Genomic DNA, 132,903 nt, shown 5'->3' with positions numbered 1-132,903 from the left:
GAATGGCCGGGAGGGACACTCAGGGTGACCAGGATGGACACACAGCCCGGGAGGACCGGGAAGGACACTCAGGATGACCAGGAGGGACACAGAGCCCAGGAGGGCCCCGCTGGGGACGCTCCGGTGGAGCTCAGCGCTGTCCCAGCCTGTCCCCCAGCCCGGGGCAGCGCGGCGTGAGGGCAGCGGGGGCAGCGGAACCACCCGGGTCAATCCATGCATCGCGACAGCGACAGCTGTGGGATGGGAGCGGGATAACCCCGGCTGTGCCCCGCACCCGGCCAGGGCTCCCCGCGGAGCTGCAGGGCGAGAGATTCCCTGTGGAGCACAGGGGGAAGGACCCCCCAGGATCCCCCAGCCCAGCCCCCCCAGCAGCCCCACCCTGGGCACCCCTGGCAGCGCTGCCCAAAGGCTCCTGGAGCTCTGGCAGCCTCGGGGCCGTGCCCATTCCCTGGGCAGCCTGGGCAGTGCCAGCACCCTCTGGGGGCAGAGCCTTGCCCTGAGCTCAGCCTGAGCTGCCCTGGCCCAGCCCCAGCCGTGCCCTGGCTCCTGTCCCTGTCACAGGGAGCAGAGATGGGAGCTGCCCCTCGGGAGAAGCAGAACAGAAATGTCCATTTGTCCACTCAGAGGAGCGAGGTGTCAGCTGGGGCTACATGAGAGCGGCCTGAGGACCAAGGGATGGGGTCTGTCCCTCCAGAAAGCGGATAATAAATGTGTAAATTGACTTCAGAGCGCTCAAAGGCTCCTGTTTTCCCCCAAGAAACACGGATTGCTCTGTCCAGGAGGCTGGTGCAGCAGTACCTGCCCATCCCTGTGTCTCCCTGGGGCAGGTGTCACTTCCTCAGGGTGGCCTCTGATGCAGCTGTGGGGCCAAGGAAGCCTTGCAGGTGTTTATCTCCCCCTTGTGCTATTTTCTGCTTTAGTGGAGAGCTGTAAAAGGGATAATTGTTTTACAACCATGGGTTTAGGGCCTGGGCATTGGGAAGGGCCCTGAGGGGTTTGATAGGTTTGGAGCTGTTGTGGGTGCTTGAGGTGTGGGAAGGGGAGTGCAGAGGCTGAAGGGACCCCTTTGTGGGGCAGAGCCAGGGCGAGCTGCTCCCTCTGCCCCATCTGCCCCATCTCTGTCTTCAGGTGACACAGACACCAAAAACCTAGCCCAAACTGGGCTGAAATGACCCAAAAGTGGGAGAAGCTGAAAAATGAGGTGATTTTCAACCTTTTGGCAGGAAAAACAGAGGGACTTTTTGACGCTTTCTGCGATTTTTGCAGCGATTTTATTTTATGTAGGTTTTTGGGCAAGCTGTGCTGCTGAAAGTTTGGGGAGCTCACGATGCGCTCAGCTGGGAGCGGGGCCGCTCTTTCCCCGCAGCCTGGGCGTGTGCAGGGGACTCGGGGGGATCAGTGAGGAGCCGCGGTTTGTGGGGGCGGTGCGGGGAGCGCGGGCTCCGTCCCAGCCCAGCGCTGTCCCCGTGTCACCGCAGCGCCATCCCCGCTCCGCCCGTACGGCACCTCCCAGTGGGCGCCGCCATGACAGCGTACGGACAGCGGGGCCTCTGGGGGCCGCCATGCTGCCGCGCGCATGCGCAGTGCCCGGCCGAGAGTCTCCATTGAGAAGAATGAGGGGCAAGGGGCGGAGCCAAGGCGCGAGGAGCCGCCGGGGGGGCGGGGCTGCGCTCCGGGGCTCCGGCCATGGCCACAGTGGATGCCGAGGTGAGTGAGAGCGGCGGCGTCCATCTACCCGGGCGGGGGGAAGGAAGATGGGGGAGCGTGGAGTGGTATCGCCCAGGGCCAGGCGGGTTCTGTCGGAGGCCGGGAGGGGGGCCGTGCCCCCGCCGCCCCATGGTTCAGTCCAACTCCTCTGAGGGGAAGAATGTGGGAGCTGCTGCCATTGTGTGTAGGGGGGCCCAGGACTCTGTATAAGTTACACCCCTCCACGGTGAGTCAGTGGTATGTGCCATACAGATTCCTGGGCTCCCCCCAATGGGAGCGAGTGCGTGTGGCGGAGGCGGGAGGGGGGAGCGGCGGGGCTGCCATCCATGTTCCGGGGCCGCCCCATGCGGCGGGGCGGCGCTGGCGCGGATCCATCCAGAGTCCGGGGCCCGGCCGGGCGCGGCGGCGGCGGCGGCGGCGGGCGGGCCGGTGCTATGACCCATGCAGGTTCCGGGGCGGCGGCGGCGGGAGCCATGCAGGGTCCGGGGCCGCGGGCGGGAGGAGCCCCTGAGGGAGCCGGGGCTGCGCGTCCCGGGGGAGCCCGGCCCGGAGTTGGTGCTGCCGGCGCCGTCGCCGCGGTGACACGGGGACAGCGCAGCCCTGCCGTGCCTCCCCGGAGCCGCGCCGGGCATGTGCAATCAGCCACGGAACGGTTCGGGCTGGAAGGGACCCGAGGATCCAGTGGCACCCCTGGCATGACAGGGACACCACCCGCTACTCCCGGCTGCTCCAAGCCCGTCCAGCCTGGCCCGGGACACTGCAGGGATCCCGGGGCAGCCGCAGCATTGCAGGGATCCCGGGGTGCCCGCAGAGCCCCGTCACCCGCCGGGCTCGGGGGGACACGGCCCCGCATCCCCCAGAACGGGCACTGCCGGGGGTGGCGGCAGCCGGGCTGTGACCGTGCCCGGGCTGTGAGGGCACACGGGGCTGCAGCACCGCTCCGTGTGCGGCTCAGCCCCGGCTGTGCACAGAGTGTAAACTTGTCACAGTCTGTGCCCTCAGGTGAACGCTGCAGAGCAGCTGGGCTGGGCTGGCTGCTGAGCCTTGGTGCACTGAGAGAGCCACCAGGTAATGACACAGGTGTGCATCGGACACGGGCTGCGACACAGGTGTGCAGTTGTACAAAGGCTGTCACACAGATCTGCATTGTACGCAGACTGTCATACAGGTGTGCAGTGTTGTACAGAGGCTGTCGTACAGGTCTGCATCATACACAGACTGTCATACAGGTGTACACTGGTGTATGGACTGTAATACAGGTGTGCAGCTGTACAGAGGCTGTCATACAGGTGTGCATCATTGTCAGACTGTAATACAGGTGTACACTTGTGTATGGACTGTAATACAGGTGTACTGTTGTGCAGAGACTGTCATACAGGTGTGCATCATACACAGACTGTGATACAGGTGTGCATCATTGTCAGACTGTAATACAGGTGTACACTGGTGTATGGACTGTAATACAGGTGTGCATCATACACAGACTGTGATACAGGTGTGCATCATTGTCAGACTGTAATACAGGTGTACACTGGTGTATGGACTGTAATACAGGTGTGCAGAGACTGTCATACAGGTATGCATTGTGCACAGGTTATAACACAGGTGTACATTTGTACACAGACGGTGATCCAGGTGTGCATCGTTCTCAGACTGTCATACAGGTGTGCAGTGTACACAGGCTGTCATACAGGTGTACAGTTGTACAGAGGCTGTCATACACGTGTGCATCATTGTCAGACTGTCATACAGGTGTGCACTCATGTATGGACTGTAATACAGGGGTACTGTTGTACAGAGACTGTCATACAGGTGTGCATCATACACAGACTGTCATACAGGTGTATAGAGACTAGAGACTGTCATACAGGTATGCACTGTACACAGGTTGTAACACAGGTGTACATTTGCACACAGACCATAATACAGATGTGCACTGAACACAGTAATACAGGTGTACAGGTGTACATAGGCTGTAATACAGGTGTGCATGTATGTACAGGCTGTCATACAGGTGTGCATCATTGTCAGACTGTCATATAGGTGTGCACTCATGTATGGACTGTCATACAGGTGTACTGTTGTGCAGAGACTGTCATACAGATGTCACTGTGCACAGATTAATACAGGTGTACACTCATGGACTGTCACTGATGTATGGACTGTGATACAGGTGTGTAGTTGTACACAGGCTGTCATACAGGTGTACATTTGTGCACAGACCATAATACAGATATGCACTGAACACAGTAATACAGGTGTACAGGTGTACATAGGCTGTAATACAGGTGTGCACATATGTACAGGCTGTAATACAGGTGTGCATCGTTGTCAGACTGTCATACAGGTGTGCACTGTACACAGACTGTGATCCAGGTGCACACTCGTGTACAGACCCACTGCAGCTTGTGCCCACAGCCAGGTGAGGTCACTGTCTGTGCCCCCCAGGTGTGCCAGGCTGGCTCTGCCTCTCCCAGCTCTCTCTCTGCAGTGCCTGGTTGGCAGGGCTGTGCTCTGGCCCAGGTGAGGTTTGTGTCACGGTCACACAGGTGACACTGGCAGTGCTTTGGAAGTGCTGCAGACAGCTTGGATTTATTCCTCAGACAGGATCCCCATCATTGTTGGAAGATTGTCCAACACTTCCTTCATGTTTTCTGTTCCATCCCCATTGGCCTGATCCTGCTGCCTTTCCCTGATGTTTTGCAGAGGATGAGTTAATTTTTCCCTGTGACAGAGGAATCAGCCCTTGAGTGCCTCTGTGACTCTGTGGTCCTGTTTTGCTTCCAGGAGAGTGGCAGGGCTGTAAGTGGGGCAGGAGCTGGCTCATAGCTCATCAACTCCTCCTGCACAGGTCAGTCCTGACCCTGCAGACACACAGATTTTATTTTGGGAAGCATCTCCAGGGGCCCTGGCTGGGTCTGCCCTGTGAGCAGAGCATTAAGAACCCTGCTCTCAGTCAGGCACAGCATCCCCAGATGTTGCTGTGGATTATGGGGAGGGAACAGTGACTCATTTGGAGTTTAATTCCTCCCCTCCCCCATGAACAGTTCTGTCTGAGGCCACATCTTGCTTATACCCCTCTGAGGCCACAGGGGAGGAAGTTGGTGTAACTCAGGCTGGAATGTGGGGACTGGAGGAGAAGCTCTTTGCTTCCCCAGTGCTGCTGTGGGAGAGCAAGGAAAAACATCCCACATTCTGCCAAGTGCAAGATGGAATGGTTTCACTTGGTTCAGAGAGGTGCAGAGGTGTTTTTTGGGAGGAGATCCTTGCTCCCAGCAGAGAGCTAGGAGGGAGTGGGCAGGTTGGGAAGGTGATGTCTGTGTGTCTGCAGGGAGTGCCCAACCAACTCTGCTGACAGCCACTGAACTCCAGACAAAAACTCCCAGTCTAGAACAGCTTCTTTCCAGATCTTAGTGCTGATGGCTGAGGGAGGATCTCTTTGAACACCAAGTTCTTGCTAAATCCTGTGAACTTCAGTTGTTGTTCTCTTCTGTTACCTGTCCCAGGTGATCTCTGTGCTGGGGAATGGCTGTGCTGCAGTCCTTAGGTGCAGTAACCACGAGGCTGCAGAAAGATCTGACTTTGCTGTTGGATTTCTTTAGCAGATGTCTTATATCCAGCCCAGTTTGGGGTTGTTACGTGCTTCAGACCTACTGCACTAAAGTTCAAACTTTAAGGAATTGAGATTTGAGGAATTGAGCCTCACTCAGCCAGCATGTGTGAGGTGCACGTTCATCAGATTTGATGCTGCTCCTCCAGTTTGCACCAGTTTGCTGGAGAGCTGCCCTTGTGTTTGTGTGCTTCCCAAAATACTTGTTTGGTGCAGGTTTGGAGTTCAGGCCGTGCTGTTTTTCCTGGGGCCTGTGGTGACCTGGGGAGGCTGGTGCAGGAAGCGAGGTGTGTGTGTGGCTTTGAGTGAAGTGGTTCCCTCAGAAGTCACGCTGCATTTTCATCTTTTTTTTTCCTTCTGTCTGTTTGGATCTGTAAAATCTCCTCTTCTGGAGGTGCAGCTTTGATCTCTAAAGCAACGAGAGAGAAGAGCAGGCAGAATTCCTGGCTGGGGATCTGGGAAGGGCTCAGCACCAGCAGCTCCCCAGGCTGGGGATGGATTGGGGATTCTGGGATGGGCTCAGCACCAGCAGCTCCTCATGCTGGGGATGGATTGGGGATTCTGGGCTGGGCTCAGCACCTAGCAGCTCCTCATGCTGGATCTGGGATGGGCTCAGCACCCAGCAGCTCCCCAGGCTGGGCTGAGCAGTTCTCAGGTCAGGGTGATGCTGAGGCTTCTCCCTGGCTCTGATCTCGCCTCTCATCCCCTGCAGCCAGTGCTGGGAGCTCCCTGAGCCCCCTCCCAGCTCAGTCACCTCCCCACAGCATCAAGGGCCAGCATTTCCCTGCTCTGCCTGGAGAGAGGCTCCTGCAGCAGGTGCTGAGTGCAGGAGGGATCCCAGGAGCAGGGAGGGGGAGCTGCAGATTCCCACTGTGTGTCTGCCAGGTGTGGCACCATCCAGCTCTGCTCCCAGGCCTGCCCTCCCTCATTCCCTCCTGCCAGCCAGGAGAGGCCTCTGTGGTTTTTGTTCACATTTCAGTCACTCATCTCAGGCAGACCTGGTGTGTTTTAAAGCCCAGCATTCCCCCTCAGAGCTGTGTCCTGCAGGGCAGCTGCTTCCCCAGGATCCCTGAGGTGTGTTCACAGCACACTGAGCACACACAGCACACCTGTGCTCACTTGTGTTGCATTTCTCCTGGGGCACCAGGTTAATGCATTTTAACTTTGTCTTTGGACAAAAAAAGAATTTTTAGTTTTGGTGGTTTTTTGGTGGTTTTTTTTTTTTTTTTTTTTTTTTTTTTTTTTTTTTTTTTTTTTCTCCTATCCGATACTCATAAGGAGGTTTTAGAACTTTTCTGAAGTAGGGAGGTTACTTTGTTAACAAGATAATAATTACACACAGCCCTGGCTGGTGAAGTCTTGTGTCAAACAGGTGCCAACTTTTATTTTTTCCATGAGTTCTCACATGTTGTGGGCTGGCAAAGGTCCATGGGGAACTCATCCTTTTCTTCCACCTAGAGAAACTTTAAATAATAACAGAATGAGCAAATAGGACTTGTGAAGCTTTAAGAAAGCCTTAGAAGTGCCCTTCAGCTGTGCTAAGCTGATGTGACTGAGCCAATGTGACTGAAGAGAGCATCTGAAGAACATTTTGTCAGTCAAGGCAGAATCAAAAGCCTGGGTTATACTTTAAATAAACTCTTCCAATATAATTATGCTGGCTGGAGAGAATGATTTTTCATTTCTTCTTGCTGAAATTGTAATAAAGGTCCTTGCTGTGGATGCAGCTTTATTAGTTTAGAGGTGATCCCAGATCAAGGTGCCTCATTTTTTGCTTTTCAAAGCAGAACCTTGGTCTCCATTTGAGGAGTTTTGCCCACAGTTCTCTGTCCATGAATACAAAGGAATTGCTCTGCCACTGCTGTGTCAGCAGAAGAAGGGAGAGATGCAATTACCAGCAAAAAGCCCAACAGCAACGAGGAGAAGAAGCAGCTCCTCCATGGGGGAGCCTGTTGGAGTCTCTGGAGCTGGGCACAGACATCCCTGGGCTGGTGCTGGGCCGTGGATATCCCATTTCCAGTGTGCACCAGGGCAGCTGTACTGGGCTGATCTGCAGTGCCAGTCTGAGCCTTGCTCTTTACCAGCTTGCCTGGCCTCTGTCCCTTCCCCTCTCCACCCCAGAAACGCTCTTCCCTCTGGGAAATTGATTCATGGAAAATTCTCAACACCTGACAGAGGGCTCACATAGTGTGCAAACCTTAAGGTAAGAAATGCTGAAATTTGCTATAAATCAATTTCCCACACTTTCCCTCTTGCCAAGTGCTGGTTTGGGCCACAGCACCCCAGAGAAGGAGGAGGTGAGAGGAAATTGTGTTTTGTGAGAGGTTCAAGGAGTCTGTTTGGGTGCTTCAAGACACATTTTGGAGAGTTCCCTCTTGCTGGCTGTTGTGGCAGCCAAAGGTCACCCCGGAGCTGAGCCAGCTGTGTGTGGATCAGGAGGAGCAGGGCTGTGAGTCTGTGCTCCCTTGATGTGGGGCTGTGTGGGCAGGGACAGCCCATTGCTGATGGCTGGAGTCTGCTTGAAGTGGTGAAGTGAATCCAGCAGGGAATGAAGAGTTTGGTGTGGCCCCTCCTAGCTCTGGGCAGTTCCTAAACCCAGAATAAACCATGCTTGGAAGAACTCTCAGTGTGGTATTGCTGTGTCTAAAATAGAAAAGCTTCTCAAAGCTTTCCTGCTTTTAAGTAAAACTTTGTAGCATAGAAAGTATCAAGCACATCCAGCACATCCTCTTTTCAAGTAGGAAATGTTGCTCCAGGAGGATTCCTGTTTCCTTAATGCCCAGCACAATCCCCACCATTGTTTTTTTGCCATTTGCTCCTGTCTCAGACTGGATTTCTGCTTGGGATGGTTCAGAGCTGCTGCCTGACTGATGGCACAGGCAGATCCTGAGCCCACCTGAGCTGTCTGGGTGTACCAGGGGCTGGCTTGGGGCTGGGGATGGGCTATTCCATATTAATCCATCCTTTTCAGTGTCTCCTTCTGGCAGGAGAGCTCTCTGAGGCAGTGTCAGTTCAGGACAGGGAGATGCTGAGTGGCAGAGAAAATTCAGGTCCACTTCTGTTTGCATAAGGCTGATCATCCTGCAGAGCCAGCACATGGACAGGGAGGAAATTTGCAGGTGGTGCAGCTGGGGAGGAAGTAAATATGGAGCAGGATAACCAGGCTGACATGGATAAACCCAAAATAAAGCCAGGTAAGTGACTGAGCGTTCCAGGGAAATGTGAAATTCTGCGAACAGGGATAAAAATAATGACAGTGATTGTAAATCCTGGGGTCAGCTGGGCCAGAACCTGCTCCAGAAGGTGCTGTGAGCTCAGTGCAGCATTTACAGCAGCAGCAGGACTGGGGAGCAGAGCTGGGTGGGGATCAGAGGTGCCCAAAGATGGCACAGATCCATTCCCTGTGCCAGTCCAGGAGCCCTGGGATGCTGCAGCAGCACTGCCTGCCCCTGGTGTTCTTGCTGGTGGAAATCAGAGGAATGAGGTGTTTATTGCTTCTGGGGTAGCCAGGAGGGGCTTGATGGGCTGAGCCAGCCCCAGAGAAGGGAGCAGGGCAGGAGGGCACCTCTGTGCAGAGGGAATGGCAGTGCAGGTGTCTGAGCAGCCACAGGCTGTGCTGGGGCCTTGATTAGGGTAAATGTTGTTCAGAGTGCTGCTCCAGGCTTTTAATTAATTTGGAACTCAAGTGCAGATGTGGACAGAAGGATTTGAGCATGTTGTCTTGAAAAAGGGAGCCCTGGTCTCCCCAGGCTCCTGGCCATGACCTGCAGGTGCATTTAAGTACAGCCCTGAGAGCAATGAAATCCATATTTCTCTCCTTCTTTTCATTTTTAAGCATCAGCTCCTGTTTTCTTGAGAATCTGAGCTACCTTCTTCCTCTCCAGTTGCACATTTCCAATCCTTGCAGTTTCAGAGGAAGTTTTAATAGGTAATTTCTCCCACAGGCTCAAAGCCAGAAGGCAAATTACCCCAATGCTTTATCCAACTTCACTGGGAATTGGGGATGTTTCATACTGCTGACCCAGAGCATTCAGAAGCTCTGCTTCTCTCAAAAATCATAATATTGTTTCAAGAAGTGGGAAATTAAACATGCACATGGTAGAAGACTTAGAAAGGATTAATGGGTTTCAAAATTACATGCTTCATCCAGCTGCTGATTTGGGAATTGAAAGTATGCCTGTTGCAGAATTGGGAGGGAGGTACTGAAACGTGGTGTTCCTCAGCATCCAGTGAATGCAAATATCCCAAATCTGTGATTCCAAAGCCTTGCCCAATTGCCAGACTGACTCCAGGTTTGATGCTGGGTTAGCTCAGCCCAGGTGGGAGCAGCTGGGTGGAAAAACCCTCTGTATATTTTATTTTGTTTTCCCTGCAGTTTAATTTGTCCTCTGTTGATTATCTCAGCTCCTGGGGTGTCACCCAAGGCACATTTTTAGGCTGCTTTGACTGAAGTTCATTCCCTGTGTGTGAGTTTTGATTGAGGCACATGGAAGGTGCTGGAGGCTCCTTTTGGCTCCTCCTGCCTTGTGGGGAGGATTTGGGATCTGGTTTGGGGCAGCACCTCCAGCCTGGAGGTCACAGGGACCTGCACTAAATAGGAGATGGGTGTTGGAGTCACTAAAGCATTTTTGGGACCTGGGAAATTATCTTCATATGTCCATTGAGGCTGGCAGCAAATTTACAGCCTGTCAAGTGTGGGTTTGGAGGTGTAAAATAGAGGATATTTGTATTTGGGAGATGAAAGCATTAACAATGGGCTGGGAGCTGGTTTGTGTGGTTCCATGTAGGATCCTGCCAGTCTGCACAAAAACCTCCAGATTATGAGAATCTAAAAGATGAGTCTGAATATTTTATTAATTGAAGAGTATTATCAATATTTGATGGCTTAAATCAACACCCAGAAGGCTCTGCTGAACTGGTAACCAAGACATGAGGTGCCTTTAATTGCAAACTTGTTTGTAATGGCTTTTGTGTTTTAAGTGTTAAGGGTCTGTGAATCCCATACATTTGAAATCCTTTTGTTCTTTGGATTAGGAGGGGTGTTCTTTAGTTTTGCTGGGCTGGATTCAGATTGGGGCTTTAATGCCTTCTTAATATGCAAGGTGATTGTTTGTGAGGTGTCCTGTCGGGCCTGGAGGTGACATCTGGAATATTTAATCCTTTTTGCCACACTCTGAGGACAAACAAGGACTGTTCCTTTAAAGATGGCCCTGGATGAGCTGGAATATTTCCTCTTGCTGTAGTGCCAGCTCCTGTAGCTCCATGTGTGGAGAGGTGAGGTGAAGGTCCTGCCTGTCCTTTAGTGCCATCCCCCTGCAGCAGGGAGGTGCCACCCGTGAGCAGACAGACAAACTGCAGCTCTGTCTGCTTTGAATTTCGGAATTCACAGCGCCAGGAGCTGCCGGCGTGCAGCGTTGGGAAAGGCCAGCGAGGGGGGATCATATTCTGTCTTTTATTTCCACTCTGGTTTCTAGGAGCTGCAAGTTGTATTTCTCATGGTTTTTTTTTCAAGATTTTAAAAAGATTTCTGCCACACACAGTGAGCTCCATGCCTATCTCACCCTTCTTCTGGGTTTTTATTGTGAGTTTTGTTGTTTCCTTCCCTGTAGAATGTGCCCTTTGTGCTGGTAATCTGGTTATGTTCTTGTGTTTCCAGGAGTTTGCCTTTGATAAGAGCACGTTGGTATTAATCATTTATGGCTTTTATTAAAACCTTACTGGTTTGATGTTTTCTCAGCCTTCCAGACTGCCCTCACAGAGGCTGCTTTATAGACATCATTTATCTCCTGCCCCTGGCTGACAGCAGCCCCAAATTTTCCCTCCTCCTGCAGATGCTGTGCTTTGTGCAGGGAGGACGTGCACGTTGTGTGGCTGTTGCTGCTGGGATTGTGACTGGTGTGTGGGCTGGAATTGGGGTTTGGGGCTGTCTCAGTGACATAGGACACATGGATTGTCCCCATCCCATCCCCATCCCATCCCCATCCCATCCCCATCCCATCCCCATCCCATCCCCATCCCATCCCCATCCCATCCCCATCCCATCCCCGGTGGCTCAGGTATGGACCTGCTGTGACCCCAGGGCTGTGCAAGAGGAGGAGGAAGGGCAGGAGGTGATGTGGAATGAGGCTCATCTCTCAGGTCTGGGCCTTGGCCAGTTTCCCCAGCCAGTTTGCCTTTCTCCACTGGGCCTTTGTTCCCAGCCATGCTTCCCATGAAAGGCAGAGCTGCTCTGTTGGCTGCAGGGAACCTCCTCCCCACACTGCCCTGCAGGGGATGAGCCCCAGGGCTGCCTTGGGGCTGGGAGCCCCAGCCTGGCACTTGTCTTCTCCTGTGACAAGGAGGAGAACCAGCTGGGAGGGAGGATTTCCATTGTCTGCCTTGGGATGAGCCCCAGCACCCTGTGCCTCTTTAGGGTGGGCAAACCCAAAGGACACAGCTTGGATATTCCCCAAGAACAGGGAGGTTTGGGCTGGTTCCCCTCACTCGTGACCCAGCAGCTCGAGGCCGGCGTGGGCAGAGCTGCAGAATTTGCAGACGTGGCCACAGAGCTGCAGGAGGAGGAGGAGGCCCCGTGTCTGTGTGTGTTTATACTCTGCATGCCCAGGATAGCCAAAACTCTTCTTTAAATGACCAAAACTCCTCAGTGGAAGTTGATGTGGGGCTGCCAAGTGTAACTCCTGATGCAACAGTGTCTGCTGTGAAGAGAGATGGGAATGTTTGCTGGTGTGTCCCGGTGACTCAGAGCCCTCCCTGCCCCATGGTGATGCTGATGCAGTTGCTGATCCCTGCCAAAGCAAGCAGTCCTCACAAGGAGATTAGACAGAGCACTCCCTGCCCCCCTGCTGGGTGCTCGTTAACATTTCCTTGCCGATGTATTATTAATTAAGCTAATTTTTATTGCCCTGTAAGTGTGGAGGGTGCTTTGTAAGCTCAGAGCTTGTGTTCCAGGGTTCCTGCAGCGTGGTCCCATGTGTGAAATGAGGCTGGGACTGTGTGGTTGAGTGTTGAGGAAAGGTAAATCTGTGGGTTTGGCTTTCTTTTTTCTCCCTTAGCAGCTGCCTGGCTTGGTGTCTGGGGCTGGTGAGGGTGCTGCTGTCTGAGCAGAGGCCTGAGGAAATGCTGACTGTGCAGAATTGGTGCAGACAGACAATGGGACTTAAGTGCAAGCAGAGTTTGCAGCATTGACCCTCCATAAGACAGAAGATTATCCAAACTGGAGTATTATATTAAAAAGAGTTTTGGGACCCGATCCAAACCTCCAGAAGTCAGGGAGGGATTTGCCATCAGCTGCAGTGAGAGCAGTCTCCCTGCAGTGTGCCCAGGCAATGGGGCAGGCAGCAGCTTAAACAAAAGGAGTTAAAGAAGTGTCCAGGCAAGGCTGGTTGAGGTTTTGCTGCCTGTGGTGCTTTTCCCAGCTGTAAAACAGAGGTAATTTTTCCCCCAAAGTTCAAAGGCCTGACTTGGTGTTGAAAGCCTTTAACTGGAATTGTTGAAGAAGTGCTGAATGTTAATTTTTAAATGTAGAGATTATCTTCATTAGGTAAGAGATGGCGAGTTACATAACAGTCGCTATTTTATGTGCTCTGGTTTTTGGCTTTATTCCTTGACATCATGGCCAGGCCTGATGAAGGGAATAGAAAACTTCCAGAAGCACTTTGTAAAGTATGAACTATTTGTGATCAAAGCCAGTGGGACTCTGAAGGTCCAGCTCCTCATCTCTGGACTTGTGATAGCAGCCTTGGATTCACCTTGAAAATGGGACCTGTGATCTTTCATATGTTCTTATTTTGTTCTTAAATTAGGCTAATGCATCCTGTTCCAACTGATGCAATTATTAACAAACCTGGGCAATTATGACATCTATTGTACAGACATTCTGTGCTCCTTGCTAGGAAAAAGACACTTTTAATAAACAAATCCACCTTGACAACCTGTCAAGGACTTCTCTGAAGCAGAATTGAACGAGTCACCTCAGTGACCTTTCCTTTCTGTTCTGTTGTGTTTGGGTTTTTGACGTGGTCTTGCAAGAGCACAGCAGCTGCAGCTGGAGGTTCAGGCCTGGTTTCAGAGGGCAGGGGATGCAGGAAAGCAGGGAGGGGATCCCAGGGGCTGGATCCCCCCAGCATCCCATGCCCTGCTGGATCCCCCAGCCACAGCCTCCATCTGGCCTTGCAGAAACCCTGGGAAAAACCCTGCTCTCTTGGTTGGTTCAGCTGTTTTACTTTTTAATTTTTTTTTTTTTTTTGAATGAGAAAAAGCCCTGAATGTTTTGGCACAAATTCTCAATGCTTTCTTTTATTCCACATGTGAGAAACTGATGTGGTTTTTCAACCTGGGTAGGATCCACTCCATCGTGGGCTGCCACCAGGAGTTCAAGGCAGATCTTAAATCCTACTTAAACCTCCCTCTCCAGCAGATCAGCTTTGTTTGGCTCTGGGCACAGGAGTGGGAAGGAGTGTGTTATATTCAGTACTAGGAGTTAAATTGCATGGAAGGAAAATCAGGCAGGATTGTTTTCTCACTGCATTATCAGAACTTTGTGAAGGTTTGGCCCATGGAAATATGCTCACTGCTAACTGGAAATATCCCTGTGTGTCACATCACCCAGGAGGGGAGGAAAGGAGAAGGAAAGAGAGGATTTCCTGCCTCTGCCAGACATTCCTGGCTGTCCCAACAGATTGTTCTTCCCTTGCTGCCTGGGGGCTGAGAGACACAGGCCACCTCTGCAGGGCAATTCCCAGGAAAATGGGCAGCCACAGAATCACTGATCAATCAGGCTGGAAGGAGCACAGTGGCTCATCAGCCCCATTTCTTTCTGTGAGAATCTTGAATCAGAATGATTGTTAATCTCCATGTGAGTTGAGCAGTGAGTTTTCCCCGGCTGAGTTTCAGAGTTAATCCCCTGTAGCCTCTGCCATTATCTGGGTGCTGTGTCCCCTCCCCTGAGCTCTCCAGCTGTGCTGTGGCACTGGGCACATCTGTCCCTCCCCACAGGAGGCTGTATCACCTCCCTGCCTGCTGGGCTGGGCAGCTTCTGTGAGGAGCAGTTAACATCTCTATCTTCTCTAGTGCATCCTCTGAGCTGCTGATGTGACTGCAGCAGCTTCTCCAGGGATAGGGTGCCCAAAATCAGATTAAAACCCCTTTCCTTGCCCTGACAGCCCCTGGGGTGTGATGAGGGATCTCCCTGTGGCACGGTTGTTTATATGAACACAATTCCATGGGGGAATAGCCCACGGTCCAGGGCAGACCCAAAGCAGGAGGAAGAGGAGCAGGGCAGTGCTGAGGGCTCAGTTTCCCTCAGGTGTGGAGTCTCCCTGAGCAGCCTTGGCCCTGTGCTCCCAGAACAGGCAGGTTCTGCTGCTGGGATCCTCACAGTTCATGGGGCTTCCCCACCTCTGAATTTTAATCCAAAGTGGGGAATAAATGCTGTTCATCCTCTTTGCTGCTTGCTCTGTAACCTGTGCAGGTGTTCAGGGAACTCTGGAATTACCCAACAAGGCCAGACTGGGGGGTTTGGGACCTGCAAACATGAATGCATCAGAGCAGTAATTACCAATTTTGCCAGTAATAGTGTTCCAGAGCATTCAGCCCTGCAGGGAGAGCTGTTTGTGTGACACAGGGGCACAGACACTGCAGCAGCTGCAGGTGCAGGCCCTGGCTGCGTGGGCAGGTGTGAGCCTTGCCTCCATCCAGGAATGCTGTGTGGGTGTCTTGGATGGTTTGAACCTGGCTGCAGCTTTTGCTGGCAAAATTAGCCTTCCTGAGTGAGTGAGCTGCTTCCATGGCATAAAGATCATTTTGGATGGGCTCCTGGGCTCCTCCCAGCCCTCCTCAGCAGAGCAGGAAGAAGCAGTGATGTGTTTTCCCCCCAGTTACAGGTTTTATCCATTGCATTTGTAGAAATAATTGACAGGATGATCATGGCAGCTCCTTTGCATTCTGAAAGTAATGACCATTAATGAATATTCTATTTGTATAATGATGATCCCCAGGTTGAAGCTCTTTGTGAAGTTTTGGGGCACAGCCATGTTGGTATCAGCACATTCAGGCAGGAGAGCATTTCTCTAGGTCTAACTTTGACCTGTCTCAATAGAATTGTCATGTATAGAGGTGCCTTTATCAGGAATGGCTAAAAAGATGCCAAAATTGTGGTTGCACCAGTCTTCAGGTCCTTGGATTAATTTACTTCTTTTTTTACATTATATAGTTCCAGCATTTATCATTCTGTCTGTTTGAATTTTTGTATTTTTCTGTGGTTTTTGTCGTAACAGGTCAAATGGGGAAGAAGCTATTTTGGAATTGGGAAGCTTGGCTGGAGGTGCCAACTGAGGTGAGGCTGGAGCACATCCCAGTGCTCTGCTCTGTGTGCCATGGGCAGAGCTCAGAGGGGACAGAGATGCCCCAGAGCTGTGAGCAGGCACAAGGAGGCACCTGAGCATTGGCACTGGGCTGGTTTGGAACCTCACAGCCATGGACAGCAGGGCCTTGGGTCAGGTTGCAGCAAACCCTTCAGGTTTCCTCAGGTGTGGAAAGAGACCCAAAAGCTGCCATGGCAACTTTGGTCCTGTGCTCCCAGAACAGGCAGGTTCTGCTGCTGGGATCCTCACAGTTCATGGGACTTCTCCACCTCTGAATTTTAACCCAGAGTGGGGAATAAATGCTGTTCATCCTCTTTGCTGCTTGCTCTGTGACCTGTGCAGGTGGTCACAAGGAGCTGAGGCCAGCTCTGAGCCTGGCTTTGAGCCTCACTTTTCTGGAGCTGGTCCTGCCTTTGCTCATTTTCATAATCCACCCTGAGGATTTTTGTGTCTTCATCAGCTTCATTGATGAAGGATTTGCTTAAGCTTTGAAAAGAAAATTTTTTTTTCCTTTTACACTTCAAGCCAGACCCTCCAGGACTTCTCTGCTGCTGCTGCTTAGGTTGTGTGAGTGGTTTGTAACCCCATATAGGAAATGTGGCTCCTGCAAGGGGCTCCCTTTCCTCTCAGAGCCTTCTGGAAGCTGCTGGCAGAGCCAGGGTTAAAGCCAGGTGACAGGAACAGCAGGCACAGAGGGACAGTGCTTGTTGCATAACAAAGGTTGCCTTTAAACTGGGTTTTTTATCATGGGCTACACACCAGAGTTAGCCAGGTCCTTGTGCCCGGTGTGGTGCAAAGTGTGTGTGGAGGATCTTCTGAGCTCTTGCAGAGTTCTCCAGGGTTAGGATTGGGCTGCAGACAGCACTCAGAACCCTCCAAGGATGGATTCTGGCAGTGGGTTCCATCACACAGCAGCCTGGTGCTTGCTGTCTGTCCCTGCCCAGCTCCAGGGCTGGCAGTTCCAGCCAGGACACTCTCCCCACATCCTGGGGGCAGTGTCCCCATGCTGAACATGCCTGAAGGGACAGAGAGGATCCCTGAATCAGTCTGCCTTGAGGATTATTTCCTAAAGCGTCCATGTTCCTTACAGCAACGCCCCTCTGCTAAGCCCTGCAAGGTGCAGTTGTCTCAGTGAGCTGCTGGAATGTCACTTTGCCTGGATTTGTCCAGTGAGGGGAATTCTGACCACATCTCCTGCTGCAAGGACAGCCTGCTGGACATGCAAGCAGGGACTGACTCTGCCTTGACAGAAACACATGTCCCTGATTCCTACAAAGTCAGCTGGGAATGGCAGCCTTGTGCTGGGCATTAAAGGATGGACCACAGAGAGGAGCAGGGCTCTGGTCAGTCATGGGGCTCCTGATGAGAGGCAGACATGGGGCTGAGCTGCTGGAATTCCTCACTGGGATGATCTACTTGCTAAATTATCATTGTGCCCAGCAGAGGATGGGAGATGGCAGTTCCCTGCTCTCAGGGAGGTCTCCTGGTCCCATTTTACATTGTTACTGTCTCCTTGATCACATCCTCCGTGGGGCTGTGGAGTCCTTTTGTTCTCTGCTCTACTTTCCAGCATTTTTGTTGCTCTAGCAACACTTGCAGCCCCAAAGCAGCGGGATCCTGGTGCTAACACAATGCAGCATTTGAAAGAAGGAAGCAGAGCACGACAGGTGATCTCCAGCTTTTGTATGGAATGGCTGTGCCTTGAGATGGGAGGATGAATGGCAGGTTGTGATGTCTTATTGTCTTGCAACTGGCATTGCTTTTTGTCATAAAAGGTGAGAAATAGTTTTGTGTTGCTGCCACAGCTGTGATTTGTAAAGTTGCTGTGTTATTTTCCTTGTGTGGGGTAGGTCAGTGCTGGTTGGAGTGGGGTGTGGGAGCCAGGCCCATGGCAGGCAGCTCCTTCCTGGGTAAATAAAAAATGTTTTCCATGCCCAGCAACTCCAGCAGCTCTGCAGGCTCCTCCCCAGAGCTGGGCTGCCACGGGACTGTCCTTACAGCATGGATCCACTGAGCTGCTGGAGGGGGAAGGAAAAGCCATATTTATATCAGAAAACTGCAGGTATTGGGTGAAAACCTTTCCTGCAAAACTCAGGAGCCTCTGGTGCTCTGCACTGCGGTTTGTGGGATCCTGTCAGCTGCTCTGGCATTTTGTAGCTTCTCTATATATGGTGAGAGTGATACAGGAAGATGCATTTAACACCTTTTTTTTTTTCCTCCTGAGTGCTCTCCCATGCTTTGCCACGGTGCTGCAGACAAGGCTGGCAGTGTAAAAGCCACCTGTAGGTGCTCTGTGGGTAAGAAGAGAAGAAATATTTTTGTGATTTTGGGCAAAGCTTCCCACAGCTTCCTGCTGGCCCAGCCACTGCTGCAAGGACCTGAGTGCACCCTGTCTAGATGGAAGTGAAAACCTCAGTAGGCTCCTCAAGAAGTCTGTCCCAGCTGCAAAGTAAAGTTGAAATAATCCATTATCTGCTGCCTTTTACCCTCCCAGACCACTGAAAAGTGTTGAAGACAGGATATTTAGAATGTATCCTCAGATACCTGAATTTTGTGGCAAGTGGAGTGTAAAGAGTGAGTAGCAGCTATGGGATTGATCTTGTTTCCAGTGGGTCATCCCTTTTTATTTAGGTATTATGCTCAAAATCTTGTTTTTTCAACCTGGTATGATTGCAGATACTCAATCTGCAAGATTTGGTCATCATTATACAAACACTTCCCTTCCTGGGACCAATGATAGGATATTCCCAAGTCATTCCTTTTCCTCTCTTGGGCACTTGGCACTTTTTGGGCCCCTGGCAGCCTGGGTGGTGTGGTGGTGGAGCTGCCCCAAACCTGATGAATCTGGGACATTTCTGTAGCACTGAAAGCCTCACAGGCTCCAAGGGGCTTGGATTTACAGTGCTTGGGCAGCTTTTGGGTGTCTTGGTTCCATCCTCCTGTGCCCCTGGTGAGCTCCTGATGTGGAGCACAGAGCATCCTGCAGGCCACCACCCTCCTCAGCAGCACCAGCAGGATTAGTGAAATGTGTCTGCTCTTTTGGTGCTTTTGGGCTGTTGCCATGACTTGTGCAAGAACCCATGGACAAACAGGGAAGTTTCTAGAATCTACAGAACTAGATAGAAGGTTGTGTTTGCCCTTGCAGTGATAGATAGGTAGATAGATAGATAGATAGATAGATAGATAGATAGATAGATAGATAAATATTGTCGTTGCACTGGGCTGGCATTCCAGTCTTCTGCAAATTAAATGGGCAATTTTTATCTCTTTTCATATAAATGAGCCTGTAAAGGGAGTCTGCTCTGAGAGCATGAAATGCCTCCCTGAGTTTTCAGCTGGTTTTCTTCGTTGCACTGTTGGCACTGCTGGGTTGAAAGTATTGCCTCTGGGTCACACTGAAATGCTCATGAGGAGCCTTTGGCTCCTGTGCTTGTCTCATGTTTTAGGCCACGAAAAAGGGAGGAAGTGCATTTCCTGGGATGAAATGATTAATTGTACACCCAGGGCACAGAGTTCACAGCAGGGGGATAAGAGAGGTGTCGTTAATTTGCTGTCTGGGGGGTGTTAAACACGTTTTTGTTGGGGTTTGAGGCTCCTGGTGAGCAGCAAGGTGTGTCCCAGGGATTGAGGAGTGTTTTGGGAAGGCTGCTTTTCCCCTACATGTCATTGTTTGAAGGAGAAGGGTTTTGCTTCCTCCTCTCTCTCATCATCTTCATCCAGCTGCCACTCAAGCTACTCCTGAGAGGTGAGGAGTGTCAGGGGTGGATTTCAGCACATCACGTTCTATCTCCCGAGCTGTAAATTAGTGATAGCCACCACACTGTTGTGGAGGAATCCCCCTGACCTGGCTGCTCTTCCAGGCAGTTTGAAGGCTGGGTGGGTTTTTAAATGATGATATTTTAAAATTTGAGGACAGCTTTGATTTATTGACCTGCTGCCTCCACAAATCGAGCTGTCTGGGCTGGCATCTGCAGATAAGAGGCTGTCGAGTAATTGCTTATTATTGACTGATTGCCAGCTTGGGCTGTTTGCTTGCAGAAGAATCAATAGTAGTCAATCTTCAAAGTCTAAACTCTCAGGGAGTATGACTGGTTTCCAAATGAGGAATGACAGGTCAGGATAACTCCATAGCTGCTCTCCCACCTTCACGTGTGGGTGTAATCCTGCTGTGGAGGAGGAAGAGCGGGACATGATCTTCCTCCGTCGAGGCTTTTTCACCTCTGCCTTCTCCAAAGCCTGGGGGTTTCTTTGCTGGGTTTTCAGGGTCAGATCCCACCTGGCTCCAGACCTTCCCTGGAGGAGCTGGGGCAGGCTCAGCAGCACCTGAGATCCGTGGGAGGAGAGGGGAGGATGAGGTGCTGCCATCAGTCATTAAGTCCCCGAAGGATGGAGCAGGGAGGGGTGGCTGAGCGGCCTGTGCTCTGACACATCCAAACCAACCAGTTTGGATGCTTTATAAATAAAACAAAGCCTCTATTTTAATGCATGGTAACAGAGATTCCCTTTCTGGGGGTGATTCTATTTAGGTGGCAACGGAGCAAAATATCCACTGTCACCATAGGTTTTATCATTTCTTGCGGGGACGGTCGCTATGGTGAGCGAGCACTGTCAAACACAGCCATAGCCCTTCTTTAACACTCTCCTGGCATCCTGCCTTTTTGTGGATTCACTTCTGGGGCTTAAAACATTAAAGGGGCTTCATGGCATCAAAGACACTCTAGACTTTTCGAAAAATAAGTACATGTTTAGGTGGTTCTAATGGCTGGGAGAAGCCTGGAGCTGGGTCTGGGAAGTGAGCTCAGACCTTGGGCTGCAGCCCCCTCTGGGTTTTTTCTCCTTGGGCTCAGAGGTTGTGATTTTCCCTGGACTCAGGGGTTGCAGTCTGGTTTCTGCATGTCCTAGACTCAAGCTGGGTTTAAAAGTTGAAATAAGAGCCTTTGGGGGGAGGGGGAGGCTTGGATCTCTTTCAGCTACAAAGAGCAATTAAGCAACAAGACATAAAATAGATAAATGGGAAGGGGAAGGGCAGAACCCTGGAATATGAGAAGATGAAAATGGAAGAAACTAATTCTGCAGTGTATTTGTCCTTAATGTTGGAGCTTTATTTTCACCAGGAAGGCTTTGAATTGAGGGTCATCCTTTGAGGTGAGAGAGAAATATCTCAAATAGAGCAGTTTAATCTACAGTGGTCTAGGAGAGAATGGACAAGATTACTTGAACAGCCTTGTTTAGATACTGGATTTGTTGTCTAACAGCAAATCCTCATTTGCATGGGTCCTTAATCTGTGGAGTTAAATGTGTCTCAGGATCTGTTACCAACTGTGTTGCAGAGTTGAGAACTAGATTTTTAAAGCTGTTCCTTTTTATTAGAATGTTTCCCCTCCCCCTCCCTGCACCCCAAATTCTTCCTGATTTTTTCTGAAAAGCAAAGATGAGCCAACAAGTGATGCAAAAGGGAAAATGTGCCAGTGAGAAGCTATTTTTGACTCCAGCTTCAGTGGGTGAACTGTCCACCAGGCTGTAGAGAAAAGCCAAGGTCAGACATTTCAAACAGTGTCGCAGGGAAACCACCGCCCCCCTCCTTCCTGAAAGGGGCCATGGACATGAAATCTCTCAACCTCCTTGGAGCTGGAGCCTCGGGCAGAGCTCCTTTGTGGAGCCCTGGGAAGGGCTTCAGCCCTTGGTTTGGGGGCTGCTCGCTGCGCCTGGAGCCCTGAAATGGCATTTCCTCATGTGTGCAGCAGCCCTCACTCATGAAATGGATGCAAGTGCTGAAAAAGCTCCCGCGTGAGCATGCTCACTGGAAGATTAATCCTTTAGAGGGAGTTGGAGAGTTAAGCTACTGTAATTTCTCTGCAGTTGGCTGCAGTAAACAACTGCTCTAAAGACACGAGGAAAAAAATTGACGGAGGTATATGGCATTAATGTACATATCTTTTTGTGTTTCTCCTTTCAGGTTGAGGGTTTGAGAAAGGTTTTTTTCTCTATGAGCTGGGGAAGAGGGAGCTGTGTAATGATTTTATGGGTGACCTTCATGTTGTGGTTTCTTTTTTTCCTCCAGGCCAAAGTAATCCTATTTCCGTGCAAGGCCATCCTGAGGCTCGGGCTGGCTTTCTAGAGCTGGGGTAGAGCACCAGGGTGGCTTCGTGTTGAGTGAAATGATTAGAGGAGGTGAGGCCTTGCTGCTCGTTGAGCTGTGTTGGCAGAAGGGAGCTGCAAACACCTCGTCCTGTTTAGTTGTGAGCAGAACCCAGTGGGACTCGATCTCTCATGCTTCTGTTGGGAAGAAAATGTGTGACAGGATTAGCTTTGCCTCCAGAAGACTAGTCTTTTGCTTTTGATTATTACTATTATTTTGCTCCCCCTCCTCCCCATGGCTGAGGAGCTGCAATCCCGTGTCAGATGGGGGAAGGAAAACAATCCTTGAGCTATTTTGGCTTTGCTTTGAAGGCTGGTGACTCTCGGCGTGTTGAGCAGGGATGCCTTGGCAGCCAGGTAAGTGTTGCAGGCACAGGGATTGTGTCAAGGTGAAACTGAGCCCCTTCCTCCCCAATCCCTGCTTTGTGGGGGCATCCCAGAGGAAGGGAACCGTCAGATGGTTCCTAATGAGCCAAGAGTGTTTTCTCTACTCGCCTCCAGAGGCGTGGGTGAAGGAGGATGTGATTTACCATCCCTGGAGCTTTTGGCAGCTTCCTCTGAACGCAGCACCAGCCATGGAGGGCCAACCTGGGGCTCCCAGGACACCAAGCAGAAATGCCTGGCTGGCTTGATTTTTGTCAGGCTGCTGGAGCTGCTCGAGTCAGCGCTCCCTGACCACGGCTGGTGTCTTTACCTCTTACAAACATCGCTGTAATCCTTGGGGATGGTGAGGAAATGGAGGTGATGTGTCAGCAAAACCTGCCTGCCGTGGGGGCGGGGGTGGGGCAGGGCATTGTTCTGTTCTGTACCTGATGAGTGGGAGCTGGAGGGGCTGGAGGTCACCCCTGGGCATCCCAGGCTGCAAGGAGGGCTCACCCTTCCTCCTTGAGGAGGGAATAACCCCGGGTGCAACTGCAGATCCAGGGATTGCCTGGCTCTGGGAGCGCTCCTGGTGTGAAATTTATGTCCAACAGCTTTTATTTGAAAAAATGGCTTCGTGTTTCCTTGGAGTGGTGTGAAGAAGGGAATAATGATTCAATAATTTAGCAAATGTCAGTGGTTCCCACTAGGTTGGTCCTGAGGTTGCTGTCAGCTTCCATGTGGTACCCAGGTGGATTCTGACACTGCTGGATGAGTTCACAAGGGCAGCTCTATTACAGACTTGGCTGAGCTCGAGATGCTGCGGATTTGAAGAAAATTTTGCCACCCCAACGTTGAGGTTTTTTTGCTTAGTCCCTCCTTTTCCCCTCCTTTCCAGAAGTTCTGGCTAGCACAGACTGTCTGTTCTGTGGATGGTTTTAGGGAACATTGGTGGCTGTGTGCATAGGGGGAATAATTAGCTACCAAATGCAAATAGATTGTTTCTTGCTGTTTCAAAATCATTGTAATTTCTATTGATGATGGGTTAATTATAACTTCATTTTGATGGGCGTGAGGGAAATGATAGAGATATAGCAATATAAATCTATATAGGGAAGGATGTTGTCAGAATATTGTTTTGGAGATGATTGTGAGAACAAAGACTCGTGTTGTGGAGGACCACGGTTGTGTCAGGATTCAGTGGTGCTGCTTGTTTCTCACTGGTGGATGAGGATTTTCTCTTTCACATTTTTAACTGATGCCAGCGATGTATCTGTCACCATGACAAAGGGTTTTAGTTCAGAGAAAAATGATCAAGTTCTATTTAAAAACACATTTGGTGGAAGAACTGGGAAATAGTTTTTTGGAGAAGCCAAGTTGAAAGCAAGAAAGTTAAAGGAAACTGTAAAAATCTGTGATCAGGGTGTAACAAAAATGCATCTTCAGGCTGAGGTGTGTAGGTGGGGGCTGCTTCACCAGCACAGGGCCTAAGGTCCTGTGACACCAGCACTGGTCCTTGGTCTGGAATGAGGTGCTGGGCCCTGGCTGTGCCCAGTGCAGGTCACTGCTGTCCTTCCCTTTTCCACAGGGTGACTTTAGGGAGCCTGGATCCATCACCTCATTCTTTATTTCACCCTCACTGGGAAGAGTAATCAGCTTCATCCCTGAAATGGTTTGGACCAGCTTTAAACCTTCTCCTGTTTCCAGTCCCAGAATGGGGGAAAGGCTCAGCAAAGGGACAAAAGTCACACTTTCCTTAGTGCCATGGGGTTTGGCTCTAAGGCAGAGGATAAAGCCCTCCCCCTCTTCTTGTTTTGGGGTATAATGGGGGAAATGAGCCATTTTCAGTGGCTGAGGAGAGTCCCCAGCACAGGGCACTGTTCTTCAGCCTTTCCAAGCCTTTGGTGTCTGGGGACTTGGTGCCTCTGGATCAGAGCAGCTTTTGGGACACCCTCACCCCAGAGCTGCTTCTCCTCTCTTCCAGGGAGACATTCAGCTCCTTTCCAGCAAGCCCTGGAGCTGATCAGTCTGGAATGTAAAAGTAGCTACAACCAGATCTAATTTCAGTGTGTGGGTTTGTGGTTGGGCTCTGCCAGAGGGGTCTGCAGGTCCCTGCTGGGGGTTCCCATGGAGGGGGCACCTCCCTCCCCTTGCAGACCCTGAGCACTCTGATGTGGCTGAGCTGAGGGAGATCCTGCATCCAATGGAGCTGTGTCCTGTGCAGGGGCTTGGATTTGCAGGGCAGGGACTCCCTGATGCTTTCTTTGAGATGGGTGACTTGGATTTTGGAGGATTCATTGCTTGAATTTGCACATTCCTATCTTTAGATTTGTGTGGAAAATTCTGCCTGTGTGGCCAGTTTTGTCTCTTTCTCCACCAGCACAGCTTTGTTCAATGGAGGAACTGAAACCTGAATTTGGGACTTGCTCACCTTTTTGGTATCATATCAGGCCAGGACTGTATTCAAACCAGAAAGAACAAGATGGAACTGAATCCTACAGGTGTATCTGAAAAACCCTCCTGCAGCCTTGGCAACCCCAGGGCGGAGGAGGAGGAGGTGACTGCTGGATGGACACAGCATGCAGGTCCCAGGCTTTAATAACCAAATGGTGACCACTTCAAAGCCTGGTGCCTTTGCTCCTCTCCCTTCTCACTGCTTCAGCCAGCCTGGCCTCAACTGGCAATGCCTTTAAGAGCAGATATTGTGACAGGAGCCCTGTAATTATTTGCTGTGGTGAATCCTCTCTGTGGTGGTGCTGTGTGGGAGGGTTTGCTGTCACGCACAGCATTTCTCCACCTTCAGAGGAGTTTTACCTCCTGCTCTCCTGCCTTCCTGGCCATTTTGAAATACAATTTATGGCTGAATTTTGGCTTCCTTAACACCCTGGGCTCAGTCCTTGCTGCTGCATCCTTGTTTTGTGTCCTTTGGCAGTGCTGTCCCTGCCCAAAGGCTCCTGGGTGAAGCAGGGAGGGATCTTGGGCCATCCTGTGCTCCTTGGAGCTGATGGAGCCCTGCATGGAGAGGGCACCTGAGGAAGCCTGAGAGCACCAGCTGGCAAAGGGGACTCCTTACCCCCCTTTTCCCTGAGGATTAGTGAGTGAAGTTACAGACACAGGGGAAGGAGCTGTGATTTTTAACCCAGATGTGGAATTGTAGAAGAGCTCCATTCCCGTGGTGGATGGGCTTTAATGCATTGACCAGCACAGAGGACAGCCAGGCATCTGAGAGTGAGAGAAGCAGTTCAAGAAGTACCTCATGCTGGGAAAAATATGGTTGTGGGAGGGGGAAGATGGAAGGAAAATCTGGAAAATCCTGCTTTGAGGACCTGCAGGAGAGAGGTGGAATGGAACAGCTGGGAGAGAGCAGAAAGGCAGGAGACAGGGATGTAGGGATGCAGGGAGAGGTGTGGGATGGATGGATGGATGGATGGATGGATGGATGGATGGATGGATGGATGGATGGAGGATGGGGTTTGAAGGTGGTGGTGAAGGGATTTGGTGGCTCCTAGAAAGCCAAGAAGGCAGAAGAAGGGAGAGGAAACAAACTGCAGGTGATTCTTCAGGAGCTGTCTGCTCTGTGACCTACTTGGTGCCACAGTGCTCTGCAGAGGAGGAAGAGCAGAGGAAATGGGAAATGGCTGTTCCCTGTGGGAAGCACAGGCTGTGGGATGTGCAGGAGCTCTTCCTTCAGCTGCTGGGATGTGGCTGTGCCTGGGCACCAGGAGTTTGTGACTGGAGGAAGGACAGGGAGAGTTTGAGCCATTCCTGCTGGAGGGAGGCAGTGCTGGATCCTGAACCAGGCTCAGATCTGTCAGCTGCCACAAACACTCCTGGATGCAGAGATCCCTCCCTTGGGGATGTGGAGCAGAACTGCCCTGTGTGGGTTCGTGGCTCACCCACACCCCTGGACTGAGGGGATTATTCATCCCCCATCCTCATAATCCACTGCAAACTGGAAGTGCCTTCTCCTGCTCCTGCTCCTTTAGGAGTCCCCACTAACCTGATCATTCTTAATCTTGTGTTATTTTCCACATCATCAATTTGATTTCTCAGTATTTCTGCAGTCCTTAGTGTTCCTGGGAATCTGTGCCTCCATCTATTATCTCTGTTTCTTTTTGAGGCTGTAGCAGCCTTGAACCACAGTTTCCATCCTATTTTTATAACTCCTGCTTATTAGAGGAGTCCTGCAGAAAGAACTCTACAGTTCTTACCAAGATACCCCTAATTTTTCTCAGTAAATAATTTCATCTCTTGCTAATATGAAGTTGAGAGCTCTTCTCTTCCATTTGTTCCCTTCTCCCTCTGGGGTTTGGAAGTGAAATACCTTTAACTTAGTTCATATATGTAGGTGTACCTGTATGTCACAGGGTGTCAGCTCCCCCTTTAACCACATTAATTGTGGTGCTTCCAAAGGCTGGTGTCCAACAGTGGCTGCTTCAGATTTACCTCTGCTCCAAATAAGATTGGGAAGTGGCCTCTGTATCTTTTTGGGGGGCTGTTCTGGTTTGCTATGTTAAATAAATATATAAAGTGGTTCTAAGAGTGAAATGCCAGCCTTCTTCCTGCTGAAGGCATGGAGGCAGTGATTTGTGAGTCAGCAGTCCAAGGTTAACTCCAAAACTTCTGCACTTCCCTTGCAACCTCCATTCCAGGAAATCATTTCTCTGGAAAGGAAAATGAAAGAAACCTGTCCTCTGTTTTTCAGAAGTTGTGAGTTATGCTCTTGTTTAAGCTGATTATTTTATTTATTCTAATAATCCTCTCTTCCAGAATAAAGGAAAATTAATTGTCTTCCTATTTCCATAATGGTTTGCCCTTCAGACAGTTGCCAGGCAAAGTGCTTAAAACTGAAATGAAAAGGTGGTGAATGCTTAAAATCATTGAGCTACTGTAGGAACATGTTTGTTATTTAATAGGGTGGTATCACACAGTCCCAGAGTGTTATTTGCTCTGGATTCTGTAGGATTAGGAGGTTTTTTTATTCTTTTTTTTTTTTTGCTTCTGCATATGAACACGGGGTCAAGCCTGCTGTGGTAGATAGTGCAAGTCTTAGGTAGGATTTTGCTGGAGAGATGGACTGCGTGTAGCTGAGACCCTAAAATTATCCAGCATTAATGGGGAGAGTTGCCATTGGGCTTGGTTGTGTTTGTCTGCAGAGACAGTGCCTGGAGATGGGCAAGGACTTCCTTCCCCTTCCCCTTCCCCTTCCCCTTCCCCTTCCCCTTCCCCTTCCCCTTCCCCTTCCCCTTCCCCTTCCCCTTCCCCTTCCCCTTCCCCTTCCCCTTCCCCTTCCCCTTCCCCTTCCCCTTCCCCTTCCCCTTCCCCTTCCCCTTCCCTTCCTTCCTCAGGATTTTCCCTGCTGGAGCTTTTCACTGACACCTACCTGGATCTTGGTTATTTTTAATTCTGTCTGGCTAAAAAAAAGTTACCTGATTAATGTGGGAAAATGCTGGAATGTTTCCTTAAAAGGCTCCAGAGTGATGCAATATTCAGTGATGAATCTCAGAGCTAAATGAGTGCCTTGGTGGGTGCGTTGGGTGGGGAAGGGAGCTCTGTGTTTTATCACCCAGCACATTTATTTTTCATCCCTTCATGGGGAAGGTGGTGTGGGAGCACTGACAGAGCTCCAGCTCCAGGTCAGCATTAGGGCAGTGCTGGATCTCCTCTTTGCTTTCCTGTTTTATCCCAGCAAGCTTTGGTAAAACCCTGGAGCTGGGATGGTTGTGCTTCCAGTGGGGTTTGCCCTGAGGGTGAGGATAAAACCCCAGTGTGCCACCCCAGAGCCTCATGCAGTGACCAGGGATTGCTGCCCAGTCACTCATGTCCCAGAGCATGTCCAGGTGTGGCTCCAGGGACAGGGGAGGTGGAGCTCATCCCATGTGGATCCAGGAGGAGCTGCTGGCACCACCCACACCTGGCAGTTCCAGTGCTGTGTGTCCACACAAGAAAGCACCTGGGAATAAATTCCTCCTGTCTCTGCTGTGTTTCCCTCTCCCCTCATGTGAATTGCTCTGAAGGAGCAGAGTGTAATCCATCACAGGAGGGAGAAGGGCAGCAGTTAATTGGTTTCCATGATCTCTCCGCAGCACTTAGTGCAGCTAATGGTGAATTGTCGTGCTTGGCCCTGCCTAATCTCATAAGGGACCCTTGGGGAAGGCTGGGCAGGAAGGACCCGTGGCCCCTGGGCATTGACATGAGCTGAGGAGCACATGAGCTCATCTGCTGCATTTCCAGCCGCTTCTGAGCTGCCATCCCAAGCAGGAGAACAGCAGGGGCATCTCAGCATCACCCAGCACTGTGGCTCGTCACCTGAGCATCCCTGAGCCTCTCCTGCTTAGGGGGAGCTTAGGGAATAGAAAACCAGGTGTGTGAACAACCTCCCCAGGTGTCACCTGCTCTGCCCTGCGTGCAGCCATCTTTTGTTTTCCTTTAAACATCCTAAACCCAGCAGGGGAATTCATTAACACGAGTCTCCACAGGCTTTGATTTTGCCAAACATTGATTTCATATCACTCTCCCTCCTCTTAATAGGTGAGATCTCTCTCCTCTCTCTGTTCAGACATCTTGGGAAGGTGTAGGAGTGGGCTGCAGCAGAAACCTGCCCAGATTTGTTCGTTCTGGATTGCTTTTTCTTGCTGTTGGTGCCTTTGGCTCGTGCGTGGCGTGGAAGGCTCATCCCAGACAGAAACACCCCTGTGGCCAGCTCCTGTATGTCAAAAGCTGCTGTTGATTTCAGTATTTTAGGCTCAGTCTCTTCAATCCCAGATGGAGCTGTATTTCCAGCTAGTACACACCCATACAGTTCATTGAGGGAGGTGAAAATGCTCCAATTTACAGCACTCAGGGCCCTGATCCGTGGGCAGTGGCAGCTCCCTGTGCACGACTGGGGAGGGGAGCCTGGATGGATCAGTCACGCACGCTGAGAGATGGCTCCATGCACTGCTGTGAAATGCAGAAAAACTGTATTTTTTAATACAGTTTAATAGTTAATAATTAACTTTTAATACAGTTGATAGCTCCATGCACTCCTGTGAAATAGCTCCATGCACAGCTGTGGAATGGAGAAAAACCTGTATTTTTTAATACACTTTAATAATTAATAATTAACTTTTAATACAGTTGATAGCTCCATGCACTGCTGTGAAATAGAGAAAAAAATGTATTTTTAATACAGTTTAATAATTAATAATTAACTTTTAATACAGTTGATAGCTCCATGCACTCCTGTGAAAGTGCTCCATGCACAGCTGTGAAATGGAGAAAAACCTGTATTTTTTAATACAGTTTAATAATTAATAATTAACTTTTAATACAGTTGATAGCTCCATGCACAGCTGTGAGATAACTCCATGCACTGCTGTGAAATAGAGAAAAAACTATTTTTAATACAGTTTAATAATTAATAATTAACTTTTAATACAGTTAATAGCTCCATGCACTCCTGTGAAATAGCTCATTGCACTGCTTTGAAATGGAGAAAACCTGTATTTTTAATACAGTTTAACAATTAATAATTAATTTTTTAATACAGTTAATAGCTCCATGCACTGCTGTGAAATGGTGAAAAACTGTATTTTTAATACAGTTTAATAATTAATAATTAACTTTTAATACAGTTAATAGCTCCATGCACTGCTGTGAAATGCAGAAAAAACTGTATTTTTAATATAGTTTAATAATTAATAATTAACTTTTAATACAGTTGATAGCTCCATGCACTGCTGTGAAATAGCTCCATGCACTCTGTGAAATGGCTCCATGCACTCTGTGACATAGCTCCATGTATTCTGTGACATGGCTCCATGTATTCTGTGAAATGGCTCCATGCACTCTGTGAAATGGCTCCATGTATTCTGTGAAATGGCTCCATGTATTCTGTGAAATGGCTCCATGCACTCTGTGAAATGGCTCCATGCACTCTGTGAAATGGCTCCATGTATTCTGTGAAATGGCTCCATGTATTCTGTGAAATGGCTCCGTGCACTCCTGTAAAGGAGCTCCATGCTCGCTGCTGTGGCTGCCAGAAGGACTTTTGAAATGTGAAAGGTTGGGAAATCATGGCAGGAAGCACCAGAGGCCAGAGCTGAGCCAGAGGAGGAGCTGCCCCTTCCTAGGGCACAGCCAGGCCTGGAACAGTGAATATTCATGGCTTTGTGTTTGCAGGAGCCCCTCCTTGTGCTGCAGGCATGCCATGTGCCAGGCCTGTAGGCTCTTTCCAATGGCAGGAGTGTCACAGATTGCTCCTTTGCTCTGCTCTTGGGTGGCTCTGTGCAGCAGGAGCTGTGCTTGGCACCTGGGGGTGTTACCCCTCCCAGGAGACAAAACAGATTTGGAAAATTAATAACTTTTTTCTAGTCCCACCACAGTACTGATGATCTTGTCCTTTTGCCTCCTGCTCCTCCCTGAGTGGCTTTTTGCCTTTACTGGCTCTCATCCTGATCCCTTCCGGCAATAATAAATCCTGGACTGGTGCTGAAATGAGTTGTGTGATGTGCTGCACTGTCAGGGAGGAGCTGGTTCATGTTTAACATTTTGCTTTGGCCAAGGGCACCCAGGCTGCCTTTCTGTGTGTCCTGTCCAGCTGAAGGAAGAGGAGTTGATCATTTTTGGGCTTTGGAAGGGGCTTCCAGGGCAGTGGTGGAGTCTCCATCCCTGTAAGTGTTCAAAACCCACGTGGATGTGGCACTTGGGGACATGGATTGATGGTGAACATGGGGGTGGTTGGACCTGATGATCTTGGAGGTGTTTCCCAGCCTTAATAATTCTGTGATTTTCTCTTGGTGCTGTGGTTGGGATTGATTATTGCTCAGCATTTCCATCATCCTGTCCCCTCCCAGCACATCAGGGCAGTGTCACATCTGACAGCAGGAGGAGCTCATAGATCCCATCCCAGGAGCCTGGAAATGAATGTTCAGCACTGGCAGGAGCACTGTGGGTGCTGCTTTCCATCCTCTGCAGCTCATGGACAAGGAAATCACAGAATCCCTGACTGGTTTGGGTTAAAAGGGACCTTAAAGCCCATCCAGTGCCATGGCAGGGACACCTCCCACTGTCCCAGGCTGCTCCAGCCTGGCCTTGGGCACTGCCAGGGATCCAGGGGCAGCCACCGCTGCTCTGGGCACCCTGTGCCAGGGCCTGCCCTGGTTTTGAGGCAATTCCCCCTTGTTCTGTCACTAAATAATAAAAATGCTGAGGACCAGGTGTTGGTGGGTGCTCCCTGCTCGTGCAGCTCCCTCAGGAAACCCCTCCCAGTCCTGCCTTCTCCCCCCCGTCCATGCCATGGCCAGCTCTGACTGGGGGTTTTTGGGCTCCTTTGTTGGTATCCCAGGGTGGCAGCTCCATCCTGGCCCTGTGGGGAACTTCAGGAGGAGAGGATTTCACAATCTAGGCTGCATCTGTATTAAAAACCACAATTTTTTATCCCAAGTTTTGCAAGATCATCACTGTTGTTTGCTCTGAATGCTGTATTGTGCCTCCTTATGGCTGTGGTTTCCTTTGTCTCCTTGCACCTGTAATGTCACAGCGCTGAGCATGAGCTTTAAATATAAAATTTGGAGCTTTAAATATAAAATTTGAGCCATCTGGGAGGTCTGGGACTGGGGGTGGGGAGGAAGGGGAAGAGTTACTTCCAAAAATCTGGTTAAAAATCAAACTGCTGGATTTTGAGTTACAGTTCAGTCGTAGCTGCTTCTCTCTGTTTACTTTTCTTTGGGATTTGGAAACTCCCACAGGGCCTGGATTCTACAGCAGGAGATGGACACCTAAATTTGTGGTGTTTGCTATTGAGTCTTTCTTTTATATATTTACATCTACACATTTTATATCTATTATAATATATATTTTTGTATATATATATTTATATATACATTTTATACATCAAATTGACTGAACAAACTCCTCTTACAAAGTCACTGCTGCATTTTGAAGCAGGTGGAAGTGTTGCCATGGCTGCAGTGATGGTTATTGGGCCTTTTTGAGGTTTCTAGGGCTCAAATAAGGGAAAAAAAAAAAAAAGAAAAAAGATGATTTAGGTTTAGGGAAACACCATCAACAAAACCCCCCAAAACAAACAAATCTATATCACATTTCCAATCTTCCATCTCCCCCCAGTTCCAAATGTGCTGTTTAAAGAGTTACAAATGCTTGTTGGCATAGAAACTGCAGAATGGAAGTGAAGCATGCAAATGTAAAAGGAGCCATTCTGCTGAGCAACATGGCCTGAGCCTCTGCAAAGCTGACTGAAATCTTTTACGAGGCAAAGAAAATTGTCCAGATGTTGCTTGAATTATAATGGCACTAAATATTTCAGTTTTTCAATTTACATAAATCCAAAGAGGCTTGAAATGTAGGGAATGCAGCTCCATTACCAGTGGGCTTTCTTTTCTTATGAAAGAATTTGTAGTCCAAAAATATTGCTAAAATGTTTTTGGCTCTGAGTAGTGCCAAATCCTCGTTAAAACATGTGGATATTTCTGTGGTTTAATCTGTTAGAAATGCATTCAGGATCCAGTTATGTTAAATTAAGCAACAATATTGGCCTGGATGTTGTTTGAAATATTAAATGTGGCAGTCGGAACACCAAGCAAAATGTTTGCACATTTTAATCGCCCCGTGAACAATTTTTTAAAAAATATATTTTATTCCAAGGAATGATCAAGAAAAAAAACTGTCCCTGCTCTTCTCACGCTGCTTCCTTGCCCCTGCCAGGTCTGTGGGCATCCTGGCTCCTCCATCCCACCATGGCATGGAGATGGGTTTGTGCTGTGCCAGGAGGATGCTGCTCCCTCCTCATCCCCTTCCATGCTGTGAGATTATGGACACACCCCAAAATCCTTGTTGGGAATGTAAAAACCCAGCCTGACACAGGGTTTGTCACCCCACACTTGCACTGAGAAGTTTTTCCTGCTGATGCTTTGCTCTGTTGAGGTTTCCTGAGGATTTCCTAGGATAAAACACCTCAGAACTTGCCTGGCTACTGGTTATTTTATCCTTGTGCTGGTGGCTCTGGCAGGATGGAGCCTCTGTGCTCTAAAAGTGACAAGAGGGCTCCTTCCCAACAGGGAAGGCCATGGATTGCATGGCCTATTCCCTATTTCTTTCCTATTTCTTTTATTTATTATTTATTTCCTATTTATTTTATTTAGTATTTATTTTTAATTTTAATTATATTTTAATTTTAAAAGTGTAATTATTTATATTTATACTTATATTTATATTTCCTATCTATTTCCTATTGATTTTTCCCCCAGCTTGCTAATTGCCCCATGGTAAGGCAGGTCCTTCTCCCTGCTTTAATGCAGCCCTGCCAAGGAGGGAATTTGAAGTTGGGAATGTGGGAGTGGGTGGCACAGAGAGCCATGAAACTCTGCCTGTGCCCTGGGACACTTCCATAATACATGGGATCTAGAAAATATCCCTGTGGGAGGGTTTCTAATGGGGCAGGAGGAGCTGTTTGATTGGAAATCTGACACATTGCCAAAGCAATTCTACACTGGTGCTTTGTGACCCTCATTTAAAGTTAAAAATGGAGGGACTGGAGTGTATGGGCAGGTTTTTGCTTTTTAAAGTCTGGATTTGGGGCTTTTTGAATTGCATGGCAGCTTGTGCTGCACCAACAGGAGCCCAGGATGGTTCTGCCTGTACCTGTGTGTGATTTGATGGCATTCACACCTCTTTGTTGTCAGACATCTAAAGGGTAGGAGGTTGGTAGGCTCAAAATTCAACCAGGTTTGACTTTCCCTTTTTAGTATAAAGTTCTGTGGGATAGTTTTGCAGCCTTGTTTTTTTTTTTTTTTTTTTAACAAACCTCCAAACCTTGAAGTTCAATGCAATTTTCATTATTTTTTTAATTTCAAGCATATGCAAAGTTATATATATATAAAAGTCAAGCTATATATATATATAAAACTATCTGCTGATAAATTGGGATGGTTAATGATTCATGATGGAAGAAAGCAAGAGAAAGTAGGAGGCATAGTGGAATGGGGTCATTGCTGAAGATGTCTCTTTCTGCAAAAGCAAATGGGAGCACTGGGGAGGGCAGGCAGAGCTCCAGAGTGGGGAGGGAACCAGCAGCAATCCCAGTTTTGGCTGGGATTTGTGGAATGCACCATTGGAGGGTCCCACCAACACTGAGGGATGGAGCTGGGGAGGGGCTGGAGCCCCAGGAGGGGCTGAGGGAGCTGGGCAGGGGCTCAGCCTGGAGCAAAGGAGGCTCAGGGGGCCCTTGTGGCTCTGCACAGCTCCTGACAGGAGGGGACAGCCAGGGTTTGGGCTGTGCTCCAGGGAACAGGGACAGGAGCAGAGGGAACGGCTCAGGCTGGGCCAGGGGGGCTCAGGTTGGAATTTCCTCATGGAAATGTTTCTTCAGGGCTGCCAAGCATTGGAAGAAGCTGCTCTGCAAGTGTTCAAAAACTTGTGTCTCCAAAAACTTTGGGATGTGGGTTAGTGGTGGCCTTAAAGGGCTGGGGGAATGTTGGGACTGGATGGTCTTGGAGGACTTTTCTGACCTTAATGATTCTATGAACTTTGGGGGGTTTGATGAAGCAGTAAAGCCTGGGGGCAGCTGGGGCACTCATTGAGCTGTGGGGAGCAAGGGGAGGTGTCAGTGCCACCCCTGTTTTACCCACCAGCTTTATTTTTATTATTTGCTGCAAAAGAATCCTTCTCTTCATCTTTAAGTTGGGTTCCTTGTTTTGCTGCACTAATACTTGATTAACAGTTCATTCTCCATGTGGGATAGAGGCAACTGCTTCAAAACTGCATTTCCTGACAGGATGCAATATGTGCTTGATGGAGAAGCATCATTAGCTGGGCAGGACATGTTAGGCCAAGCTTGTAGAAAAATTTTAGGTTTAAAATTAAGGCATTTAAGCCTGTACCTGGAGGTAAGCAGAACCAGGGTCCTTGTTTTTAAACCTGCCCCAAAAGGAGGGTATGAAAGAATTAGAGAGAAAAAAGTGGGATGGAGAGAATAAATTAGAAACAGAAGTGTGAGAAAATACAGGAGGTAAAAATATGGGAAGACAGTTTTGAAACACAAGAGGAGACTTTGAGGGACTGGGCATCAGTGCAATGAACAACTGCAAACAGGCAAAACTTCCCCAAAATCTGTTCAAGGGAGGCCCTTGGGGATGGAGGGGGGAAGGTGGGAAACAGGTGGGGATGGCAAAGGGCTGGGAGGCAAATGCTGCTGCTTGTGTCTGCAGTGGCTGCAGGAGATTTCCTTGAATTGTCCTCCAGGCCCAGGACTACAAAGTGATCCAAGGGAGTTCCCTGAGCCCTGGATGGCTGGGGGGGAAGGACTGACCCTTCCTTTCTCCATGGGGAGCATCTCAGAGAGGCTGGGGAGGACAGGGCTCTACCAGGCTGAGAAACCTGGGTTTGGAGGTGTCCCACAAACCCGGAATGGCTGAAGGAGAGGAAATAATGGAGCACAACTGCCTGCATGAAGAACCTGTGTAAGTTGGTGTCCCACACTTGTTTTATGGTTTTGTCACAGTCTTGCACTGTGCCCAGTGCCAGAAGTGTTGTGTTCAGGTGGCAATTCCAGCACTGCAGCCCAGTGCAGACAGAACAAAGGATGCTTTCACCTTGAGAGCCAATTTAAATTAATTTCCAATTTGATTCTTCCTAGCAAATCAAGGTAATAGCATTTCAACCTTCCTGTAAGCCATCTTCACGTGGCCCTTTCAGTACAGACATGGCTTTTGCAGTGAAGACAAAGCCTCCATTTAATTCTCAATTATGTGTAAGAAAAAAATGAGTTGTCCTTGGGTAGATTTTGTGTCATGGTAAGTCTGGAAGGCCCAAGCTTGGTGAGTTTGGTTTTTCCCACAGAATTTGGCTTTCACCTCTAGAAAAACACATGACAAAATATTTGATGAATTTTTCCATGAGACACAGGCTGAGTTGACCTTAATTGTGGAAGGATCTTGTTGCAGTGCAGCTGTGCAAATCAGCACAGCTGGATCCACGGGGAAGTAGCTCTTTAAAACAAAATGATGGCAACAACCTTCCTTCTTCCCAAGCAGGCTGACTGAAGGTGAAGTCAACTGCTGAGTGCAAGGCAGCATTGCTGGGGTTGAAATGAGGTGTAAGAACCTGGGAAAACAAATGGATAGGAGTCCCTTGAATCACTGGAGTGGGTTCTTCCCTCCCTGCAGAGTTAGTCCTGCTGTATAAACACCTGGCAGCTATTTAGGCTGCTGTGTACAGATGATGCTGTTGCAGGAAGATTTGTGTGTACTTGTGGTTTTTTTGCTTGTGCATTGCAGTGGATGCAGCCTCCCAAGTTTGATTTATGTTATCCATTCCTTCCCCTTGGGAATGGGGCATGTTTAGATTCATAGAGGGATATGCAGGGCTTTACAGGACCTTCTGCAATGCATTTTTTCTGTGTGGAGAGATGCAGTTTGAAATGACAGGCACTTTGGGCTGCTTTAGAGTTGATCCTTAACTCTGTTCCTTCTAAAAAGGGCTTAGGAAAAAAATATTGGTGCTCCAGGCAGGTCACAGAATATTGACCTGTACATATCCAGCCTTGCAGGTTTTCCACATGTCAGGAAAGGGGAATATCAGAGGAGATGCAGTGATGGTGGCAGGATCTGATATTCCCTTTATATCCACCTGGCTGATGTTGTTATCATGACCTGAGTGGGGCTTTCCCTCCTCCTTCCTTAAAGGAAAAATGGAACTTCTCAGAATTTATTGCTCCCGTTGGTTGATTCCAACGTGTCTGACTCCTTCTATGAGTCTGGCCTGTGTCCTGGTGTCACAGATTCACCCACATGGCATCCACCCACTTTCAAACTTGGCAATGGGCATTGCCATGGAGCAATTCTGCTGCTAGGATGGGAATGTTGTGCTCAAGGCTTAGAAGCATTTGAGTTTATCTGCTGACAGACCTGACCCAGGAAGGAGGGGACAGGAGGGGACAGTAGAGCTGTCCCAGGGCTGGCTGGAAGGTCCCTCTGTCCCCTGGGGGCTGCCGGTGCCTTGTGGGTGGGAGAAAGGGGCAGGGTGCACATGGAGGGAAAGGATCACCAAGGATTTGAGTTCCTCAGGGGTTTTTGCTTTGGAACACTGTATCACTGAGCCTGAATGAGGGCACTTTTGTTTGGGAGCTTTCCCATGGGTGGGATTGCTCTGGAGGGGCCTGAGCAGGCCCTGCCCATGCCTATGGCTCGCAGTGCTCTCCCAGTCCAGAGCACAGCTCCCATGGGCTCTGTGCTGAGAGCTGAACACACTTTTAGCGAGGCTCTAAAAGCTGAGTGGTGTTTGCCAGGGCATGCAGCAGCTCTGGGCTCCCCTCTGAGGCTGGAGAGGGATCACCCTGCAGGCTGTGGCTGTAGGGAATGTGCTGATCCCATGGAGATCCCCCTCTGCTGCTGGGGCTGGGCTCTGGATCCATTTTGGGCAGGGAATCCTGGAGGAATTCTTTGCAGAGCCATGTTCTGCCCTCCTGGCTGGTTTTTCTTGGCTTTTACATGAAAACCCTGCTGCAGCTCCATTGCCCCAGCGCAGCAGCAGAGTCAGCACTGGAGCTGCCTTGGTGCCCTGCTCTGGGCCTGGCTCTGAGGCTGAGATCCAGCTGCTGAATGTGAAACTCCAGAGCTTTCAGCTACCAAGTTAATGTCTTACAAAAATGCTGCAGGAAGGGAAGCTGACTCCAGCAGTCCTTGAGTTTGTTTACCTGGAACTCAGGAGTGATCAAGGCTGGTGTTTGGCTTCCTGTTGCAGTAGAGAAATACTCAGGATTTATTTTTTATTTTGTTTTATTTTATTTTATTTTATTTTATTTTATTTTATTTTATTTTATTTTATTTTATTTTATTTTATTTTATTTTATTTTATTTTATTATAGATATTATCACCAAACCAAAACCAATGACTTCTGCTTGTTTTTCCTCTGGGGTGAGGCTGTATGAGAGTGGAGGAGAAACTTCCAAAGGTCCATCATACTTTTGATTCACATTTAAATTCAGCAGATCAGCATTGGGAGGGAGAGTCTTGGCCCTGTACAGCCCTTTTCTGTTTCTTATATAACAAAAATAGTGCAAATGGTATTTTTCTCAGTGTGCAGAACTTCTCCCTGGTGGAATCCCACCTTCCCTTGCTTTGCTTCCCAAACAGATTTTGGCTCCTGTGGCCAAGAGTGGGCAGAGGAGGAGAGGGGATGCTGGGCAGACGTTCTGCAAAGTTCATCTTTCCCAATCTCTGGTTCACAGCTCTGAGGGCTGCTTGTTATTGCAGCATTTTGTGGTTTATTTGGTTTTTTTTCTTCCTTGTGTTTCACTGTATTTTGAGTCCTTCAGTTGAAAATGTTAACAAAGTGAAGCTGTGTGCCTCCTTGTGAGGCAGTGAATGGGTTTTATAGAGGGAGGTGGGAAGGGGGGAGGATTGAAGTTATTTCTGAAATAGTGGTTTAATTTTTGTTGTGAAACCACTGCCTAATTTTGAAGTGTACTGACCATTTGCCTCTTGCTGTAATGTCTGTACGTGAGGAGATGTTCTTCTAGAACAATGGTGTGGAGCTGTATCAGGACTGGTTCAGGCTGAGCTCAGGGCAAGGTTATGCCCCCAAGGGTGCTGGCACTGCCCAGGCTGCCCAGGGAATGGGCCACGAGTGAGATTGATGATCCTGGTGGGTCCCTTCAGCTCAGGATATTCTGTCATTCTAAAAAAGATTTGAAAAAACTTTACCTGAACTGGCCACCCAAAATCAGTGTGTGACTCTTGATTTAAAATTAATTTTTTTATTCTACAGAGCTTTGCTGTGGGGAAGCATCACAGTGAGCTTGTCAGGCTTACCCTGGAGCTCCACGGGCTGTCCTTGTCTCTGTTCTCCAGAATACAGCGAAGCTTTAGTGTTGTGGCTCTGGGACCCCAAGCAATTGGATGGTTTAATGCTTTGGATGTTAAAATAAATCCCACGAATGTCACCCCAAATTCAAACCTGAGTTCAGAGGTCTCCAGACACACCTGGGGCTCTCAGCATCCGTCAGCTCATTGTCCCTCCCACTCCTGCAATAGTTAAATTTGATAGGAAGTGGTGTCATCTCCCTCTATTTCCACATTTCCTTTTGTGTGATCCCATCTTTTCACCCAAGCCTTTGCCAGCTGTTTCATGCATCTGCATTAAAACCCCATAACAGAGCTCATACCCTCGCCCCAGGGGCTTTGACTTGCAGCCCAGTTATCTGACAGAACATTTCTAAGGAACTTCCCAGAATTTATTGCTCCCGTTGGTTGATTCCAACGTGTCTGACTCCTTTTATGAGCCTGGCCTGTGTCCTGGTGTCACAGATTCACCCACATGGCATCCACCCACTTTCAAACTTGGCAATGGGCATAAAGAGCTCCTTAGTGATTGCATGGTCACTGTTCTGCATAAATATTTCCCCTCCCCTCCAAAAACATGTTGGTTAAGGGAATATCAGAGAGAGGGAGAAAATACTGATGTGTTTGTTACGTCCATTATGTGGTTTGGGGTTTTCTGGTTGCTTTTAAATAATGGAGGGTTTTATTGAAGGGAGCTTGAGGTGCTCAGACTTCAGTGGAATTTAAATTTGACTCAGCTCTTATGGGCTGTCCAAACACATTCCTTGCTGGCCCAGTTTGTTCAGTTGAGGTGACTCAGGAAATCAGCAGCTGGGCATGACTTCACATCGAGCTCTCCTGTACCCTGTTCCTCTGCTCCATACATTTGTGGAGGGCTGCTCCAGAAATTTTTGGCAGTTAATTTTCCAAACCTTGATCTTCCCATCTGCAAAAGTGGATACATTTGCCTACTATTCCCATCTTTTATTATAAATTGCTTTTTAAAGTCCTAATTATTGTTACAGTATCTCTAAGCAAATCACCATGTATCTATCAGGTTCTTTTTTACCTGGTCATGTTTAGATGTTTTTTCAGTATTTGCTCTGCTTTTCATCAGGAAGAACTAGATGGCTTTTCATGGTTTTCCCCCAGAATTCATTCAACAGTCTCCAAAATTCCTTCAGACTGTGGCATTGGTTGGAATCAAATTTAGCAATTGCAGTACTTGGGGAAGGGTGCACATTGTTGGCAGTCTGGGGGATTTGTTTCCTGGATTCCTTGACAGCAGCAAGATTGGAACTTTGAGCTGCTGGTGGTGAGAGCTCTCCAAGTGAATGTACTGAAAAAAAACTTAATTTTTCAAGCTTGAGGGTGAGACCCTGCGGGAATTCTGCTGGGCATTTGCATAGTTTAGGGTTTTTATGGGTGCTTTTTGTTTACAGATTGCCCTCCAGGTGATTGGTCCTACTGTGGGCTTGCTGAAGAGCAGAGCAAGGCTGCTCTGTCAGGAGAGTGGCATTGCCAAGCTTGGTTGGAATGTTGGAGTCCAAGGCCTGAAGTGTGAAGCATCCACAGTTCTATCAGATTTAGTGCTGGCCATTGGCTCCAGTAACAACTCTGGAAATCTCCAGGGATAGGGAATGGTGAAGCTTTGTCCCTTGTGTGGGGGAAGGAGGGGTTTCTTGCTCCTGCCACCTCCTGTTTGTGCAGCTCCCGCGGCTTTTTCAATGCAGTGATCCTAACAGGAGCAGGAGGAGTTTGGAGCTCTGTTCCCTTGGCTGTGAAGGTGACCTTCTCAGATAGAGACTGTAAAGTGACCCAGGGAATGATCTGGGGATGACCTCTGTGCTGAGCAGGCCTCGGGGAAGGCGTGTTTGAGGAGCCATCATTTTATTTGCTGTTCTCACGTGTTGGTTTTTCGCTCTATCTGACGGATTTGTGAGAGTGCTGAGCTCCTGACAAAAGCTCTGGAGGCTGGGGGCTCTGACTCGCTTTGTAAATGAGCCTGTGGATAACCCAGCTCTGACACTTTTGCCCTCCCTCCTGTTTCATGCCCTCACAGAGAGGTTGTGTGTCACTGCTTTAGGATTTACTGCCTTCCCTGGGAGGTGGGAGTGGGTCTGGGAGAAGAGTTATGGCTGCACAGAAGGTCTGGCTTCCCAACTTCCCTACTGCGTGTTTTGGGGAAAAGTTGGGCTTAAAACTGCCAAAACATATCTAAAAGATGTTATAATTTTTGTTTTTTATGAAGCTTGTGTTGACTCTTCATCCTGTGCTGGAGGCAGGTGTGTTTGGGCTGTGTGTGCTTTGCAGTGGTGTGGCAGGAGCAGGACAGGATTTCCTGCTCTTCCACTGGGCCCACCATCCCCAGCCCAGGGTAAGGAAATCACTCTGGGTTTTGCTGTTTTGCTCTACCTGTCCCCAAGGAAGCAATATCAATGTTACGCCTCGAGTGTGCATCCATTGAGGGAAAATGGGATTTTAAAATAGCAATGTGCTCTGGTTTTCCCTTAGTGCAGCAAACCAATGGTTCATTAGTGAACTCCATTAATAATTCTCTTATGAACCCTGTTAGTAGGTGAATCTGCTTTAATTCCTTTGTATCAGCAAGAGCTGCAGGTATGGATGTCTTCGTTACATAAAATAAAAAAAAGGGAAGAAAGCAATGCTTGCAAATTGGTCTTTGTTTCCAAGGAAACAAATTTGACATGCTTGAGCTGTGCGAGATGCAAACACCGCTCGATTCAGCAGACATGCCTCGGGATTTTATGGTCTGGATATTATTTTTAAACTACCTCCAATTTCCAGGCAAAGCAGAGGATGGGAATAGAATTTGTTGGCAGGGTTTATCAATCTGTGCTTAATGAAGGCGCTGGGTGGTGTCTGGGATTGCCCAGTGTGGCGTGGAGAGAATTGATCTGGGCCCCAATAGAGGGGACAGCCTGGGGCCAAATGGCCTTTGGTGACATCCTGGAGCAGGAGGAGAGATCTGAGCAGAGCTCAGCACACTGAAGTAGTGTGGTTTATCCTGGGTCACTTTACCAAATGTCTTTGCTCTAAAAATATTTTAGTAAAAAGCAGCTTGCCAGCGCTTGGCGTGCCAGGCTGCCTGGCGCTCCCGAGGGCCCAAAGAATTTGCTAAAAAGCTGTGGCTTGGTGTTGAGGACTGGGCTGGATTTATCAGAGAAAGGATGAGGAAACAACATCGTGAGTTGTTTGTGTAGTGCATCTGGCACAGATGTGCTGGGGCCTGATGAAGATCTTGGCTTGTGGTGTTGTACAGAATGGCTGTGGCGTTGTTGCAATTGCCTTGGAAGTTCTGTTCGGGAAAAAAGCTGGTTTGGTGCTCAGCTGCCACCCTGGTGTTTCCTGAAATGCTGTGTTGATAAAGTCACTGGTTTTATTTTTGAATTTTCCTCCAGCTCCAGCTCTGGAGCAGACAGTGCTCATGTTCCACGGAAGCGAGCATCGCTCGGCAGAGCACACACAATTCACGGATTTCAGCATCCAGAGCTGGTTTTGGCCTGAGCCCAACAGGAGGAACAGGATATATATGTTCCAACTTTGTTGGGATTGAATAACCAATTTTTGCCCTGGCAAAGCTTTACTTTTACCTACTGTCTTTGCTTTCTGGGGTAGTTCAGTGAGCTGGGAGAGATCTGTAGGGGATATGCAAAGAATATGTGGGGAAATAACAGTTTTTAAGGAATAGTCAAGCTCCATGTGTATATCATTCAGAGCATGCAGGGTTTTATTCCCCAAGTGTGCTCCAACAATGTGTGTCTTTCATATTTTGTTGCTTGTAAACCTAGGAAGGATTTAAAAAAAATCCTCTATTAATTCTTCATTGAAACAAACTTTTCTGCATTGAGGGGACAAGGCAATGATGGAGGAATTTCAGAGCTGATAAGTGAAAAACAAACCTCTCTTAAAATTCAGGTCCTTAGGAGATCATAGCATGAAGTGTGTTACACTGCAGTCTCTTTCCTTCTCTTTCATCCTGCTGTTTAACTTCCTTGCAAATGGAGTTAAAATAACCTTCAAGGAGTTCAGAGTAGACTGGGGTAGGTTTAGCTTTAAGATGGCTGGGAAGCGCTATTTGCATTGCCAGCTAAAAGGCTTGCTTAAAGCCCGTTGAGGGAAAAAATAATATTAATGGTATTTCAATGAAAATATTGTAATTTGTGGAAGACCCAGAGTGACAAATTGGCTGGTTTGAATGTCACTGGGAAATGCTCCTTTTGCACAAGGCTTGCCTGAGACAGGATTTTCCTTGCTTTTGTTCTAAAACGAGATGCTTGCTGCCTAAAAATGCCTGCGATCCTCGCAGTGAGAGCTTTGCCTCCTTGACAAGAGGATGGGAAGAGGAAGGTTGGCCGGATCAGGATGAATCCTGCACCTTTTTCCAACCCCCCCCTTTTTTTTTTTTTTTTTTTTTTTTTTTTTTTTTTTTTTTGCTAATGACACTTCCTTATGCTTACATTTCATTAAAGCTCTGAAATGGCTGAAGATCAGCCCGTACTGAGCATGCTCCGGGGTGGAGGCTGCACCCATGGAGTGAGATGGATTTGTGGCTGGAGGAGGGATAGGCCTGGAGTCAGGAGCAGGAGGGACCCGCAGCCAGGATGGAGGTAGGGCAAATCCATGGGTTCCTTGCCGTGGCCCTGGGCTGGGGCAGCCTGGAGAGCGGCTGGAGTGCAAACTGTTGGAATTGATTCAAAAGCAGCGCAGTTAAACCACTGACACGAGATGGCTTCAAACGCTTCCTGCGGATCCGCGGGGAGGGGTTTGCAGTGCTGACCTTTGCTGGCCGCCGTGGAGAAGGGACCTGTGCAATGTCAGGGTGGTGACATGAGGTGACAGCAGGCAGGGGCTGCAGCCAGGGCTGAGCCTTCATAGTGGCAGGCACGTGATTGCGTCTCATCTCATCGTGGGCTCGGGTGTTAATTGCTATTAATGGGGAACCTCGCAGGGCTCAGACCTGCTCCAGATCCCTCTGGGATTGTGGGAGGGTGGAAGAATGTTAAACTCCAACTCCCCTCTTTCAGACTTATTTTGCATTCCAGTGATGGCAAACAAACCTTGCCACCTCAGGTTCTCCAAAGTGGCATGGAGAGGAGGGAATATGCACGTTTATTCCTTTGGCTGAGAGATTTTTCTGTGCTTCTTGCAGGGGTTTAATGTGTTGGTGAGTGGGTTTGGGGGAAGGCAGTGTGAGTTGTGCTCGTTTGGGCTCTTGGATTTCACCCCTGGTTGCCAGCTTTTTACAAGGAATGTGTAAGCACCAGCAGGTATGTGCTGCATGAGCCGATTGACTCCAGTTGTTGTACAAGCACGCTGCGTGGTGAGGTGCCAATAAAACATTTACATTGGCTCTGGATGTTTGTGTTAGAGAGGTGTAGGGGAGCTCTGGGTTGGTGTGGAGCAGGGGGACATCAGCTCTCTCTGACCTGTCCCCTCACACATGGGGGGACCCACCTGAGTTCTGGACTGGCTGTAGGTACAGGTAAGGTGAGGGGTTTGCTCTGTCAGCCCTGGGAATCCTTGGGTGGTACAGGGTTATTGTGTTTGACTTTCTGAGCAGAAATCTCTGTGATCACAGCTCTGTGCTGTAAGGTAGATCAGCTCTTCCTTCAGGGCACCTCTGGCCATTTTTCACAGCACAGTTCAGGGGGTGACTGGCATAGATTTGATTTTATTGCTGTGTCCCAGGTGATGGGCATTCTGCATGATGAGTCACTTCATTACCTAAAGTAATTTGCCTGTTTATTGCCTGGTTCCATCTTTCTTGTGAACCCAACTCTTCCTCGGTGCTTCCTGGGCCTGTTTTGCTACATCAGCCCGGTGCTGAGCTGGTGACCAGCTTGCTTACTGGGCTGGCTTTTATGTTCCCTGCATAAAATCCTGCTGGAGCCCAGCTTGCTGGCCAGGCAGAACTTCTCCTACTCTTTAATGGTCACTGGCTTGTTTATGGCTGGATGAATGCACAAAGAGAAGCATTTCTGTAAAACAAACAGCATTGTGATTGTACAGCCAGAGGGAAAAGGGGTTGATTTTCTTTGGCTCAGATGGGGGCTGCCTTTATGGCTTTGCAGAATTCACCCCCGTGGCTTTTCCTCCTTGTGTGATTCTGGCAGTGGAGGTGATCTCAGCCCCAAGTTTTCATGTAGGGCCTGGTTCCCTTGATGAGGAAATTTGAGTTAATCAGTTTCAGCTGCTGGAAACCCACTGGTGTGCTCGTTCCTATTGTGCTGTGGGAAGGTGTAAGGTAGCCTTAAAGACCCACTGCCACCTTATGGCAGTTGCTGAGAAGCAGCGTCTGTGGAGCCAATTCCGTACACACATCATGCTCGCTCTATTTCTCCGCTCCTCTTAACCAGGGATATTTGCATGGAGGCAGGAGCTTTGTTTTTCCAGAGTTCATCTGCTCCTTCTGTTCCTTGCAGAAATTTGATCAAGTCAGCAGGATGGCTGGGAGAGCCGTCAACAGGCGCTGTTCCACAGGAGCTTGTGATCAGGGGAGAAACACAAAGGCTTCGTGGAGCACTGATTCTCCTCCAGTGAAGAGCTTGCTTATTTTCATGTCAGTGCCTTAATCCTTAAAAAAAATAGGTGTGAGGTCAAAGAACAGGGCCACGCTGAACACGTGAGGCTTGCTGGCAGGAGCTCCAGCTCTCGTTGCAGCAGGAGGAGGATGGAATGTGCACAGCCATTTTCCCAGCCTGCTGCTGGCAGGGCACTGCAGGATGGCTTTGCACTGACAAATGGGGCCACCGTCCCCAAATAAACCAATAAAACATTGCTCTGTGGAGCAGTGAGTGTGCTGGAAGCCTACTAGCTCTGCTGGGGGTAGAGAATGCTGGATTTAGGATCCTTCTCCAGCAAGGCTGTGTTTGTAGTGTAGGAGCTCTTGATATGCCATAGCTGAGTGAAGGGGAGAAATGGTGGATTTAGAGCTCCAAAATAGAAGGAGTTGTGGTTACTGTAAGTTAAAGCTGAAGGAATTTATATAATTAGGAGCTGTTAGGAATACAGTATGTTCTAAATTACAGCTGTCTGGCCAATATGCTGCTAAATAAAGTTCTAGGATTGCCCTGTAAATGAAATATTCAATGCATATTCTTATCAAAACAGCACCATCTCCCAGAGAGCTCACATCTCAATTGCTGTCCAAGAGGATATTTTTTCTTTTCCTTTTTTTTTTTCCTTTTTAGCATTTATGATTTACTCAATGCAGCATCCCAGGGAACATTTATTGTTTCCTATTAAATAAAAACAGTTTTCAGCTCTGCTGGGGAAAAGGGGGAAGGAAGGGAGATGGCTTGAAAGCTTTAGGGACATAAACCAGGTTTTGAAAGATGGGGAAAGCTGTGTTTCCAAAAGGTGCATTAATGACTGCCTGTTCTTTCAAAGCTGTTACCTGAGCCTGGAGGTGGACATTGGAGGGTGCTGGGGATGGATACCCAGGGTATCCTGGGACATTCTGATTAATAAATGTTGTATATAACTGTTAAAGAGCAGAAGGAATGTTTCAATAGCTTGTGGTGGAGCTGGAGAATGGTTTATAGTGGTGCAGAAAAAATCAGGATCCCAGCAGAAATGCTCATCTCATACCCAAAGAACCTTCAGCTTTTGGGATTGCTTCTGAGGAGGCTGAAAGGGAGCAGCAGATTTGATCAGCTGGAGGGTCTGCAAGAAGAGGAGCCTGATGGAAGAAAGGAAATAAGGAAAACCCTCTGTATTTTGCAGAGCTAAATATTGTTCTTCCTATAAAAAGAAAAACCTCCCTTTGCCTCCCACTTGGGCTTCCCCTGCAAGGGAGCTGTGAAAATACTGGACTTAATGGTGTCATTAAGCAAGAGCCCTGAGGAGCCTGGTGTCCTTTGTGAAGGAAGGTGTTTGTGCTGCTCCCTTCTCCTGAAAATGTGGGATTTCTGAAAGGGGTGTTTGAGCCTTCAATCAGAGAAGGGAGGCTGGAGAGCCGTGGAGTGAAAATACCCTGTAATCTGTGGGCCCTGGCAGGAATGTTTGCAAAGGGGTGTGTTGGCTGTGGTGGGAAGGCTGCTGGAGGGTATTTGGGTTAAATAGAGGGCAGAGCTTCTCGGGGCTTGGGCCTGTTCTCATCCTGCATCATCAGCAAAACCTCTCCCACAGCCAGGCTGCAAAGAGCCTGCGACTGCTGGTGTGCAGCACCCTGCCAAGGGGGACAGGGGGGTCCCGGGCAGGAGACACCTCTCCCATTCCAGTGCCTGTGCCCTGGAAGCTTCCTGCTCCTTTTGGATGGCAGAAATGTCAGGTTTCACTGAGTGACACCCAGGCATCCCCTGTGGCAGAGATGCTGCTACGATCGATCGATGCTTTACTCAAGTTGGTTGTTGAAGCATCTGCAGTGCCCTGATGAGCTCTGCTTTCTCCTTTTTGTTTCTAAACAGTGTTTAGTGCTTTCAAGGGTGGCCATGAGATGTGAAAAGCATCTCTGGTAGCATCTGCTCTCCGTGTATATTTAACCTCAGCAGTGAAAACATGTCTGGTGTGGAGATGCAGTGAGGAGGCTGAGGCTGTGCTGCCTTATTTTATCTCAGAAAGGGAATGTTGACTGTGCTGGATCATTGACACTGCCTTTGTTAATATCTTCGTTTCTATTTCTGGGCTTTTAATGAAAGCTTGGTAATTTCACGCTGCAAGGAAGGGCAGCACATCAACTGTTTTAAAGCCATCTTTGGTTTGAAGTACAGTAATCTTTTGATGCGGTGGATAATGCAACTTCTGTCTGTATAGCTGGGGTTTGTTGCTTTTGTTTGGGGATTTTTGAATTTGTCTTTAAATGAGTTACCTCTACACCTCTCAGCTAGTGAGAGAAAGGCCAGGAAAATCTCATTTTGAGTATATTAAAACTTAAGATTCACATCAAATGAAACCCGGTGGGTGAAAGAGCGATCCTTTCTTTATGCTGTCACCTCAAATACTCCTTGCCTGTGAATTTCAATCATCTCAATTTAGCCTTGTGTGTTTTAACTGTTTAGTAGTGAAACTTCTCCAGAGTGTGGAGAGGAAAACAACATCCTCATAGCCAAGGGAGATCCATAGCAGCTCTTTGCTGCTTAAATTACTGCAGCTCTGCAAACGTGCCTGGCCACGGTGGTGAAAGAGCTGCTGGGCCTGGAGGAAACGTGGCTTGTGGATGTTCCCAGCCTGGCAGAGCTAGCCATGGCTGCTGTGCTGCGCTGGGGCCTGGACTGGCCTGTGCTGGGGCAGAGCAAACACCATCCCCAGGCTCCTCCAGAGCTCCCCACGGATTTGGATGGCTTGTTCCTCCCTCCAGTGCAGGCTGCTCCTGCCCTCCCCAGCTCACTGTCACACATTTTACTCCGCTCATCTTCACTGTAGTTTCTACTCTTAAGGAGAACTCTCTCTTAAGGAGGACTCTCTCTGGTGCTCTCCTCCTCTGCTAAGCTGTTTTTCCTTTGGCCAGGAGCACTCGGGTGGTGCCACGGGGCCATGTCAGAGTTTCCTCTTCCTTCTGGCCTCTTCCCGAGGTTGCTGGCTGCCCTCCCCCTGCTCGGGGGGAGGTTCTCCAGCCTGACACCGGCTCCAGCAGCCTCCTGCTCCTGCCTCCCATAAATGCCAGTCTTCCTTGAATCCCTTCCAGCCGAGCTCTGCTTACAGATGTTCCTGCGAGCTGCTCTGGCAGTTTTACTGGGAGCCTGAGCAGATATGAAGGTTGCCAAGAGTTTATGCTTAATTGTGAAGTGGAACAGAGACAAACTACTTTTATTTTGAAGCTAAAATTTTTTCTGTTATCTTGCTGGCTGGGGCCAGCAGTATTGTAGGGTTTGACATAGGCTGAGAGCTCCTGCGCCTCGTAGTGAACTATCCCTTCATTAGGGTGAGGATGAGGATGGATCCACGAGGATGTCCCTTCATTCCATTGCCCCCCTGCTTTTCCATGACTGTGTTTGTGATACTATTTCACAGTCAGTTGTAGCAGGTCAGGTTATTAATCCTCAAAGTGAAAATGATCTCCCCTTCAGATCAGCAGTTCGGATCTCGAAGACTCTGTCTTGGGCACTGCTCACTGCATCAGTTTAACCCATGTGCCTTCATCCCAGCTCTCAGAGGTCGGGCACTTCGTTAAGCACAACAAAATCAGCCTGAGGACATCCCCAAGCCACTCACATCCCTCCCTGTCCCTCCTGCCTCTCCTTTTCCCACAGGCAAGTGCTACTCTTGAAGGCCACGAGACAGCAGTGTGGTTTAAAAAGCTTTCTCTTTTTTTCAGGCGAGTGATCAGTTTTGAGGCCTGGCGCCCTGTCAGAAAGTTGACAGATGATCTGCATTAGCGGTGCGTCCCCGGGATGCCCGGGATAATCGTGCTCCAATGGACGCCCTGGAGCCGGCAGGTTCTCTGTGAAATGGCTGCAGTGGAGGGAGCAGTGAAATGGGCTCTTCTGGGCATGCTCACTCTGTAGAGGGAGCTTTATCACATGAGCAGAAACTGAATCACTGCTCATGAGGATCTGGAATATGCAACTCTTGGAGTCTTCACCAGAAGAAGACAACAGCTGCCCGCAGGTACCGCAGGGTCCGTCCTCCTCCCGTGCCTGGCGAGGCCCTGGCAGGGCAGCCTGGGGAAGGAGAGGCCTTGGAGAGGACAGGAGAGGAGAGGAGAGGCCGGGGAAGCATGGCCGGGGTTGTTTGTTCATTTCTTTGGATATTTCTGCGCGTGGCTGGCCTGTGCAGGCAGGCTGGCATCACCCATCCTGCTGGGGAGCCCGTCCTGCTGGGGAGCCCGTCCTGCTGGGGTGCCTCATTCTGCCGGGGTGCCTCATTCTGCCAGGGTGCCCATCCTGCTGGGATGGCTGCTCCATCCTGCTGGGGTGCCCATCCTGCCGGGGTGCCCATCCTGCTGGGGTGCCCATCCTGCTGGGGTGCCCATCCTGCTGGGGTGCCCATCCTGCCAGGGTGCCCATCCTGCTGGGGTGCCCATCCTGCTGGGATGGCTGCTCCATGGGCTTCCAGGAGCCTCAGGCACTGCTGGCAAACCTCGGGCTTTGTTCCCTCTTTGGCTCCTGGGGTGGGGAGGCTTGCTTGGGGTTGGTTTTGGTTTTGGATTTGTTTGTGATTTTTAAGTGTGAATTTTCTGGAAAATTCTCCAAGGAGCCTTCCCTGCTTGTAGCTCTAAGAAGAAACAGGCACAAAGCCTGGGGTGCCCGAGCTGCTTGAAGACTGAACTTCTGAAGGGGAGGAGAGGGCCTGTGGCCACATGGCACCTCCTCACTGGGTCTCTTTTGACAGCCTCTGCCTATGGCTCACTTGGGTGGAGGCCAGAGCCAGCAGTATTTCACCAGGAAGAAGAAATCCTTTTTATTTTGGGGCGACTTCCTCCTCTCTCTCTTCTGCTTCTTTTTTTTTTTTTTTTTTTCATAGTAGCAATCCAAGGAAACATCTGAGTAAAAGGAAACATCCCTGGTTGATTTCATGGCAGGAGGTCCGTGCCTGCAACATATTATAAAACTCAGCCCCCTGGTTCTGCCCTTGGGATTTTTTTTTTTTTCTCTGTGTTTCATGTTACATGCAAGAACTCTGTTGGCTGCCATAGACCTCAGTGAGATTTGGGATGGACACAGAAGGTCCCAGAGCCCTGGAAGGCACAGACACCCCTGCAGAACACTGGCCTGAGCTTGCTGTGCTCTGGGGAGACCCTCAAAGCTGCAATGCAGACACAATATTGAATTTTCAATCAAGGAGCAAGATGTGAAGATGGCATTGAAAAGATTAGAGAGCTTACACAGGACGATCTGTGATACCCAATCTAAATGTCTATCATGTCTCCACTGGACTATAAACGTGCTCATTGTTCATCATCCAGAAGAAAAGGAAAAGGCATCAGAAGTCACGAGGAGGGAGCAGAGATTTCTCTTTAACAGTGAAGAGCTGAGGCCTTGAGTTGCTGTCTGAGCAGCTCCACCCAGGGAGAAAATGGGCTTTGGGCTTGATGAAGGCTGAGGAGACAACCAAAAACCCTCTGAGGTGTGGGAGGTGTGCTCCTGTGGGGTGGTGACCACGGTGACACCGGTGTGGCACCGGCCGAAATGCTCTGTCCCTGCCAGCTGGGCCCTTGGGAAGCGTCTGCAGACACAGAAAAGCCTGACCTACTTTGGAGGGAAGAGAGCTGCCGAGGTCTGGGCTTGGCAGTGCTTCTCAGCAAGGGTTAAGAGCCCAAAGGGGGCCTTTGGCTCTTGGTTTTGTTCTGTTTCATGTATTTACCTGACTATGCGGTGCCAGCACGAGGCTCTCGCCCTTGTCCCAGAACATGTTTGGGTGGAAGTAGGCTCTGTGGCACACATGGGGCATATTCCTGCAGCTCAGCCTGTGTGAGACCAGCCCTGGGCAGGGGGTCTCCCATGAGCTCTCCCATGTGATGCCATCTCCTAAGGAAAGAGGATTGCATGCACCTTGTGCAATGGCAGTGAGTTCTTTTATTCAGGTAAACAAGGAGCTCTAAAGAACTTCACTCTCCTGGCCAGCTGGTTTGGGGGAGGGCTGGCTTGGTTCCTGCTGCTCCTCTTTGTTTTCCTTTTGCTGCTTTTCCCTGAAGTTTTCCCTTCTTGCCTTCCTGCTCCTGGAGCTGAGAGTGGTCGAGGAATGGCCACAGCAGGAGAGTGACCGTGTGTTGGGGTCAGCCCAAAGGCTCGGGGCACTGATGGCGTGTGCTCCCTGCTTGCCAGCCTTGGAGGACCATATGTTCCTGCAGTGACATGGAATGTCAGTGATTTGGAAACAAATCCCTGAGTTTATAATCCTCAACTCCCATTTTCAGCCAGTTATTTTTTCCGACTCCTCCGAATTCAGAGTTTTGACACCAACCCCTCTTTGCAGACCCTTGTGGCCCCTCATGTTTCCAGTGGGATTTGTCCCTCCTGTGCCCCTGTGAGCTCCTTGGTCTCTTGGGTGGAGGATTCGTGTCTGGCTTTGCCTTAGGGTGCTGTTGGTCCTGGAGGGGGGCAGAGGAGGAGGGCAGCCTGCCAGCATTTACAGTAGTCAGGAAAGCAGCAGGAGAGAAGCACTCAAACTGTACAAGCTAATTGGAAAGCCTCCATTAGAAAAAAGAAAAAGAAAATATAGAAGAGGAGAAAATGTTGAGCAAGCTTTTACAGAATATCCTGGACTCCAACACAACAACTTGCATCCTCCAGACCAGGTGGTTTATTTCTGTTTTTCCTTCAGAAAAGAAGGAAGGTTAAGAAGGTCTGACGTGCAAGTGTCCTCCCTGCAACACTGCCATACTGTGCCTGAGCAGCACAGTGCCTCTTGCAAAGGAAGCTTTTCACAACTTGTCCTTGTTCCAAGGATGAGGAAACCTCCAGCTCTTCTGGCATTTTCTCTCTGTCATAAGTCAGAGCTGCTTTCACCTGCGAAGTATGATCAGCACAGACAGGGAGAGGTCTGGAACGGAACGGGGCTCTGAGCAACCTTGCAAGGCTTTTCAAAGGCTTTTCATGGAGTTCTTGGTGTTAAATGAAGAACATTTCCCCTCCTCCTCTCCTCGTTTTCCTGTGTGCCTGCAAAAATACTCTGGTTTGCATTTAAAGGAGAAAACTGTATGTGCTGGGACTAAGCCAACTTGTTTATTTAAGGGAAATACCATATTCTCTCACAGAGGAAGGCTCGGCAGAGGATGGCAGACTGGGCTGGGGATTATATTTTTAGGTGTCATCGAAGCACAGTTGTGATTCCAAGAAGCTAAAAATCATGGCTGGCATTTTGCATCCAGCCCTGCGAGTTCCTCCTCCCCACAGCCCCCACAGGGGTTAACCTCTCCCTTCAAAGCACGTGGATTTTCACCTAAATCAAGGAGCAAAAAAGGAGCAAAAAGAAACAAAAACCATCAGAAAAAACAACAAACCCATCACCATCACCCCCCAGGCTTCTACTTTGCCATGCTTTCTCCCTTTGCTTGCCCCCAGGGGGATGTTTGTGGCAGGGGCCGGGGCTCTGGGCAGGGACACGGGCCCTGTGTCCCTGTCAAAAGATGGCAGGTCCGTGTGTCCGTAAACAATGCGGTTATGAAATGGCAGCGCGGCCGCGCTGAGCATGCTCGGGAGCTGCCTGTAGGGGGAGGCGAGCCAGAAAGATGATCTAATTCCGTGCAATTCTTGGGATTGAAGGAAAAGACCAGGCTCCACTCTTAATGACAGAGCAGAAAAACCAGGCCCCACGCCGGGGACGAAGCCCGTAGGCCATGGAGGAGAGGGTGTGAGGATCTCCCACCTCCAGGACTTCGGGTGCTGGGCAGCGCTCTGTCGCTTTCTCGCCCTCCAGCAGAGTAAGGCCTTGGTGAGGTTTTGCTGTAGTTATTAGAGGGACAGGCCCGAGGGTGCAAGTTTTATGATTATGATTATTTTCATTATTATTTTGTCTTTTTTTTTCCCCCCTCCTTTCTCCCCGTGCGCTTTCCCGGCTCACAGGCACCGCTGCCTCGCTGCTTGGCCGCTCCATGGCCGGAGGTGACCCAGGTGGAGGTGCTGTGGGCAGCTCAGCCAGGCCCTTGTGGTCCCAGGGGAACCCACGAGGGGTTTTCCCTCCTCTGCTGCCCCATGTGCCCTTTGGCTGGGCACCATGGGCATGGGCAGGGGGACAGGGACCTGCTCCGCTGGCTGCGGGGCTTTGGGGTGGGAGGCAGAGGAGTGTGGAGGCTGAAGAGGTACCTGAGCCCCATTGATGGGGGTGAGCTGCCTCCCAGCTCCCCTGCCCTGGACTGCTGGAATCTGCTTGCTCCAGGCTCCTCTTGGTGCTCTGGTATTGTCCTGGCTCAGCCAGTTCCTGGGGACTGGGTGTTTCTGAAATGGCTGGTTTGCTTTTGTTAGTTAGTGATGAATCTTGGTCTCCATTTTAGGGTTTTCTTCCCCTCCTCCCCTGCCGGGGGCTAGGAGAAGGCAGGCAGCAGCTGGACTCCTTACTACCCTCAGCCTGTGGAAGGAGGGGACGCCTTTGTCTGCTCTGGATTTACATTTGCCTGCACACACAAGTTGCACTGGCTTTAACTCTACTGGGATGCAGCTAGATGGGCCTGGAAGCAGTGAGGAACTGTAAATCGATCTCCCCTTTCCAAGAGGGCACGGGCTCTGCAGACCCCCCTTGCCTGGAGCCTGCACGCCGTAGTGGAATGCCTTGTCTTGGGAGAAGTCACTTTCAGTCCTGTTGTGTTTCATGCACGTGTCTCCGTGTTCCCAGCTCCTGCATGCAGGGACTTGCACCTCTGTCTGTGCTTCCCCCCTTCTCAGGGGGTGTGTGCTGGAATAGGAGAGAGAGGACATGGGGGTTGAGAAGGAAATGTTTCTTTTCTATGGAGAATAGTCTGGATGAAAGGATTTCGGGAGACAAAAGAATCGCAAAGAATTTGATTTGGGAGCAAACTTCAGGCTGAGGGCAGTGCTTGTTGTGAGCTGCAGATAAAATTCCATGTTCACATGATTGCATGAGGCTTATAAGGAAGTGGCCTTAGCCTGAAAAGAAGGAGCTTTGAGACTGGTGACTGCTTTGTAGGCCAGGTATGCTCGTGGTTGTGTTTCCTTCCTTCTGCAGATCAAATGCTTCTGTTGTTTCTAATGACAGGCCCGTGGTCAGCGTCCCCACGAGCCTTGAGCCCAGGCCTTGCCCAAGCACAGTGCTGAGATCTGAAATGAGCAGCCTCCCCGTGCCTACAAAGAAACATTCTCTTTCTACAAACATTCTCTTAATCATTACTTCCTATATAATTAACTACAAAATGTTTGTCTTCTCTTCAAGGCAAAGGTTATCATGAGCAGGCTGGTTTGGGTTGTGTTATTTCAATTTATTTTTTTTTAGGAGAAAGAGGAAAAAAATGACTGAATAAGAATCTGCTGCTGCTGGGGTTGCATCATTTGTTGAGAGATTTGCCTCTGCCTTGCTCCAGCATTGCTGCAGCCCTCATTTCATGGCTGGTGGGATCTTTCCCAGGGGCTGTGTCCTGAGTGGGGTCTGGTGTCCCTTGGAGGGGTTGGTGACCAGCTGGAGGCTGGATCCAGGCAGGATCAGTGCTGTCCATCCCACAGAGGTGTCGGTGCCTGCGCTGCCCCGCATGGGAACGGGCACTTTGAGGGATCTCCTGCTCCCAGCCCTCTTCCAGATGGACCTGCTGTGTGTGCACAGTTCTGCTCACAGCACCGCTGCTGCGAGCCTCGGGTTCCCAGACCGTTGATTTTTAAGACATAAAAAAAAAAAAAGAAAAAAAAAAAAAAAAAAGACCCTGGTGAAGGTAGACATCTTGGCACCTCAGCCTGCGCTCCTTGCCGGGCTGCCGGGAGAGCAGGGAGCTGGGCTCATGATGTAACTCTGCTCCCTTGGGCTCGGTAAGCTGCAATATGTTGGAGTTTTGCTGTGCATGTGTTGTCTGTGCCTATAAAACCTGTTTGGACCTTTGCGAAGGGCACCTGGATGGCTGCTGAAAATACCAAGGAGGGGAGGCTGAGAAAGCTCTTTCAGCTTTGTTCTTTTTATTTTCTTTCTTTTCCCTTTTTCTTGGTTTTTTTTTTTTTTTTGATGGGCTTTTTTTATTTTTTTGCTTTTTGGGTTTTTGGTTGATTTTTTTTTTGTTTGTTTGTTTTAAAGGCGCCACTGTAGTTTGTAGTCATCATCTGTTTGGAAATGCTGCAGAGCCTTTCCTTGGCCGGTCTGACCTGTCTTCCATCTCCTCCAAAGACCTCATGGAGGAGAGGAAGCTTGTTTTCTTATAAACAGAGGCAGAGAGGAAAAAACTAAACCAGCAGTAGCTCCTCTACTTGGCTCCTCATGGCTCTTAAAGCCCTTTCAAAGACCCAATCAGTCTTTCTTCAGATGCACTAATTTTTTCTACCCTTTGAAACCTAAAAATTAAGGGCTGGGGGGTGGGGGGCAAGAACGCTTCGTGGCTGGTTGTGTGTGCTCTTTATGGAGGTTCTCCAGCCACGGATGGTTAATAATCAGTCTGGGGTGGGCGAGGGAATGGAGGCAGACGGCTGCGGGAAAGGGGGAAAGGAGGAAAAAAATAAATGGAGCGAGTGAGACTTTTATTGTGAAGCAGCGTGTGCTTGGCAGTTGGCTTTGTTGGGACTGCTGCAAGAGCAGACATTTCTCGGCGGGGAGGGTGGGTATAGGATTTCCCTGCCAATCGGGAGCGGACGGATGGGGCATGGGGAGGGTGAGCAGAAAGGGAAGTTTGCTCTGGATTTAAGGGAGGGGAGGGCAAAAAAACCCCAACACACTCACACACACTCACACACACACACACACACACACAAAAGCTGGAGGTATTGACACTTGCGGTGAAGTTGGTGCTAAGTTGGCTGGGTGGAGCTGGGTGGGATGGATGGTGCTGGGTGCCCCATGGGTGCCCCATGGGTGCTGGGCGTTGATGGGAGAGCAATGGCCTGGGGGGACGAGGCTTCGAGCGCTTTGCAGGGATTTCCTGTAGCTTCCTTCTGATCCAAATGCTTCAAAATTCACAGTTGGCTTTTTGTTTCATTTTTGTTTTTAATGATTCTTTTATTTTCTACCTTGATGCTGAGTTTTTGGTGGGAAGTTGTAACGATGTCGCCTCTGCTGTCTCTGAGGTAGGAAGGAGAGCCTGGGAGATGCCACCTCAGCCAGCCTTGCCTTGGCACCCAGCTTTTGTACTCTCGAAGGACAAAAGTGATGGTTTCTGTCTTGGAGTTGGGAGTTCTGCTCTGAGAGCTGGGCAGGCAGCTCTGAGCTGCTGGTGACTGCAGCGAGCAGGGAGGGTGGTCAAGGTCTCATTGACCCCAGGGTTCCTGCAGTGGCTTCTCCTCATGGGCGAGCAGCAGCAACGCCTCTGTGGAGGGGAGAGCGTGGGCAGTGTGTGGAGTGAGGTTACTGCGTAGGAAACACAGGAAAAATCATGCTCAGATGGCAAAGAATGGCCCCTGGAAATCCTGGGGCTTCTTGTATGAGTCAGTGGAGGAGCAGGAATATCAAGACCTCTCCTTGTTGCAACAAAGGTTGGGAAAACAAACTGGTCCCTGTTAGGCTGACTGAGGCTCTTTATTTGCTGCTGGTGCCTGTGGCCAGGGCCTGGTGCCCCTGGCTGTGGTGGGAGCCAGGGCTGCCCTCGAGCACTCTGAGCTCTCTGTGCTCAGGTCTTGCTGCAGGATAATCCACGAGAAAAACTGAGGTTATTCCCAGTTTACAAGAGGTCTGACTAGAGGAGAGGTAGGGTTTACAAGCTCATGTTTGCAGCAAGGATATGAATTACTGGCTTAGCAAGTGAATAAATAAAACAGCTGCTCTATGTTCAGAGTTTGGGCTGTGCTTTATGGTCATTTCTCAATGGGAGCTGTTGGCCAGTGTCTGCTGAAAGTAGGTTCTGTGTAAGGCTGGACTGAGCTGAGCTTTCCAGTGCTCACAGCAGCTTTTTGGTGTGTGAGTGGAGATCTGAAGGTACTGTGCTTGGAGCTCAAGGTGCTGGTGCTGAAAGCACTGGGATGTGGCTGGGTTTGTGTCTCATGGTGCTTGGGGCAGGTTGGGGACAGGCAGGGACAGGCAGCCACCCACAGCCTCTGTCCTGTGCTGCAGGAGTCATCCTTGAAGTGCCCTTAGCTCTGGGCCTGGCAGGTGGTGGAGCCTTTCCCAGGAATCTGTCTCCCTCCTTCCCTTGGTGTGTGTCTCTGCCACGGTGGATTTGGGTGCAGGACAGGGCGATCCTGCAGGGATTTGGGGCTGGGTGAGCCCTGCCTGGGGCTGAGGGCTGCTCTGCAGCACCTGCCAGCACAGGGCATTGCTGTGAGTTCCCCAGCCTGGCAGGGTGGCTGGTGACAGCAGCAGAGCCCATCTCCCCTGCCAGCTCTGGACAGTCCCACCCAGTATGGGAGAGCTGCTGGGAGGGCTGGGAGCTGCACACCGGCCTCCAAGCGTGTCTCATCCCCCTCACTTGCTCTAAGGGAGGTGGGCAGGTTGTTTTTCTTTCTTTATCACCCAGTGAGCTTTAAACCCTGTGATTTGCATGGCTGCTGGCACCATCTGCTCCCCGTGCTGGCCTACAACAGTTGGCTTGACCTGGGCTTATTCTCGTGCAGCGCGCGCTGAATCCGGCTCCGACCCCCAGCTCTGCAGGGCACTCCCAGCCCTCTCCTGAAACACAGCTGGGGCAAAGACACCTTCTAGTTCATTTTTTTTAAATACCATCTTCCTTCTGGTTTATTTTGGTAGTAGGTTTTTGGTTTTGTTTTTTTGGTTTTGTTTTTTTTAGGGTTTTTTTTTTGGTTTTGTTTTTTTGGTTCGGTCTTGCTGCTTCAAAGTAGAGAATGGGAAGGTCTGAAGGCTGCAAACCTGAGCTAACAACGTGGTGCCAGGCGTGTGAAAGGCAGAGGAGATGAGCAGGTGTTCCCTTTTTACATTTTTTTTTAAAGAGGAGGAAAAAGAGAAATTGCTTTCTATAGAATTAAAAATAGAGCTCATTAACTTTAATAAACATGGATGTTATGAATGAGGAGGTAGCTGTAGCTGAGTGATGGTTTGCAATTTTGGATGTTCATTTGAATGAGCTGCAAAAAAACCCAACCAAGCCACCAAAAGCACATGGACTGGAACTGTTGATAAATGAGGTCGTAGTGAGAAGTCTGATAGATCTGAAAGCTTTGGGGGAGTCAGAGTCACCTCCTCGAGATGCCTTTCATGCAGATGGACTCAGCTGGGTTCCCAGGCACGTAGCACTGGGAAAATCTGTCTGGCTGCATTCAAGCCTGAGCTGGGAGGTGCCAGCCCTGGGCACAGCCTGGAGCCCCCGTGCTCCTGGGGGTGTCAGCCTGGGCCAGCCCTGCCGTGTTTTATCTGTGACCTGTGCCTTGGTGGCAGCTTCCTGGCAGCCTTTATTTTGCAGAGGGAGGTTTGGCTGTGCTGTAAACAGGATGTGTCCATGGCTGTCTCTTCTTTTGAATGCACCGTGTGTCTGAGCACTGAGCTCAACCCTGATGTTTCTGTTTTTTCTTCTCCCCCACCACAGCGAGCAGTGCTGAGTAAGGGAGAGCCAAGGAAAGACGGCTGCATGAAGACTGAGCTGCTGAAAGACATCACCAACAACAAAGAGGAAGGTGAGCACTGGCTGAGGGTCAGAGCTGGCTGGTGAGGTGGGCACTGATGGGGACACAACTGGGGCTTGGGGATGTGCTCAGTGCCCCCAGCAGCTCAGCTGTGCTCCCACAAACACAGGCTCCCTTCTCCCGTGCTTGTTCTCAGCAGGGCTCTTCCACTGGACATGCAGATTTGCTTTTCTGTCCATCCCTCACTGCTCCCCTGAAGAAGGAGATCTAATTTTCACTTCTGCATTGGTGTGAAGTGCACAGGAGTTACTTTGAACTTCCTGTGTGTGACTGGTTTGAGCTGAACTCTGATCCCTCCCCACCATGACCTTTTCCTCCCTCTAGGAATGTTGGCTTTCTGTTTTGCTCTGGGTTTCTCTGTTGCTGCAGAGCAGCTCCAATGGCTGCAGGGTGGCTGCAGGGCTCAGACACCCCACACCTCGTGGCTCCTGTGGGGGTTCTGCAGCTCTTACTGTGCAGGATGCAGCACAGGTTCAATTGACAAAGTCTTTTCCTGCAGGGTTGTCTGTGACTTACATGCACACAAATCTAAGGGCTTAATAAATGTGTCAGTGGGATTAGGGAAAAAAAAACCCACCACCCTTTATCTTTCCCCCAACTCCCTCCTTTCTTTCCATTTTTTATTATTCCTGGACTAGTTACTTCTCATAGCTCTTCAGGGATTTGGTGTATTTTTGTTCTCCTTTCCATAATAGAGCATTATAAAAGCACTGAACTGGCCCCATCCAAATCCCTACTCTTATCTAGAAGCAAAATTTTGGACTTAATTCAGTTGTGTGTGAGTACAGCATTGCTTTTTTCTTTCTTTTCTGTCCAGCATAATGTTTTGTCAAGTTGCTCTAGTTAGGAAGTAAAGCTCAGAACAGGCAGAAATACTGAATTCTGTGTGAGGTGCTTGGATATTAACTGGGAGCACAGGAGTCCTGCTGCCAGCAGTGGTGGCACAGGGACCTCTGATCTGGGCAGAGCAGAGCAGAGACAAAGTCTGAGGTGTCAGGAGGTGCTAATGGGAGGTTGTGCTGCTTTGGGCAAACTCACTTTGATCCCTTGCCTTTCTTAGCTCAGGATTATAAATGTTTTTTGTGTAGCTTTTGGTTGATGTTAAGGTGTCAAGAATCTGTGGAGGTAAAAAATCCAAAAGGAGGATGGGAAGAGACATTTTTGTGCCTCTTGACTGGCTTTGACTTGGAGCAAATGCTGTGTCAGAAGGAAGCTGAGAGCCCTCCCTGTGCAGGGACAGAGAAATTCCAACCACTCCAGTCTCTATTCCCAGGGAGAGGAGGCTCCTAAACGTGAATCTCAGTTCTTCTGGAATGTTCTGCAGTGTCCTTGCCTCCCCAGGCACACCAGGAGTGTCACAGCCCGTGGTGTGTGTGCTGCTGTGCTGGGACAGTGTCCCTGCTGCCCCTGGCTCCCCAGCTGGGATCCTGGGAGCATCATCACCACCAGAACCTTGGTTCACAGCCCAAAAGCCTGTTAATAACAGTGTTTAGTGCTGGCACAGAATGCACATTTTTGACTGTTGCATGAACATGAAATCATTCCAGCAGGCTTGCAGGAATAGTTCCTTTGAGCACAGTTTCCTGCCTTGGGGAATCAGCTGGGATGTGTGGACTGGAAAAGCACCCTGAAGTCTGAGCTTCCTCTCTTCAGGCTGTCTTGAACAGTCATTTCCCTTTAGTGAGGAGGATGATGATGCTGAATATCTTTGTCAGTGGCACAGACTGGCTTGGTTTGGCTGCTGAGGGTGTGTTTGGTGGGAGCCATGGCCTGCAGTGTGTGACTGAAGCTGCTCTGGATCCTGTTCTCTTTGGGAAAAACCCCTGCCAGGTAACCCAACAACATTAACCTGGCATCCAAACTTCCAAAACTTGAAGCTGCAGATCCAAAGGCTGACTAAAGCTCACTGTGAGTTGCTCTGTTTCCCCCTCTTTTCACTCCCTCGTGCCTCAGAAAGGTGCTGATGCTGAGGGCAGGTCAGGTACCTGCTGGAATTGTGTTTGCACATCCCATCGCTCCACTGCTGCCTCTGAATGGCCTTGCACCAGTTCCACCTCCTCTGAATGGCCTTGCACCAGTTCCACCTCTGCACAAACTTGAGTTTTGCCTGAGTCCAGCACAAGACAGGAAATTCAGGTAGCTTGAGGCCTGGGCTGATTTCAGGGCTCTGACCCCAAGCAAGGCCTGTCAGCTGCAGTGGAGAACATCATCCTGGTGGAGATCTCCATGAAAATCTCTTGCAGGGAAGGGTCTTGCTCTGGTGGGGCAGTAGCTGAGCTGAGTTGATAAGCACAGAATCACAGACTGGTGTGGGCTGGAACAGACCTCAAAGCTCATCTCATTCCACCCCCTGCCATGGACCAGGGTGCTCCAAGGTGCTCCCATCCATCCTGGCTTTCATTGATGTGCTGCTTTGAGGCAGTGGACCTTTCCTGGTGGTCCTCAGCCTTCATTTGGGACATCTCATGGGTTGTTAGTGGGTGGGAGGCCCTTGTGGGGGCAGTTGTGGTGTTCTGTTCTCTGTTCCTCAGCAGGGAGATGCTGCAGAAATCCCCTGTGGTTCCCACCTGGGCTCTCCTCTTCTGCCTTCATCCTGATAGAGAGAAAGAATTGAGCTCTAAATGGAGCATGTATTTGTAGGAACAAGCTCTTTGCACATTCCAGCACTTTCATTTCCAGTTCTTGGGGTGAGTGCCAGCCTGTGGAAGTTGTTCACTAGGCTCAGTGTCCCTGTCTGTGTAAAATTGCTCAACACAGATAGAAAAAAGCTGTGGATGAGGCTGCTCTGTGGTCCATGGGAAATGTTCCAGTTCAGTTTCACATGTGGGTGTAAACTTAGGTCCATACTTCCCTTTGACAGGGTGGGGAAGGTGGCAGGGACATGGGAGATGAGTGGAAAAAAGCTTTTATTAGGCCATATTGTCTTTAGTCTGACTCAGAGAGAAACTATTAAAAAGTGGTTTCTTTGCAGGGATTGCAAGTGAATTCAGCTCCTCGTGTGCTTCACTCCCAGCTCTGCGTCTCCCTTGACCTTTCAAGGCAAACCACTCCTTTGCTGATTGCCCAAGCCCAGGGGTGGAAAGTTCCAGGAAAGCAGCAGCACAAAGGAGCAGGAATGGGTGTTGGGAAGGAAATTCTCCATTTGCTCCTGTGTTTCTGAGCCCTCACCCAAGGCAGCTGCTTTACAAGAGCCACAGTGCTGGGTGAGACAGTGCTGCTCTCAGATAAACTTCAGCCTGCTTTGAGAGACTGTCAGGGCTTTAAACTCCTGGAGGGGCCTTTTTTTCCCTTTTTTTCCTCTTATGGCAGGTAGGAAGCTGCTGTGAGCACAGGAAGTGCTGTTTCCATTGAGCAGCTACAGCCTTTGCATTCCCAGGTGCAAGGATGGCAGCTTGAAAGGAGGGCAGGACGAATCTGCTCTCCTCAGGTCCTTGGCACTGGGATCCCTGCTGAGGCTGCCAGCAGGAGGCCAGGCAGAGCAAAGTGATGCTGCAGGATTTTACATGTTCACCCAGCTGTGCACCAGGCACTCCCTGGGCTTGGGACCCTTGCTGTGCCCGGGGCAGCCCTGGAGCAGGAGCTGGGCTGTGACCCCAAACCATGGCAGAGGGATGGAGGAGTTTCCTGAGGCTGTCAGTCTGCTCTGAGTCGTTGAACTGTTGAGCCAGTTAAACTGTTAATGGTCAAACTGTGCCCTGGGGGCCAAGGGAGGGCTGGAGGGTGTTTTGGTGTGGCCAGCAGGTCAGGGGGGTTGATCCTTCCCTTCTACTCAGCCACAAATAGACTTTTGGGTTAAATTCTGGTCTGAAGGACAAGGAGCTGCTGGGGAGGCTCCAAAGGTGATGAGGGGTCTGGAGCACCTCTCATGTGAGGAGAGACTGCAGGAGCTGGGTCTGGTTAGTCTGGAGCAGGGTGGTCTCAGAGGGATCTGATGAGTGCACATAAACATCCCCAGGGGGTGTCAGAGGATGGTGCCAGACTCTGTTCAGTGGTGCCAGTGACAGGACAGGGAGCAGTGGCCATAAACTAAATCACAAGGAGTTCCACCTCAACATGAGGAAGGGGAAAAGAGCTCTGGATCAGGTGCCCAGGGAGGGTGTGGAGTCTCCCTCTCTGGAGACATTCCAAACCCACCTGGACATGTTCCTGTGTCACCTGTTCCAGGTGGCCCTGCCTTGGCAGGGACTTTGACTGGGTGCTCTCCAGAGGTCCCTGTGATTCTGGGTCCCCAGCAGCATCCCCAGCCCACTGGCCAATCCCAGCAACCCAACCTGTGGAACCTCCGTGCTCAGCACTCCCAGCAGAAGTTGATTCCTCCTCTTTTCTGGTTTGCTTTTCCTGTGTTGCATCTTGGTGTGCAGGGTCACAGTGCTCCAGAGAGGAGGGACATCTGAGTCTGGAAATACCTGGACACCAATCCATCTTCACAAGGGCTTGAGGGCAAGAAGAGACCATCAATAACTCACCCCAGAGAGGAACTTTTACCTGAAAACACATTTGTTTGCATTTCTTGGCTTCAAAATGTTCTGCTTTTTGGCTTCAGTCCCAGAATCCCAGACTGGTTTGGGTTGGAAGGGACCTTAAAGATGATCCAGTTCCAACCCAGTGCCATGGCCAGAGATGCCATCACTGGGTCAGGTTGCTCAGGTGGCTTCCAGCCTCCATTGATGGAGGGGCTGCTTTCATCCCAATGGATTGAGGGTCTCCAGCTGCCCCCTCTCCCTCATCTGTGTGGTTTCAGCCCCAACATCTTCATGCTTGGGCTCTTCTCTGCTTGGCAGTTTTCCTTTTTGTTGGAGGAGGAAGAGGGGAGGGAAGTGTTGTAACACAAAGATTAAAAGCAGGTGCTTTTCTCACTTTTATCCAGCAGGACAGTTGGGTATTGAATCAAAGGCTGTGGGATCTGTGGTGTTTTAAGGATGGTTAAGGTAGAACATCTGTGAGATGTGAGTGTGTATAAATCCAGCTGTGTGCACTTCTTGGTCTGCACTTCCAAATCCTGAGCTTTCCCTTTAAGCTCTGTCTTTGCTTGGTTCATTTAAGCAAAGTTCATTTAAGCCCTGTCTTTGATTAAACATTTCTCTTGCAGCAGCTGAAGCCTCTTGGCTGTGCTGAGGGCTCTGGAAATGCATGGAAAATCCCACAGGCAGAGATTTCTCAGCACCAAGATGCTCAGAAAAATGTGTAAAAATTCCAGATAGGATAGTAGTGCATTTGTCGCAGAATATAGAATATATTTTACATTATATAAAAATATAATATAGAATATAATATATATATATAAAGATATTATATAAATATATAATATATAATATATAATATATAATATATAATGTATTATATAGTATATATTATATAATAGATACAAAGTATTATTTATATTATATTATATTATATTATATTATATTATATTATATTATATTATATTTTTATTATTTTATACTTATTATATTATATTTATTATATCATATATATAGAATATATATTTATTTCTATTTATTTTCTTTTTCACTCTCTTTTTCCCTCAGACCTGGTGGCTGCACTTTCGCCTGGAGTACAAGGGCTCATTGCATATTTTTCTTATTTTGTTTCACCAAGCACTGGACTCCAAACTTTAAAAATACATTAAAACCTTTATTTTTTTCAGAGTATTGTCCAGGTAATACTGAGTTTTGAGTTGATAGCTGGCCTCCCTCAGATGGGAAGTTCCTGTGGGTCCCCACAGAAGTTTTGTGTCCCCTCAGGCTGTGCCCAGGGTGGCTGCTGGGGACAGTAACACATCTGTTAGACAGCCTCTGCCCACTGATAAGCTTTGGCAGGCTGGACCCAGCTCTGGCAAGCTCCAGGGCAGGACTGGAGCCAGGTCTGGCTCTGCTGAAAGGGCTGGAAACTCCAGCAGGCAAAGAGGAACCAATGTCTGGGCTGGGAGAGCAGAGGTGGCTTTAATTTTGCCTAATTTTGGGATTTTTTTTGAAGTTATCATTCTAATTCTGAATTAATCCAGCTCATTTCTGCTTAGACATGGTAGCAGGCAGGTCAGACATGGTCCAGGCTGGGGTGAGTTTGTCCAAAGATCACTTTTTAAAGTCAGCCTGTGCTGCTTTTGTGGGTTTTGTGTTGCCTTTTTGTGGGTTCTCTCTGTTGGTTGCAGCAGTGGCTTAGGGGCCCCCAGAGTCTGAGATGCCTTTTAGACACCTAAAATTAGATGAGGTGGTCTCACCCTGCCTTAGCTTCTCTCCTATTTTCGTCAGAGTCTGTTTTCTTTGTTCATCAGGGTCTGTTTTCCCCTATTTTCACCAGAGTCTGTTTTCTTTGGGGGAACTTTAATTCCATTTTGGACAACTGTGATGTTCTGAAATGAAAACTTGAGCCTGACCCTTCTGCCTGAGCCTGGGGAGGGCAGGGAGCTCTGCAGTGCTCTCAGGGAGTTGTTCATTCAGAGCAGGGATTTAAATTTATTTTATTGGGTGTTCTTTGCCACGTGGAGTCACAGGGACAGTGGAATAGCCCAACTTCTGAGTCTTAAATTCCTTGTGTTACTAAAATGTACCCAGCCCCTAAATAATATGTATTTACTTGGTATCAACTTCAAAATCACCAGTAAATCTCTTGGGTTTTAAATTACCTTTGTTTTAAATGAATCCAAGCTCAGATGGGCATTCAGGCAGTAGTGGGGTCCATGGGAGATGCTTTTCCTGCTGCATCTGGCATGAGGGATGCCTAAAAAAGCTTTGAAAAAACTGGAATGTTTCTAATTAATAAGGTTACACTTCATGGATGCAGGGTAGAAATTCCTACCTTTTATTTCTTTTTAATTAAAGAAAGGATGGCTGTGGATTAAATAGCTGTGAGTTGGAGAGAAAACTGAATGTAGAGAAAACCTAATTTTGGCCTACTTAGAAGGGATGAATGCTGTAAAGTCACCAAGTTTTAGAGAGATAAAAACTTTGGGTTTATAATTCCCTTGCACTTGCAGCACAGGAGCAGAAAAGCTGCTGAGCAGCATTTTCAAGGGGAGAACTCGCTGCCACGAGGTGCGTTTGAAATGAGGATTTTAGCAGGTTTTCAGTGAAGCTTTTTTTGGGGAATGAAAAAGGAGGGATGAAAAGGTCACGTCAGGAAGAAGTGTTTCTTCAGGTGTCTGGAGCTGTGGAAGAGCTCCTGTTTGATTCATGATTGTCACTGGGAGGATCCTGCTGGCTCTGGTTTGTGTGCCCATTCCTGGCTGTGGCAGAGTTCAGCAAAGCTGTGAAATATTTTGAGTTGTGCTGTGCAGGTGCCCTTGGTGAGCCTGGGATGGCCATTCCTGTTTTCCTGTCACCACATCAGGTGTCCTGGTTGGGAAAACCCAGCCACACAAATTGTGAGGCTGCTCTTGATATGAACTAATGCTCCAAGGGCAAATCTTCAGTTTGGGTTTGAGGTGGGGATGTTGGGCTGGTGCTGCTTGCAGGAGCCCAGAGCTCAATGTATAGGGAACAATGCCATTCCCAACTGCTCATGGGTTTGTTTTGGTGCTGCCAGAAGTGGGAATGGGAGAATGGAGGGGTTTTACCCCATAGAAAGTGAGGATCCTGCTTGCAGTGTCTCAGGGAATTGTGGTTTCTCTCAGTCTCTGCTGTGAAGTTCCATTTCTCTGTTTTTTCAGACCGCTGCTCACACAGGTTTGGAAGGCTGGTGCCACTTCCACAGTCAATCAGATTGCATTTCACAATAAGGGAAATAAGTGTGTGTGTGTGATTTTAATTTCAGCCTCATGGATTTTTCATAAAGCCTGTGATGCTTTCTGGAGTAATGCAGTTACTTTTTCCCTAGGGCAGTGCTCTAATTCACATTGTTTTGGTTGCTTTCATGGCAGGTAGAGCAATTCTTGCTCTCTGCTTACTCAGTTTATCTCATAGGCAGCCACTGAAGTTGTTTGACTGCTCTGGTGGGAGAGCACAGTGTTTAAATCAACAAATCTTGAAGGCTTCATTCAGCCAGGTGCCTAAAGCTGGGCTCTAGAAACCTCCAGCTGTGGTTACAGAGATTATTTTTTGTTGCTTTGCATTTTTTTTCCTGGCACTGACTTTGCTGCAATAATTGCTTAAATGGCCTTTTAAAGACCCTGAATGCAGAAAGAGAAACAAAAATTGAAAGAATAAAGGCATAGTTGTGGCTCCCTCTGCCCACAGCTTTTCAAATAGTTAAATAAAACAGAAAAAAAAAGGAGCACTTTATCTTCTCCCAGAGTTTTTGCTATCAAAAACAAACCCTTGTGCCTCTTTCTGTGCTCAGGGAGGTCTGGGTGCTGTGAGAGGGAGCAGGTGGAGGTGATAAATTCAAATCCTGCCTGGAGAACCCTCAGTCACTGCTCCTGCAGGTGAGGTTTGTGTCTCTGTGTGCTCCAGAGAGCCCTGGGGAACAATTTTTGGATGTTCTGGGGCTCTCTCTGGACTGGGGAGCAATTTTTGGATGTTCTAGGCCTCTCTCTGGACTGGGGAGCAATTTTTGGATGTTCTGGGCCTCTCTCTGGACTGGGGAGCAATTTTTGGGTGTTCTGGGGCTCTCTCTGGAGGCTGTGAGCCAGCAGAGCCCACGTGGGAGGCAATCCCAGGCTGGGTTTCCTGGAATGAGGGGAATGGATCTCTTAGTGCAGTTTTTCCTCAGCAGGAAAAATGGCCACAGAGACCACTCAGGGTTTGGAGAGCCTTCCAGATACATCTGCAAAGATGCTTTGTGCCCAACATCTGTGGCTTTCAGCTGGAAATCAGGAGCATCAGAGGGGCTGTCCCCCTCTTAACTGATGGGCAGGCTGAGGCTGGAGGGGTGAGATGCTCCAGGAGGCCTTTGAGAGCCTGGTGTGGGTTCAGCACTGACCAGGTGTCCAGCCAGGGGTTGGATTGGATGATTCACATGTACTGACCAGGCCTAGGAAGGCTTTCAGTTTGCTGGAAATGTCTTTAAATCTCAGATGGGCACCAAAACCCAGAAAGTTTAGGGAATAATGATGTTGTTTGAGATATTGGAATGCATCACTTTTAGAATCTAGAGCTGCCAGTGCTGTTTGGGCAGGACCTGTACCCAAATCTTTCAGGTCAACACAGTGGGAAGGAGATAGCAAATATCAGGAAAGGTTCTGCCCCCAGAGGGTGCTGGCACTGCCCAGGGAATGGGCACGGCCCCGAGGCTGCCAGAGCTCCAGGAGCTGCCAGGGATGCCCAGGGTGGGGCTGCTGGGGGGTCTGTGTAGGGACAGCACCTGGATTGATGATCCTGGTGCTCCCTTCCTGCTCAGGGCAGTCTGTGATTCCATTATTAAGATGGACTAAACAAATGCATTAACAAAGGGTAGGAAAAGGGGGAGATTTTTATCTTCCCAATGAAAAGAGAAAGAGAATTTGGGTGGGTTTTGGGAAGAGCTGTTCTGGTGAGCAGCTGGGTGGTGCTGGGTCTCCTCCCTGCTGCCCTTTGCAGGGAGCTGCTCCAGGCACACTGGACTTGTCACCCCAGGGTCCTGGTGGTCCTTCATGAGTTAGCCTGGCACCAGGTTCTTGCCAGGTCAGAAGTGACATTTGTGAGGCAGCTGAGGGAGCTGGGCAGGGGCTCAGCCTGGAGCAAAGGAGGCTCAGGGGGCCCTTGTGGCTCTGCACAGCTCCTGACAGGAGGGGACAGCCGGGGGTCGGGCTGTGCTCCAGGGAACAGGGACAGGAGCAGAGGGAATGGCCTCAGGGTGGGCCAGGGCAGGCTCAGGGTGGAATTTCTTCATTGGAAGGGGCTGCTCAGGGAAGTTTGGAGTCCCCATCCCTGGAGGTGTCCAACAAGCACCTGGAGGTGGCACTCAGGGCTCTGGGCTGGATGACGAGGTGGGGATCGGTCACAGGTTGGACCCCATGGTCTTGGCAGTTTTTCCAGCCTTGGTTTTGGGATTCAGAATGTTGTTCAGAATGTTCTCCTTGCCTGTTTGTGCTCTGAGGGCAGTGTGAAATGAGGAGCTGGTACCCAGTGGTCTGGCTGTTCCTCCAGTGTGACTCCAGGCTCTCTGGATCCTATAGGTGAAAATTGCTTTGATGGAAGCTGGTTTGAACCAATCCCCCCTGCTCTGACAGAGCTCTCCCTGTACTTCTTGTGTTGCTTTTCATAACTGTCTGCTCTCTGGAAGGAAAACAAGCCAAGGAATCCCTAACAGCAGGTTGATGTAATCATTGCTCTGAGCATGCCAGGGAATTGTTATCACTCCTGGGTGCCTGGGGAGCTGCTGGGTTGTCATGTCAGAAACTTTTACTGCAAGTATGTGACATTCCTAATTGGATTTTTCAGCTTGGATTTGAATTCTTTGGTGGGATAAAGTCATTGATGGACAGCAGGGAAATGTTGGAAATGTTTGTTTTATGTGGGCATTGTTGTGTGTGAGCTTTGTCAGGCTGCAAAAAACTTGCTGCATTTGAATCATAGAATGATTTCAGTCTAAAAATGCATTTATCACGCTTCACTCCTGTGTTTACTCCTGCTCTTCCCTCTGAAACGCCACCATGAATCCTGGACCTGTTGTGCTTTGTTGTGCTGAAAGAGCCAATTTCCACTGAAGAACATTCCCAGGAGAGCTGGGATAGCCAGGAGTTTTTCCTTGGGATGTTCCTGTAGCAGCAGAGCCCTGATGGGGTTTTCATGTGGGGATGACATTTGGCTGCTGGGCTGTGTGAGAGCCATAAAAGCTGCCTGGGACAGCCCAGCAAAGCTTTTCTGTGTCAGACTGGCTTTGGGAAGGGCTTTGCCAGAGATCCGGATGCAAGATGGGGCAGAGTTTTGTTTGCCAGGTGAGGTGTTGACATATGGTGCAATAAATGCAGTTATTGGAAAAGCCAGAGATAATATTTACCTTGAAAAATCCATTGTTGGGAATAAATGGCCACATCTGCAGCTCAGGCAGGTGGGAGTGACTGCTGTCACCTGGGCCACCACCCCAAATGTCACCGTGTGAGGAGCGAGGAGGGCTGGGCAGGTGGGTGAGGGAACAGCCTGACAACTAAAACTGTGCTTTAGTTGATGTGGTGGTGGTTGATCCATGGTTGGATATCTTGGAGATCTTTCCCAACCCTAAATATTCTGAGATTCTGTGATTTACATCAGGCATGGTGGCTCTTCCACTGTGAGTAGCTGTGCTTGGAGTTCAGCATGGGAGTTTCAGCCTTGGGGTTTCAACCCACTTGTGACCCTTTTCTCCTCTCTTCCTCCCTCTCCCTGCAGGGTTTAATGCCATGGCTGCAGATGAAAGCGCTACAGAAAAGCAAGTGGGGGAACCAAAAATGGCAGTGGATGGTGAAACCAACGGTTCCTGTGAGCACAGCGAGGGTGGGGGCCACCCAAACCCAGCGAAAAACACTCAGGACAACACGAAAGTGAGCCAGCAGGACTCTTCTACTAAATTAAATAGGATAGCAGAAAATGGCATTTCGGACAGCGAGCCTGGGAAGCAAAACCATCTGAAAGCAAATGACTTCACACAGACTTCTGTCACAGGGAGCAATGGATATATCCTAACCAAGCAGATGGCACAGGAGCAGCCTCTAAGGACTACCAGCTTTGCTTCTCTCACCGGCCATGCTGCAAAAACCCTGCCTGGAGGAGCAGGCAAAGGCAGGACTGTGGGGTCCTTTGCCCAGCTCCAAGCCACGATGCCAAGCAAGCTCGGGGAGGGCAGCAAGGACACGGATGCTAAAAAAGGCCCTGCTGCTAATGCTGAAGTCAAGGTGCACAGAGCACGGAAGACAATGCCTAAACCCACCCCCAGCCTGGTAATGTACCTGCCCAGCACAGAGCTGCTGCTGCTGCTGCTGCTGGGCTTGCTCTTGGCTTTCTCTGGGGGTCTGGGGGGTGCCTGGCTGCATGGCAACACGTGGTGTTCAGAGCTTGCCTGCTGAGTGAATTGGTGGTTTTATTGTTTTTTGTTTATTTTTATTTTTATTTTTATTTTTATTTTATTTAATTTTTATTTTATTTTTATTTTATTTTTATTTTACTTTTATTTTATTTTTATTTTACTTTTATTTAATTTTTATTTTATTTTAATTTTTAATTTAAATTTAATTTTTATCTTATTTTAATTTTTATAAAGATAGTTTATCTGTATTTTATATAGATATATAAATATATATCTATATATGTTTCTTATCTATATTATATTTTTAATTTATATATTTTATATTATCCTTTATTTAAAATATAATATTATAATTAATGTATAATTTCATAATATACACAATTTTATATGTATATAAATAAATATATTATACTTATTTATATATTTCTATACATAAATCTATAATTATATTGATATTTATCTATATTTTTATATAGATATCTATATCTATATAAAAATATCTATATCTATATTTAGTTAATCTATATTCATATCTATATCTATATCTATAGTTAGTTAGTTAGTTAGTTACTTATTTTTATTTTAATTTTTTCTCTTCCACCAGACAGAAATGTTGAAGTAGTTGGTCACATGGCAACACCAGTTCCCATCCCCAATGCATTTCTAAATATATAATTGATCAATTGCCTCCTCCAACACATCTGTGTGAGACACTAAATGGCCTTTCTCTCACGGCTCTATTGCTCATCAGCCTCTGCTGATATCCAGAGCTGCTTGTGAAACAAATTAGATTTTCTCTGAGGTCAACCCAAAGGAAATTAAGCCTAGCATGTAAGCTTGAGGCTCCTCCCAAGCTCAGAAGCTGTCAAGGAGCTGAGCTGTGAGGCCCTTGATTGCTTTGCTGTAGGAATCATTATAGGGCTAAAGGAGATGATGCTTTCTCTCCATGTCATTGGGAAATGTTCTCTCCAGGATCCTTAGGGTGGATTTACCATCACTTAATAAAGCAGAGCCCTGCTTTTTTTAATTTTTTTTTTTTTGGAGGCATAAGGAAATGTCATTTGGTGCATTCATGTCATAGTGGGGAGGACAGAAACGGGCCTCTCTTTGTCGTGGTTATTGACAAATTTGGTTATTTTCTTGGTTCTTTGCCAGAGGTAGGGAATAGATCCTGCAACAGGCAGAGCTCCACTGTAAGCAATTTTCATCTCTGTGATGCTTTGTATGACTACAGTGAGCTGGATCCTCTCATTGTGCTGTGTCTGAGGGAGACTGGGAAGGGTGAGCCATGGGAGTCAAGGGAAGGGTGAGCCATGGGATCCTTCCCAGAAATGCATGGAAGCTGCTGCAGCCTTGTCAAGTCGGTGCAATGCATTGGTGCTGTGATCCAGCAGATCCACAGGGCCCTCAGATGTCCCCTCATCTCAGCACAGCAGTGTGAGGTGTGAAAGGCTCAGAGCTGGGAGTCCCTGTGGTCTGGAGCAGGGAAAGAGAGAGGAAAAAGGGAAAAGAGAGGGTGGCACCTGGCCAGCCCCAGATGGGGGAAGGTGCCGTTGCTGTGGCACCACCTGTGCCTCTGGGAGCAGCTGGGAGTCCAAAGGGCACAGCAGGATCCCAAACCTGTGGGCACCAGGCTCAGGAGAGGGGCAGGAGCCACAGCTGCCTGCCCCCCTGAGCCCTCATTCCCCTCTGCCTGGCCCTGGCTGTGGTTGAGTTCTCTGCTCTCACCCTGCCTGTGTTTCTGGCTTGCACAGGGAAGCCCAGCTGCCATCCAGCTCCCATCTGGGTTTCTCCTACCCAGGGAAGGCTTTGCAGCCTCCAGCCCCCAGTTGTGCACTGGAATTAGGCCAGGCAAACCCCCAGACCCTGGTGGGATTTAGCAGAGAGGGATCCCCTGGGGCTGAGCAATTGAAAGAGGCAATTCCCTCCTAAAGGTGACTGCTGGGTTGGGAGAGAGTGTTTCCCTCATTCATATTTTATGATATATCAGAAGAATATTTCTGTTTAACCCCTTGGGCTTCAAGGTTTGTCTCTGGGAGGTGGCATGGGGTGTTTGGGAGCTCTGGGAGTGCTGGGACAGCTCACTGGGATGGAGCTGCTGGTCCTTTGCTCACACAACAAAAGCAGCTTCAAAAAACCAAAGCCTGCACTTGTTGGGCTGCTCTGGAAAGTGCATAGCCTGTCCTCAGCTCCTCTGGGCATTTGCCTTGGGCTTAAAATAGGGAGAGAAGCAGCATTCCCAGGAAGGTGGTGAGAAGAGGCTGTTCCCATGTTCTCTGCTCAAGCCTCTGCAGCTGAATGGGAACCCAAGATCTGATCTCAGTTCTGCAAGACAATGAAACATCTGTGTGTTCAGCCTTCCTGATAATTACTACCTCATTTTTCCCTATTGTCTCTGGAATTTACATGCTATTTTCTTTGGAGCAGCAGAGTCCTTGCTAAGCTGTCATTTTCCTGTCCCAATTATTTCTTTGTTGAGCTGCTTAGAGGAGGCTCCTCAGCTCAGGAGCTTTTCCTGTACCAACCTTCACACCTTCTCCCCTTAAAAAACCTCTGTGAAATCAGGTGCTGTATCCTGGGAAATAAATTGTGGAAATCACCCAGGAACTGCTATTACAGACCACAGTAGTTTGCTTGGTTAGTATTTTTTAGGGCATTGCTGTTTTCTTGGTGAAACTGTTCTTGCACAACTGTTCTGCCTGGGAGGAGGAGGAGGAGGGGAGGAAGGTGTTTTGCTGCCTGCAAAGTGTGAACATTTGTTCCCCCTGGCTCCTGCAGAAACCCACTGGGGCCAAGAAATTGTTTTGTGTAATCCAATAGGTGTCAGGGGACCTTGGTAACCTTTTCCTGCACATGTGAATTGGTCTCTGAAAGGAAGGAGAGAATTTTCTCACCAATTTAACCAGCTTTTTCTCTGTTTAGGAGTTGCTTCCTGAATTGGGATCGAAGCTGAATCTGAAACAGGTGACAATTTTAATTGATGTTGTTGCATGTTAAGGTGGTTTTTGAGCAGAGAGCATCATTTCTGCTCCCCTTCTGAACAGAGCAGTAACACAAGCACTGCCCTTTTGGAAGAATCTTTCACTGCTAATCCATTTTACAGCCCTGTTAAGAACCCAAAAGTTTGCAGGGCCAGGCAGCAGACTGAAAGGCAAGTGTGTGTCTGTGTGTGTGTGCTGTGCTGGGAGAAGGCTCCTCCTGCTTGGGAACCAGCTGCTGAGCTGAACTTCAGTAAAACATGAGGGGTAAAGGATGGAAAAGGTGGTGAGGGCATCCCAGAGTTACCTTGGAGACAGGAGGAGCAGATGGATGAACTGGGAATCCCAAGTTGTGTTTCCTTTCCGTGGTGACCACAGGGCTGGAGTTTGGGGTGTGTGTCTCTGGTGGTATTTTTTATGCTGTGCAGAGGACTGGGTCAGGAAACAGTGCAAAAATCCTTTAAATGGGTGTTTTGGCCTGATTCACAGTGTGTCCCCAAAATGCCAGGTGCCAGTTTAACTGGGGGAGACCATGTGGGCAGGGAGGAAGAGCTTGGAGCAGGAGATGCTTTGCTCATGTAGGTCTTTCTACCAATGTAGGTCTTTCCACCAATGTTCATCAAACTATTCCCTTCAGTAGCATTGCCATTAAATACCTGATCCCAGAGCTTTTAAACTGCCTCCTTTGTGGTGCTGCTGTGCTGCAGGAGCCTCTGGCCTGGAGAACACCCTGTGGCCATCTCTTGGGGCAGGCAGGTGACAGCCAGGGGATTGCAGGGGTCTGGGATTGCTCAGCAGGCTCTGACCCTCCCGTGTGCAGGAAACATAAAGCAAAAGGGCAGGGCCTGATGGGGGTGGTGATAATGGGGATATTGTGTCCTTGGGGAGGACTCAGAAGGTCCATCCTGCTCCAGAGAGGTGTCCAGGTGTGCTCCATGGGACTGACAGAGTGAAATTGGTGTGTGTGAGGTTGGGCAGAGATAAATATCGTGGAATCACAGAATGTCCTGAGCTGGGAGGGACTGAAGGGATCCCCCAGCCCAGCCCCTGTCCCTGCCCAGCCCCCTCAGCAGCCCCACCCTGGGCACCCCTGGCAGCGCTGCCCAAAGGCTCCTGGAGCTCTGGCAGCCTCGGGGCCGTGCCCATTCCCTGGGCAGCCTGGGCAGTGCCAGCACCCTCTGGGGGCAGAGCCTTGCCCTGAGCTCCAGCCTGAGCTGCCCTGGCCCAGCCCCAGCCGTGCCCTGGCTCCTGTCCCTGGCCCAGAGCAGAGATGGGAGCTGCCCCTCGGGAGGAGCTGCAGCCCCGGGGAGCTCTGCCCTCACTCTGCTCCAGCTGAACAACCCCAGAGCCCTCAGCTGCTCCTCACAGCCCCTCCAGAGCCTTCCCTGATGGGAAACCTCCTTCAGGAGTGACAGTGCTGCCATTGGGCTCCTTAGAGGGTTTGCTGCAGAGGGAAGTGAGAGTGAAGGCTGTTGTGCAGTGCTTTAACCTGATATTGAACTGCTGCTGCTGGAGGTGCCGCCCCAGCTCTGACCACAGCCCACAGAAATAACAGCCCTGGCCCCTGCAGAGGGGTTTGGTGGGGTCAGGAGCCCTGGTGGCACATCTGCCCTGGGCTCCCTGTTTCGTTTTGACTGATGTGTGACACTCCCTTGCCTTGGGGCAGTTTGGTGCAGGAGGGGACAGGATGAGGGGATACCCCTCAGTGCTCTGCTTCAGAAACACTTTTAGTGCAGGTTTGGGGCCACATCTTCACTTCAGCTCAGTCTACCTGGCTGCCTAAATCATGTTTTTTATGTAGGAATGTGACTGCACTCAGATAAGTGCAATTGTAACCAAGTCACCATGTAATCCCCCCTCTAATGGGCACATATTAATCAGCAGATCATTAATCTGATCTAGACTAAGAGCAAAGCCTTGCAGGCTTGTTGCTCCAAGGTGAGGCTTGATCTGGCTGCTGAAATTCAGCAGTGAAAACCACAATCCTGCAGCAGCAAAGACAGAGCAGCACCACCACAGCTCCTACAGGCACTATCATCTGCTTGTGATCAATTTTTTATAGCAGACTGATATTTCTTGCTTAACCACCACTCACCAGTTGTTAGAGGCAGATCCCCCTGGGAGCTGCTGCTTCGTGCTCTTCAAAGGCAGTGCCTTGGTACAAATCTCCTGACCCTGTTCCTGGTGGATGGGGAGGCAGAGCTCTCCATCCAGCTGCCCTGTTCCCTGTGGCAGGGCTGCCCAGCTCACTCCTCCTGCCCTGTTGGCTCTGGGTTGTGTGCTGGAGATGAGAGTCCTGCAGAGCACAGGACTAAGGGAGCCCAGAATCTCAGCCTGAGGTGGTTTCAGGCATCAGGAGCCCTTCTGCAGTGCTTAGAGCTGCCCTGCTCCCAGGCAGGACCTATGCCTGTGTCCTTCCACCAACACTCTGGTTTCTCTCCCTTCTTGCTGGTTTTAGTGATGGAAAGACCCTTTAAATGCTGGGCAGTGGGAAAAATGTCCTGTGGAGTTTATAGAGCCAACAGAAGCGTCCATGACTGAGGTTGGTTTGTTCTGTAGTTTTGCTTTCAGGGAAAAAAAACCAAAGCAACTGAGGATATTCTGTCTTTTGCCATTTTAATAACTTCCCCCTGCTGCTGTTGGGGACTTCAGTGCCAATAATAGAAATGTGGTTGATCCTGTAAAATGTAGACAGCACTTGAGTTTAATTTTTGTAAACGCATCAAATATCCTGTTCTTGCCCCAATCTAGCCCATTTTCTTGGCTGTATTTCTCACAGTGGGGTTGCACGTAGTGGTGGTCCCATTTCTGCTGTTTCCAGGCACAACCATTGCTGGAAGTGTTGGAATATCTGCCCAAATTCTTCACTATTCACTACACAAAGCTGATACCACATGAGAAGCTGCAAGAAATGAAGATGTTGGTGTTGCAATTTCTTTTTCTGTCTCATTTATGGCCCTTTCTTGGCCTCAGGTGGCCTACAACATGTGACCACTGCATCCTGGAGTTTCCTTTGCATGGCATTCTGCTCTCAGTGCTTCTCTCAAACTGGATGAAATCTGTTTAATAAGAGTAGCAAAGATGTGACTGTTTTATGTAGCTGAGAACCAGGAAAGGTGGTGAGAAAACTGACTTAAAAATTTGTGCTGATCCTTTTTATCACAATCCTTAGATGTAATGTTTTTATAAACACAAGAAACCTCTTCACTCCTTTCTGGGAATTCTTGTTGTTCTTGGTTTTTTTTACCATTGCTGCATGTGCCTCCAGGTAAATCTTTAAGTATCTTCAAGTATCTCTCTTCCATGAGACTTGAGTTAAAAAAACCTTTTAACTGAATTGCCATGAAAAACCTCACATTTAGCAGTTGTTTTGCAGCCTGTTGAAGATTTTAAATTTATTTCTGTGTTGTTATTACAGAGGTAGAGAAAAACCCTAAGCTAATAACATAATACCTTTAAATTTACAAGTTGGATTGTGTTCTTCCAAGCAGCCTGGCATGGCCTGAGTGTGAATTCCTGGTGTTTGGGAGCAACAGCACCTTTTGTTAGAGACCAGTTGCAAAAACCTGCTCTTAAAGGACAAAAAATGCAGCCCTTGTTCACACTTGTGTCAGATCTGCCTGTCCCAAACTCATTTTTCTAATTTTAAGTTAGAAATGGAAAGCATTGGATCTATCAGGGGACTTGGGAATTCTCAGAATAATTGTGTAGCCAAGAGTTACTGTTAACCTTTAGATCTATAAACTGAGGACTTTTAAGAGGTATAAATAGTATTGTTGAGACTATTCTTGGCATCCTGTGCCCTGCACTCCTGACGTGCATTTTTTAAGGGGTAGAACAACTGGGAGCAGACTCAGGGTGATCCAGAAAATGATCCTATGGCAAATTAATTTGCTCATTTTATTACAATTATTGAAGAGAAAAGTTTAAAAAGAAAAAAAAGAAGTTGGTCCATAAGTGTCTCCTGGGAGTGAGAGGTTCTGATGAGACAGGGCTTTTTAATTTAGTTGCAAAAACATAATGCATTTAATTATTTGACAGTGAGAGCAATTAAGCATTGGAACAACATATCAAAGGCTGTGGTGGATTTGTCATCTTTGAAATCCTTAATCCAAGACTTGCTGCCCTTTTAGAAAAGCTGTGGCAATTGAGCCATAAGTTATGGGCTTGCTGCAGGAATCATTGGCACTTTGATGGCCTTTTGCTGTGGGTCATTTCTGATTATCATTAGGGCTCTGCTGGGCCTGCCTCTGCCAGCACCACACACGTGGCACAGCCTAATGAGGGGAATCAGCCTCTTCCCTGCTTGTTCCCAAGGTCACATTGCTGGAGAGCAGTGGCTGGGGCTGCCTGCCTGAACCTGAGTGCTTTTATTGCTTCCTGCTTTTTAGTCCAGCCTTGCATCTGCCTGCATTCCTCTTTCTGCTGGGGTTTTTCAGCTCTTGCTTCACAAGTCCTGTAAAGAAGAGTTCTCTGCAAGTGGGGCAGCACTTAAACCTTACAATCATGGAATGGTTTGGGTTGAAAAGGATCTTAAAGCCCTTAATGCCATGCCAGGGACAGCTCCCACTGTCCCAAATTGCTTCAAACCCCAATATCCAACCTGGCCTTGGGCACTGCCAGGGATCCAGGGGCAGCCACAGCTGCTCTGGGCACCCTGTGCCAGGGAACAATTCCTAATTCCCAATATCCCATCTAACCCCACTCTTTTTCAGTGTGAAGCCATTCCCTTGTCCTGGCACTCTGTGCCCTTGTGAAGAGTTTCTCTCTTTCTCATAATTCCTTCAGGTACTGTTAGGCCACAATGGGGTCTCCCCAGAGCCTTCTCCTTTCCAGGCTGAGCAATCCCAATTCTCCCAGTCTTTCCTTGTGTTCTGCTGCTTTTTCTCCTGTTTTGCTGGAGCAGCTCTGCCAGCCCTGCCTGCTGCCCCGCTGGATGCAGTGGGATAAACCAGAGGGTAAATCCAGTGTAAAATGGCCCAGCAGAAGCTGCTGCCACCCCAATGCCTGCTGACCCTGTGGCTCAGAAGGAGCAGCAGGGGCTTTGTTTCATTCCTCCATGTGTTTCCTTGTCTCACCAGGCACCTCCTTGCTGGGCTGGGACAGGAAAATGTTTCAGTGAGCTGGACTGAGGGGCCTTGCCCTGACCTTGGCTTCCCTTTGGCACACTTGACACAAAAGGCACATCAAACCAAGCCATGGCTGTTTAAAGAATAAACACAGATGGAAAAAGGAAACACACACATAGTCTGGACCTCTCTGTCTGAGGCTTTTAGGGTACAGAAAATGGAGTTAGACACACAGGAAGGGGATTGTTTCCTAAATTAGAGAAGGAAAACATTGAAGCAACATCAAGAGCTGAGAAATGGCACTCAGGGACATGGCTGAGTGGTGGACTTGGCACTGCTGGCTTTGTGGTTGGACTTGGTGACCTTAAAGGTCTTGTCCAACCTAAATGATTCTCTGTGGAGCTGTAGAGACTCTTCTTTCATAACCAGAGGTGCAGGATTTGACTTTGTCTTGGGTACAGGTTCACATCAGAGCAGGTGTGAGTGGCTGTGGTGCCTGGGAGGAGCTGCAGGAACAACTCTAAAATCCCTTTGGTTTGCAGCAGGAGCCTGGAGCCTGGGGGCTGGAACAGCAGCAGCTGGAGTGGGAACAGGGGGTTAAGGGGAGCTTGGACAGCTCAGTGTCAAGGAAGGAGCTGCTTTGGCTGTGCTTGGTGTGTGCTGGGCTAGAGGGGAGCCTTTGCTGAGGCTCAGTGGTGCCAGGTGCTGTCCAAAAGGAAAATCCCTTTCCTTTGCTGCCTGCTCCTCTAGAACAGCTCTGCAGGGTGTTGCTGAGCTTGTTTGGTGTCACAGGGAACAAGTGCTGTGCTTGAGTTGGTTCCTCTTCTCCAGAGGCACCCAGAGCTGTGCAAGCAGAGTCTTCTCCTTGTCACTGCCTCTGTCCTTGCCTGTCACCTGCACAGCCTCCAGCCCTGGGGAGCCACTCAGCCAGGCGGGCAGTGCTTGGGCAAAGCCCCCTGATCTGTGTGCTCCTGCTGGGAATGTGCTCCTCCTGCCCTCAAATAAAAGAGATTTTGGTCAAGAGAAATTAATTCAATTCATTTCCTAATTTTTTAAAATTCTTCAATCCAAAAACTCAATTTAACTGCCTTTTTGTTTTCCAGCATGCAAGTAAAGACCCCAAAGATGGGAGAGACAGCAGAGATCAGAAGGAATCCAAGGAGAAGGAGTTTGAGAACATGCTGGACTTCGTGAAGCCGTTGGCGTTGCCCTCTCTCCCGGGCCTTCACCAGTCACTACCTCAGAACCAGAGCTATGTGGCCACCACCAAGGCACAGACAGGTAAAGAGGGAAGGGCTGGAATGCTGGAATCCTGAGCAGCTCCCAACTCCCAAACCTGTGGGGTTGAGAGGGAGATGAGGAGGTTAAAAGTCTGTTAATACCTTTTCACCACTCAGTCTCCTCCAGGGTTCCCTTCCCTTTTTTCTCCTTTTCTTAGAGGAGACACTTTGATCCCTTTTCCTCTGGGATGTTCTGAAGAGGTTTCTATCAGTTCTGTAGGGCTTTGAATATCTCCACAGCTGCTTACCAAGAATTACAGCCTTATAAATAAAATTAATTGGCTTCACAGAAGTTTTTAGCGGTCTCTTCATAAATTCTGGTGAAATTTCATTACCATGGAAGATGAAAAAACACTTCCAAGGAACAGGCTGTGCAAGGGCAAACAATACCAGTGGTGCTGAAGCTGGCAGTTCCTAAAAGAGCCCGCACCGAGCATCCCTGTGCTGTGCACTCACCTCAGTCAGCAGCAGGCAGGGAGCTGCCATGGCTGCTTTGATTAGAAGGCCGAGAGGGAGACTTAACAAATTAAGACCCAATCAAAGGACTGAAAGGAATCAAACAGACTTCCATAGGAGGTGTGAAATGAGGTGAAGTGGCAAACAGCTCTTTATGTAAGGTGCCGTTTCCCCGGGTGTTCTTCAGTTACTGTCAGATTGCTTCCATTGTCAGTCGGTATTGTTGGCCTTGCAGTCTCAATTTGAGCAATTGGATTCCATTGAGCCTCCTACAACACCAAATGCAGGATAATTTCAGGATTTGATGCTGTGTGTGCTGATGGAGGGGCCATGCAGAGGGCACTGAGGGTTTGGGCAGCCCTGGCATGAAGGTGTCTGTGTGTCTGCACATCCGTGTGTCATCTTCTGCTTCACTTGTAAATAAATCTGTTGGACTGGGAAGTTTTCCCAGGTTTTGCCCTCAGGTGTGATTACATAGAATCACAGAAGGTTTGGGTTGGAAGGGACCTTAAATCTCATCCAGTGCCACTGCTGCCATGGCAGGGACACCTCCCACTGTCCCAGGTGATCCCAGCCCTGTCCAGCCAGTGACCCACAACATGTGAGCACAGGGAGCTCCAACTGCATCCTGGAGTTTCCTTTAAAAATTTGTGCTGATCCTTTTTATTACAATCCTTAGATGTAATATTTTATACACATGAGAGATCTTTTCACCCCTTTCTGGGAATTCTTGTTTTTTTTTCTTTTTTTTTTTTTTTTTTTTTTTTTTTTACCATTGCTGCATGTGCCTTTAAATAAATCTTTACTGCACGAGACTTAATTTGATTAAAAAAACTTTTAACAGAATTGCCATGAAAAAGTCACATTTAGCAGTTGTTTTGCAGCCTGTTGAAGATTTTAAGTTTATTTCTGGCCTTGGGCACTGCCAGGGATCCAGGGGCAGCCACAGCTGCTCTGGGCACCCTGTGCCAGGGCCTGCCCACCCTGCCAGGGAACAATTCCCAATTCCCAATATCCCATCCAGCCCTGCCCTCTGGCAGTGGGAGCCATTCCCTGTGTCCTGGCACTCCAGGCCCTTGTCCCCAGTCCCTCTCCTATGCTCTCTGTCCCTTCTTTTCCTTCCTGAGCAAACTTTGGGTTCCCTCTGCTCCTCTCTTGCAGCTGCTGCAGTATCTCGGAAGAAAAAGCGGAGAATGGGAACCTATAGCCTGGTTCCCAAGAAAAAGACCAAAGTGTTAAAACAGAGAACAATGATAGAGATGTTCAAGAGCATAACTCATTCCTCTGTGGGTGCCAAGGTAAGGGCAGCACTGAGCTCACTGCACATGTTTGTTGTCACTTCCATGTCCCTTGTTTTGGACACCAAACCCATGTGGAGGTGCAGGGGTGTCCTGGCTTGTTGGGATCAACATTTTCCCTTCTGAGTCTCCTCTTCCCTCTGGCAGCAGCTTCCTTGCTGCTTTGGGAATGACTGTTCCAGAGGGGCTGTTCAGGTACTAGCTGCTAAACAAACCTTTTCCAATGAATGTTCCCCTTCTGTCCTGTGAATCCTGGGCAACTGGAGAGATTTGAAGCAGGCCCCTTTTGTTTTGGTCCTCAAGGTCTCATGTTGCTGCCTGAGGCTGTACAGAAAAACACTTGGTTACTTTTAAAAGTTTAGATATGGACTCATTCCTGATGAAATTCTGCTTTTGCTGCGAGCTGTGCCCTGAAGTTTTGGGCTTAGAATTCAAGGAGAACAGTGCTGGGATTTCAAGGAGTGATATGAAAATCCCAATGTGATGTTACTTCCCTTTCCATTCCCTGGAAACCTTCCTGCATCCCTCCATGCTGGAATGGGGTTCTCCTCCCCTAACCATGTGAGTCTGCAATGACTCCTCATGGTCCCCAGGTCCAGCAGGGTGAGGTGACAATGGCAGGAGCTCTGCATGGACACAGAGCCAGCTCTAGACTCCGAGCACAAAGGGGAATCTGGGATTGATCTCAGGAATTGATGTTGTGTCTCGTGTGATTGGGTGACCTGCAGAGTGACAAGGAGCTGGGGGATGGCAGCCCCCACGTGAACGGGGAGAGCATAGATGTGGACTCTGAGGAGGAGGACTCGGATGATTTGGAAGAGGAAGATGATCATGGAGCAGATCAGGCAGCCATGTTCCCTGGGGATGACAACAGGACCTCCAAGGACAGCGCGTCCGACGCGGACAACGCCAGGAAGGTGATTCCTGTGCCCTGCTGGGGCTGGGGAGCAGCATGGGGTGGCAGGGCCCGCAGGGGCATGGATTGAAGCAATTTCTAGGGTTTTTCACCTGCAAGATGGCAGCAATGGTAGAAAGGCCCTTTGTGACCATTTCCCATTGCACCTGTGAGGGTCTCCCCACCTCCCCCCCAGTTCCAGCCCTACACAGTTCTGGGATCCACTCTGCAGAACCCCAGCCATGGGGTTCTGGGATTTCCTGAACCAATAGGAAACATCTTCTCAGCCTTTCTTGGGAAAGCACTAAAATAATCCAATTGCTTGTTTTCCCCCCAAATTTTGATACACAGTACAGGCATGAGGCTGGTTTGGGATTATCAAAGAAGTTGAAATTTAGTTGGAAAACTTTATTCTGGAGTGGATTTTTTTTTTCCCTCTACCCTCCCCACGGATGTTCCATGATGTGGTTGCAGCTCACTGGGCTCAGTGCATGTGCAGCTTGGGGCTGGGGTGCTCTGGTGTGTGTGGGCACAGCAGGATGGTGGGGGATGCTCTGCTGGGATCACCAGGGGTGTGGGGGATGCTCTGTTTGGGAGACCCGACCTGACTGACCCATTCTGTTCCTGGGCAAATGGTGGCTGCAGATCGATGATGGCGAGTCTGAGGAAGAGCAAGAGTCTGTAGAATCAGGGGAGGAGGAGGAGGATGGAGACGAGTCTGACTTGGTAAGCTGGGCTGCTAAATGTGTTTTTCAGCCCGTGGCCTGTTGATAATAATTTTTCCCCTTTGCACTGCTGCCAGAAAGAGAGAGAGAGAGAGCAAAGCCAAAGCGGTGCAGTTTCAAGTCTCCTTGACAAAACTCATTCTCTGAAACCACCCACACACCGAGTATTGTTTTCCACAAGGTGCTTAACCCTGATCCGTGGCACATTTAATTACATTCTGATGCTAACTAATGGGCTTTTGTTGTTTTCAATGAGGTGTTGACTGCTTTTAATAATTTGAATGTTAGCAGAGGTGTTTAAGGGTGCCCGAGTTCCTCAGATGCACTGTTGGCACCGGGTAGGAGCAGCAAAGCTTTCTCTCCAACCCCAACATCTGCTGGCGTGGGGTTGTTCCCAGATCCACTGGCCCAGCCCACAGCCTAAATTCAATGTTCCTGGTGAGCAGCTCCTAGCAGGGAGACAAACAGCATCAGACAGACAGGCACTCTCCCTGGGACCTTGGTCGTACAGCACCAGGTCAGGACTTTCAGCAGCTGCTGGGGATTTCTACTTTTTTATTTTTAGATGGTTGGTGAAGAGAACCTGGTGATTTTTAAATTTAGGTTGTTCGTTGAATGTCTCTGCCTGCCTCCTTCCCCTTTCCTTAAAAACTGTCCTTCCACAGCCTCTCAGGCTGAGGAGCCAGCATTTCAGACACCCAGCTCTTCAGAAAGAGTGGAGGAAATTCTTGATGTGTTGAGCTGGAGGTGGAATCATGCTCACAAAACACACCAAGGGAATCCCTGGAGCTGTTCAGGGTCTTGTTCCCCACATTCTGACCCTGCAGCAGCCCAGGAGGAGCAGGGGCTGGCTGGGCAGCCTGGTTCTGGTTTGGGTGGCTCAGGCCAGTCTGTTGTCCATGGCTTGGGCTGGGACTCACACCCAAACTCCCAGGTGGGATCTTCATGTCATGGACAGAGGTTGGAGCTCTGCTGGGTCACTGAGCTCCCAGGCAGGACTGGCTCACACACAAACCTCTCCCCACGAGCAGAGTGATGCAGTTGGGGTAAAGCTGAGCCCACACTCAGGGGTTTTGGGGCAGCACAGACACCCTGGAGAGCCAGGGCTCAGCTCCACGTGTTCCCTCACTGGGACAGCAGGGCCTGGCACAGCTGCCTGTGGAGGCAGAGCCTGATCCAGCTGCTGGTAGTGGTACCAGGAGGTTTTCCAAGGCTTTGCTGGCAGCTGGATAAGCATCAGGAGCTGACAGTTTCAGTCTGAACATGAATTTTATGATTGATGCATTGAACCTTGGCAGGGTTGGGGTGCCTGATTCCTGTTCTGTTGTTGACTTTGAAACCCCACCACAGACAACTGAATTTTTTGAAACCAAAACCCAAAGTCTGTTGAGATTCATACGTGTGGCTGAGTATTTGCTGCATGACTGGTCTGTGCTGTGCCTGGCTCAGGGGCTGCTCTGCTGCTCTGGGGCTCAGTTCCCCTGGGTCCACTCCAGCCCTGCCAGGTGGCCCTTCAAGTGCAAAGTGGTTTTTTTTTGTGGAGAAACATGAATATTTGAGTTTGAAAACCCAACTGCCAGAGCTCAAGAAGCGTTGGGACAGCCCTCTGAGGGACAGGGTGAGGTGTTTGTGCAGGACCAGTGTCACAGGGCTTGCAAGGGTTGCAGGATGAAGAGAGAGACGAGAATGTGGACCTCATGTTTAGAAGGTTTGATTTATTATTTTATGATATATATTACATTATGACTGTACTAAAAAGAAGGAAATGTTCTCAGAAGGCTAGCTAAGCTAAGAATAGAAAAGGAATGAATAACAAAGGAGCTCTCTCTGATTCTGTCCCAGAGAGAGCTCGGTCCTTGATTGGCCATTAACTATACACATCTAACATGGGCTAATCACAGATGCACTTGTTGCATTCTACAGCAGCAGATAACCATTGTTTGCATTCTTTTTCTGGAGCCTCGGCTTCCTAGAAGACAAAATCATAAAAGATTTTTATGAAAAGATACCTGTGACAGACCAGGAGCTGGACTTGGTGCTCTTTGTGGCTCCCTTAGCACTCAGGATATTCTGTGATTGTACAATGATTTTTTGGGAGAAGCTGGAAGTGTGCATGTGCCTGCCCACCTGCAGTGCTGCTCATGAGCGTGGTGTGAGGGCCTCCATGGAAGAGAAAGTGCAGCCTGGCCTGCTGAGCTGACAGGAAATCCACCCCCACGTGTGCCTGGGTTTCCTTTGCAGTGCTATAAAGGCACCTTAGCAGCCCTTGGTTTCAGAGCCCTGCTGGAGCTGGGTGAGGGCTGTTCCACGGAGGGACCCTGGTGCCACCATGCCTGACGTGCACGTGGCCTCTCTGCTTCCCCAGAGCTCCGAGTCCAGCGTCAAGAAGAAGCTGCTGAAGAGGAAAGGGAAGACAGACAGTCCATGGCTGAAACCCACCCGCAAGAGGAGGCGGAGGAATAAAAAGAAACAAGGAGGTGTGCTAGGTAATGGATGGGGGTTTGTTCCTAAATTCCACCCCAGGGAAGGACCTGAGGCCTGGGCTCACCCTTCCTTCTCAAGGCTGGGCTGTGTGATGAGCCAGGCTGTGAATTGCCCCTCACTGGAAGGGGCTGCTGGTGTCACTGTCACAGCAGAACTCGTGGCTTTGTCCTTGGAATGCTGGAAGAGCTTTATTTTGTTCATCAATCCCTTTATTTTGGAGTATCCAAAAAAAGACCTCGTGGGGCTTACAAAAAGGTGGAAGAGGAATTTTATATGGGGAGATAGTGACAGGACAAGGGGGAATGGCTTCAGACTGAAAGACAGGAAATTGATGTTATCTATTCAGGAGGAATAGATAATATTAGATAATTAATAATAATTAGTTAATTAATAATATAGATAATAGGAATATTGTTCCCTGTGAGGGTGGGCAGGCCCTGGCACAGGGTGCCCAGAGCAGCTGTGGCTGCCCCTGGATCCCTGGCAGTGCCCAAGGCCAGGCTGGGCAGGGCTGGGAGCACCTGGGACAGTGGGAGGTGTCCCTGCCATGGCAGAGTTTGGAAAGGGATGAGCTTTAAGGTCCCTTCCCACCCAAAGCAGTCTGGGGTTGTGTGACCTGTCAACGTGGATTCCTGTCCCATGAGCTCCAGGGAGGATGTTTGCATGCAGAAGGAAAGAAACAACCACCCTGCAGTGGTGCTGCATTGTTTTTGTGTGGGTGCTTGTGCAGCTGAATGGAATGTGCAGCTTGGCTTTGCTCCTTGTGGAAGAACCACAAGGAAGGAGCTGCCTCGGGCCCATCCCAAGTGTGGGTGTTGTTCAAGGTCCCTCTTGTTTGTCCTGAGTCACTGAACACCAAAAAATATCTCAGTGAGCTCTGTTGAGAGGGGAGAGGTGAGGAGAGTCCAGATGTGATGCTTCTTCTTTGGGAAAGGTAACAACAACATGGGAGAGATAAGGTGGAAATGCAGCTGTGCCTTCAGCCTCATTACTGGGGTGTCATACATCCACTGCCACCAAAGCAGTGAATAAGAATTTATTTTTATTCTTCTGGGTTTGCTAATTCAGGGCAAAAAGGTCATTTTTGTATCAGCAGCTTTTTGGTACTTGTGAGTGAATTGACCATTTTTCAGCCCCTGCTCTGTGCCTGGGCTCTGTCACTCACCTGGCTCCCTCCTCTTCCTCCCAGGATGCCACAGGGACCCTTGATCCCTGTCACAGCAAATACCTAATTCTGCATTTCACTGCAGGCTGGTTTTCTGTCCCTTCAGCTGGTCTGGAAGGGCACCCAAACCCTCTTGGCCAAGCTGGACTGGCAGAAGCCAAGCAGGAGAGAAAGTGAAGCCAAGGGAGTGCAGACACTCAGTTCCCTCTCCCACAATCCCTCCCCAGCAAAGCTCTGCTCACTTGGAGGCACAACTTGACTTTTTTGTGTTTCCCCTCCCACTCACCTGTCTCATCCTCCTCCTGAGGTGCAGTTGGCCCTGCCTGGCCAGTGTGTACCAGGCTGGTGGCAGGAGGGTGCTCCAGCCATGGGTCATCCCTTCCTTGTGCCCTTGCTGAGGCTGAACCCATCTCATTTATTCCCTTTTCTCGTTCCCTGCCTGGCTGGAGGTGGCACTCAGTGTGAGCAGAGCAGTGCCCAGCCATGCCCAGATGTTGGTGGCACATTCCCTGTGCTCTGCCCTCGTGGTTCCCACGGGCTTGGGGTGGCTGTTCCTGTGGGGTTTTTGTGAATCCCCTGTTCCCATCCAGGTGCTGAAGCCTATAAAGCCTCGCTGGGCAGCAGGGAGGGCCCCAGCCAGGAGAACAGCATGGAGTACATGGAGGTGTCCCTGGATTCCCTGGACCTCCGGGTGAAGGGGATCCTCTCCTCACCTGCGGCGGGTGAGTGCTGGGCTGGGCTGGGGTCGAGGTTGGGTTTGGGGTTGGGATTGGGGCTGGGTTTGGGGTCAGGGCTCGTTTTGTGTCTGGGTTTGGGGTCTGGTTTGAATTTGAATGTGGGACCAGGTTTGGGGTTGAGACTGTGTTTGGGGGTGAGGTTTGGGGGTCGGGTTTGGATTTGGGGTCGGGTTTGGATTTGGGGTCGGGTTTGGGGTCGGGTTTGGATTTGGGGTCGGGTTTGGATTTGGGGTCGGGTTTGGGGTCGGGTTTGGATTTGGGGTCGGGTTTGGGGTCGGGTTTGGGGTCGGGTTTGGATTTGGGGTCGGGTTTGGGGTCGGGTTTGGATTTGGGGTCGGGTTTGGGGTCGGGTTTGGATTTGGGGTCGGGTTTGGGGTCCCTTTGTTCCGAGGGTGGCGCCGTTCGGGGCCCCGGCTGCCCCCTGGCGGCCACAGAGCGCGGAGAGCGACGGGAACGGGGCGGGAGCGGGATTAGGGATCAGGGTGGGATGGGGGTTAGGGATTAGGGATGGAGATAGGATGGGATGGGGATTAGGAATCATGATGGGATGGGGATTAGGGATTGGGCATTAGGGATCGAGATGGAATGGGGGTTAGAGATCGGGATGGGAATTAGGGATCGAGATGAGGGGGAGGATAGGGCTGGAGCGGGGATGAGTGTTGGGATAAGGATGGGGATGAGGATAGGGATGAGGATAGATATGGGGCTGGGTTGGGGATAAGAATGGATATGGGGCTGGGTTGGGGATGAAGATGGATATAAGCCTGGGTTGGGGATGAGGATGGATATGGGGCTGGATTGGGGGTGAGGATGAGGATGGATATGGAGCTGGGTTGGGGGTGAGGATGAGGATGGATATGGGGCTGGGTTGGGGGTGAGGATGAGGATGGATATGGGGCTGGGTTGGGGGTGAGGATGAGGATGGATATGGAGCTGGGTTGGGGGTGAGGATGAGGATGGATATGGGGCTGGGTTGGGGGTGAGGATGAGGATGGATATGGGGCTGGGTTGGGGGTGAGGATGAGGATGGATATGGAGCTGGGTTGGGGGTGAGGATGAGGATGGATATGGGGCTGGGTTGGGGGTGAGGATGAGGATGGATATGGGGCTGGGTTAGGGGTAAGGATGGATATGGGGCTGGGTTGGGGATGAGGATGAGGGCAGGGATGGGGCTGAGGTAGGAATGCAGCTGGGATGAGAATGAGGAGGAGATGGGAATTGGGCTGGGCTGGGGGTGAGCATGAGGATAGGGGTGGGGCTGGGATGGGGATGAGAGTAGAGATGGGGCTGGGATAGAAGTAGGGATGGATTTGGATGTGGATGAGGATAGGGAGGGTGCTGGGATGGAGTGAGGCTGTAGATGGGATCCCAGTTCCAGTGAGGCACGTTAGCTCAGGAATACTCTCACCAAAGGTCCCAGGTACTGCCCCAGCCCTCCTGTCCCGCTCAGCAGCTCCCTCCATTCCCTGAAATGTGCTGATTCAGCATCCCCCCAGAACTGCTGCCATTGGATTTCCTCAGGAATGGCTCATTCAGCCCTGGGAAGGGAAGGGAAGGGAAAGGGCTGTGCTGGGCCCTGGGTGCTGAGCCCCAGCTGCTGCTCCCAGTGCTGAACTCTCCTCACATCCAGCATCCCCTGGCTGGATCTGCCTGTCTGTCCCCACTGCTCCCTCAAAGCTTGTCTGGCTCCTTTGATAGAGGCACTTCAAAGAGAGGGTGGGAGCCTTCCCCACCAAGGGAGGGTCAGGAGGGATGAGGGATGCTTTCACCACAGCCTCTGGATGTCAAACAGATTAGGGAAGTGACAGCTCAGAAGGAGGAATGAGCTTTGTGATTTGTGCTCCCAGAGAAAACTCTTAAACCTTTAAGATCTTGACAGAATTTTACATGAAAACAGCAAGGACTTTCCCTGGACTTGTGTGTCTTGAAATATCCCTTTGCTAGGCTTGGGCTTGCAACTTGTTGGCTGAAGGAAATCCTGATGGGATGAAATGGGTTTGTGCTCAGCTGGCAGGGTCAGAGGCACGGGCAGGGAGCTCTGGGGGAAGCTGAGGAGGAATCTCCCCCAGGGATGAAGTGAAATCTGCAAAACCTCACAGCAAGAGAGCTCTCCATTCCCATTCCAAAGCTTGAAAAATAGCAGCAAGCTTCCTTCTCAGTGTGAGTCAATCCATAGCAGTGGGCAGGGAAAGCTTGGGATGAAAGCTTGGGATGAAGGCTTCAGGGTGAAGCATCCCCAAGGCCAAAGGATTCTGTGCTGCAAACATTGCAGAAATGATTTGGTGCTGGTCTGGAAGAGGGGGGTAGGACTGGAATCATCCCCCTTGTCACTAGGCCAGTTTGGCAATCCTGGGTAACCCAGTGATTGATTTCAATCCAGAGGAACCACAGGAATATTCCCGCAGTGATCCCCCTCCAAAGCCCTCATCCACCTTTCCACAGGTTTGTAAATGTTCAACATCTCAGAGGAGATGAGGAAAAGAACATTGGAGCATCTTGCTGCTTTCTTTTCCCTGGTTTGTTCTCTTTCCAAAATAAATAATTTGTGGTTGGCTGACACCAAACAGTCCCAGGAATTTTCTTTTCCCATCTGTGTAATAAGCCTTTGCAAATAGGAGTTTGTGCTTTCCTGATCATCTCTATTTATCACTCCACTGCCTATTCAAATTTCCAGCTCTGGGTGGTTTCCTGCAAATTTCCTGGTGCCAGAGCCTAGTGTTGTGGGGAGGAGAGAGAGGCTGATAAAACTCTGCATCTCATTGCCTAGCCTTTCTGGGGCTTTCTCAGAGTAAACTGATCTTAACTTATCACTCTTGATTTCAGCACAGCCAGCTGAGCGTGGCTGGGCTTGGAAAAGTGCAGGAGGCTTTTGCAAACTCCAGCTGGGGTGAAAGGGTCTCTTTTACAGGGTGCTGCTAAAGCCTGGAGAGCATTTCAGAACATGGAATGGGAAGGTGTCACAGGGTGTTGGCGGAATGAATCCTTTCTCCTGGCAGAGAACTGGAGTTAACTCCCTGGTTTTCTGTGCCCCAGGTCTCTCCAATGGCCCTGAAGCCATGGAAGTGGATGGTCTGCAGGAGGTGCCCCTGTGCAGCTGTCGGATGGAAACCCCCAAAAGCAGAGAGATCACCACCCTAGCCAACAACCAGTGCATGGCCACAGAGAGCGTGGACAACGAGGTAGGAGCCTGTCCTTTAGCTCCCCACAGCCTTTCCTGCTGAGGACAAGGCCAGACAGGGTGCCAGGCTGTGCCAGGAGCACGTGTGGGGTCACCCAGGGGCTCTGGGCCTAGGCTGGGACCCACTGGTGTGAGGAGTGGCAGGGCCTGTGTCCCCCAGCACTCTGTGCCTGTCCCAGCCCTGGGTGAGGCCACTGGGGAGGGAGCAGCTCTGAGCCTGCACTGGGAGAGGCTCTGGGTGCCTCTCCTGGGCTTGTCCTGGCCTGTGAGGCTGGATGGGGTTGATGTAACATTCACAACCCAGGCTCAGGTACAGGAACCTGCAGCAGAGGGAGAAAATGCACTCAAGGATTGGAGCTGCTTTCCCTTGACTGTGCAGGAACTGCTGCAAAGCTTTCTGTGGTCGGGTGTTGAGTTCAGGAGCTTGGCATGGCTCTGCTGCCCCAGCCTTTCTCTGTCCTCCTCTCTTTCTGTCCCAAAGCTTCCACCCAGGTCTGACAGGGATTGCACTCGATGCCTTTGGGTCACAGCCAGGCTGCTTGGGCTCTGCTGGTTCCAGAAGTGTGGAAGGGAGTGGCAGAAGTGACTCTATTCCACAATCTGGAAAGGGAGAACTGCAGGACAGGAATGCTCTTGATGGATTCTCCTTTCAGTGGGTTTCTCTTCAGCTTCAGCCTCACTGCAGCACTGTCACACTCACCACTGGTAGCACAAGGAGTGAGAGTACCCCTAGTTCTCCTCTAGGATCCCAGGAGAAGGGTGGATGGAGGGACAAAGGGATAATCAGGTTTGTAGACCAGCTCTGCTTCTGTTAGTATGTGCTGGTACCTGCAGAGAGAGGAATTTCCAAAGAGTGGCAAAATTGATTAATTAAAGAGAAAATGTCCTGGGAGACTCATCAGAGAGAGGGGGGACCCCAGGGTTTCTAAACAAACACAAGGTGTGTGAAGGAATTGCTGCTCCTGGCTATGGTGAGTTGACAGTTCTGTCCCTGGATAAATCACAGGGAGGAATAGCAAAGGCCATGCTTTATGTTAGATTCTTTTTGATAATGGGATAAGTGACTCAGAGATGTTAGAGGAATATTATATGTGTGAAAAGTGGCTTCTCCAGACTGTCATGTCCTTGGAGAGTGTTATAAATAGTCATGAGCACCCTGCTGCACTCTCTAATGGTTGGAAAATAGCAATTAATCATGTTGAACTTGTTCTAGAGTTTCTAACAAATAATAAAGTGTGGCATAAAAGCTCAGGGTCTTCCTCACATGGGTAATGCAGCTTTCCACCTGTCAGTGGAATTTCCTCAGCTCAGTGAAATTCCTCCTCAGGAAAGGATCAATGGTCCCCTTGTGCCACCCTGCAGCCCCTGGGCTCAGGGTGGGGACAGGGATCAGTCTGGCCAAGGTGTCCCAACCACAGGAAATCTCTGCAGCTCGAATTTGGGAAAGCTGAACTGGAGATGCTGAGGTGAATGATGAGCCTGGGATAAAATCCATTCTCTTTTCCCACAGGAGTGTTGTGTCTGCAGGAGTGGAATTTAAAAAATCAGAGAGGAAGTTTAGTTTGGTTGAGAAAAAGCAGCAAATCCTTGGCTGGAGCAGAGGGACAGTGTGTGGCACTGAGTCCCTGACTGACTCTGTCATGAGCTCAATAAATTCTCCACCTTCCCTCCAAGGGACCCTTCCTTGGAGCAGCCTTTCACCTTGATATTCCTAGTTTATAATTCTCCTTTGCCAGGTGTTTGGGGAAAGCAAGATTATTATCAAGAGGAGCTTGAAACAGACACAAGGAGTGTCCTGTCATGCTGGCAGGTGACTGTGGTGGCTGTAGGAGGTGCTGCTCCCTCTTGGAGCAGCAGATCAAGGAGCACTGGCTGGGGACAGGGAACCCCAGCTCTGGAACCTGCTGCCAGTAACAGGACAAGGTGGGGCAGGAGAAGGCTTGGAGTGATAGGAAAAGGGGATGGCTTCAAGCTGAAGGAGGACAGGTGAAGACTGGGAAGGAATTGTTCCCTATGAGGGTGCTGAGGCCCTGGCACAGGTGCCCAGAGCAGCCCCTGGATCCCTGGCAGTGCCCAAGGCCAGGCTGGACAGGGCTGGGAGCAGCCTGGGACAGTGGAAGGTGTGGAAGGGGTGGAATGGGATGAGCTTTAAGGTCCCTTCCAACCCAAACCATTCCAGGATTCTATGATCCTGTGATTTTTAAACCCAGAGCTGTAGATTGGTGAAATCCTTTGGAAAACCCGCTCCAAACATGACTTTAGCTGAGCTCTCATGAAAGCCTGGCTCTTCATCCCTGTGGTCTGGGCAGGGGCCAGTGCTGGAAGCAGTACAGACGATAACTTCACTGGCAATGAGGAGCAATTATTTTCCCCTCTATCTTCCTGTGCCTGGGAGTTTTGAGCAGTAACAAGATTTAGTGTGCATGGTCTCCTTCTCTTGGTCACTGACACCCGCTCTTCCTGGCAAGAGGAGAGTGTGTGTTGTGTGAGTCAGGCCCCTGGGACTGCCCCTTCTGCTGCTTGGCTGTTGCCTATTTCCAGTTATCATTTTGTTGTTGCTGTTGTTGTTGTTGCAAGGAACAAATGACTCGGGGTGCACATGCATGTTAGTTAGTAAATGATGCATTCCTTCCTGAGAGCAGCTTTCACAGCTTCCTGCTGCACTGCTAATGCTCTCTGGCACACAGCTGAATCCCTGTGAAAAAGCCAGGCCTCCTCGAGGAGCAGTGTGCAAAAATCTTCCTCTGCACAAGCACAGGGAGTGGTGTGGTCTGCAGTAATTTCATTGCCTTTAATTTCTCCTGTTCCAGCTGGGCCGATGCACAAACAGTGTGGTTAAGTATGAACTGATGCGCCCGTCTAACAAAGTCCAGCTTTTGGTGCTGTGTGAGGACCATAGAGGGAGGATGGTGAAACACCAGTGTTGCCCTGGCTGTGGATACTTTTGCACTGCAGTAAGTTCGTGCTCTCAATCCAGGGAAGGGGGTACCTGTTGCAACAGCTGGAAGCTGAAGGTGGAGATGGTCCCTAAAGGGGTGTCCTGACTTCCCGGCATCAGCCCCACCTCGTTCCACAGCACGTCAGGAGGTGTTTTCAATAGGAGTGTGTGTGAGGGCAGCTGAAATCATCACCTTGATCTTCCTGGAGACCCCCAAGGGGTGTTACCAAAGAGATTTCACAAGCTGGAAGTCTTGCCTTTGGAATTTCTTTGGAACAAGGGTTTGTTGTTTTTCTTTGTGTACAGATCAATCACATCCAAAAAAATGTCTTTAGCTTGGTTTGTAAATGAAGCTGTGCCCCCACCTCTGTGTGCCCTCAGGATGGGGATCCTGAGTGATGGCACTGGACCAAAGCAGTGTTGGAGATCTCAATTAGGTTAAATATTAGGAAGATTAAATATTAGGAAGGAATTCTCCCCTGTGAGGGTGGCACAGGGTGCCCAGAGCAGCTGTGGCTGCCTCTGGATCTCTGGAAGTGTCCAAGGCCAGGCTGGACAGGGTACCCAGAGCAGCCTGGCACAGTGGAAGGTGTCCCTGCCCATGGCAGGGGGGTGGAACCACATGAGATTCAAGGTTCCTTCCAACTCAAACCGCTCTGTGATCTCCTGCTGCTTCTTCCACCTGTGCCACCGAGGCTTTTAAGGGACTTGCTGCAGTCCTTTGGTGGCCAGTGTCCTGCTTTGCCTGTGGATAAAGCTGAAAGGCACCAACTGAGGCCTCATGGAGTGATGATGAGGCTTAATTGTGTGATGCTGGTATTCTTCAAGATGACTCAAGGAAAGATGCTGCAGTTGTCTCAAGCATTATTGTAGTAAGTGGAGCCATCCTGGGTTTTCTTGCTGAGTCAAAGATCATTTAGGAGATAAAACCCTCAAAACCCTTCAAGGCATTTGCAAAGCTGAAATAGAGTTAATTAGATTGCTTGGGAGGACTGGATTCAGGAGAAGAGGGGGTTTGGCTGGCCTTTCCTTGCACTCTCTTCCATCTCTCAGTGCTGTGTGCTGGTGCACAGAGGTGAGCCTGGAGTGTTTGTCTGTGCCACCATCACAACCCAGAGCACAGCAGGGCTTCAGGCAGCGCTGGCACCACAGGCAGGGAGCTCTGGGCTCCTGCACAGCAGTCGCAGGGACTTTGCTAGAAAGGGAAGATAATTTTAGGAGGAATTGTCCAGTTTGTTGCATGAGCAGTGAGCTTGTTTGGGTTAATTAGGCTGGTCCAGGCAGAAGAGTGACATCATTTGGGTTACAGTGGGGTCAGTGACAGATTGATGCAGGTTCTTGCATGGTTTGTGTACAGCTGTGTTTCAGGTAGTTTTAGTGCTGGCTCAGCACAGGTCTGAAGGTTTCTCTTCCAGTTTTGGGGGCGTCCTTACAGTGCACTGGCACTTCTAGAGACACAAGCGAGAACTTCAAGCCTTAGAGGGAAGAGCTGGAAATTGGGACTTCTTTGTTCTGTTTCCCAAACACAATTCCAAATCTTGCTCTGCAGTCTTTAACCAAGTGAGTTTTTCCCCCTTTACCTTGGTTTTGTTCTCTTCTAAAGAAGTGGCAGTGCTTGCTTTACTGTACTGGACGCAGCAGGGCCGAGAGAGGTGGTGAGGAGTGGCATGGAGCGTGTGAAGGGGTGAGCCACGGGCCCAGCAGGGGCTGAATTTCCCTCTCTGTGGTTTTTTAAGGGCACTTTCATGGAGTGTCAGCCCGAGAGCAGCATCTCCCACCGCTTCCACAAGAGCTGTGCCTCGCAGGTGAACGACACCAGCTACTGCCCTCACTGCGGGGAGGAGGCCTCCAAGGCCAAGGAGGTGACAATAGCCAAGGCTGACACCACCTCCACGGTGTCCCTGAGCTACGAGCAGCAGAAACCTGCAGCTGTGGAGGGCAGGGCCGACACCACCACGGGGAGGTGAGCACGGGGGCGTGGGGGGATCTCAAAGCTCCTGCCAGGCCAGGCTTTGGTGGGAGTGGTTGGGCGCCTCCTGATGGGCTGAGGGTGGCTCAGCTGCAGGAATCTGCTGGGGGGTTTTGGGTGTGAGGCAGAGGCTCTGGAGGTTGGGGGGTTCAGGAGTTAAACCATTCCTTCCTATTATTGTTAGGAATGGAATAACAGTGGAATTAGTTGATGTTGTCAGGTTTGCTCAGTGACAGCCATTCCCATCTGCAGCTCCTGACTCGCACCCGTGAGAGGAGGAAAACACAAATTAAACCAGTCCTATGTGGAACTCTGCTCTGAGTTAAACCATTCCTTCCTCTTATTGTTAGGAATGGAATAATAGTGGAATTAGTTGATATTGTCAGGTTTGCTCAGTGACAGCCATTCCCATCTGCAGCTCCTGACTCGCACCCATGAGAGAAGGAAAGCACAAATCAAACCAGTCCTGTGTTGAACTCTGCTCTGTCTTCCCATCCCATGTGGCCTTGTTTAGGTGGCTTTAACAAATTGCCCATGTGCCTGGGTCTCCTGTAGCACAGAGTACATCAAGATGTAGTCAGAGGGGAGTGTAATTCCTTTCTGGGGCCAGTTCTTACCGAAAAAGCTGTAAAATTTATTGGTTTGGGTTTCAATTTCAGTTACACTTATCTGTATTTAAAATGCATTTGCTTTGCTTTATTGGCATAAGAGAAACATTGTTGTGTATTTTTAATGGTTGTGCTTTGGCTGTCTCTCATTTTTCCTCCTCAGTGGCACCGGGACGAGGTTGTCAGAGGAAGACAAGCCAGAAAGTTCGGCTGCTGAAGGGTTTGACATCCCTGGGTCTTCAGTTTTTCCAAAGCCTACTACTAGCTTGACCCAGGGACCAGTGAAAGAAACTCTGGAAAGTGCCCTGATTGCCCTGGACTCTGAAAAGTAAGAAAAAGACCATTGGGTCACTCCAGTTCCCAGCAAAGTTGCTTAGCCTAGAGAAAAGGAGATTTAGCTTTTCTGGATTTTGGTCCAGCTCAGAGCTTTTTTTGTTCACTTCACTTCACTCATTAGTCATCCCCAACAGATTTGGGAGAGCTGTAACAGCTCTAAATGTCTTATTGATTTCTCTGGAGGATTTAGTTCTTCACTGGCTCTTCAGCTGCAGCTGGAACTTCTGGGAGCTCCTGTTCACAGCAGTGAGACCCGGAATCTGTTGCTAAACAGATCCAGCCCTCATTGGAACAGGACTGCCTGGGGCTGGAGCTGGAAGTTTTAAAACCTCCTTCTGGGGACTTGTTTCTCTGTATCAGGGAATCACAGAAGGTTTGGGTTGGAAGGGATGTTAAAACTCAACCAGTCCCACCTCTGCCATGGCAGGGACACCTCCCACCATCCCAGGCTGCTCCCAATGTCCAGCCTGGCCTTGGGCACTGCCAGGGATCTAGGGGCAGCCACAGCTGCTCTGGGCACCCTGTGCCAGGGCCTGCCCACCCTGCCAGGGAACAATTCCTCATTCCCAATATCCCATCCAGCCCTGCCCTGTGGCAGTGGGAGCCATTCCCTGTGTCCTGGCACTCCAGGCCTTGTCCCCAGTCCCTCTCCAGCTCTCCTGGAGCCCCTTTAGGTGCTCTGAGCTCTCCCTGGAGCCTTCTTTCCTCTGGATGAGCACACCCAGATCTCTCAGCCTGGCTCTAGAGCAGAGGGGCTCCAGCCCTTGGAGCATCTCAGGGACCTCTCTGGATTCACTCCAGAGCTCCAGGTCCTCCTCGTGTTGGGGATCCCAGATTTGGAGGCAGCTCTGCAGGTGGGGTCTCACCTGAGCATGGGGGCAGAAGGGCAGAGCTCCCCCTGCCCTGCTGCCCACGCTGGGGGATGAGCCCAGAACTTTGTCAGGCTGAGTGAGGGGTGGCAGTGAGTGAGGGTGACATTCCTGCCCTTCCCTGGGCACTAATTCCTCCTCTCTCCCCTCCTGCAGGCCCAAGAAGCTGCGGTTCCACCCGAAGCAGCTCTACTTCTCTGCCAGGCAAGGGGAGCTGCAGAAGGTGTTGCTGATGCTGGGTAGGTGCCTCCTGCCCAGGCCAGGGCCTGCCTGGCAGCACTCCCAGCTCCTGCCAGGCAGTGCCAGCAGCCACTTCCCAGCAGGGCACCACGTCATCTCCCCAGGGCCCTGGGAGCAGAGACTGCTGTGGGTGATGTGTCATTGGGAGGGCTGCATCTCTCTGGGAAATGGGCTCTGATCCCCACTTGTGTCTGCATGGGCACTGATCCCCTTGTGGCTCCATCTCTCTGGGAAATGGGCTCTGATCCCCACCTGTGTCTGCTTTGAGCATGGTTTATCCATGCTGGTTGTGTCCCCACAGTCACCTCCATGTGGTTTTTCCATCCCCTCTCCATGCCTGGGGTACATATTTGCATCCAGTAGAGAGGGAATGGATGGAGTCAGTTTAAACCAAGACCCATCAGCAAGAAAGCAAAAAGGAAGAGCCTTCAATCCATGGGGTTTGTTTTGGGGTACAGAGGTGCCTATCACCAGATGTCTTTGAGTTGCTGAGCTTGTTTTTAGCATCCAATATTCCCCAGGAATTTCCCCCTCTGAAGGACACAATGTTTCACAAGGATGCTTCCTTTCCACTCCAGTACTTTGTACATTTTTGGATGCTTTCTGTTCTTGCCCTTTATCAGTTCCTTCTTTTTTTTTTTTTTGTCTAGCAAGTGTTTGCTCCATTGTTCCTGTTTTCAATAGCACAGAAATGTTATTCATTGATATTTAACTACAGCCTCATCATACACAACATGTTATCATGCCCAGACATCTTTGTCTGGCTGTCAGCATCATCTGTCAGTCTCTGCACAGCTGTGAGAATCTCTGGCCAGATCCTGAGCCTGTGTGGACAAATTCCATCCATGTTGCAGCTCTGTATTTGCAGGGGTGCGAAAAGGATCACTAATATTAATTTCAGTTAATAGTGGTGAGCCAGAGCCCAACTCTTTGTTATTCCCAATTTCTGGGTTGCTTTAAACCAAGCAGTGTTTTTTTTCTTTTTTTATCTTTGTGTGGTGTTTGTTGTTTTTGAGATGAGGCCTTTGGAGAGATAGTAATGCCTTAAAAAGGTATTGAATTCCATGGTGTTTCTAAGCTCTGGGTTTGAGGGCTGTTTGCATATTGAATGTGCAGGGGACTGCCCTGAGAGCTTTCTGGTGAAATGTGCAGTGAGACGTGAGCAGGGCTGAGGATGGGCTGGGAATCCATCCTTTAACAGCCTTCAGCTGAGACATGATTCCCCTGTTACACTTCAGCCTCTGAACTGTGCTTGAAAGTGTCTCTGCTCTGTTTTGCAGTGGATGGGATTGACCCTAATTTTAAAATGGAGCATCAGAGTAAGAGAACCCCTCTCCATGCTGCTGCCGAGTCTGGCCACGTGGACATCTGCCACATGCTCATTCAGGTCTGTCTGCACTTCCAGCCCTCTGCACAAACCATTTCTGAGGGCTTTGGTCTGCCCCACATGGAAATCAGGAGGGGAAAATCCCTCCTGTAAAAAACCTCCTCAATCCCTCCTGTAAAAACCTCCTCAATCCACACAGGCTGAGGGAGGAGTGGGGCAGAGTAATGGGAGGGCACAGCTGGGATTGTCCTGTTCTCCAGGCAAGGAGCAGGGGAAGATTTGGTGCAGGGCAGGTGGGGATCTGTGCCTAAGCACAGCCAGGGCACTGCCAGATGTGCCAGCGCAGCCTGATGCACTGCCAGATGTGCCAGCACCGCCAGATGTGCTGCCAGGCTGCAGGAGATCTCCAAGCTCTTGGTTTTGATCTCCAAACCAGGTTGCTCTTGGTGATGAGGGCCTGGGAGCTGCCAGGCCCTGCCTTCCCTTCTGTCAGAACCTGAGGAGCTCCAGCAGGATTTTCCTCTGCAGCATAAATGTCTCACATGTGGAAAGGAGTGAAGGGAGGATGGAAGTTTGGTTTGTTGGCTGAGATTTGGATTCTAACTGAGGGAAGGTGGTTAAAGCTGTAGGGATGTTGTTGAGCCTGCTCCAAAACAATGTGAGGAAGAAAAAGAAGGATAAAAAATGTACAGTTTTTCTTTTTTGTGCTGTGTACCTGGTCTGGAGTGACTGGAAGTGTCTTTTGTTTATGTTGTGGGATTGGGAAACCTCAAAGGGCTGTTGAGAAGGCAGCAATGACTTGGAAATGATCCTGCTGGGCTGCTGCATTTCAGCACCTGGAATTGGAGGCTTTCATGTACTGTTTGAAGCCAGCATTGGACCTCCCTGGCTGCTCTGACTGAAATTACTGCATGTGATGACAGTGGAATGAGGAAAAGGAGCAAAACTTGTGAGATATCACAAACAATTTAATTATCAGAAGGGTTGGTTTGTTTCCAGAGTGCTTCATCTTGTCTCTCCCTGAGGTCTGGCTCCTGCAGCAGCCCGGGGTTTGGCTGGGGATGGCCCCAGCTTGTTCCACTTGAAATGCTTCTCCTCTGCCCTGGTTTAAATAGCTCTGGCTGGGGAAAAGAGTCAAAACAAAGGAATTCAGTGGGAGGCACCTGAAAACAGCTCCTTGTGCCAGGTGAACCTCAGTCAGCTGCTGTGAACAGGTCTGAGCCTCACACCCCCCTGCCAAGAGCTCTGTGGTGTGTCTGAGACCTTTTAGATTCAAGTTTTGGGTGGTTCCTGAGCTCAGCCCAAGGGCTGAAGCAGGCAGGATAACCTGACAGAGCCATGGTTTGGAAACAGTGAGATGATGTTGGAGGCACTCTGGGCTGAGCTGAACAGATGCTCAGAGACCTCTGTGGAGCTGCCATTGACTTCCACAGGAATACTGAGCCAATCCCCAGGATATTCTTTACAGCTCCTGCCTCTGTTGCCATCAGCAAGTTGTTCCTACAGCTTGTGACATTGAGAAGAGCTGGTTGTTGGAGGCTAAATCATAGACCAGGGAAAACAAAGCTGCTGGAAGAAGGAGGAGGCTGGCTTTTCCAAATTGTTACACAAACAATATCTAGAAAGTAGGAGTACAAAATCTGGTAATAACAGGAGTTATTTAATACCAGCTGTTGGCTTCCTTACAGCTCCTTCCTGGCTGGGAAGGCAGGAGAGGGGGCAGGCAGTGTGTGCTGTTTGCAGAGCAGGTGGACTTGCACTGCCTTCTTTCCTCATTCTGTTTCTTATTTTTTTTATTCTTTTTTTCCCCTGTTTAATATGGCTAAATTTCAGGAGAAATTCTTGTTATTAAATCTCTACTCCCACATCCTTCCCCTGCTAACTGTGCTTGTCCTTGCCCTGCCTCCCAACAGGCTGGTGCCAACATTGACACCTGCTCTGAGGACCAGAGGACCCCCCTGATGGAAGCAGCAGAAAACAACCACCTGGAAACTGTGAAATACCTGATCAAGGCTGGAGCACTAGTAGATCCCAAGGTAGCAATTTATTCCTTGCCTTTTTCTCCTGAGGAAGCCTCTGTCCAATATTTCTTCCTTGAAGTTTTGGGTGAAAGTGCCCAGGCTGAGGAGAAATGGACTGGTTTGTCTTGGAGTGGAGGCTGGAGGTGTCATAATCTCATTTTTCTGCTGGCCATGAGCTGTTTGGGGCAAGTGTTGCCACTTGTCCCTTTAGTTTGTGGCACCAAATGTCAGGGGGATTTGGTTTCTTAGGTTTTAGTGTCACAAATCCACTCCAGTGAAGCTGGATTTCAGAGTTCCCTTCTCTGTAGGCTCTAATAATGAGAGTTTTGGGGTGATGTTTTAAAATAGCCTGGTAATTAGGTGCTTGCCAAGCCAGGAAAAATGACAGAGGAAGCTTTCCCTTCCAAAGAACTGATGTGTGGATTCTTGCACTCATGCTGCAGTGGCAAAATTGAACCCCATCTTTAAACTCTACCCCTTAATTTAAACCAAAACAATAAAATGCAGCTGTCTCTTTGCCTTTAGCATGCTCTGGATGCTTTGCAATCTTGGAAAATACACAGACCATTTATTAGTCCCATAAATCAGATGCTGTTTGGAGCACAGGAACCCTCCCCATGCAAACTTATTGCCACAACCTGCTGCTCTTGGCTGGGTTTGGGAAGGCAGCACTGCACAAGGTATCAGGTGCTGCCCAATCCAGGCCCTAAATGGATCCTTGGGAGGGGGAAAGGACAGGACAGGCACCTGTGGCTTTGTGCTGGCCACTGTCCCAAGTGCCTTGGAGCAGCCCAGACATCTCTCACCTGATTCATTCCTGCGGAAGAGAAAAAAGGGGAGTTTGTGTTTCTGAAGGTCAAGGGAAGGAGATAAATCCTGAGCTTGCAAAAGCAAATGGGAAGCCTCAGATCACATCTGAGGTCTAGGCTAGTTGACGATGTTAATTAGTTTCTTAATTAGCTCAGGCTCTGTTTGAAGCAGCAGCATTGCTTTGGAAGCAGCTCCAGCCCTTACCTGGGGCAGGTGGGACTGCAGGGAGCTGGGTGGGGGCTCCCCAGCCCCCAGGGTGAAGCTCTTGGTGCTGTTCCCAGCATGGAAAAGCCCCACCCAAAACCTGAATAAAACCTTTACAATAAAATCTGCCTGCTCTCCCAGGGCTGGGGAGCTGCACTTGCTTCTTGCCCATCCAAGGGGAAAGCTGTGGAATTATTCAGCTGGAGCAGGCACATCTGGGGGTGTAGAAACTCTTTCAGTGTCCCAAGGAGTCCTCCTGGTGCAATCCCTGACCTGAGATGTCCCCTCCCTCAGCCTGCACCACATCAGCTCCATCCCAAAGCTCTCACCTCCAGCGTTGCTCCCAGGGATTTAGCTGGAAGGAATCATTTGGTTTTTTCAGTCTTTCATTTCCTCCTCCTGATTTCCTGCTCTCTGGGCCTTGCTCTGTGCTCTAAGCTCTTGGGATATAAATGCCTGATAAAAGTCAGGCTGCTGCCAGAGAGATCTTTGGTGGGAGCATCTCCATCATGACTCACAGCCTGTCCATCTCCTCCAGGCCTTGCATCCCCAGCTCCCAAAGGCATTTTTCCTTTCAACCTTTGGGGTTGTTTTTTATCTCCAGTCTGTGCAGATGGCTGTGGGCTGGATGGGCACCTGGTCTCACTGGAGAGAGACACCTCAGCCCTGGACCTGCTGCCAGGTGCTGGGATGAGGCCTTGGGCTAACAAAACCCAGCAAAAACCTGGAGGAATGGAGCATTTCAACTTGAGACAGAGTGATTTTTCTGATGTAAAGTGCAAATTTGGACTATGTGAGGGGTTTTTGCTTCCCTTTGGCTCTCCAGCAAATGGAGGGGAGTGGGAAAAGGGCTGTTGGAGAAAGGAGGGGCATCATTGCCAGGGTTTGGGGTTTGTGCCTTCCCCAGGCAAAGCCCTTTCCTTCTCTGCAGATTGGCACCTCTTTGCTGTAAAGCTCCCAAGCCCTGCTTAGGCTCTGGTTCCTCCTCTCTGCCCTCCTGGCAGTGGGGTGGAGACTTTTGGAGTTCCCTGCTCCATCTGGGAGCTCCTGTGCTGTCCTGAGCATGGCTGAGGGTGTGTTCTGTGCTTGTGTGCAGGATGCTGAGGGCTCCACGTGTCTGCACCTGGCAGCCAAGAAGGGGCACTACGACGTGGTGCAGTACCTGCTCTCCAATGGGAACATGGATGTCAACTGCCAGGTGAGGCTTCCCCGGGGCAGGAGCTGCTTTGCCCAGCTCAGGGGCTCCCTCAGCACTTGAGTGCTCACTCAGGTACAGTCCTGCTGCTGGGGGACACCTCCAGGTCACCACAATTCTGTGCCCCTCCTAATCCCTCACTGACCTCAGGGAGCTCCCCTTGATTTGCAGTTTCTCCTTGAATTTGCTGTGGATCCTGCTGCTCCAGGGTGTCCCTGAGCTTTTCCTAGTGGGGGGATCATGGACAGTGGTGTGGGATGGGCTGAGCCTGGCGCTGGTCACTGTGGGGTTTGTCATTGCCCTTGGGGTTTGTCCATTGCTGTGGGGTGACACAGGGGTAATTAGCTGGGGGTAGGGACAGAGGTCATTAACCTGGGGCAAGGACAGGTCCTCCAGGCTTCTCAGGGAGTTTCTGTAAGATCTTTTACACACCCTGGGTGCTCCTTGTGCCTTTTGGACAATTTGTGTACCTGAACCAGCTGGAGGTGCAGTGCCAGCCTGCTGAGCTGCAGCAAACCCCAGCAGTGCCAGGCTGGGCTCTGAGGGACCTGCAGCAGGGCAGGGGGAGGGCAGGGCTGTGTCAGGGCTGTGTGTCACCCTGCTGTCCCCTCCCAGGACGATGGTGGCTGGACCCCGATGATCTGGGCCACGGAGTACAAGCACATCGAGCTGGTGAAGCTGCTGCTGGCCAAGGGCTCGGACATCAACATCCGTGACAATGTAAGGCTCCCCTGGCACCTCCTGCAGAGATTCCAGCCTCTGCTTAACCCCAGACACCCCCCAGGGGACAGATTTAGGGCTCAGTCCCACCCAGTGTGAGTGAGAAGTGTCTGGTGAGAGCTTTCCTGAGTTCTGGGCAGAAGTTTGGCAGCCTGTGGGCTGTGCTGTCCCTGCGGCTGCTCTGTCAGGATGCTGTGTGGAATCCTCAGCTCTGAGCCTCCCTGCTTCCCATCCCTCTGTGCTGCCACTGCACACTGCAGCAGGCAGAGCCCCTTCAGTCCAGACTTACCAGCTCTGTGTTTGTCCCAGGCCAGGGACTCTGGGTATGGTTTAGGGCACCCTGTGTGCCTTCTGAGGGGAATGAGCTCCTGTTTGTGTTTCTGGATGGGCTGGGCACTCTGCCAGCAGCTGTCAAAGCCTGGCTGTGCCTGGGCATCCCTGGCACAAAGCTCTGATGTGTCCAGAGCTGGAGCTGCCCCTCACCTCCCTAAATCCTGCCCCAGTGGGAGGCACTCAGTGCTTGAGCCCCTGGGAACTGCATGGGACCCCAGCTCTGCCTGTGGGGCTGTGCCAGCTGCTTTCCCAGGGATTTCCAGGGAAATAGAGAAGATACAAAGAGATTCTGTCAGAGACACTGTCTGCTTTTCCCAGCCTTCTTCAGGGCAGTCATTGTATCAGCACTATTTTCCTTATACTATGTTTCTCATTCTTTTCCTGGAGTCTCTAAGGATTTTGATGTGTGATGTCTCACTCCATCCCTGGAAGTGTCCCGGGCCAGGGTGGACATGGTTTGGAGCCACCTGAGAATAATGGAAGATGTCCCTGTCAGCAAACAGATGTAACAGCCCAAAAGGCTCCCTCTCACCTTGATTTTTGTTTTTAGGAACAGGATTGGATGCAGATCTGGGACCTGACCAGACCCCAGTGCAGGGGGTGGCACTGGGTGAGCTTTGAGGTCTCTTCCAAACCAAACCAAACCAAACCAAACCAAACCAAACCAAACCAAACCAAACCAAACCAAACCAAACCAAACCAAACCAAACCAAACCCCTCTGTGTTTCTGTGATTGTGTGGCTTAACCCCAGCCAGGCACCAAGCCCCTCACAGCCCCTTGCTCACTCCCCCACCACTGGGGAGACAATTAGGAGGGAAAAAGATAGAAAAAGACTTGTGGGTTGAGATACAGTTTAATGGAAAAGCCAAAGGCACACACACAAGCAGAACAGAACAGGGAATTCTTTCCCTGCTTCCCATGGCTGGGCAGGTGTTCAGCACCTCCAGGAGAGCCCCACCCATGGAACACTGACCTGAGAAGACAAAAACCATCACTCCAAACATCCCCTTTTCTCCTCCTTTCCCCACCTTATATCCAGAACTGATGTCAGATGGTCTGGAATGTCCCTTTGGTCAGGGTCACCTGTCCTGCTGTGTCCTCCCAGCTTTCCTTGTCCCCCAGTCTCCTCCCCAGTGAGGCAGCACAGGGCAGAGCAGGCTCTGTGTCAGCCCTGCTCAGCAGGTGACATCTCTGTGTCCCCAGCCCTGTGTTCAGCACAGCCCCACACCAGAAACATTAACCCTATCCCAGCCAAACACAGCACACTTAGATGGTTCCCAGTTCCCAGGCAGGTCTGGATCCAGTCCTGTTCCAAAAACAAAAATCAAGGTGAGAGGAAGCTTTTTGGGCTGTTACATCTGTTTGCTGACTCTGAACAAAACAGACTCTTTGATCTATCACAGCTTCAATATCACACATTAATGATGAACATCAAATCAACTCAGTCAACAATTTCCTTGAAAGAAAACCGTGCTCTTAACAGCTGTGTGTGTGACACATCTCTCCTGGACCTCAGCTGGGGTGTCCTGCTGGATGTGCTTCAGGACAAATGTCACTGGGAAACCTCCTGCTTTGGGGGAAATGCTTTGCTTGTGATCATGCTGCTTTTTAGGCAGGAGCACCAGTCCAGGTGCCTGTGACCTATCTGAGCTTCAGGATGTGGGTGCAACCCACAGGGTGGATGTTTTCTGTAGGTTGTGTGGGGTTTTTCTAGATGACACTGTAAAGGGAAGCAGGAGCTGGGTAGGAAAGTGTCTCCCTCTCCCTGATGTGTGGCAATAGCTCCCTATTTAAGGCAGGACCTTAAGTTACATGATAACAGCTCAAACACTCCAGCAGCAGCTTTGGTTTTGCTTTAAAAAGAAGGAAAAAAAGGGGAATAGCTGGGTGATCATTACTATCATTTCACTGTTGTCATCAATGTCTTTAGAGGCTGTCATGGGGAAGGGATCGACGTGTGCTGCAAATTGCAGTGTAACAGAAAACAGGATCATCCCTTAAAATATCTCCATCAGAAAGATGAGTGTTCAGCTATTTCCAGTGCTGCTAGTGAGAGATGAGTACATACAGTATTTAAGAGATGCCTGGAGTCAGATTGATTGCTTACCCCATGGCTCCTGGTTCTCTTTTTGGCACCTTCACATACCCTATGTGCTCTTTTTCTCCTTAATTTCGTGCTGTGCTCTTTTTCTCCTTAATTTTGCAGCCCTGGGAGGTACAGTAGCTTTGCTGGCTGTTGGGGCTGGGCAAACTCAGCATCCAGCCTTTTCCAGCATGTTTGTTCATGTCTGTCACCTCTTTCCTGGATTGATCTAGATTGGTTTGTGGCTCAGAGACTGACGAGCTGTCTGTGTGTGTAGGGAAGGTGATGGATTGCCTTGTGTGCAGCCTCCCCATCCTTGGTGTGCAGAGGTGGATGGAGTGAGAGCTCCCTGTTTGGCTACTCTGAGGTTTCCCTGTCCACCCTGGCATCCCCATTCAGCCAGAGCAGGGTGGGGATGGCAGCCACACACTGAATGCTGCAGGTGCAGAGCTGAGGAAGGAACCCCCAATCCACGGGGTTTTAAACAACCTCCTCTCTGTTCTCTTTCCCTCCAGGAGGAAAACATTTGTTTGCACTGGGCTGCTTTTTCTGGCTGTGTTGACATAGCTGAGATCCTGCTGGCAGCAAAGTGTGACCTGCACGCCGTGAACATCCACGGGGACTCGCCCCTGCACATCGCAGCGCGAGAGAACCGCTACGAGTGTGTGGTGTAAGTGCAGTGCCCACCCTCCCTGTGCCCTGAACCACTGTGAGTGTGTGGTGTAAGTGCAGTGCCCACCCCTCCCTGCCCTCTGAACCACTGTGAGTGTGTGGTGTAAGTGCAGTGCCCACCCCTCCCTGCCCTCTGAACCACTGTGAGTGTGTGCTGTAAGTGCAGTGCCCACCCTCCCTGTGCCCTGAACTCCTGTGAGTGTGTGGTGTAAGTGCAGTGCCCATCCTTCCCTGTGCCCTGAACTCCTGTGAGTGTGTGGTGTAAGTGCAGTGCCCACCCTCCCTGTGCCCTGAACTCCTGTGAGTGTGTGGTGTAAGTGCAGTGCCCATCCTTCCCTGCCCTCTGAACTCCTGTGAGTGTGTGGTGTAAGTGCAGTGCCCACCCTTCCCTGCCCTCTGAACCACTGTGAGTGTGTGGTGTAAGTGCAGTGCCCACCCTCCCTGTGCCCTGAACCACTGTGAGTGTGTGGTGTAAGTGCAGTGCCCACTCCTCCTTGCCCCTGTACTGCTATGAGTGTGTGGTGTAAGTGCAGTGCTCACCCTTCCCTGCACCCTGAACCCCTATGAGTGTGTGGTGTAAGTGCAGTGCCCACCCCTCCCTGCCCCCCTGCTGCTGCCTGCCAGCCTCAGGAGAGCCTCTGAGATGCCTTTGGTCTTTACACCCAGCCCAGGATTGCCATGGAGGGCTTGTTTTTCTCCTGGGATGGGGAGTGTGAGGTACCAGCAGCTGCTCAGAGAATGTGGCGTATTTGAGTCTGAGGGGCTGTGCTCAGCCTGGGCTTCCCAGCAGGAAGGTGTCAGGCTTCCTTGATTAAAGCTTTTTTTTCCCCACCACTAGCATGGTAAAAAGGTGCCCTGTTACCTTTGTTCCTTTGCTTCATTCCTGCTCTGAATAAAGCCACCATGTGTTCTCACCAAAAGCTGGTGAGTATAAACGAGGGCCAAGTCCACCACCAGTTTCCTGTGGGGCTCTTCCATTTCCAGCCTACTCTTCCCACCCCATATCTTTCCCTGCCAGAGAGAGTTTCAAGCCTGTCTGAAGTTAGGCTGGTACCAGCAAGGTACCTGAAGCAAGGCATGGTTTGCCCAGAGCTTCTGTCAGAAGGATTCACTGAGCCATGCTTAATAAAGAAAACTCAGGTGATTATTCACTACTACAGTCCCTTAAGGGCTGGCTGGAGGATGTGATTCAGCTTTTTTTCCCCTTGCTTGCTTTCTCCTGGGGAATCCTTATCCTTCCTTGCTGTTTTGCAGTCTCTTTCTTTCCCGTGGCTCGGATGTCACTTTAAAGAACAAGGAGGGTGAGACCCCGCTCCAGTGCTCCAGCCTTAACTCTCAGGTCTGGGTGGCCCTACAGATGAACAAGACTCTCAAAGAATCGTCTTCTGAGAAGCCTGCCCAGATAGAGAAGGTGGTGAGCAGGTGAGAATAGGGCTGGCTTTGCTTGTGGGTCATGATATTTAGCTCTTGCACAGGGAAGGCTGGGGGCCTGGTTTAAGAAAGAATTCTGTAGCTTTTTAAACTGGTGTGAAGGTCACTGTGAGCTTAGCAAGAACTAAGCCCATGCTGATTCAGTCCATGGTTTGCAAATTCATCCTCCAAATGGAAATACTCACAAGCACAAAGAACCATCTGTAAGGCAGGGTGGGAAAACATGAGCTCTGTTCTAGTCTGAATGGCTTTGAGTGCTCAGTGACTCTGCCCCAGGATGGCATTTGAATGGCCCCTTGTCTGGGGGACTTTCCTCTGTGACAGTTCTTTCTCCGTGACAGAGACATTGCCCGGGGCTACGAGCGGATCCCCATCCCCTGTGTCAACTCTGTGGACAGTGAGCCCTGCCCCAGCAACTACAAATACGTGTCACAGAACTGTGTCACCTCCCCGATGGACATTGACAGGAACATCACTCATTTACAGGTGAGGGATCCTGAGTGTTCTTGTCCTGGGCTCTGCAGTGCTCCTCAGAACAGATCTGGCATTCCACATGGCAATGTTGTCCTGATATTGCCATCAGATTCCAGCTAAGGTTGAGTGCCTCTTGTTGTAGGAGATGGGATTTTGATTTTCTTCAGTTTTGAGGCTTTAGCTGAGCTCAGTGTTCAGCTGTAGCATTGGAGCTGTAGGAGATGGGATTTTGTTGTTGGAGATGGGATTTTGATTTTCTTCAGTTTTGAGGTTTAAGCTGAGCTCTGTGTTCAGCTGTAGCATTGGCCATCTGGTGCTGGCTGATGTGGCTCCCATTCATCTTTGTCCTCTCTTATGAGGCTGCAGAGTCAGGGATTTGTTGGGAGACCTTCTCCATGCTGCCTTCCCATGGACTGCAGCAGCCAGGCTGAGGTCTTGGCTGTGATGCTGCAGCCCTGGAAGGGCTGGGTGGGAAAGCAGAGATGGGGAGGTTCAGGGTGAGGGTGAGACCTCACTGGGCACAGCTCTGAGGTGGCTGAAGTGACCGTGCCAGGGCCAGTCCCTGTTGTGGTGGCAGGGCTCTGCTGGCCTGGGGAAGCAGCAGGGGAGGACTGACCACAGCTGCATCAGTTCCCAGCTCTGGTCCCTCCTTGGAGCTTTCCTTGTCCTCAGGTGTGGAGAACAGCTCACAGGGCATGGGGGAGGGTTACAGCAGGGGAACATCCTCTCCTGAGCAGTGAGGCTGGCTCAGAAAGAGATCCTTCCTTGCAAGGCAGGATTTGGTGCTCATTGCACACAGAAATAAACAGAGGAGTAGAACTGCCCCTGAATGGTGAAGCTGGTGATCCCTCTGGTGAGGAGCTGCAGCAAGAGGAGGAGAATGTGGTTTCCTGACCCAGCCTCCAGTTGCAGCCTCAGTGGTGTGAGTGGTGTGGAATTAACCCTTTGCTTCTCTTGCAGTATTGTGTCTGTATAGACGACTGCTCCTCCAGTAACTGCATGTGTGGCCAGCTCAGCATGCGCTGCTGGTACGACAAGGTGAGCACACACAGCCCCCTCTGGCTCACACCAGGGCCTGGCAGCTCAATTCTGCCTGATTCAGTTCCTTGCACAGCTCAAAGCCAGGCTGGACAGGGCTTGGAGCAACCCTGTTCTAGTGGGAGATGTCCATGCCCATGGAAGGGGTTGGGATGAGCTGAGCTTTGAGGCTCCTTCCACCCCAAACCATTCCCTGTTTCTGTAATTCCAACTCCTTTCTTCTTGACTTAAAATGCCTGAAGTTATAGTCTAAGCTCTGAGACATGTGATAATCCAAACTGCCTGCTCAGGGCAGCTTTCCTTGTGTTATTTATTGTGTTCCACTCGTGCCAACTGAGCCATTAATTACACCCATGTGATAGGGAGCATTCAACAATCCAAGTGTGAAATCAGCTTCCATTTCAGAGCAACGTGGAAAGTGCTGTAAGATGTAAACAAAGGGAGGGGAGTAGAAAGAGAATTGTTTAAAATCTGCTTTTATTTAGTGTGATTCTTCTGGATGAAGGCAGAGTAAAGATGTTTTCACTGCCACATTGCCAGAAGTCAGGTTTGTTTTGGGTAAATGCTTCAACCCTCCAGGGAGGTTTTGAGATTCATCTTTGGGCAGGTGCTACAAAGATCAGAAGTTCTTTGAATCTCTGCAGGTTTCTCCCAGGGGCAGTGTTGGCATCTTTCTTGGCTTTGTAGCCATTTTATTTACATATTAATAGGTGATTACACCTCTCAAGCCTTAAAAGCCACATTTGTTAAATAGGATAAATTACATCCATCACTTCCTTAATCCTGTGTGTTGGTAAATAATTGAATTGTAGGATTTTTTGAGAGTGTTATTTGGAAATGTAGTGTGATTCACAGAACTTAAGTGCACTGGCCTTGGACTCTGCAAGTTCAGGCTTTATTCCAGAGGCAGACTAAGCATCCATTTCTCCCTCCAGCACAGCAAATGGCAATGATGATGATGATGCACACCAGTTTTCTGCACAGCACTGGGAGGGTTTTTTTTAATGCTGTGTAGGGTGATAGCAGGCAGCAAAAATCTAAATTCTCTGGCTGTTTGTCAGCTGTGGGTGACAGTGGTGACTGTGCTGCTGTCAGGGAAGATCAAAGAAACCACTTTGGTGATTTATTAAAAATATGGATATTGATCTAGTACTGATATCCAACTGTGACAGATAAAGACTCTCTAATACTTTAGAGTTAGAAAGTGTATGTTTATTGTGGGATAGCTTCCAAACACACACTGCAATTTACAGGTGATTACAGAGTCCTTTTATCTGTACAGGTATTGAATACCCAAAATACAAATACATATTCATTACTTTGGTACATCCCATTCCCTGCTTCCCATGGTAATTAGCCCAAAAGCCATTAAGCATTTGTAGTTTGTCCCTTGAAATGGGTCGGTGGTCCATTTAATGGGGAGGGGTCCCAAAATGAGGAAGTAAATGAAGTCTTCCTCGTTCTGACCTTTCTACCTTTTCAATGCAAATATGACAAATGAACCCTTGGTAGAATTCCCATTCCTGTCTTCAATTGGTTTCAGAACAGACGAGACCACAATTGTCTTATGTTCCTAAAAGCTATTTATCAGTTTCTATATTCTTCATTAGAAACCCAGCTAACCAAACATTGTGTTCACAAGCAATCAATTATTAGTGAACTACTAACTCTTAACTTCATCAAGGCCTACCCATTTATTTTGATTACCTCTAATAAAGCTTATCTCCAACTAAAACCTCAGCTCCTCTAAAATCCCTAAATTCTTTAAAGTTTATGTCTCAGCAGAACCTGAGCTCTGACGCTGGGTTTGGGCACAACTTCACCATGGGGTTCTCCAGCCTGTTTTTAACCCTTGGGGGGAATTTCTGCTTGTGGTTTTGGGGACAAATAACCCAGTCTGGGGTGGTTCTCTCCTTCAGGATGGCCGACTCCTGCCTGAGTTCAACATGGCTGAGCCCCCCCTGATCTTCGAGTGCAACCACGCGTGCTCGTGCTGGAGAACCTGCAGGAACCGGGTGGTGCAGAACGGCCTCAGGTGGGCAGGAGGGGCAAACACAGCTGCTCTGGGCATGACCAGCCCCAAACCCATCAGCCTTGTGGCTCTCAGCTCACCCATAATCCCACAGAACCCAGCAGGGCAGCCGGGGGTGGTGGGATGGAAGTGGGATCCTGCGTGCTGCCAGTGGGAGTGGAGCGGCAGTGGGTTGATGAGCTCAATTAACATCTCAGTTAATGTTTGCACCCTCAGGTGGGAACTGCAGTGTTCTTTCATCAGCTGACCATAAAACATACAAATGGCTTGTGGGTTTGCAGGCACAGCCCAAGTGTGGTGTCTCAGGGGGAGAACTGAGAAGGACATGACAGCAACTGAGCTGCAGAGTCTGAATTCAGAAGATCTTGTAAGCCAGCAGTCTAGATTAGAAATACAGGCCAGCATGGCCAGACTTGGCTGCTTAAAATTTACAAATTCTTGGCATGATTCCCCCTGAACTGGATACCTGAATGCCTGTTGGCCTCTCTGCTCCAGGTTACACCTCTGGGATTTTGGTGCCTGGCTAAAAATGTCAATGTTTTTGTTTGGACCTCTGCTATGGAGGAGTTTGTCCCTGCACTAAGTTCAAAGGCATCCCACTGGAAAAAAAAACACAAAAACTTTTTAGAATTTATTTGTAGTGCTGACAACACTCTTTTTGCAAGCTTTGTAGTTTCAATGACATTTTGCACTGTTAAAAATAAGCAAGGAAGGAACTCGATGTGTTTCCTCAGAACTTTACCTCTCTCTGGTTTTCCCTGCCAAGCTCCGGTGCCTCCGTGGGTGTTTCTTCAGGAGCTGTACAGCTAGAGCTGTTGCTTTTGCATTTTTTTTGCCTTGCTGAAGTGTTTTTTCTGAAAGATGGGAAGGTTTGGGAACCCAGCACAAGCCAGGGAGAGCAGCTTTGCTGGGAAGGAGGGTCAGGTGCTGGGCAGAGCTCACAGTCCCTGGGGAGGCAGTGGGGAAGGCTCCTGCAGGGGCTGCAGCTGACACAGGGGTGCTGCTGCTCTGTTTGCAGTGCTTCCTTTATCAGATTGGCTCCAAATTAGCTCTGCCTGGCAGAGCACACGTATCCAGCTGGCAGCCTGGCCCAGCTCAGCTGGCAGGCTCAGCTCAGAGCCACGGCCCCGCTGCTGCCAGCAGTGCTGGCTCCAGAGCAGGGCCAGATCTGAGCTCTGCTCTGATGGACATGCTAAAAGCTGGGGGAGCTTCCCCAAGCCCAGCGTTAGACCCTGCTTCTGTGAGAGCAATCACTCCCCTGAGGTTTGTCCTGGTGCAGCTGTGGGCAGACAGGATGAAGTTCACATCCCCTGGTTTGAGCTGACAGTGCAGGAGGGAGTGGGTGGGGGGAAGAGAAGCACTGGGAAAAGCAACAGGGAGAAGTTAAGGTGAGCATCAGATTTCACTTAATTCCGATAACAGCGTTGCTGAGAGTGGGTTTTGGTTCCCTCAGGGATAGAGCAAGCTCTTCCTAGCCCTGGAGACTGTTCATCCTGCACTTAACTCAGGTTCTGGCTGAGCAGGAGGCAGAATGACTTACAGGATTGTTTCTCCGCCTATAACCCCCATCAGTAAAATTCCACGGAGCAGCTATTACACCAAGAAGTCTCAAGTTGCAGCTTTTCTTTCTTGTCTTTCAGCCAGGCAGCTGGATATGATGGAATTGCTGAATGCCCTGGCTTTGGCAGAGGGCAGAGGGGTCAGAGCACTTAGCTCAAGGTGTTTTTTAGTCCCTGGGAGATCCCTGCCTTCCCCCTCAGCACCACTCCACTGCTGTAAATCCCCTTCCACCTTCCCTGCCTCCCCCAGGGCTGCATGGAGGGGAAGGAAATGCTGCTGGTGGGGTTCTGATATCCTCTGTAAATCGTGATCACACAGAGCATCCAGCCCTGTCCCCTCTTCCCCAGCCCCTTGGTGTGCACCTGGGCAGGCAGAAGGGGCTGAGTGGCACCTGTCCCTTGTCCCTGGGCTGTTTCCATGCCAGCATCTGCCCACAGCTGGGAGCTGTGGGAGTGCAGCGTCCCTGCAGGGTGACAACGGGAGGGTGAATATTAAAATCCTCTGGGAGTGTGTGCTTGATGGAAGGTGCTGGCTTTTTGCTCATCTCCCCATGAAAATTCATCCTTTCCATGGAGTGCTGCCATCAGTGTGGCTCCATCTCCTCCTTTCCTCTTTTCCAGGACTCGGTTGCAGCTTTACCGGACACAGAAGATGGGCTGGGGAGTGCGGACGATGCAGGACATTCCTCTGGGAACCTTCGTGTGCGAGTGAGTTGTGCAGCTTTCACCACCCCAAAACCCCAGCAGTGCCCAAAAACCCCAGCACTGAGTGAGCTGTGCAGCTTTCACCATCCCTAAACCCCAGCACTGCCCAAATCCCCAGCACTGAGTGAGCTGTGCAGCTTTCACCATCCCTAAAACCCCAGCACTGCCCAAATCCCCAGCACTGAGTGAGCTGTGCAGCTTTCACCATCCCTAAAACCCCAGCACTGCCCAAATCCCCAGCACTGAGTGAGCTGTGCAGCTTTCACCATCCCTAAAACCCCAGCACTGCCCAAATCCAGGAATGAGTTGTGCAGCCCAGCAAATCCCATCCATTCCCAAATTCAGTAGTAAGGTGTTCAGCTTTCACCAGCCCAGCAGCCCCAGCACTTCCCAAATCCAGCACTGAGTGAGTTGTGCAACTTTCATCTTCCCCAAAACCCCAGCCCTTCTCAAATCCAGCACTGAGTGAGTTGTGCAGCTTTCACCATCCCAAAACCCCCAGCACTTTCCAAATCCATCACTGAGTTGTGCAGCCCAGCAAATCCCATCCATTCCCAAATCCAGGAATAAATTGTACAGCTTTCATTAGCTTAGCAACCCCAAATCCAGGAGTAAGTTATGCAGCTTTCACCATCCCAGCAGCCCCAGCACTTCCCAAATCCAGCACTGAGTGGGTTCTGCAGCTACCATGAACCCAGCAAATCCCATCCATTCCCAAATCCAGGAGTAAGTTGTGCAGCTTTCACATCCCAGCAACCCAGCACTTCCCAAATCCAGCACTGAGTTGTGCAGTTTTCACCATCCCAAAACCCCCAGCTGTTCCCAAATCCAGGAGTGAGTTGTGCAGCTTCCATCAGCCCAGCAGCCCCAGCAGTTCCCCAGGGCACACATGCTTTGCTCCCTTTCAGGGAGAGGTTTTCATGCAGATCAAGCTGGCATTGAGCCCAGCTGCCTGCCCTCAGCCAGAGGTTTCCTGACTCCATTCCCTGCTCTGTCTGTCCTGCTTCTCATAGTGTGGAGCTTTCTCTACTTCCCTCTGTCTTGCTGGGATCTGTGCTCAGCTCTTCCCCTTTTGAAACACAAATTAAGGAGGAAAAACACTTTTAGGTTGTGCTGCAAGATGTGCTCAGCTCCTGTGTTTGCCACAGATATGGGGCACTGCAGGCCAGGGCAGTGGGGAACAACTTTCTCTGCTTCAATCCTGACTTCTCCAGAGGTTTTCCAGTGTCACAGCACTGGCTTAGTCTGATTCAGCAAAACAAGGAAGCACTTGGGGTTAAGCACATGTTTTGGCCCTGACTCAATAAAGTACTTAGGCACAGAAATGTTCAGATTTATGTCAAGTGGAAAACCTGTCATCAGACCCCACAGACTTTAAAGTGGTATATGTACTTTATTAAATAGTTTAGAAAGTATTTCCTTCATTGCAATACTACAGTGACTGAGGATCTTCTAAATAAGGCTCATGTCCATCGTGGAAATAGTTGCTGGTTGTTTTTAGAACTAGTTATTGATGTGTTTTGGAATTGGGTGAGGGATTCAGGAAGATTATTGCAGTATCTAAAAGAAAAAATAAAGGAAAAGATAATTCTGCAGTGAATTGGCCAAGTATTTCTTCTGTGTCAGGAGCTGCCAGCTGCTAAGATATTTTTTTAGAGATAAAGCCAAAAGCTGCTGTTTGTGGGAGTGCCTCAGGCCTGGCCTTGTGCAGGGCTGTCCATAAGTACCAGAGGTCCCAGGGTCATGGTGCAGTGCCCAGAACAGATCAAAGCCTGTGAGGAAACTGCTGCAAGGAAAAAAGGCAGAGACTTCAGCAAACCCTGCACAGGAGGAGCAGGCAGAGAGGGAACAGCCCAGGGAAGGGGTGATGAACACACATTGCAGAGCACTGGGGCTGATGGGGGGCAGATCCCACAGCCTGACTGCCCCCAGCCTTGCCAGGAGCTGCTGGCACTGTTCCACTAAATGAGCTGCTTACTGAACAGCTGAGCTAATTAATGTTGTGCCATGCACATTCCCCCTGTGTCACACACTCATTTTCTCACTCACCAAATCCAAGCCCTTGGCTCCATGAGTTCTTCCTGTGATTCTCTGTGAGCATCCAATAGACCTGGTTCCTGCTTTTCCTCCTCTGGAAAGCAGCCCCAGGGCTGGCTGTGCTCAGGGCTGCCAGGACACAGCAGATCCCAGGAGCAGCTCCTCTGGAACAGCATTTGGTGTTGAACATCTGCATTAGAGCCCTGGGTGGGCAGCTGCTCTGTCCAGTGGTTATTGCTGTGCTTTGGAAGGATCATTGTACTGGTGTGACCTTTATTGGTGTGACCTTTATCCTGGAGCTCTTCACAGGCACCAGGAGAGGCTGAGGGAGCTGGGCAGGGGCTCAGCCTGGAGCAAAGGAGGCTCAGGGGGCCCTTGTGGCTCTGCACAGCTCCTGACAGGAGGGGACAGCCGGGAGGGTCAGTCTGTGCTCCAGGGAATCAGTGAAAAGAAAAATGGCCTCAAGTCGCACCAGGGGAGGTTCAGATCAGAGCCATGGAAATGGCTTTTTGCTGAAGGAGTGGTCAGGCATTGGAATGAGTCACCCAGGGAGGTGGTGTTGGAGTCACCACCTCTGGAAGTGTTCAAAAGGCATTGGGATGTGGCAACTGGGGATGGTGCTGGTGGTGGGTTCATGGCTGGACTCAGTGGTCCTGAAGGTCTCTCCCAACCTTGATGGTTCTGTGACTCTGTAATTGCCTCCTGTCCCTTGTGCACAGCCCTGGGAGCAGCAGCATGGTGAGGGTGATGCCTCAGGTTTGAGCTTTTCTATTTTTCACATTCTGTGCTGCTTTAGTGTGGGTCTGGGTTCACATCAGGGGATGCTGAGCTCTGTGCACAGAGCAGGGAGACAAAACAATTCCTGCTCCAGCTGGGCACCAAGGACAAATGACCCAAATCTCAGCCCAGGAGCACAAACCCCGTGGGCTGGAGAGAGAAAAACAAGCAGGGTGGGACTGCCTGGGCTAAAGCTGGAATGGGACAATGAACTGCAAGGTGCAAATGGAGCAGAGCTGATCCCAGGGAGAGACCCCGTGCCCGGCCGTGCATTTTGGGGCCATTTTGGTTCATCTTGGGTGCAGCCCTGGCTGGGCTCTGGTGCTGCCCAAGGTGCATCCATGGAGGAGATGCTTTTCATAAATCCCTGCTTTATTCTGTAGCTCTGTCTAGCCTCTGTTCTGGGGCAGCCTGCACAAGGCATCAAGGGGAGGTGTGGCAGTGTCACCCTCCTGTCCCACAGGGCTCCATGGAGCCTGCAGGCTCTGCAGCCCCTCAGGGCTCTGCTCATGGGCAGTTTTCTCCCTGGCCTTGGAATTTAGTGCTGTTCAGAAGCTGCTGTTGCTCACCCTGTGCTGCTGCTGCTGTGGGTTGGGTTGGATCTGCTCTGTTCATGCTTGGTTGGTAGCTGCTGGAGCTGCTCCTTCTGGAAACAGCGCAGCTGCTGCTGCCTTTTGTTGGAGAGGCTGGGAGTTAGTGGGATGCAGGAACCAGATGATCTGGTCTATTGCTTTTGCATCCATTTATGGGGTTTGAATATTTGCTTTCTGTTCCACTGGTGCTTTAGGAAGGTGCCAGCTGCATCAAGGCAGGTGTTTCAGCCTGATTTTCAGGCAGAGAAGCTCCAGCCAGGCCTCCTGTCTCCCATCCTGTGGAAAACCCTGGAGCCTGTGCTAGGGACTGCTCATTGCTCTTGGTTTTTGCATGGAGTCCCCTCTGATCACAGAATCATTGAGGTTGGAAATGACCTCCAAGATCATCTGTTCCAAGCTCACTCAATCCCAGGCTGTTTGAGCAGTGATGATCAGCCCTGGGAAGCTCTGGGATGGAGTTATTGAGTTATTTGCCATCAGTGTGCTGAACATCTGCTGGGGAGAAAGGCACTGCCTTGTGCACAGGAGTTCTTAAATGAAGGGGCTCCTGCTAGTTTTTGGGAGGAACATGCACCCCTTGCACATCCTCCCCTAACTTTGGGCCTGGAAAATCAGGGACCTGTTAATATCTTTGAACAGCCCTGGAAAGGAAATGAGTTACAGGAATAGGCTTTGAAGGAGCATTAAACCAACGATTTTTAATTTGGTTGTGGTATTTTATTTCATGGAATTATAAACCTGCACCGGCTGTCCCTGGGCACGGGGCCTCTCTGAGCAGAATTATTCAGCTGTTCTCAGCTTCTCTGCCTGCTGGGCCTTCCCACAGCAATTTCTCTCCCTCTCTGGCCACCTTTTGTGCTTCAGGCCTCCAAGGAGCGGGTGATTTCCAGCAGTGGAGCAGTGAGGGCAAACAGGAGGCTCCCAGTTGGGAACTGCAGCCAGAAATCCTGGTCACAGAGCTCAGGGATGCTCTCCAGGTTCGTGTTTCCTGGCTCTCCTCCTCCCCAGCCTGGGAGTTAAGTGCTGATTGAGCCCTGGGGGATTGGAGGCAGTTGTTCAACACTTGGAATGTGCCTGAGGGCTGCAGGAATGCTGTGAGAGCATGGCCATGGAAGTTCTGTTGATGCTGCAAAGAATATTTATTCATGTGGTGAATCCTTTCCTTTAAATAATCACTGCTTCATTGCAGGCTGGGAACACTTACACACCAAAATCACAGAAACACAGGCTGGGGTGGTTGGGAGGGACCTTAAATCCCATTTCTGCCGTGGGCAGGGACACTTCCACTGTCCCAGATTGCTCCAAACCCTGGCCTTGTACATTTGAAAAGCTTGAAAGCTGCTGTGCTGCTCCTCTTCCTCACACCCTCCCTCATTCCCTCCTCTCTGCGTCTCTTACTTTGACTGAAGCAGCTCAGGGCAGGAAATGTTGAGCCTTGACAGTCCAAAACTGTTTAAAATAGAGGTGGAGAGACAGAGGTGGGAGCACCAGTGCTGTGGGGACTCCTGCAGCAAGGGGGGTTTGCATCAAACCCAGACCTCTCTGGCTGTGTGGTTCTTCTCAGCAAGCCCAGACCAAGCAGCACCTGCTTCATTCTCCTTGGAGGGCCTGCCTGTCACCTGCCTGTCCCCTGGTTTTCCAGCAGGGTGGCTGTACCTGGGACCACAGCTCACATTTGTCCTGGTTCAGGAGGGATTGAGAAGGGATCCAGGGGTCCTGCCAGGTTAGGTTAGACTTTTAAACCAAGCCTAAGACTTTTAAACCAAAAGTTTTGTAGTTGTTTGAGCTGTAATTGCTCAAAATATCCCGGGAAATACATGAGGGGCAGACAAAAGTGTTTTGTTTTGGGGTGTGAGCAGCACAAGCACTGCAGTGGTTGTGGGACAACCTGAGTCTGACCAGGAGCTTCAGGAGACTTGGATTCATGTGTTGATCTTGGCCAACAGAGAGATTTGCAAAAGGAAACTTAGTCCTCAGGAAAAAAATAAAGGGATTTTTAATATTAAAGTGGTCTGAATATCATGAATGTAATTTTTGATATTATTTGTTTCTCTGAAGAGGTGGATTTAGACTCAGATTTTCACTGCTGGAATTTAACAGAGTTTGGTGGCTTAGAGCTGGCCTGCACTGTGCTGTGGTTGCCCATCTGTGGCTGGGCTCCATTTTGGGGTGTTTCTCTCTCCCAAAAGGAGGGGTTTGAGGCTGTGGTCTCATTCCTGCCTGTCCCTGTGCCCACAGGTACGTTGGGGAGCTGATCTCCGACTCCGAGGCCGATGTCCGTGAGGAGGACTCCTACCTCTTCGACCTGGACAACAAGGTACTGTGTCTGCAGCCACACAAACCCCAGCTCCTGACTCCTCAAAGAGCCCAGAGAATCATTGTCTCCATCTTGATGTGCAGTGCAATCCTGCAGAGAGCACAATTGCTGTGCTTTAGGGGAAAGGTGGTTGAGATGGGATTTAGGGCTGGTTAAAAGGGCAGCAGAACCAACATGTGCTGCCCACACCATTTTTGAGCAAGATGCTCTTCTGTCAAACCCCTTGGAGCATCCTGAGCTCCATTGTCCAGGTTTTGGTACTCCCAGCCTGGCACCTGTGTGATTGGCAGCTCTGTGAGTTCTTCATGAAGTGATGATGAGCTGAAAGATTAAAAAACACCCCACAAACCCTGTTCCCTCAGAAAGGATCCATCAGGCACCTTGTTCTGCTGTTTGTTGCCCTGCACTGCTCTGTGAGGGCTCTCAGGGCAGAAATTTTACTTTGCAAAGTATAATCTAAAAGTTTTAAGCAAGGGCATGATTTCAGACTCCTCCTGGGAAAGGAGAAGTGAGAAAAGGTGAGCTGGGGACTCACAGGAGTGGGGAGGCTTCCAAGGAAGGCTGTAAAACACTCTGTGCCTTGTTTCTGTCATCAGCTGGTGACAAAGAAGCTTTGCTTTATTTTTTTTCCTCATTTCTTTAAAGCAACACACATTTCAAAAACTGAGAAAAGATAAATAATGAGTCTGGTGTGCAAACAGGGGGTCAGACTGTAATTAAAAAGTTGAAAAGGACTTTAGCCTGGTTTATGAGCAAGAGCCCAGCTGGGCCCTGCCCTGCCTCTTGCTCAGCCCTGAGGGAGAACCTCTGTGCTGGCTCCTGGGAATCCTTCAGGGAGGCAGGAAGGGACACCAAGGTGGAACACCTGGAGAAAAGCAGGCACCAAATCACTGGGGAATGGCTAAAGCTGCCCATCAGGCTGGGCAGGGAAGGGCAGGGCAGAGCCAGCAGGTTTTGTGTCCTCCAGACTGATGGGGCATTGCCAGGGTGTGAATCCCAGCCCTGGGGGGCCTCCAGGTCCTGGTGTGAATCAAAGGAAGGGCTGGAATGGTGAGAGTGGTTGGGCTGTCATTTCTGTTACCTGGTTATCATTTGTTACCTGGTTATCATTTCCGTTACCTGGGCTGTCATTTTTGTTATCTGGGCTGTCATTTCTGTTACCTGGTTATCATTTGTTACCTGGTTATCATTTCCGTTATCTGGGTTGTCATGTCTGTTACCTGGTTATCATTTCTGTTACCTGGTTATCCTTTCTGTTATCTGGGTTGTCATTTTTGTTATCTGGGTTGTCATTTCTGTTACCTGGTTATCATTTCCGTTACCTGGTTATCATTTCCGTTACCTGGGCTGTCATTTCTGTTACCTGGTTATCATTTCTGTTACCTGTGCTGCCATTTCTGTTACCTAGGTTGTCATTTCTGTTATCTGAGTTGTCATTTCTGTTATCTGGGCTGTCATTCCTGTTGTCTGGGTTTTGTTTTCTGTTGTCCCTGTCCCTTGAGCTGTTGCTCACGGCTCCTTGTGAGGTGATCCTGGAGTGTCCCATGTCCTGCTGTGGATGTGGATGTGTCATCCTGCCCCACCATGGCATTTCTGTGGATGAAACTGAGGGAGTGAAGTCTCTGATTGATGAAACCAGAGCTGGTGACAGTGTGTGTGCCCCAGCCCTGCTGGGGTGATGCCTCCCCCAGTTCTGGGATGTTTTCCTGGGCTCCTGCACCCCGAGTGTGACGTGGCACAGCTCTTCCATTAACGATCCGAGGTGCTTGTCCAAAAGGGACTTGGAGCACCACTAATGGATCCTTTTGCTTTTGGCCTCTTTGCAACTGAAATTAGCTGCTGTAATTAAAGCCTCTGCTTTGCACAGTCATTCTCTGCTGGAATAAAAAGCCCTGAGGGGGGTTCTTTTATTTTCAAGGAAAACAAAGTATTACAGCTCTCTGGGCTCTCTGGAAAGGCAATTTTTGTGTTCTCACTTTCTCTCTTATCTGCACAACCCTGTGTTTTCTCAAGGCTCTGGCTTTGTGTTTCCAAGCTGTCATGTTCAATTAGAGGACAGAACAGATGCCTGTTCCCCTATCCAGGGGCTGGAACACCCGTAAGGTGTCTGCACTGAACATCAATCCCATTGTGCCAAATTGGTGCTTGGACTGGGAGAACTGGTGTGCCAGGGTGTTAAAAACCAGCTCTTGGGGGGTGTGGGGTGTGCAGTAAACTCTGGTTTCAGGGCACTGTTGTGTATAAAAGTCTGTGTGTGTGTTTCCAGTCCATTCAAACCCACACGAGTGCTCCTGGGGCTGTGTGCAGCATGAATGCAGAGCGTGCTCGTTGATTAAAGCCAATGAACCCCTGACGAGCCCTGCCCCGTTTCTCCCCAGGATGGAGAGGTTTACTGCATCGACGCCCGTTTCTATGGCAACATCAGCCGCTTCATCAACCACCTGTGCGAGCCCAACCTCATCCCCGTGCGGGTGTTCATGTCCCACCAGGACCTGCGCTTCCCCCGCATCGCCTTCTTCAGCACCCGGCACATAGAGGCTGGAGAGGAGATCGGGTACGTGCCACCCTGCCATGCTGGGCCTCTGAGGGCTCTGCTGCTCCCCAGCTGCCCCACTCCATCCCTGTGCTCCCTCGGGGTCCCCCTGAAGTTTGCAAAGCTCCAGGATCGACCTGGCCGTGCCCACTCATAGCCCTGAGCCCAGCGTGGGTAATAGGAAAGGGGGGATTGTGCCCCTGTGCCCAGGTGAGACCCCACTGCAGAGCTGCCCCAGCCCTGAGGCAGTTATTAGAGCAGTGGCTGCTCCTAGGATGGGTCACGGGCTAGGGTCAACTGTGTGTGGTAAGAATGTGCTTGGTGTGCCATTGAGAGTTAGAGATTTTCTTGTAGGTAGAGGCTTAGTAGGAGTACGAACACATAGGCCTGGATTATCGCTACTGCTACTTCTACAATAGTTAGTAAGAAGAGAACTAGTAAGGTTCCTCCAGCCCAGGGAGGACCTGGAGCTGCTGGATGAGTCCAGAGGAGGCCACGGAGCTGCTCCAGGGCTGGAGCCAGGCTGGGAGAGCTGGGGATGCTCACCTGGAGAGGAGAAGCTCCAGGCAGAGCTCAGAGCCCCTGCCAGGGCCTGAAGGGGCTCCAGGAGAGCTGGGGAGGGACTGGGGACAAGGGATGGAGGGACAGGACAAGGGATGGAGGGACAGGACAAGGTGGAATGGCTTCCCACTGCCAGAGGGCAGGGTTAGATTGTGTTAGATAAAGGAAGAAATCTGTCGGGATGCTGGATACCATCGATCACTGTAGCCACACCCACACGCTGCTACAAAAGTCTTCCACAATGAGGGCAGTGAGGCCCTGGCACAGGGTGCCCAGAGAAGCTGTAACTGCCCCTGGAGCTGTCCAAGGCCAGGCTGGAGCTCTAATGGAAGCTGTCTCTGCCCATGGAACAGGATGATCTCTGAGGCTGCTCCAACCCAAACCACCTCAGGTTCTCTTTGCTCACTGACTGCTGTCTCACTCACTGACCCCTCCTGTCTCTCTCTCTCTCTGTTGCAGCTTCGACTACGGGGACAGGTTCTGGGACATCAAAGGCAAATTCTTCAGCTGTCAGTGCGGTTCACCCAAGTGCAAACACTCGAGCTCGGCGCTGGCGCAGCGGCAGGCCAGCACCTCTGCCCAGGACACGCAGGAGAACGGGCTGCCCGACACCAGCTCGGCCGCCAGCGCCGCCGGCCCCTTCTGACACCCACCCTCCCACCCCAGGCACTCACGTACTGTCAAAATTTAAAGAGAGAGAAGAGAGAGAGAGAAAAAAAAAAAAAGACAGACACAAAACAACACGGAAAATTAAAAAAAAAAAAAAAAAAGAAAAAAGAAAAAAAAAAAGAAAAAAAGAAAAAAAGGAAAAAAAACCCCGCTCAAGGAAAGCCAAGGGTTTGTGACACTTAGGGCTGTGCCACCGACTGTTACTTGAGGAAGGAGTGAAAGCATATCCCACCTCTGTGGCGTTGTTCTCCCCTCCCTGCTCCTGGAAAGCTGCTGGGTTTCACAGCTCTGTGTGCAGGGGTGGCTGTTGCATTTTTTTGGCCCCCCCGAGCTGTCCTGGCGTCCCCTGTGAAGGCGCTGATGCTGTCAGAGGCAGGGGAGCCCTCCCGCCCGTGCTCGGAATGCCCTGGAGCCCTCCCGCCCCTCCGCGCCACAGCAAACTCTGCATACTTGATGGGACTCGGTTCTGGGAGGGAGCTGCCTCTGGGTGTCCTTGGCACAGCCCCGGGGCAGGTTGTGCTGGTTGGTTTTTTGTTGGTTTGGTTGGTTTTTTGGTTGGTTGGTTGGTTTTTTGTTCGTTTTTTTTTTGTTTTTTTTTTTAAATATATGAATGAATAATTCCTCCCCCATCTCGCAGGACGTTGTGGTGGGGCCCTACAAAACACCCTCAGTTCTCTCCAAACCCTTTTTTCTCATCTGATGAGAAGAATCCCAGAATCTTTCCCTGTGATCCCAGGCTCTCTCCCTCCTGGATTTTCTCCGTTCAGACCAGCTCTGCTCCACGCCCTGCTCCTGTCTCAGTGTTGGGTTCCTCCGTGAAGGAATTCCCCTCACCCCATCCCACCAGTGGTTTTAGAGAGAGAGAAGGCTGAAGAGGATTTTACAAGACACTAATTCCTGAAGAAAACCAGTTTTTCCTCCCCTTTTTTTAAAGATAAAGTGAATGATATATATATTACAGAGGACCTGGACTGGCTGGGGTGGACAGACGTGTCAGGGTGAGAAGATCCCAGCTGCCACCAGCTCGTCTGTTTCCACCCCTTTGCTCCACGCTGGGCACCTTGGATTGATTTTTAAGCCACATGCTATGAGGTTTCAATAAACTGATTTATTTTTTACCATTATTGAAACATCGGGGACAAGCATTAAAAACATGGAAGAAAAAAAAGGCAAAAAAAAAGCTTAAAAAAAAAAAAACACAAAAAACAACAAAACCCACAAAAAAACCAAAAAAACCAAAACGACAACAAAAAGAAACCACAAAACAAAACGGTGCTGATTCTGGTGTGATTTTTGCTCACCACGTGAATATAAACTTATCAATTGTATAAAAAGAACAAAGTGATTTTAGTATAAAAATGCAGGAAAAAAACAAAACTTTTTTTAAATTGTTAGTATTGTAGTGTGAATAAATTTGCCATCACCTTTTGTGTGGTGGCTGGGCAGGTCATTATCTTAATTTTTTTTTTTGCATATATCTTTAAATACTGTAATTAGTGCAGTAACAAGTTTTTTTTTTTTTGTTCATCTCTTCTAGAACATTCATAATGCCATCATGTTTATTATTATTATTTTTTTCTGTTAATGTTTTTGACAGTTTTAAAGGGGCAGCCTTTTGGCTCTGATCATTTTCTTGTTCTGTTTTCAATGAAATCAATAAAAAAAAAGAAAAAAAGTGCTTTAAAAGGAGTTTGGCTTTTTTTGTCTGCTTTGGGGGAGGGATGGCCCATGGTGGGGCTGAACTGCTCCTTGATGGCTTGAAAATGAAGAAAGCAACAACAAAAAAATAACCATTCCTGCAAAGAAAAGTAGCCTGAGTGACTGTTTGCTGTTTATTCTGAGGGTTTGGGGTTGTTTTTTAAATGTTGTTATTAAAAGTTTGGGATCTTGAATTCCAGTCCTAGAAGGGCAGCACTGAAGTTTGGGGATCCTGGGATGTCTCCCCACCCCCATGCCAGGGGTGAAATAAAATAAAATTAAATCAAAAATAGCGAGGAAGGAGGTGAGGGGGAGAATCTGCCTGGAGCAATCCCTGGGGATGTTCCCAGCATGGAGCTCTGGGGGATTGGCTCTGCCAGGGCTGGTTTGGGGGTGCCAGGGCTGGTTTGGGGGTGCTGGGACTGAGCAGAACCTCCCTGGCACTGGGGACAGAGCAGCTCTGAGGCACTGCCAGCCAAAATCCCATAAAGATATTCCTAAAGGGATTTAAATATCCTTAAGGGTTTTAAATATTCCTAAGGGTTAAGATATTCCTAAAGGGTTAAAATATTCCCGAAAGGTGTAAAATATTCCTAAAGGGTTAAGATATTCCTAAAAGGTTAAAGTATTCCTAAAGGGTTAAACTCTTCCTAAAGGGTTAAGAAATTCCTAAAGAGTTAAGATATTTCTAAACGGTTTTAAATATTCCTAGAGAGTTAAGATATTCCTAAAGAGTTTAAATATTCCTAAAGGGTTAAGATATTCCTAAAGGGTTTTAAATATTCCTAAAGGGTGAAGTTATACCTAAAGGGTTTTAAATATTCCTGGAGAGTTAAGATATTCTTAAAGAGTTAAGATATTCCTAAGGGATCTTAAATATTCCTGAAGGTTTAAATTATTCCTAGAGAGTTAAGATATTCCTGAAGGGTTTGAAATATTCCTAAAGGGTTAAAATATTCCTAAAGGGCTTTAAATGTTCTTAAAGGGTTAAGATATTCTTAAAGGGTTAAAATATTCCTAAAGGATTAAAATGTTCCTAAAGGGTTAAGATATTCTTAAAGGGTTAAAATATTCCTAAAGGATTAAAATGTTCCTAAAGGGTTAAGATATTCTTAAAGGGTTAAAATATTCCTAAAGGATTAAAATGTTCCTAAAGGGTTAAACTATTCCTAAAGGTTTTTAAATATTCCTGAAGGGTTAAAATATTCCTGGAGAGTTAAGATAGGTTTTAAATAGGTTTTAAATATTCCTGAAGGTTTAAAATATTCCTGAAGGTTTAAAATATTCCTAAAGGCCCAGCCTGGTTCCAGTCAGGATTGGGGAACACGGAGGGACCTCGATGGGGGGACATGGGGGGACCTTGTCCCCCTCCCAAACTGGGCAGGGAGTGAATAAATTTTGCTGTCTGTGGGTTGGGTTGGGTTGGTTGGTGAGAAATGATGGATTTTGCTGCTGGAATTGTGGAAGATTTCACCCCAGAGCTGTGGGGACATCAAAGGCACCCGAGGGCCCCAAAGGCATCCCCGGCCCCTCACAGCTCCAGCCCGTTTAACCACGGGTTAATTACAATAATACAGCTCAATATTGCATAATTAAACATTGGCATTAAAAGAATGTGCTTTCATTGAAGGGGAGAAGTGGAAAAACCCCCAGAGAAATCTGATTTCTGGGCGTGATCTCCCCAAAGTCAGCATTGCCCCTGAGGTGTGGGGTGGGCAGGTTTTGGGGACCTGGTAGAAGTCACACACAGCCCCAGTGACCCCCAGCACTTTGGGGGATTCCTTCAGTTTTCTGTGCAAATAATTGCAATAATTAAATAAACACAATTTGTATCCCAGCACTTTCCCAGCATTAAGGATGGCAAAGGGGTGTTTATTTTCACAGGCATTTTTGCAATGCCAGCAGGACCCAGCTCAGGGACAGGGGAGGCCAAAAACCCCCCCAAAAAATCTGCAGTGGATTTGAGGGGTCAGGAGCCAGGAAATGTGGGCAAGGCCACTCAGTCACTCTGCTGACCCCATCACTGGTGGCAGTGGCTTGTTGGGACACCTCATTTGAAGGATGCACCAATTTTATTGTGAATATTTTACCCTGAAGCAAAATTAATTTAATGTGAATATTCTGCCTTGACTGCTCCGTGCTTAGCCTGGCTGCAGCCCCAATTTTACTTTTGCTTGAAGGAGAATTTTTCCCTTTAACTCACGGGCAGCACCTGTGGCAGGCTCTGGGGCAGCAGGGCTCCCTTTGCTCCTGGCTCCAGACTTTGCTTTTCCTTTGGAGCCTCCTCCCCTTGGCTCTGCTGAAGATGCAAAGATCTTTCCGTCCCTCCTTGGCTTTTTCCAGGGATTTTGGCATCTTTGGGGTGTTCCCATGGTCCTGCAGCTGTCCCATGGTTGGATGCTGGATCTGGGCGGGGTGTGGGGGAATCCCACAGGTCCCCCACTCATCCCTGTGGCTGCAGGGAGGGCTCCAGAGCAAAGCCCTCATTCCAGAGGGCTGGAGGAGAAGCCACTCTCCTTCCTTCTCCATGGACATCCCTGCTCCCTTCCTTCTCCATGGGATATTCCTGCTCTCCTTCCTTCTCCATGGACATCCCTGCTCCCTTCCTTCTCCATGGGATATTCCTGCTCTCCTTTCTTCTCCTTAGGACATCCCTGCTCCCCTCCTTCCCCAAGGGACATCCCTGCTCCCTTCCTTCTCTGTGGGACATCTCTGCTCCTTCTCCCCGGACATTCCTGCTCCCCTCCTTCCCCAAGGGACATTCCTGCTCCTTTCCTTCCCCTGCTCCCTTCCTTCTCCCACCAACCCCCCCAGTGAAGGTCAAGGACCCCCAGCCCAAGGAGGAGCCCCCATGGTTTTGCCCTGAGCTGCAGGATGGGATGTGGGGGCTCTTTTTGGGGTCCTGCCCCGCTCACAGCCCGGGGGGCACTGGGGATGGGGTCCCTCACTGCAGGAGGGGCAGCTGATGGTTTGGGGGCCCTGCTGGGGTCAGGCCAGGGGAGCAGCACACGGGGCTGTCCCTGCTCCTGAGGCTCTCCTGCTCCAGGGGGGGCTCAGACCCAGCTCTGGGGCTCACAGGGCACTGCAAACCCTCTGCACACCGAGCTGAGGAGCTGCCCTGGCTCGTGCTGGGCAGGGGGTGCTGGAAAAGCACCCAAAGCAGCACCTGGGCTGACCTGGGTGAGCAAATCACAAAATTATCCTGGATACTGGAGCTAATCTGGCTTCTCTTTATAGACTCCTTCCCTCTCTTTGTGCTGCTGTGACCTCCTCCTCTGAGGAGGAAATGTGAGCCGGGCTGATGGTTATCCTGCAGCCCAGGTAAGAGTTATAAAATCCCTATAAATGTGGAATTTCACCCCACGTCTCATTTCTGAGCCTTTGCCAGAGCTGGAAGAAATATTACTTTATCTCCCTGCTAGCACAGAATATTCCCTTGTCTGCTGAAGGAGCTCCCTTATCACCCTTTTAATTTCCTTTCTGCTGCTCCAAGCAGGACGCAAAGCCTCTGCTGCTGTCGCTGCAGGAAGGGCAAGGCCTCCATGTCCTGGCTGTGAGAGACAGAACCAGCCTGGGGTTCAAGTTTAGGGCTGCAGGAGGGATGGCAGCGATGAGGGGACAGGAGTTGGTGCCAGGGGAGGTCAGGCTGAGCCTCCCTGTCCCTTCCTCAGGTCAGAAATGGCCTCAAGGCCCAGAAAAAGCAAATATTGCTGGGTGCTGCCTGTGGGGAAAGTGTGCTTCACCTGGGAAGGGGAGGTTGGACAAGCTCAGCCCAACACTTGAGCTTTTGCTCCTTTCTCCTTTTAATCTCTGCTTAACCAGTGTGAGAGTCATTAACGAGGGCTCAGCCCCTCAGGACTGGGTTCAGGATCTGCTGGGGCTCCCTCGTTGCTGGTGGCACTGGGGACACACACAGGGTCCTGCTGGAGGTCCCTGTGTGCCACAGGAGGGGACAGCACCCGGGCAGGGAGGGACACCTGGGTCACCCCTCAGCATCAGAGGGACCCTGTGGGCTTTGCAGGGGTCCCAGGATGAGGGAAGAGATGAGAATCTGACTCCATATTTCAGAAGGCTGATTTATTATTTTATGATATATATTATATCAAAAGAGAAGGATATATTAAAACTATACTAAAAGAATAGAAGAAAGGATTTCATCAGAAGGCTTGAAAGGAAAGGAAAGGAATGGAATGATAAAATCTTGTGACTGATCAGTCTGACACAGCTGACTGTGATTGGCCATTAATTACAAACAACCAACATGAGACCAATCACAGATGCACCTGTTGCGTTCCACAGCAGCAAATAATAATTGCTTACATTTTGTTCCTGAGGCCTCTCAGATTCTCAGGAGAAAAAATCCTAAGGAAAGGATTTTTCATAAAAGATGTCTGTGGCAGGACGCAGCAGCCCCCACAGCACGGAAATGCCCCCGTGCCCAGCAGGTTTTTAATCCAAAAGTGCTCTCCAGCCCTCTGGGATGGGTGGGGGAGTGCCAGGAAGGAAGATTAGGCATGAGGAGAGCCCCCACCGTGTCACCTGGACCTGATCAGCGCCAGCAAAGGGTTTATGCTCCTCTCCCTCCTTGCTCCTGGAGGGATCAAAGGTCCCAGACCTGCCCCAGGGCTGCCAGTGTGTTGGGAAGGATGAAAGTTTGACAAGAAAGTCTCACAGATATGTGTGCTTGGCTGAAAGATTTTTGAATGTAGAATTTGAAGAACGAATAGAGATGGAAGCAAGTTTTGATATAGAAGAAAAGAATTGCTGAGCCAGTCTCACTGGATAACCAAGGAGGCAAAGGGTGTGTTAGTTAGAAGGGGTTTTATGGCTTAGAGCAAAGGATAAACCCACCCCTAACAAGAAGATGTTTTTACCAAGCAGAAAGAGAGCACAGGCAAACAAGTCAGCAAAGTTGCAAGTAGAAAAAAGGTCTCAGAATTTTCCACTGCGAGAAAACTGAAAAACAACTTCTAGCTTAAACTGTAATGTACTGACTTTTAGTGATTGGAGAACAGTGACATGAATATGGTAATTACAGTAGTTATGATAGGCTATAGGTAATAGTTAAGGTATAGATTGGTTCTGCTGTAGGAAGATGCTCAGCAAAGAAAAGTCTATAATGCATTGTAACCAAACCCAAAGGGTCTCCAGGCCTGCCTGCAGCTGGAGCTGACAGCTGCGGGCACAGCTCTGTCACCCACCACCCTGGGCTGCTGTAACACCTTGGGTACAATAAACTGCATTTTGGATACAATAAACTGCATTTTGGAGAACCCCTGGAGTCCCACATCCCTGATTTTGGCTCCTACACCAGTGAAGCCACCCGAGCCTGGTGTTGAGCTGGGATTAAATTCCCCTTTACAAAGTGTCCCAGCTGCCCTGGGAGCAGGGCCTTGGCACAGCCAGGCTTTGTTTAAACCCTTGGAGCTCTGCACCCTGCCAAGAATGACAGGAGATGACATTAGAAGGGCTGGTGTTGAGCAGGGAGCCATTTGCCATTTGCTGCTGCAGGAACACACAGTGCTGCACACGTGGATCCTCCCTGCCCCTCCACAGGGGTTGGCAAAAGCCTCAGAATTCCTGAGAGCCCAGCAGAGCCTTTGGGATGAGTTAATGTCCAGGAGGTGGCAGGGAGCTGTGGGCATGGCAAAGGTTGCATTCTGCATTTGGGATGTTTTCTCTTCCCCAAGTGTCCTGGTCTAGGGCAAACTTGGGAGAAAACCTCCAAAGGGGCCCCTCCAGAAAGCAAACCCACATGGCTTCTCCCCCCAAACAGTTTGGGAAGGATTCCTTGGAGAGAAGTGGAAAGAACCTGTTTGTTTAACAGGCACAGCACCCCCAGCACACAGAATGAACAATACCAGCTGACACCACTCTGTCCCTGCTCTGAAAAAGATGACAAATTCAGAAAGTCTCTCTTGGGGGTGGTCGCTCTGTTCTCAGTCCCTCCTGTGCTGGGGCAGCTGCTGCAGCCACAAGGTGCAAACTCTCGGTGTTCCCAGGGCCCAGTCCAAAGCAGGTCTGAGTGATTTCAAAAAAGGGAAAGGAGAAACAGTCCAGGGAAAATTCAGATTGCTTAGCTAAACTAACTAATGAGCAGAAGCAAAAAGCAAGAGCAAAAGCAAAAAGCAAAAGCAGCACCATGCACTGCCCTGTCTGTGTGTCCTGCCAGCCATGGGGGAGTGGCTGATAAGAAACAAGAACAAAACTTTCACTCTTCAGAGCCAGTCTTGAAGGCACAGAACAGATATCCAGCATAAACAGAACACATGGATGGGGATACAAGCATCATAACGCCACCCTAGGACACCAAGGAAAGTGGGGACAGGGGAAGTGTCACCCCCTGATCCTCTTTTCAGGCCAATTTACTCTTGCCCTGATTGTTTAAGATTTTCTAAGTCTTCTGATGTTTGCATTTTTGTAACGAACTTCCTCACACACTTTCCGTAAATAACTCATTGTTTTGCATTCTTTTATGGAGGAGGAGAAATCTGATGGGCTGTTGGTTTGTGCAGTGTCATTGGAGAGATTGCACTGTCACCCTCCAATCCACTGTCACTTTTGGAAATCTATAAATGTTAGAGTCAGAAATTAAAAAGTCTATTTTTACCTTGAAAGAGCAGTGTGTCCACATTGTGTTATTTCGTGTCCTATAGTGACAATTTACCCCATTTCCAGCCCCTCTTCCAGGCCATAAACCCCCAGTGCTGGGGGCTGGGGCCTGACCTGGGTGAACAAAGCCTTGGGGAGATGCTCTGTAACCAAATAAGCTGGAGCAGAGCTAAAATGAGGATTTTTGGTGTTGATCAGGTAGAAAACAAAACCATTTTGGGGCTGGAATTTTTCCCTTCTGCGGGTTTGCTTTTTGCTCTGCGCTCATCCCTTGGGAGCCTGGGAATGTGAGGAGGATGGAAAGCA

The 132,903-nt window shown here is 49.7% G+C and overlaps 1 protein-coding gene across 1 annotated transcript; it reads left to right on the top strand.

Annotated features, from left to right (window-relative positions):
- The first annotated feature begins 49,355 nt into the window (after positions 1-49,355).
- Positions 49,356-124,354, top strand: EHMT1 (euchromatic histone lysine methyltransferase 1). Its single transcript, XM_058818116.1, has 28 exons — positions 49,356-49,569; positions 59,015-59,102; positions 70,337-70,884; positions 73,893-73,934; positions 80,121-80,298; positions 81,915-82,051; positions 82,780-82,968; positions 83,592-83,672; positions 86,037-86,157; positions 87,911-88,042; positions 91,091-91,236; positions 94,046-94,189; positions 95,910-96,136; positions 96,914-97,078; positions 98,112-98,194; positions 99,476-99,582; positions 101,436-101,558; positions 103,654-103,755; positions 104,368-104,472; positions 107,405-107,559; positions 108,816-108,983; positions 109,334-109,478; positions 110,427-110,504; positions 112,424-112,539; positions 114,717-114,803; positions 120,446-120,524; positions 122,903-123,078; positions 124,078-124,354. The coding sequence occupies exons 1-28, from the start codon at positions 49,507-49,509 to the stop codon at positions 124,262-124,264; spliced, it is 3,972 nt and encodes a 1,323-aa protein (XP_058674099.1). The 5' UTR covers positions 49,356-49,506; the 3' UTR covers positions 124,265-124,354.
- The last annotated feature ends 8,549 nt before the right edge of the window (positions 124,355-132,903 follow it).

Source organism: Ammospiza caudacuta, chromosome 21 (genome assembly GCF_027887145.1).
Source record: "Ammospiza caudacuta isolate bAmmCau1 chromosome 21, bAmmCau1.pri, whole genome shotgun sequence".
Classification (NCBI taxonomy): domain Eukaryota; kingdom Metazoa; phylum Chordata; class Aves; order Passeriformes; family Passerellidae; genus Ammospiza; species Ammospiza caudacuta.
This window is presented reverse-complemented; position numbering and strand designations above follow the sequence as displayed.

Excerpts from the sequence above, each read along its gene's own strand:
- EHMT1 (XM_058818116.1), top strand. The coding sequence starts at position 49,507 with ATGAGGATCTGGAATATGCAACTCTTGGAGTCTTCACCAGAAGAAGAC. Across the intron at positions 88,043-91,090 it reads CCTCTCCTCACCTGCGGCGG|GTCTCTCCAATGGCCCTGAA; the intron begins GTGAGTGCTGGG and ends TCTGTGCCCCAG. Across the intron at positions 91,237-94,045 it reads CAGAGAGCGTGGACAACGAG|CTGGGCCGATGCACAAACAG; the intron begins GTAGGAGCCTGT and ends CTCCTGTTCCAG.